Raw genomic sequence first — 123,875 nt, 5'->3', positions numbered from 1 at the left:
TACTAATATCATTTCTCCCCAAAGAGATCATGTTCTAAACACTCGCCCCAACCCCACCCCTCTGGGTCCCCTCAGACTCAAACCTTCTTTCTCTGAGTGAGATTGGATTTGGGCTCGCCCTTGTCAGAGGCCTGGCGACTTCTGGACTGCAAAATTACCAAAGCGCTGCTAATTGTCGCCGCCGGATGGGTTTTGGGGGTACTCTCTGCACACGGCTTTCCTTTCCAAGCGATCGTACAAAAGGAAAGTTTGATTTTGTTCTCAGCAAGGGGTCCCTGAATTTATGTTCGCTTCTCCCTGCAAATGATATGCAGTGGGACCCTTCGCAATTACTTTTAAAATGCATCCGAGGCAGACACTCAGCGGAGAGAGACCGCCCTTCTCTCTGCCTGGGTGAAAATTAAACTCTAAAGTACCGGGTTGAAATTTTCAAGTCAGGGGCGCGGGATTGGATCAAATCACATAAACTGCAAAAAAAGCAAGTCTAATGGCGCATAATTGGTTCTGTAATAGCATTACACCAGGATAATAGCCCGTTACGGCCCCCTGCACTATTAAGTGCTTCCCTGGCGGAAAGCCTTTATGATATTAAAGGGGGAATATAATGATATTTTGGTTATTAAATGCGTGTAATTAATTTATGCACCACTGAAAATAAAGTTGGTATTATGACCCACTCAAGATGCATCAGAAAATACGAGTCAGACAACTGTTGATAAGTTCTGGTGTCTGTGTTCCGTCTAGACTGCCGATTTTATTTTGGGACGATGGCTTCTTGGACAGACTGCATAAATTGAATATTTTATAAACATTCTAATGCTGCGTTTGAGAGGCTTGGCGAAGCGGTGGGTCGGGTCCCTGCCCGGCCTGGGATTCAGCCTTGATCTTAAAGACACAGAGCTTTGGAAACAAAAGACCTGGCGGGCCCACTCGTGGACAAGCGCCCGGGGCGAGTAGCGCGGAGCTGGAGAACTGAGTGTTGAGGCCCTGGCCGGGCGATGGACACCTCAGGGAAAACAGCCAGGAAGAAACGCTGTACCGCTCAAGCCGACGCAAGTCGAACCTCTTTCACTGAAGCGGCCCTTTCTCGGCTCGGTCGCCTCTGGCCAGAATCAGCCCTGCTGGGAGCAAGGAAAGGCTGGAAATCCCTTCTCGGCTTGAAGCGGACAGACCCCGCCGCACCACCACTCCTCCAGGGCCACACACTCCGAGAGTCGTGGCGGCGGGCCCGGGTGGAAAGTGCGGGCGAGCCGGGTGGGCCCTCGCGGTGGATGGCGCGGCCAGCAGGGCAACGCACAGCTTCGAGGCCGAGAACAGACCCTTTCTCCGTCCCACGCCACTGCTGGCTCGCGGGCTCCGGCTTCCCTCCAGGTCCGGCTCAGAGAGCACCTCTGATCTCTGCAACCAGTTCCAGGAGCCGAAGGCCCCCCGAGTTCCGGACTCTGCCGAGAACCTTCTCGGACGCCCTCCTTCCTAGGGTTGCAGCTTCCGGCGGGCGCCCGGTGCGCTCCGGGAGTCCAGAGCCCGGGAAGAGAGGTGAGTCAGGGTTCCCGGCCAGCTCGGCTCAGCGCGCACTTGCGTTTCCCGCGGCCCCAGTAACCTAGAGCCGATTGCCACGTTGGCCCCAGAAAACAGTGACTTCCAAGCTTCGAATCAGCTCCCTGTCGCGAACAAGTAGCCGCGGAGGTTCCTATGAAACCCTGACCTGTCCCTGGTCTGAACAGTCTTGCCCCGGGTGTCTGAGCCTCTCTCCGAATCAGCCGACTGATCAGAACTTTGGACAGCGGCAAGCGTCGTAGCCCTGCCCAGCGTTTGCTGGCCAAAGAAGTCACCAGTCCCCAGGGCCCCTGTGGAGTCCTGCACTGCGCCGCGTCAAGGCCCGCGCAACCGATTCCAGACGATCCTAATCCTCTCCCAGTCTAAACCTTCGAAAGTTATTTGGGATGCGCGCTTAGTGCTGGGAGCAGGAAGAGAACTCCCGACTCTAAAGTCTCAAATGCACAGTGTCCTACCCGGTGGCTACAGCTGAGAAATACTCCATGACCCCCTTTCCTCCCGGTCCGGCCCTCTCAGCCCCCTTTCACGCGAGGCTGGCCACGTCCTTGGCTGGACAACCAACCCAGCTCCAGGAAAACACCCACCTTCCAAGGGGCTCCAAGTCAGCTCAGGACCCTCAGTCTCAATTCGCCTGATGTCCCTTTTCCGGAGCTATTGGGCTGGGCGCGTTCCTATGGCAAAACAGAGAATAAACAGCTAATCAAACAACTGCAGAAACGGAAAAGCTACAGTAAACTCTGATGACGTGAACCCCTTTCCCCCCCAATTGCCTCTGATACTCGGGGCCCTGGAGAAGGTGACAGATTTCGTTATGGTCTCCCCTCACTAAAAAAGAGGTGGTGGGGGTGTGAGCTAGGAAACTCTTATTTTTCCTTAATTCTTGTGCGTTAAAATGTATTTCCCAATTAACTAAATTTGCCGATCTGTCCCGCTTGGACACTCTGATAATTTACAACCTAAAAGTGTACTTTCTTTATCTAAAGACCAAGGTGACTGCTTTTAATTTTCTCTAACCTCTTTACACTTGATGTTCACCAGACTCATAATGTTAATTGGCTTCATATACGGATCATCAGTTTAATGAAGAAATAAATCCTGTGTTGCTTTATGTTTTAACAGTGATTGCTTTAATGAGGAATGTGACGTGTTCCAAAATCAAAGCTGCAGGAGACATTAGATGGGACTTCTATTAGGGCAGAAATGCTTATTTAAACTTGAAACACGGGGTCATATTTCAACTCTTTTCTATTGCCCCCCCCCCAGCTACCTGGGTTGCTTCCGGCCTCTACAAGGAGATGCTACTGTGGTTCTGAAGGTTTATTCTTGTAATATTTAACTTCATCAGCTTCAAGCTGCATTCTCTACAAGGATCATATTCTGGTTTTGTATGGGGCATGCTAGCTTACCTCTTGTCCAGCAGGGCATAGAGAAGCCAGAATAGAGTGGGGAGATCAACTTTCAAGGTTGTTCATGTTTTTTAAATAAAGGAGGAACACACACACACACACACACACACGATTTGCATCCAGATGCAATCTGAATCACAAGATGTGATTCAGAGAAAGCTTCCCCAGTGCTAACATATTCATAGCACTGGAAATCCAAGGCTGAGTTCTAAAAGGCAGACAGCTCCCAGATTAGAGGAATGGGCCACTGATGACCAGGGCTCTGCAGGGGAAGTGCTGGCCTCCCAGATGGTAGGAGCTTTACATCCCCTATCAATTAATAGAAGAGTAAATCTGCTTCCTCTAATGTGTGTTTGATTTTTCTAATTTTAAATTGGTTCTATTGAAGGGAAAGCTGTCATTGCAAAAACACTGAGAGCAGCAATAACATTCTGGAAATGGGAACGTCCTACATGCAAGACCTCGATTGTTTGCAGTTATGTTGTGAGTCATTTTAAATTGATTCCTGGAAAGAATCCTATATCCCTAGAAAATGGAGAAGTTTGGGATGCTGGTTTGAGATCGGAAGCACTTCTGTGCACATCCTGTGGTCCCTAACCCGTGAGTATATTCTGGACCTGAGAGCTCACCTGTGCTCAGAAGAGATATTGTTAGCTTCTTTTTTAAACGTTATCCTTAGAAAAACCAATTCCAGTAAACACCACTTAAATCCATAACAATAGGGGCAAATAAAATACTTCAATTAACCAGGAAAAAAAGAAAAAGTACGTTGAACTCCTAACTACTTACTTTTGGAGAGTCTAAGATACTTGCACTGTTAATTGGATGATAATCTTAGAGACCTTGTTTCCGTGTTATCCTGGGTGAGCACGCAGTGCTCCGGAAAGGGAAGGAAAGGTCAGTGTGTGTTCTGTTGTGTGTTTAGAGGGAATGAGCATCCTTTCTACTTACAGGCAAAGGTGGGGTTATTTTGTAGTTTTGAAAATGACCAATAAAGCTTGGGTCAGCTATACATGGTAGAATATGCTTTTTTTAAAAAAAAAAATAGTGGCTAATTGACATTCTGAATGAACAGTTAACTTATAAACAGGGTGTGTGTATAAAGGATTAGTTATGTTTTTTATTAGAAATTCTCTGTAACTCACAAGTTTATCTGTCATGTGAAAGCGGTAAAAGCTGTTGACAGGCAAACCAAGTTCTAATAATCTCCCTTGCCTCAGCTGGAGCTCCTGGCCTTGGCCTTGCTGCTGAGCTCAGAGGGTGGACCAAGGCCTCCAGTCCTCAACTAGAGGAAAGCAGGTACACCGCTAGTTCCATTTGCTCTGGTCTTTAGAAGCAAGGGGAACTCATTTCCTGACCCTCGTGGCACAGTCTGTGAGTGGGACGGCAGTGCCTACCTCAAGTGCTGATGAGAAGACCACACTGGGACATTCTCAGAACCTTCAAACTATTGTCTATAATTCTGTAGGGTGGAAATATGTCATTTGACATTTCTATAAACCGCACAGAATGTCTAGCATGGAAATATGTCATTTGACATTTATATGAACCCAGAGGAAGTCCATCACAGAGGTTGAGCTGTGTTGTAAATCCTGTATCTGGATGATAAAGATGTGCCACCATAGGGACCAATGGACCCTTCTAGGGCTGAGTATCAATTATAGAAGAAGATATGTATCTGTCAGGGCATGGGAGGCATAAGGGAACGTTTCTTAGTTTCTGTTTAATTTTGCCATTTGTGGAAAATAGCTCTAAAAAAATAAAGACTTTTTTTAAAGTTTTGAAAATACAAATTGTATGTAATGCCCAGCACTGAGCGATCACTCAGTGAACTACATCATCATCATCATCATCATCATCATCATCATCATTGCTGTTTGTCGTTGTCATTGTCCTGCTACAATGATGATGTCTAACTTTCTAGGCTACTCGCGGCTACAGTTCTAGAAAGAGCAACTTGGCTTTGGGTGGCCAAGATGATGCCCGAGTCTTCTGTGATCTCCACGATGAGCTTCCCGTGAACCGAGGCAGCAGTCTCCTGGGGGGAGCACTACTGTGGCTTCTCCAGCCTGCTCCCTGGCTTGTCTGTCCTGCTGGTTCCCTGTATTTCCTGCTTTTCGCATTTAATTACATTTGTTCCATTTTACTTGGCTTATTTAATTGGCTAGAAAATCCAAACATGGGCCTTTGTGTTAGGTTAAAGGTATTCTATTTGGCAGTAAAATACTTTAGAAGTGTTTTAGAAGTGTGGATCGATGCCGTTGACCTAAGCCTCACACCTCTGCTTGGATGCAGACTTCACTATTTTGTGTGTCTTTCCTCCAGTGTATGACCTCCTTACAAACTACGGGACTCTCATGATTCCCTCACTGGTAGTGACCTCTCGTCAAGTGTTAGGATAGGGAACCTCCTGCTGCTCTGAGTGGAGACGATCGCCCAGTCTTTCTGGAAGGTCAAGAGAGCTTGGCAGAGCATCTGTGGGTCTCCTGCCTCCTAGCCACAGTGAAGTTTCTGAAGTTGGGCCTGCATCCTTCTGAGGTGTGCTGTCCTAGGGCTTCACCTGCAGTCAAAAGGCCAGTGCCCACATCCAAACATTTAGGGCTTCCATTGTCGAATCACTGACTAGAACAATATCATTCCAAAAGCATTTAGCTGACCGGTCTCAACTGTTATTAAAACATAGTCAGAAACACTAGTAAGTAATAAAATCAATCCAGGGAAATCTCAAATCCAATCCAGTCAAGCATAGGAAACAGCTTACCTTCAGAAACCAGGAACTTAGAGGCCGCTCCTGGAAACAGCAGGAACAGCCTGTGAATGTGGAACTGGCATGGCTTTCAGAGTCAGTGAGAGACAGAGACAGGCTGGAGCTGGGTTTCCCAAGCCAAGGCCCACCCGCCCCACCACACCTCTTAAATAAGACGTGTTTCTCCTAGAACATAAGCGCAGTCAATTGCCCATGCTAAGTGCTCAATAAACACGCAGCGTTTAATTGAAAAGACTATTGAACAAATGAAGTAAGTTTACTACATGAATGATTAGTAAACACAATGAAGCTTTCCCATTTCTAGGAGATTTAAATTATGTAAACTGTGGGGGAGGCAGAATTTCAATCAGGCAGACTTGGGGGTCAGATCTGGCTTCTTAAACCTCCTTTATTGGAAATGCTTGCTGTTTAGTGTCTGACTCAGCATTTCCCTCACCATCCTGCTCATGTGTCTCTCTCTCCGACACCCAGATCTCTCTCTCTCTCTCTCTCTCTCTCTCTCTCTCTCCTCTTCCTTTCTCTCTCTCTCAAGTGCACACAAACCCCTATCTCTCTAACACATACCTTTTGTTAAACTCTATTCTCCCTGACCCCAAACAAACCTCTTTCCCTCTCCTCCTCCTTCCCTCCCCTTCTCTCGACACATACACTACACACACTCTTTTCTCACTCATGTTTTTCTTGTTTATCCCTCCTCACATACACATACCTCATCCTTCTGCCACAGACAGACAGACAGACAGACAGACACACACACACACACACACACACACACACACACACACACGCAGGGGGGGTCTCCACAGTTCTGACTTTTCTGTGGTACTCATGGAAACCTAGACTTGATGACCCTCCTCCGTACCCCACAACCAGCTCACTGCACTGCTCCCATCTGACTCCAGGCAAGCCATGAGGATATAGTCTACCACCCATGCTCCACCATTCTCTTCCTGCTGAGGGTCTTGACATGGTGGTACACAGGCTCTTGCCTACCATAGCCATACCATGGCAGGACCTCTCAGTGCACTCCAAAGGGGGTTACTACCTCCCTCCCAACCCTGTGGCCTCATGTGACCTCTGTGAAACACATGTGGATCCCAGTAAAAATGCTAAGTGAGACTGGCTAGTATCTGGGCCCGGCTGGGTTAGTCATTTGTCCCTCTCAGTCCTTCAGCAGTTAGCTCACAGCCCCAACTGACCAGGAGGAAGAGAAATTAGGCTCAACATCACCATGACCTATGGGGAGCATTCCTTTATACTCATCTTGTTGATTTCAAAAGTTTGGACTGAGGAGCTGCATAGCATCTCAGAGATACCCTGGTGGACTCTCAAGATCCATGGAGGCTAGGCTGCCAGAACACTTTATGATCAAACCCAGATCTCAAGTTGTAGCTGTGGGCTCTGGCATATGTGTCTGGAGACTGCAGCCTCAGAACCCGCATTCCCCAGCTAACCTAAAGGGGGAAGATGAGGTTCATCGTAGGACCCACACATTCGTCCTCTGCGTCACCTTTTCTTTCATTCATTCCGCAGATGCATGCCAACAGCGTTCATGCCAGCTGTGCTGGTTTGCATGCGAGCAGCCCCCTTCAGCTCTTTTATTTGCCTACTTGGTCCCCAGGTGGAACTGTTTAGGAAGGAACAGGAGGTGTGGCCTTGTTAGAAAATGTATGTCCCTGGGGGTGGCCTTGGAGGTTTCAAAAGACCATTTCCAGTGTGTTTTCTCTGCTTCCTGCTTGTGGTTCAAGGTGTGAGCTCTCAGTCGTTGCTCCAGCCCCAGTCACCACGCCTTTACCCTGTCATCATAGCCGCAAACTCTCTGGAACCGTAATCCCACCTAAACTTCTTCTTTTATGAGTTGCATTGGCCAAGCCGTCTTATCACAGATCAGATTGCGTTGGAGCTGCATGAAATGTTAGAGGTCACAGAGCCATGGGATATCTGCCAAGAAGGGCTGCACACAGGGGATGGAATAAACCCAAGACAGAGTTTGTTGCCATCCACAAAGCTGGAGGGGAAGAGCCATCAACCCTCTGACATTGGACATGGAGTTACAAGATTTGGCATTTGCCCTCGTGGATTTTGGTCTTGCTCTTGGTCCAGTATTCCCTTACTGTGCCCCAATTCCTTTTGGAATAGTGATGTACAGTCTGTGCCAATTTTTGTTGGAAGGATGTAATTTCCTTCTTTTTATTTTACAGGGGTTACAATTAAGAGCTTGCCTTGAGTCCCCAAAAAGACTTCGGATTTTCAACTTTTAAACAGTGCTGAGACTGAAAACCTCTGGGTGATTTTGAATCTGAACTAAATGCATTTTACACGACGATATGACCACCAGCCTGTGGGTACCAGAAAGTGCAATGCGGCTGCCTGAGTAAGAACAGACAGCCTCCAGTGGCCCATGTGTTTACGCACTCGGTCCTGATTGGCAGTACTGTTCAGGAATGATTAGAAGGTGTGGGCCTTGTCAGAGGAGGTGTATCCCTGGCTCTGAGTTTCCAAAAGTCTTACATCATTCCCAGTGTACTCTCTGCCTCCTGCATGTGGCTCAAGATGCGACCTTTCAGTGGCTGCTCCAGCCACCTGCTGCCGTGTCTTCCACCATCACAGACTCCAGCCTTATGGACTCGTAAGCCAAATAACCTCTTCCCTTTTTAAGTTTCCTTGGTTACGATGTCTTGTCACAGCTATGGAAAAGAAACTAATACACCAGGTGTACTGTGCCAGGTGCAACAGAAAGATCCATCTTTTTTCCCCCACAGTACTTTTCTACAACACGGAGTGTGCATGCACGTAGTATGCACATGTTCACATGTGTGTGCAATCGTGTATGCAAGTGCACTCATCCACTGTCATGTCAATGCATGATGGCCAGAGGTCAATGTCAGGTGTCTACCACTCTCTATAGCACACATTCTAATTGGTCTTAATAAGAAAAACCCAGAGTCAGATACAGTGGCTGATGCTAAAGATCAGAGAAGCCCAGCAGCCAGCCATTAGTTTTCATCTCTGCTGAATCCTCAGACCAAAGTAGGCAAAATCCTATCTCCACAAATCCTCAGACTGACTACACTGAGCTCCTGTTTCCTCCCACCTTATATTCCTCTCTCTGCCCAGCCATAGCCTTTCTTGTCCTCACCTTCCTAGTGCTGGGATTAAAGGTGTGTGACTCCCAAGTACGAGGATTAAAGGTGTGAGCCACCACCACCACCTCCAGCTCTGTTTCTCTTTTAGACTGGATCAATCTCCTGTAGCCCAGGGTAGCCTTGAACTCACAGAGATCCGTCTGCCCCCCCCACAACCCCAGTGCTAGGATTAAAGGTGTGTACCACCACTGCCTGGCTTCTATGGCTAACTAATGGCATAGTTCTGCACTCTCATCTTCAGACAAGCCTTATTTGTTAAATCACAAACAAAATGCCACCACAACTCTCCACCTAATTTTTTGAAGCAGAGTTTCCCGCTGTACCTGGAGTTCATCAATTTGACTAGACTGGCTGGCCAATGAACTCCAGCAATCTGCCTGTCTCTGTGCTCCCTAGTCCTTGGGTGAAGCCCATCCACACAAGTCTGGGTCTGGCTTTTTGTGAGGGAGCTTAGGTTCTCAAGCTTGTGAGGCAGGCACCTCACTAACCGAGCCAATTCCCTAGCCTCCTTAAACCGATTTCGTATGGTTTTTCCTTAACATTAGAATTTTAAAGGCAGTAGGGCAGCCTGTGTTCATCAGTGCCTGCACCTAGTATATACACAGTAAAGATACACAGATTAATCAGAAAGCATGACTTGATTCTATGGCCTCAAGTCACTGAGAATGGGGACGTGAACAAATCATGCTTCCTAGCTTATCAGGGCTTTACTATGCTTATGTAATAAAGAGAGGCCTTCAGTCAATTGTCTCTTTCCTGCTGCTAAGTGCTGCTGAAGGTTTTGAATAGGAACAAGATGTTGTCTCAAGGTGGCCTAAAGGACACTGAGTCCTCAAACAAAGAGACCGCCCTGTCTGGTCCCACAGGAATGGCAGGGAATATGCCCCTCCTCCCATTTACCCAACTTTCTCACAAGCCACCCCGGTGCTCCTTCTCCACCCCCTAGCCTTCAGTGAGAAGATGGATCCGGTACCTCAGGCTCAATGTCTCTGTGGCTGTTTTCCAACTTCAGACTCATCTTACCTTCCTGAGAAACACTCTTCTCACCTGAAAATGAGAACTGATTCCCCTCCAGGAAGGCGTTCTTTATGAAGTGGGAAGTGACCACCCACAATAGTGGTGGTTAGCTAGTGTCATCGCCGGGGTCTGAAAGCCAAAGAGGGTGAAGGGACCAGACTCTGACAGCCCTCCACCTCCATAACCCCTGCTGGTACACCTGAAGTAAGAGACTGCCTCGCCCCACTTTTCCTGGCGTTCTCTCCTTCTCCTCTCCGCTTTCTTTTACACTCTTGCCTAGCATTTCTTACCTGCCCCACCACCTCAACACGACACAGCTTCCACCGGCAACACCCGAGCTCAGCCTAGCTGTCCTAGTGACCCATGTCCTCCTCTCTCTGCTGTCGCTGGAGCTCCTGCCTGCCCCACCTGCCTGGCCCGCCCGCCTTCATTCTTTCAGTCAGGAAATTGCTGAGAGGGGAGAAGGAACAATGGAGGCTACCCCCTCTCCTGTGTAGCAGAGAAGATGGCCCTCTTGTTTGGCTGGATCCAGGATTGGCTTTGTCCTAAACCTGTGTTAGCTTTGTGTCTACAATATAAAACATTGCACGTTGAAAAACAGGCCAGTCTCATCACATGCTGCCCCTGTGCAGCGTTTCGCCACTCCGATAACACTGATTGCTCTCTGATGTCTGAAAACATCTGAACCTACAGTCCTTGAATAGATTTTAAGGGCTAGGCTCATGGCCTTTCATTGTGCTCTTTTGGAAAGGGTTTCGAAAGCAAAATGAATCAGTCAATGAATTAACTCATTCACACTTTCCTACCCAAAGATAAACATCACTAACATGTTATCAGGTAACTTGCCAATATTTTATCACATGTATCATTTTAAAAAGAAAAATGATGTGAGTTCGAGGCCAGCCTGGTCTACAAGAGCGAGTTCTGGGACAGGCTCCAAAACAATAGAGAAAGCCTGTCTCAAAAAACCAAACAAAGAAAAATGAGAAGGCAGCACCAGCTGTTCCCATCGGACTCTTTTCCATTTAAGGCCATATTGTAAATATCTTTCCGTATTATTAACCGTTCCTGAGTGCTTCTATGAGTAGGTAGGACATACATCCAATTGCTGTAACAGAGGCCACAACAATGGCTTAAACGCAGCCGTTTATGACCCTGTAAAGTGGATGCCAAGGGCACCATAGCTCTGCTCTGCCCTGAGAGCATGCCAACTTGCTTATAACCTTTCCTCTACCATGCCTAAGACAGAGCCGCTATCCATGTCTTCTAGGAGTTTACCTCTAGTTTGCATCGCAACCCCCGGAGAGATGGGAAAAGGGCCCCGAAGGACATAGCCATCCTTAAAGAACACACTCTTTCTAAACTCTGAAGCTGTTCTCTTTTTTCATCCCATTAGTCACTTCGATAACCACACCCCAGTGGTAGGGAAGCTTAGCAACCATGTCTCGCATGCACACGCCCTGACACAGATAGGCAGACAGACCAATCAGCAGAGACCAGCAGTCTGGATGGAAACCACTGAGCCCCCAGTGTAACACAATTAATAAGAACCCAGAGACAGAAAGTGGGGTTCAACCTGAAGGTCAGAAAAGCAAAACAGCCAACCACTAACTCTTACCTCTACCTCAGTCGAAAATGATGATCCTGCCTCCAGGAATCTCAGAATGAGATGTGTGTGAGAGCTGACTCCTCCCACCTTATATTCCTCTCTAGTGCTGGGATCAAAGGTGTGTACCACTACCGCCTGGTTTCTATGGCTAGTGTGGTACTGGGATTAAAGGTGTGTGCCACCACTGCTTGGTCTGTAAGGCTGATCAGTGCAGCTGGTTTACTCTGTAAACTTCAGGCAAGTTTTATTTATTAAAATACAAATGAAATATCACTACACCCCAGATATCCAGAAACTGACTAGGGGCGGCCAGGCGTCGGCAGTCAGCAGTTCAAGGCTAAAGGACCCCTAGTAGGAGGTTAGAAGGCTGTGGCCATAAGCAAGGTCAAAGGCTACAGGAGTACAGCTACTTCTCCTTCAGGCAGAGTCAAACAGCAAAGTTCAACAAACCAGTTCACCATGGGCCTCTGAGCCCATCAGTGCCATTCCTAGGTCCAAGGGGCTGTTTTCCAGCCTACAGTCCTGAAGAAAGATCCCCCAGCAGCCAGAGTTCTTGAGTAACAAGGCAATAATGTAAACCCTACAACACGTTAATTTAGAATAGCAGCCAGTGGCAAAGCGGGGTAGGGGCAGTCACCTAGCTCCCCTGTGTTGGGGAGCACAGGAGAGGAGACAAGCAGGGATTTCTACATCCCTGGCTTTTTTCACCGCTCCATCTCCCCAGGTGGAACCGGAACAAAAGCACCAATCAACTGTGCAAAATTCTGCTGCCCCGAAGTCAAGGAGTCTCCCAGCTCAGAATCACGCTCATGTTTCACGCATAACCACAAACTGCCACTAGATGGCACCAAACTGCAGAAGGGAGTAGTTTCTTTTCTTTCTTTTTTCTTTTTTCTTTTTACTTTTTCTTAGCGGCAGCAACCTCAGGATAAAGCAGAAGTTCCTTTACTCAGGTGTTCCTGGCTCCTGTTTTGACCCTGGTACAGAGTGGAGCTCAGACAATACACAAATGTCTGTTGATTGGAGAGAGAGTAGATGGGTGGATGGGGGGGGGCGGATGGATGGGGGGTGGATGGATGGATGGATGGATGGATGGATGGATAGATGGATGGGCAGATGAACAGAGTTGATTTTTCTCCCTGGACACCTACTTCTCCTTTAAAGCAGACACTATAATGAAGTTCTATATGTGCCCAGACCTTTCTAGATGTCTTACTCCTCACTTCACAATGGTGCCCAGATCTGGAAGAGGGTCGTGGTTGCACAAACAGATGGGGACCAGGTCTACCCTTTGTGCCAGAGGATAAAGAGCAAGAGAGCACAGGGATATCCTCACAGTGCATCTATGGCTCCTGGGGCAACCAGAGTAAAAGGCTCCCCTGCATCCACCCAGCTGGATAGCCCTGCTGACCATCCCTCCCTTCCCACCCCGCCATTACTCTATTGGAAGATCACCTGTGACCAATCTTCCAGGCTCCGGCTGTTGGCCCTCACTTTATCTTGTCTCAACTCCAAATCATCTCCTTAAGATTTCCTGGATGCTTCCTTGCCTTCCTCCCCTCTGTGGCCTTTTTCTGTTTTGAGTTTCTTCATGAGAATTCTTCTGAATGTTTTCTGGGTCCATACTATGAGAGTCCTTCTGAGTGGTGTACCCTGACATCTACAAAAGAACCCTGCACACTAAAATTTGTAATCTAAATAACCCCCCAACCCTTTCTGACAGGGCCAGCATGAGGAAGCCCCTGATCCCCTCAACCATCCTTAACCAAAACTCCCCACCACCAGGTGAACATTTTGCTTATTTGCTTTGAAGAAATAATTTCTAATTTTATTGGTCTGATCAAAAAATAAAAAAATGGCTTATATTGAAGGTGTATGGTGTGTTGCATACAAATACATTGTGACTTGGTATCTAGCTAACATAACCGTCGTTTTACAAGTTTCTTAGGTTTTTTTTTGTTTTTTGTTTTGTTTTGTTTTGAGACAGAGTTTCTCTGTGTTGCTTTGGAGCCAGTCCTGGAAATAGCTCTTGTAGACCAGGTTAGCCTCGAACTCCCAGAGATCCGCCTGCCTCTGCCTCCTGAGTGCTGGGATTAAAGGCATGCACCACCACCGCCCAGCTACAGGTTCCTTGTTTTATGAAAAGGGTTGCAGACTTATGATACCCTCGCTCCTCAAAAGTCAAACATCTGAGATAATGTTTTGACCTATGGTCTCCATGCTGTGTTGCAGCTCTGGAACTTGGTGGTTCTGCATACAGAAATGCGCCCCTGGACAGACAAGCCCCATTTCTCCCAAACTGCAGATGCTGCCAAACTTACAGTTCCATCTGTAATTGAGTGTGGCTTTCTGACTAACAGAAGAAGCCTTCACAGTACACAGACGCGGTCCTGGGGACCCTACCAACCTTGAGTCCTGTGGTCTTCAGTCTCGTCTCCTAAGGCAGCTAGAATAAACAACCCAAACACAGCTGTAGTTTCATTTTCTCTACTCAATGAGCCATTATGAAAGTGGACAAAAAGATGCCCTTCAGCGACACCTCCAGGGCCAAGGCCAATGGGGAGGGACCAGGCAGGGTCACTGGTGCTAGGAACCTCAAGATTCAGGTTTCATCAACTGCTATTCTGGCTGGCTCTGCCCAGAAGTCCCATCATTTATTCATTCCTTCGCCTTTGGCTCTAAGCCTGCCATCCTGGCCGAATGGCTGCTCTTCTGGAGAGCCACCAGGAGCCCAGGGACAGGGAAAATGGAAATTCCCCAAGGGCCAGGTGCCTGGAGCTGTTGACCATATTCACAGTCTATAGACAACTTGAACAGTAAACTCAGAACACCAAAAAAACACGTAAAAAGGCACCTTCCTTTCCTCATTTTTACGGGTTTATTATCTTTATTGTTTCTGTAGTCTAATATATTTCTCTCTTTTGCTTCTTTTGCAGAATAGGGAGTCTTTTCACCCCATTTTCTGTTGAAGTTTTCACAGTGTGCTGGAGCTCCTCATGCTAGCACTACACCACTGTATTAAGGGACTTGAACATCCATGGATTTTTGGCACACGTGGACCTCTGGAAACCCAATGGATCCTGAAGGGTAAACACATGCAAATAAAACACACAGACTGCCCTGCAATCACCCAGCGTGATGACTTGCCTTCACTTGTAGCCTTTAAAAAACAAAAACAAAAACAAACAAAAAAAACACACTTGTAGCACACTGTGGTGCCTGTTGTTTAATGAGGGGAGGGTTGGAGGTGGCCGCTCCTTTGGGCATCTGCCATTCAGTAGGATTTGTGGAGGCTGTACCAGCTGCAGAACAGGTGGGCAGACCCTGGAAAAGTGTCCACAGGTAACCCTGGGCTCTGAAATGTCACTCACAGCTAATCCTAAAAAGCCCAAGCCCAGAAGAAAAGCCAACCTCTCTGAATGGATTTTCTGGCTCGGTCAAGAGCTAGTCTTAGGCTCGTGAAAACTTGGAGGAGGCTGTGGCAAGCAGGGTCTTAACCGGCTCCTAGTAACAGTCAAGGGGCTACTGCACATGCTTCTAGCTGTTGAATCAGCACGTTGTAGTCACATCCAAGGAGTGAAGAGATGCCAAGGCATCTGATGTGGGATGCCTTCTGTATGTGTGTTGCTTTTATTGGTCCGTGAATAAAGCTGTTTCAGCCAATGGCTTAGCAGAGTAAAGTCAGGTGGGAAATCCGAACAGAGAGATAGAGAGAGTAGGCGGAGTCAGAGAGACACCATGTAGCTGCCAAAGGAGAACGACAAGCCAGAACCTTACTTGTGGGCCACAGCCTTGTTGGTGATACACAGATTGATTTTAAAAAATGTAAGAGTTAGAAAATGAAAAGCCTGAGATAATAGGCCAAACAGTGCTGTAATTAAAAGAGTTTCTGGGTGATTATTCGGGTCTAGGAGGTCGGGAAATGAAAGCGCAGTCTCCATTTACAGGTATCTCCCAGGGCACTTCTGCAGTGGGTAATAGGGGCCTATGTAAGCCTGCTAAAGAAAAGAAGCTGTCTCCTTACTCTATCCTGTGACTGAAGAAGAAGAGGCAGAGATCCACAGATAAGCACTGTGCTGAGTTCTGAGAGTCTTAAGGAAGAAACGAAGGAGGGATTGTATGAACGGGGTTGGGGTGTGGGGGTGGGGGGATCATGATAGGGGAACACAGAGACAGCAGACCTGAGCTCACAGGAGCTCATGGATGTTGGTCCAACAGTCAGGGAGCTTGAATGGGACCGAGCTAGGCCCTCTGCATGTGCGTGACAATCGTGTAGCTTGGTTTCTTAATAAGGCTTCTAACAGTGAAAGCAGGACCTCTCCTTGGCATTTAGTTGGGTTTTGGTAATCTGGCCCCACCTGGATGTAAGGAGAGGAGCTTGGTCCTGCCTCAACTTGATGTGCCATGCTTTGTGCAAGCCCATGGGAGGCCTGTCCCTTTCTGAATGGAGATGGAGGAGGAGTGGATGGGGAGGGAGTAGATGGAAAAGTGGAGGGGAAGGAAGGAGAGGAGGGAAGAGAAACTGGTTGGTATGTAAAATAAAAGAAAAAAGTCATTTAAATAAAAAAAGAAGCTGTGCCCTTTGTCTGGTTGGACATTTGGTGTGGAATAGAGGAGTTTCTTTCTTGGTACATTGGTGGCTGGGAGCCTAGAAACCTGTAGACCAAAGCCACTGACTGTCACTAAGGTCCACAGACCTCCAGGCCTCACAGAAGGTAGGCGAGGCAGGTAAACTAGAGAGCAACGGAGGGAGGGACAGCGCTGGGGCAGGGACCAGACAAGCCACCCATCCCCAGCGCCACCACTGCCAGTTCCCGGGTACATAAATAGGATGCTGAGCTGGGATGGCACCCTGCAGAACACCGCCGGGGAACTGTGACTGAGAGAGATAGGGGAGCCTGGGAAGAAGTGGGAAGGGTGTGAGCCAAGTTCCTTCTCTGTCAGGGTTAATGGCCAGCACTGCTAGACTTCAGTCTTCCTATCCATGAGACCTGCACCACCCACCCTCATCCCGCCTGGAAGAATTCTACTCTTCCTAAATCAGCAACTCTCAATTGTGGTTTAATTTGGATGGCAGTGGACTTTAGCAGTTTTAGAAGATTTTGTGCCACATGTAGGGTAGGGAGGCAGAGACTGGTACTGGCGCTGTTGAGCAATGCAGTGAGCCCCCTCTAGCTCCAGGGCCAGCATGTCCACCTGGTGCGGGAGAATTGTCTGTATTCTGTCAATCATGTTTTAAATAAACGCTGATTGGCCAGGCAGGAGGTGTAGGTGGGGAAACCAGACAGGAAGTGGAAATGATGCAAGGAGTGAAGGAGAATTCTGGGGAGGAGGAAGTTGATTCTTCCCATTCCTGCCCGAGATCACTGAAGCAGCAGGATGTGATCTGCCCCACTGAAAGAGGTACTTAGCCACATGGCTAACATAGATCAAAAAAATGGGTTAATCAAGATATAAGAGTTAGCTAGTAAGTAGCCTGACTTAATGGGCTATTAACTTATATAGTTATAACTTATAGAGTTATAACTTATAGAGTTATAACTTATAGAGTTATAACTTATAGAGTTATAACTTATAGAGTTATAACTTATAGAGTTATAACTTATATAGTTATAACTTATAGAGATCTCTTGTGTGATTTTTCTCTGGGACTAAAAAGCTGGGGGACAGGGCGGGAAAGAAGCCCCAACAAGCAGGCCCCCTCATGTTACATCCACTCTCTCATTCATTCACACACACTGCCTGGGCACCAGGTCTCAGGTCCCCTCTGCTACCTGTTTTGTCTGCCCCAGGTACCTCCTCTCCCTTCTGACAGCCCCATTGTCCTCCCTCAACTTCACTAAGTAGAAACTGTATCCTAAATGCCGACTCTCAGCCTATCTGCAGATCTTCTGCCCCAGCCCATGGCATCTTCCTTACCACCCCTCCTGTGAGCTGCTGACTCCTTCGTTGGAGTTGAGGGTCAGTTTCCCTTCTGTTCACTCAATAGCACCTTGCTCCTCTGGAACCATGGAGAGATGCAGTATTCCACGCTCTACACAGACAACGTGTTTGCCACTCAGAGGCAAAGGAAATTCCCTAAGACCACACAACTGGTCCAAAGGGGGTATGGTGAGGCTCAAACACAAGACTTTCACCTTGTCCTGAAAGATCCCCTGAGCGGGGAGATTCTCACTCAAGTCTTGGGATAACACGACCCCCCAGGAACTCACGAGAGACCGTCCTTGCCGTAATCACACGAGGTTTATTGACAAGAACCGGTGCATTGGGGCCGAAACTCATTTCCCACACAGGGGTAGAGAGTTCGACCCTGAGTAGCTAGGAGAAGGTATATTTAAGGGAAGAAGCCATAACCCAATAACCCAAAGGGGGTGGGGGGCATCACTGGAAAATTCTGGAAATACCAGTGATAACCACAAGGGGATAACTCCTTGTTTCTCAAGATTATAATCTAACTTTATGATCAGCTAGTTCCTGGAACAGAGTCACTGAACCAGCTAACCTAGATTTTTGGTTCTTCTCTCCCTGCTAGATTTTTTTGGCTCTACTCTTTCTGCTAGAGAAGTGTGAATTTATCCAGGTCTTTCAGTCCTCATTGTCAGAGGTCAGAGACATCACTGCCTTCACTTATGGGTTGAGAGGACCTGGGATACAGACTTCAAATAGCATCTTAGGTTGATTTGAGAACCAGAAAATCGAGTGGCCTTACATGAAAAGTGCCCCGGAGAAACTGGTAGGCCCTCCGTTGCTTTTTTGCTTTGTAGTTGTTTGTTTGTTTTGAATTTTCTCTGTAAACCAGGCTGGCTTTGAACTCAGCTCTACCTCCTGAGTGCTGGGATTAAAGATATGTGCCAACAGTCACCACCATCCAGCTTCTCTTTCTTTTAAAATTGTGTGCGGTAAAGAGTATTAGACAGAACAAGATCCCATCATTGGTGGCTGCATGGTCAGAACTGGAGCATTTTGTTTAGTGACATAAGCCAAGCACAGAAAAACAACTATTGTGTGTGCTCATTCATCTGTGAACACAGAAGTGAGGCCGGAAAAGAGATGGGGTGAGCAGGACAGACGAAGGCTGAGCAGCGGGCACCAGACTACAGCTCCTTAGGGGGAATACGGTCCAGCGGATGGCAGGCAACACTGTGATGTGACCTCAGCTCACAACTCATGAGTAAGCTTATAAAATATGTGGAAAGGAAGAGCTCGCAGCTTCCTAATACCTGATTTGATCTGTACATAGTATGTACCAAATACCCACAACTATTATAGTGATCATGTGATAATTAAATACGTAAAATGGAAAGAGACAAGTGAAGGCTTCAATGGCAACCAGTTCTTCCTAAGGCGAACTGAAGGGCGAGTCCTGGCTTCCTGCCTCAGCAGCCTCAAGCCCACACACATCTGTGCCGGAGACACAACCCCAATGTGCACTTCATCTCTAGTGTCCGCGGTGCAGAAGACCATCCGTTTGTGCTGCCCAGCGTGCCACTCTCCAAAACAGAGCCGGGGTCAGCGCTCCAGGACACCATGACTGGTAAGTCCCTGTAGCATCAAGCAGCCCTGTCTCACTGCATGGCCTGTGCCTCAGTTTCTCCATCTGTAAAACAACAATTGTGCTGGGTAATTTTTGTCAACTCGATACAACCTAGAGGCACCTGGGAAAACGAGCTCGAATGAGGAATTGCCTTCAGATTGGCTGGGACTGTGTCTGTGGGGTATTTTCCTGAGTGAGTGCTGATGTAGGAGGGCCCAACCCAGTCCAGACGATGACATTCCTGGGCAGGAAGGGCTGGACTGTAGAAGAGCAGACCAGCAGAAGCAGCCATGGGGAACAAGCCACTAAGCAGTGTTCCCCCGTGGTATCTGCTTCAGTTCCTGCCTTGAGTTCTTGCCCTGGCTTCCACAGATGATGAACGGTCACCTGTGAACCAAAGAAACTGAAGCTTCTCTTAGAGTGTTTTATCGGAGCAACAGACTGCCAGCTAGTGCGGTGCTGATGTGGACACCCCATCGGCCTGTGCAGAGTCCTAGACTCACGTGCATGGACAGAAAAGCGCTACATCTCTCGGCCCACGTCAGCTTTCCCAACAGCTGGATGCATGCTATGGGAAGACACTGAAGTGCCTCTCTGTATTAAAAAATGAGTTCACAGCATAGGGCCCTGGGTTTATTCCTAGATGTCAACCCCCCTGTTCTACCCTGGCAGTGTTGATCACATCTAAGATCTATTACTGATGACATGTTTTTCTTCCAGTTCTTTCCACTAGTCATCAAACATTTATTTTAAATGACAGATGCTTTATAACAAGATCATAAAACTCAGTATCCATCAGTTCATGAGGACAGATACAAAATAAACACCGAGGTGATGTTCCAATGGCAGGGAGCACACAGGGCAGAGTTTCTGAACACCATTCTCCACTGAACCAGGAGTCAGTCTTGCACAGGCTGTACGAATTCGAAGTTATTCCAGAATAAACAGTGTGAAATAAGGAGCGGGAAGGTAAAGGGAAGAGGAGGAGACACAGCTCCTCAGAGATGACTGATGCTGAAGGTGGGTACGGACAGAGCCAGGATGGAAGGAGGCAGCCCCAGCCTGCAAAAGCCAGCCCAGAGCAGCCATCGCCATAGCTGGGTCTATCTGAACCTCAAAATAAAAGGCAACACCAATGGATTATAATCTACCAGATAACATAGGATGCTAAGCATCCATTCTGATGTAAGTACATAAATAACACAGCCAGCTCCTCTTTCCAGTAAATGCCAATAAATGTGAATGACAGAGTCAGAGGATGCTTTGGCAAGCGCCATGGTCATAATGGATTTAGGAAAAAGCATCAAGAAGGTTAAAACAGTGGGTAAAAGTCCAATGAGGAACAAAATATTCATTTAAAAAATTTTCCCCCACATGTCACCTACTAAGCTCAGAGGGGACAGGAACTGCTTGATGGTGAAGGAGTTCTGGGCAGCCCACCACACACAGGGCCCAACAGGGGCATCAGCAGTCCAGGACAGATGGCCACTGCACTGAAGGCACCATGCCAGGTCAGTGTGCCCGACGACAAGGATGCACGGTACATCCATATCCTACGATGGGAACACGGGATGAGGACAGTGGATGCTGTCTTCGCCACAGGTAGCTGCAGACGGGTTTTGTGACTCTGGGCAGACGGCAGAGCAGCTGCAGAGGGTGGAGTCTAGATGGCCAGGGAAAGCCGGCTGTGGTCCACATCTCAGAGGTTAGGATGGCCCCAGTGTTCTCTGCGTTTGTCTGCCAACCACTGTGGTTACTTAAGACATTGAAGAAAACAGCCCTGAAACATCAAGGGGCAAGGAAAGCAGTCTGAATTGGAGCCTGTAGTGTATCTCCAAGACTCAGGGGAGTGGGCTGCAGAGGGAGGACCGAAGAAAATGAGAAGAGGGAGAGCAGCAAGAAGGGAAGGGAGAGGAGAGAAACTGAAACATCAGGCTCTCTAAAAGTAAAGATTTGGGGGCATATGTTTTGTTATTCTTTGACAATTCCATCCATGTATTCAATGTATCTTGACTATCTGTACCTCCATTTTTGCTTTCCCACTCCCCCCACACCCACAAACAGGTCCCCTACCTTCACATCCTTTCCATTCCCCCACACTCACAAACAGGTCCCCTACCTTTACATCCTTTTTCTCTCTTTGTTCCTCTTAGCCTCTTTTACAGGAGTTTTTGTTTTGTTTTGTATTGAGTAATATCTGCTAATATGACATTTTAAGTTCATTAATGACCTTTCCCCTGAATCTCTGTCGTTATTTTCTGTGTGGTTGTTTCAGGGCTTAGGAAACACATCCTAACACCAGAGCCTACTGCAAACTGACACCATTTTCACAGCAAAAATGTACAAAATTTCATAAAGATTTCTCTTCTCCCACTTTATATAATATTATGTTAAAACAATACATTTTGATAATTATTACTTCATCAAGCATCATTTAATCAAGCAATTTCATCATTTTTGCCCCACCCACCTCCTTTGTAATGCTTTAGCAAGTGTATTAAGGAGGTGGATGGGGCAAAAATGATGAAATTGTTTGATAGAGGTTTGGTTATATTGTCCAAATAGACTTATAAAGTCCTTTCTTCTGCTCAAACATGAAACAAAAATTATCTTTAACTGACTTGTGTATACTGCATATTCCATACTTGTGTTACTGCAGATATGTATGTTACCTTTTAAAATGTGCATGTTTTCAGAAAAAGGATCAACCACCAATGAAGACAAGTATCCCAGTTGATCCAGCCTCTCAGAATGCCTCTGTTGCAGTTTTCTCAAAATCCTGCACCCAGAACAACTTCAAAGCTGCTAGATGAGATGGTCCAGCCTCACAGACTACTCTAGTCAGGACTTCAGATAAGCCTTGTACTTTCCCATTACACCAAGACTGGACAATAGCTAACTCTCCCAGGACTTGACCGTTATCCCAATTTTCTCAGGGTCCCCAAAGGATGTCATCACCCCCAGACAACAGGAAGCAGTCTAGAGAACATGACACTCACATTTCCAAAAGGTAGGGTGGATAGTTTTTGGTTGTTCCATGGATTACAGATGTCTATCATTGCTTAGGAGGTTTGGTTGCAAGTTGTTGTTGGTTATGGTTAGGGAGAAAGCTGAGCTAAGAAGATTAGATTCATAGATCTTTTTCTGAAGAGAAAAAGGTGGAATATACCACAGAAGTGACAGGGGAAAGCATAGATTATTGAATCTACTTTTAAACTAAAAAGCAGTTATTAGTCCTAGATACTTTTCACTGGTATGAATTTTTGTCTATTGATACAAATTTAAGGTTATTTTTGCTATATTGTATATATGTTTCTACTCCTGTTTAAGGTATTGTACTTTGCAGCTCATTTAAAAATGTAATGCATAATTAAGAAATACAAGTTGGTAGTTAGGCATCTATAATAATAACTTGTAGACATGTTAGGTATATTTTCAAGGTAAAGCAAAGATATATTTTAAATAGATGGTTGGTCTTCAAACACTTGAGATCTACAAAATATAGCATTCAAAATGTTTTTAATAACAAAGCTTTTCATTACAGTGAGGCATGTCTACTCCTGTCAGTACCAATTTACTTCAAAAGAGGATGATGGACATTGAAAACCATTAATTTGTGGCAGTTAGCCACTGGGCAAAGAAACTGCCCTTGTCTTGACTGTGGACAGTGTTATCCAAACTGGACAAGCGGGACACAAAAGAATGGAACTCCCTAACTATGTCAAGACAAGGTAGGACAGTTCTTCAAAATTCTGGTTTCACAGAAAAGTCTGTCAGATATTCTAGATATGTAGGCCAAAGATGGATTCCCCAATGTTGCACAGGAATATTGGGTGACTGTCCATGAAGTCAGATCTCTTTGTCATAACTTTGTTTTAGAAGTTGCTTGCTCTGCACTTCCTGTTTAAGCAGGTAATATATCCTTCTCGGGTCTCTGATGGGGTTAAATACTGGGTAATTACTTCAGTTTTTGTAGAAATTAAATCAGGTATAAAACTTTGAACTCAACATGATAGGCTAGGTAATAGGGTATTTTCCTGGAATTTGTCAAATATCAGTGGACTGGACATTGTGAATGTATTTCTTACTTGATAACTGTCCTTAGTGACTACAGTCATCACACTGAGGGGCTGTGGTTCACATCAGACTCACTGCTCTCACCAAGACTTCTTGGTTTGCTCGCATTATACTCATTTTCTATATGCTCTACGAACAATTTCCAAAGATGTCCCATGATTTTGTTTGGGAGGGAGTTAGTCTTCCAGTTTCCCCAGTAGTGGTTGATTTTTGGCTTGTGTATCTGTACATCACCCCCCACTCCACTTCCAAACTGGTAGAAATTTAAGAGCAGTTTTGATATTGGAAGATTTGACAGTGTATTTCACTAACTAGGAGAGGGTGTTAAAGAACACCCTCTTCTATTTCCATACAAACAGAAGAAATATTTAATGAAATCCAGCACGGGATTCAAAACTAGGAAGCGTAGGTGGAAGTTTCTATCCTACTACCTTCTCCCAAATAAGCAACACAGAGGGATAGAGGTTTAATATTAATTACAAATGCTCAGTCAATAGCTCAAGTTTATTACTAACTAGCTCTCATATTTTAAGTTAACCCATACTCCTTATTTATGCTCTGCCATGGCAGTAGCTTTATTAGCATGGAACATTCATCTCCTGCTCCCTCTACAACTGGCTGGTGAGTCCTCACTCCACCCTTCTCCTTCCCATCATCCTGAGTTTGGTCACCCCACTTAGACTTCCTGCCTGGCTACTGGTCAATCAGCATTTTGTTATACCAATTCAAGTAATAAACCTTTATAGTGTGCAAAAGGATTCTTCCACAGCAGGGAAGAATATTCATTTAACCCCATTTAACCATGTATTAGAAAACAGCAGCAACTGTGGGTTTTAAAGCTTCTCTTCAATGGCAGGAAAAAGAGATGGCCAACCAGGATGTCAGCTGTGAGTACTGGTACTCCTTAATCATAGAGTATATGGATTGGAATAGCTGAAACACAACCATCAATATTGTAGCTGATTCAAGAATAACTTACAGATCATCAGAGAGCAAGTTCAGCAAAGTTTCTAGATACACATAGCATCAGTTAGCAAAGCCAACTTACAGAGAACCAGGAGACAGGCCTTTGTAAATGAGAACATGTGGGGTTTCAGGTGTCCTTAACTACGGGGGAAAAAAATCAGGGTTAGGACTAAGTCTAAGTTGTACATGACTCTATGGCAAAATGTGAAATGTAATGCAATTACTTCTTTATAAACAGGTAGTTAAAAATAAGCAGCTGTGACTTAGTCAAAGATGCATATAACTCAGCATCATAAATAATCCTCAACCAGTCTGCACATCCATTATAATCTCAAAACACAAATGTGACAAGATGATCCATACATACAGAACAAAGATCTAAGAGTTGTTCTACAACTTCTGACAACCACTTAGACACCCACATGATTAGAAATGGCTTATTGGTAAAGATGAATGGACAAAGCTATCAAAATATAGAACCCTGAAACATTCCCATAATTATATTAACATGGGACATGATGACAATGGTGACTTTATAGATGTGTAAATCAGGAGGGAAGGGTTGACCTGCTTTTCAAATGTTGGGAAAATAACTATTTATATAATTATATTTAATCATTTTCCTCATTGCTGACAAAATACCCAGGCAGAAGAACCTATGGAAAGAAGGGTTCATTTTGGCTCACACTTGCAGACAATACAGTCCCTCAGGGCAGCCTTCCAGAGGCTCACTGATGCACTGCATCCATCAGCAGTCAGAAGAGAGGAGAGGGAATAGAAAGTGGGGCTGGACTATGAACGTCAAGGCCCATACCCAGGGATCCACTTCCTTCAGCAAGACTTTACCTCCAGTTTTCACACAACCTCCCAAAGAGTGTCACCAGCTGGGGACCAGTTGTTCAAACACGAGACTATGATGGGGTACTTCCCATTCAAACCACACAGGCAACTAACAAGGGCATTTAGAAGATTGTATTTTATGACCTTGTTTTCTGAGATGGGTTTCTGTGTGCAGCCCTGGCTGTCCTGGAACTCACTCTGTAGACCAAGCTGGCCTCAAACTCAGAGACACACACACCTGCCTCTGGCTCCTGAGTGCCGCAATTAAAGATATGTGCCATCAGTGCACAGCTAAGTAGCAGCTTCTTAAAAAGAAAACAAAACTGAAAAAACTAAATGTAGACACTTTCAGGTGATAAGCAACACAAAGTTGATACAGGAATGTTCCAATTATCCAGATTTTTATGTTAAAGTAAATGATCCTTAACCTAAACTGAAATTCTGTAAAACATCCAGAAAAAAGCTAAAGTAAAATGTGCAAGACCCTTATGAGAAATGTTACCCAAGTATATAAATGACTTAAATAAAATGAGGCCTATCATAATACTAATGGACAAACTAAAGCAATCCTGGTCAAAAGAGCAACACAACTTTAGTGGAACTTAATAACGTAATTCTATCATTTGCTTGAAACAGAAAATGCACAAAAAAAAAAAAGAACCAGAAGAAGAGATAGAAAGACAGATTTTCCCACTGGTGGCAAAACCAAACAGCAGTGTGTAGTGTGTGAAGAAAAAACAGACATCACTACAACTCTCCATCTACTTTGGATGCAGCACAGTGTGATGAATCAAAAGTTGGTGTCTCAAATCGGGAGGGGGTGGTATGGGACAATGGTCTGTATTTTGTCAATTATATTTTAAATAAATGCTGATTGGCCAGCGGGACAACCAGGCAGGAAGTAGAGGCAGGGTGATAAGAGCAGAATTCTGGGAAGAAGGAAGTCCTAGTCTGCAGTCCTGACCCACACACAGAAGCAAGATGTGACTGCCTCGCTGAATAAGGTACTGAGCCACGTGGCTAACATGAACAAGAATAATGGGATAATATAAGCTGTAAGAGTTAAGAAGTCTGAGCTACTAGGCCAATCAGTTTATAGCTAATGTAGACCTCTGTGTGATTTCTTTGGGACTTAACAACTGCGGGAACCTGGCAGGACAGAAACCTCTGACAACAAGGTGGGCGGGGGGGAACAGCTATTCCATAATGACTTTTCATTTTTGCCTATTTCATAATTGCCCTTCATTTCTATTTAGAGAACTAGGTGAATATGGTATGGACAAGCAAGATACAGCAAAGATCTGCACATAACCGAGAAACATGGGGTTGTCTGACATTAAAGAAGTCAGGGAAATTCATGATGCACGATTAATGAAAACCCAGAGTCAGAAATTGGGGTCAGAAAAGCAAAGCAGCCAGTCACTGACTCTTACCATGATCTCAGTCCAAAAATGGTGATCTTGCCTCCAGCAATCTCAGAATGAGACTGAGCCTCAGAGCTGTCTCCTCCTGTTTTATAATCCTCCCTAGTTCTGGGATTAAGGGCGTGTACCACTACTGTTTGGTTTCCATGGCAAACTAGTGTGGCTACTGGGATTAAAGGTGTGTATCATTGCTGCCTGGTTTGTAAGGCTGGCCAGTGTGGTTCTTTTACTTTTCTGATCCTCAGGCAAGTTTTATTCATTAAAATAGAGTGAAACACTACTACAAATTCACGTTAAAATAAGGCCATTTCAATCACAAGACTGACTTTGAAACAATCTACCAAAACGGACACTACCTGCTGTGGGCAAGTGTGGGGAAACTGAGTCTGTAATGGGTTTAGAGTTGAGTGGTTCAGTGAAAGCCATTGTATCATAACAGTGAAAAGGCCTATGTAATGTGAGAGTTAGCTATAACAGGAACATCTTAATCCATTAACACGTGACATACATTAAACAGACGAGGTGTTAAAACCACTTCTAAAACAGTTAAACAAGTTCATTTATTTCACTCTTAAGTATAAGGTCAGAGACAGGCATCCCTGACTGGTAAACCAACTACTAAAACCTCAACACACACCCTCTCTTGGAACATAGGAATCCTCTGAGGCTCTCAAACATCCAGGCCACAAAACGGGGAGATTTCGGGGGCATGCACACCATGACTCTAAGTTAAACTGAAGTTTTCCATCTCACTGTCTACAACTGTCACATGGTCACAGTTACCTGCCATGGAGGCTGAGAAGCAGTTATTAGCTGGGCAGTCATGTGTCCAGGTAAAACTCAGAGATGACACTGGAAGGAGCAGCCCACACCAGCAGTCACGGAAAAGCCCAGGCAACTGCACAGACTCTGGAGCAGCAGCAAGACTAGTGTGGGGTGGGAAGGCCGAGATTGCTTAAAGACATTACAGCACCAATACAATAACAAGTTGTTATCTTTAAAAATCCTTTATTTGTAATTATATAACATGTTTAATACATTTAATCTATTTACACTGCACAAAATATTTAACGATTAAAAATTCAGACTGTAGCTCAATGTATAAAGGTGCTGTATATTATTTAAAAAAACTATTCTAACTCAGAGCTGGTCTCTTAAGTTTCTCCTGGGTTGGCTGGATGGCCATGTTTACAGAGCACGGCCCTGGGACTCAACCTACCTAGGTTGGGCAGGGCAGTGGCAGAGCTGGAACATGGCCTCCTTGCCTTACTGCACAGTAAGAAACTTTCACCGGCTATTCTTAATTAAAGGGATGTCTATACCTTCCCTAGCTTGCTATAACTTAGATTTCAGACATTACAGGCATAATGCACTAATGCTTCCCACTGATGAATCAGGTCAGTACTTCGGCCCAAGGACAAGGGCATCACCATTTCCCTGCAGGCTAATGACCAGAAGAAAAAATAAACAAAGAGCCCTCCAGAAACAAACAGGCCTACAAACGTTTAGAACTTATTGACCTAGTTAAATAAACCCCTTCTATGATTTTTAGATAATAAAATAGAATAGACACTAATAGACTCTTCCTTCTTTGACATATTTATGCGTGCATGTGTGTGTGTGTGTGTGTGTGTGTATAACTGGGTGGAACCTGGCCATAAAGCACAGACTTAGCATGCACAAGGCAGCAGAGTTTGTCTCTAGCACCATTTAAAACAAACAACAAGAACTGAACTGCTAAGTTAACAGTGCTGTAGAGAATTATTTATAGGTAGTTAATGATTTGACAGATAACAAACATCTTTTTGTATGTGGCCAGTGGTACAGAAACATTTACAGTTCTCTATCAAGGTACTGAGGTGACCAGATACTGACAAAGTGACGTATGGGTGGGATAAACAGAAGACATGTTCCCAGCACCAGTAAGAACTGAGGCTTCTATCCTCAAGTAGAGTGTGCTCCCTGACAGCATCTTTTGGATTAAGAAACACATTTGCTCCAATAAGCAACTGTTAGGTCCCCGGTTTTATAACATAATTCATTGTGCCACCAAAATAAAACAAAACAAAAAGCGCTCCAAGTAGTTTCTTCTTCAAGTTTTAGTCTTGAGGTAGATGACATAGTAAACACTTTCTGCAGCCATGCCCTTACACTTACACACACACACACACACACACACACACACACACACACACACCATCACTAATCACAGGACTGGTGAGCAGAGATTTCCATTTAAAAAGGTCTAGGAAGCATTGCTGTTCAGCAATATTCTGGCTTCAGTTTCCAAATCCCTTCACCACCAGGAGTTCTGTGGAAATTGCACAGATTTCTCAGTAGTTCTCGGAAGACACAGGACTGTGCCGCAGACAGCTTGGATTCGAACTCCTGTAAGATCTCCTGAGTGCTGGCCTGGCCATCCACCTGGGCCTGGAAAGCAATGAAGTTCCTCATCTCCACCAGAAGGTCATCATGTTCCGTGCTGGAGGGAGGCAAGGCAGCAGCCTCGGTGAGGTGCCCGCTGTCACTCTCCAAGCGCTCTGGCAGAATAAGGTGGTTTCTTGCTCGCATTCTGGCCAGGAGTGAGGAGGAACTGGGGGCTCCAGACAAAGAAGTTTCATTTTCTCTGCCACTGAAGTGCTCAGGGGCAGAAGCTTTCCCCTCCTTTTTCACATTGTTCTAGAGAAAGAAGACTACACGTTAATAAACTGAACTTCCAGCATATTCCCCAACCTATGCCCCCAAAGGCTATGAGAACCCACAGTATAACCCAAACGCCATGTGGTGAGAGGTGGGAGAAAGGCTGGATGTGCACACGAATCTTCCCATTTGTAAAAGGCATTTCCTACAGACATGAGCAGGAAGGAAGAGGAATGAAGTCATGTCCTGGGCAGCAGAGCATGGGGGCTGAGGAGCTGAGGGAGACCCTGCCTTGCAGGCCCAGTGCCATGGCAGGTCTTCTAGAGGCCCAGGACAGCTTCTTTCTCCCACATACACCCAACCCCCACACACAGGGGGCAGCTGTCACTCTCTCCATTTTTCAGCCTTCTTCCTCTCTCCCGCCCTCATGTTTCCTTAAAACACCACAGATTTAACCCGGAAAGTGCCTCAAGCTCCTGCTGCTGAAAGCACGGACCACGGGAGACTGGAAAGGGCCTCTGTTCCTGAAGGAGTTCACATGGGTCTAAAAATAGTCTTAGCCTGGGAGTTTTCACAGCCTTCATCAGAAGGACTGGTGTTCGCTCAGTTCTGCCATCCCTGCAGTGTGGTGAAGGGCAGGTGCTCTGCCCAACATTCAAGAAGGATCTCTGGCCACTGGTTTAGACATGGATCCTCGAGGGCTGACACGTCCCCTCCAGACAGGTGCATATTAACTCTAAGCACTGAGCAGAGGGTCTGCGAAATTTTGTGTTGTAGGACGTTAGCTGGTCCTTCTATTCCAATGTGAGTGCATTACAACCCAGAGCCTACAGTATCAGCTGTTACTACGGTAGTTACAACCATTTTCTTCAACATCTAAACGACACTCTCCCGACCATCCAAGCAAATCTCAAACAGGCAGCTAGGCTACCCTGTTACCTGACACTTTTCTGTTTGTGATGAAGGACGCTGCACAGGGAGGTTGGAGTTCCTCTTTTTACCGAACCTGCTCCTAAACAAGAGAGTCAAGCAGACAGAAGGTGAGGTGCTGCAAGAGAGAAGGCTGAGGACTTTCCACAACTAAACATTTCCCGGGAAAGCTGCTGCCTTCCGATCCCTACACCCCTGCTCGACCCGCTTGACTTCTACAACTCAACTCTTGAGGGCATGAGCACTTCCTCTCGGAGTGAGATCCACTCAGCATCCTCACTCAACACTGGACATGAGAAAGCATCCTGGCTAATAACTACATAATAATATGCTAATACTATAACCAGCATAATAATCACTGATGGCTATAAACTGGCTAATTATCTTACTAACAGTTATTATTTATATTTTTCACTAATGTAAACATCATCTCTCAAGCAAGACTGATCGCTTCTTCCCCTGAAAATTTCTCAAGAAAGCAGGAAATGGAAGGAAAGAAAGAGAACAGCACCTTCCCACGTCACTCAAGTCTGACCCAGACGATCCTCCTCAAGAGAACTTCTTGTCCCACAGAGACAAGCCTGTCTGCCTTGACTGTGCGGCTGTCACAACTGTGCAGCCTCAACCACTGCTCCTCGCGAGCGTGGCGGGGTGGTCTCTTACTTCATTCCTGCTGGTGCACCAGAAACACCCCTCTGGCCAGTCCAGGTGGGAACACCAGATGTTGCGCCCAGGCATCGCTGCCGAGAAATCTTCAGAGCTTTCAAGGCGTCCTGAGCCACTCGGTTGGCTTCGGCCTCCACCAGCACATAATCTGGGTTGGCCCCATCCATGATGGCATCATGCTTCACAACGCTGTGCACTCCCACTAGCCAGAGTCAGGAGAGAACGACAGTGAGGACTCAGCCTACACACTGCAGTACTAGTGTCACCAGAGAGAAAACATCACAACACTTTTAGCTGTGACTTTCTGGGCAGCAATTATGACTTGGGAGCTTCGCAAATGCTTTCTGTCCACGCTCATCACTAGCCTACAAGGGACAGTTATGAATTATCCTTGTTTTAAAATATCTGACGAAAATGCTTTTAATCATAATTTTAACATTTAATCTCTTCTGTCCTATACTGTAAGAAAATTAAAATATTAATAAACTCTTGAGTGGAGAAAAATACAGATTTAAAAAATTAATATTCAGTGAGAATGCTACATATCAGAATTATCAAAATACACTTAATAATCAGTGGAAAGTTCATTGTCCTGAGTGTTTGCATCAGTGAAGATGAAACAGCAATGCAAGGTGATGCCGACCTACAATCCCAGCCCCTGAGGCTACAGTAGAAGAATCAGAAACCCAAGGCCGGCATGGGCTACACAGTGATACTCTCTCAAAAATAAATAAATAATCAATAATAAAATTAAGTTAAAATTAAGTGAGGATAAAAATGAAATAAATTTCTAACTAGACATAAATACAAGAAAATAATTAAGCCCAAACCTCTCACCAAAATATAATAAAAACAAAAACACTAGAAGAAAATCATAAAATAATGAAGTGGAGAATAGGCCAACTATGGATCTATTTATCTGTTAATAAACAATAATCCTGGATTACGAGAAAAAAAGCAGCAAAATGGACAACACACTTAAGGTTAAGAGAAAGAGAAATATATGGAATAAAGTCAAAAGAGAAGCTATCTTTGTAAAAAGGCAAATCTTAAGATTCATTATAGGCACATTATGTATACTGTGAATTTGAAAACCACACAAAATAAGTAATTTTCCAGGAAAACAGATAAGAACTGTATATAGGAAAAAACAAAGTTACTGACAATAAAGCTATATACCAAAATTATTATGAACATCAGTGAGAAAATACTAAGTATAACATGAAAACACAAGAACTAATAGCAAAAATAAAATAAAGTAAAATTACAGCTCTCAGGTAAGAGTCATGGGAATTCACAACTAGTTAATGTTAGGAGCTCCACTATCTAGCAAGCTTTACAATGTTCTTTTCAGTGCCATCCACAGATGTTTCTACAGTGAAAATGTCTTTGACAAACTTCATGACCCATGCCTGTAAAGCCATTCCCCAAATCGGGAGCTTCCTTAATAAAACACGAGCCTTCCCCTAACTCCAGAATCTTACTTAATGAGCAGACACTATGGTTATTTCTACAGCAGTGATGGCGTCTAGTACCTCTGACACACAAGGAACATTCTGCTAGTCTTGTTGGCCAGTAAACTAATAGTAACACAAAATCAAAGATGTGACAGAAAGTGAAAAAAAGTACAATTTTCCTTTTTAAGTTTTTTCCCCACCCTACCCCTCCCCTTCATTTTCTTTCTTTCCCCCTCCCTCACTCCCTTTTCTTTCTTTGTAGACTAGAAATGGGACCCAAGACTTCATGCATGTTAGCCAAGTGTTCTGTCACTGATCAATACACAACCGCAGTCCCTCTCTTTTTTGAAGTTTTTAGTGGATACAAACCTAGAGGACTTTAGATAATCAATGAGAAAATCAAAACAGTACAACCAACAAGGAAGGAATGAGATATAAAATAAACCTGTAATCTTCCAATTAAAAAGTAGCTAAAGAAGATAATGGTGGGGGAAACTCCATATACAATAAACAATGAACATAAAACAATACATAAGAACTTTTATCCAATTTCACTAATAAATAAAAACTAAAGTAAAATGAGATGTTACAGTCAGGACAGAAGGAAAGAAAACTTATGGGAACAGAGAAGAGTCTGCCCACTCTGATTGGACTGTGGCCTGGCCTCTCTCCTGCTGAGAGGGAAGAGGCCCAGACAACTCACATGCCTTAAAGGTTGTTGACATAATGAATGTTCCTTTGAGACAAACAACAGGGACCTGGTTCCAGGCCTGATGTGGAAGACCTCTTAGCTGGGGCCTCATCTCAAACAAAATCATTGCCTTTGTTTATAGGAAGATATCCTAACCTTCCTAGTCAGCAACTGTAATCTAACAGCTGCCCTCAGCAACTACCTGGTCTCACTGGGTGTCTTAACCCTGTGGAGATGTGAACTCAAGCCCTATCTGAATCCTACACATCACTATCCTTTCAGAGGAGACAGATGGCTGTGACCAAAGTCCGCATTCCTGCTCTCCAGTACCTTGCTTTGAGCAACTCCCTTCCTCATAATCTTCCTGCTTAAACCTAGATTAAAATAGCTTTCTCAAGCCCCAACTCTCCTTTATACTGGCTAGAACTCCAACTCTTCTGCATATTGAAGCCACCAATCTTAGCTCAATCTGTGTCAAGGTCCCTAAAAGTTTAAAGAAAGTACTCAGGCTGCTGTGGCTGCCACATAGAAACTGTACTTCTGGCCTCTGCCCTTCAGACATGGACTTCTGTTTGTCTATCTGACCCTCAGACATGGAAAAACTTCTATCTTTGTATCTATGTATTTATATGTATCTGTGTGTGTGTGTATGTATGTATGTATGTATGTATGTATGTATGTATCTATCTATCTATCTATCTATCTACCTACCTACCTACCTAATCTATTTATCATCTACCTACTACCAAACAACCTGAGACGGAGTCTCTCTGCAGCTCTATCTGGCCTGGAACTCAAGAGTCTGCTAGTCTCTCAAGTGCTGGGATTAAAAGCATGTGCCACAGCTCCTGCCTTCACATAGTTATACTGGCAAAAAAATAAAGATGTAACACAGTCCTGACATGGCTATGGAGACAGACTGCTGAGAACAGATGATAATATAAATCCCCTTTCTGCAGGGAGGGGGCAGCTTATCTTCTGATGTAGCAACCTCACTTCTAGGAATTTTCAAGAAGCTGTGTGTCTACCAGCAGAACAGCACATGGACACAAGGTTGTTCACCGCAGCCCTATGACTGACAAAAGCTTAGCTGGCAGTCTGTGCTCAATGTGAGGAAATTATGGTATGTCCATGGACTAGCCACAGAAAGGGAGAGGGTCTCTATGAACTAACAGGAAGGAACTAGCAGGAGAACACACAGTCAGCCTTTTGTGTCAGAGCAAGAAAAACACTGACAAAGAGAAACAAGAAGGAAATGCCATGAGTTCATGGGATAAACGAGGGAGGGAGTAGCTGGTAGGTCTCGACTTTTGTAAACATGCAGTGTTACAGACTCAACAAGTAAAGTGTGAAAACGTAGGAAGCTAAGGGAAACAGTGAAGCAGAAACAAGTAAACCAATCTAGCTGTGCTGTGAAAGGGAGGAAAACAAATGTTTGAGTAGTGTTTGACTAAAAACTTTAGAGATAAAAAGGTATATGGTTTTTTGCTAGCATTTTTTTTTTGTGATGGTGGTGGTGGTATGGGCTATATATTCTAATTTTGTGCATGGTATGATTGTACAAATATGTCATCATGGTGACAGTGAGGGCCAAGAATTCTCTCACTCTGGAAGAAGGGAGTCTAGCACATGGGAAGGCTCTACAATGTTGATGAAAACAAGACAGAGCAGAGTCAGCTCCTCGTTTGCTTCATGGATTTACTGAATTATATAATGTTCTGACATGGATTCAGCATGGAGCTACTACTGGTCACGGCAATGACATCACGACCTGCAAAGTCCTCCACATGGCCCATGGGCACACAGGACCCAACACTCCTACCCCACTGCAAAGATCATGTGGACTCTGTCCTTCATCCTCTGAGGTGACTCACTCATCACTGCTTCAAGGTCCACAGCTTTGCTTCTTCTAAACCCCTCCCTGCTTATGGCATTTCACCCTCACCATTTCTCCTTGCCGTCTGCTCCGGCTGCTTTATTATTATGCTTTGGTATGTTTTTCTTCCATTTCCAGGCTTGGGTTTTATTAAGTTTCTTCAATGTGTGGATTTATAGCTTTCATCTAATTGGGATTATTCTTTTCCAGTATTTCTTCAGATTGATACATTCTCCTCCTCTCTCTTCTTGGTCAGAACCTCAATTACCATTATAATAGGCTGTTGACATCTCACAGACTTTCTGCTTCTGGAATTTACTGTGTTCCTTTCTGCATAGCTTCTGCTCACTCATCAAGCACACTACTCTTCTTCCATGCCTAATATGCCTTCTTCTCCTACCAGGTATTCTTCACATCAGACACTGCATTTTCATATAACTTCATTTTCAATACATGTGTGCATCTTTCATGTCTCTTTTTGAATATATGGAAGTTATAATTATTTAACGTCTGGGCAAATTTCACCACCAGTGTGTCAGTTCCAATTCACTTCCTCATTGTGAATCACATTTTGTTGCTCATTTCTGTGCCCAATAACTTCTGTATTTGATGCAAAACATCACACAGTTTATCTTGTCCAGTATTTATTATCTATACAGTCCTGTAAGAATTCAGGTGAGGCTGAAACAGTGCTAACTACAAGACAATACTATACTTTCTTCTGTAATATAATAGGCTAGCTGGTAAGCACAGGCAGTGTCCCCCGCTCTGGGTGTGCACAGAAACGCTTCCTCTCCTCTAACCCTTTGAGTGGTGCTTTCTGCAGTCTCAAACAAGAGCTTCCTTGCAGACGGTGTTGCTCTCACTCACCACCCTCTTTTGCATGAACTCCAGTACCTGGGTCTCCCTGGATGCTCAGTCTGCCCAGGACCCCATCTCCTCTCATGTCTCTCAAGGCAACAAGTGCAAGTTCAGTTCGCTTGTGTCCCATTTCTGAGAGATCACCACCCTTCGGTGCCCTCTTGGTACCACAGCTTCACATACGGCGTCAATAACTTAACTGTGGTACCATGGGAGATAAACATCACGCCATCCTTACTGGATCTAAGTCCACGGCTCTTATCCACAAATATATGCATGTATGTTTACAGGCATGTTTACCTATGCATGTGAATGTTAGAGCAAATGTTGGAAATGTTAACAGTGGTAACGGCTACAGAAGAGTCTGTGTGCTTTTCATGGAATTTGACAGGCTTTCTGCAGCATACAGAAACCTGCCTTCTCAAACAGAGCGTCTTGACTCAGTCTTTGGTGACTATGACCATCACTCTGAACATAATGTGCAAAGAACAAAGACCATGACACCTGGGAGACACCAAAGTTGAGCAGGGCATGCCGATTCCCACTGTCTTCTAAATCACTGTCAGTTGATTTCTCTACTGCTTTCTCTCTTTAATCGTGGCCATCAGCTTCCCTTTCTGCCTGTCCCCAGTCATAGCCCCTGCCTCTCTCCCATGGTCTGTACTTGGAAAAGCAAAGAAATATACCATGTAAGGAAAATGCCTATTAACATTCAGGTAGCGCATGTCTATTTGTGGTATCTGACCTGCATAAGTGGTCATATGCTAAGTAGTATTGTTTCCTAAAGTTCTGAATTCTTTCAGGTCTTCAGAAGGAAAGATAAATGCAAGTCAGTACCATTAGTAAAGACTGCAGTGCTAGGAATGACTCCCACATTCGCTGCTCCTAGCACCCAGGTGAGAGATTCATCAAAACCATTACCTGATTTTTTGAAAAGCTTTTCCAAAACATAGTCATCACTACTTCGTTCCTCGGCCTCGCTCGCCTGCTCAGAGTTTTGCTGGCGGTATCGTCTTTTCTTCACTAGGTGTGGGACCCGAGTTCCCTCAAACTTGGCATCTCTACAATGCTTGGCATGCTTGCTTTTTTGCTTGGACTGCAGACATTTCTCTGGGGTCTCTTCTTTTGCTACATCATGTTTCCTTTTTGATTTGTGCTTTAAAAAATGCCCTTCCATTCGTTCATTCCTGCAAACAGGTTCTGGCTGAACCTGGCAGCATTCCCCTTTGTAGGAAGGTCCCTGCTTCTCATTGGTGCTCGCCTCACCGGATGGCCCGGATGTTTGGTCCACGGTTGGAAAATCTGAACACTTTCCATCTCCACTCATCACGGAAAGCTGTTCCAGCGCAGACCCTGCACCTGTCTTTTCTCCAACTGCAACAACACTGCTAGTTCTGCTCACACTCGGGTGACAGTCGCTCTTCAAAGGGCCACTTTCTCTGCAAGTTGCATTTTCTGCTGCCCCCATTGCCTTAGATTGTTCTTGAGTCAGGATTGCACCGTTTGCAGATGTGTCAGTAACGGAGACCTTCTTGCATTTGGGACCTGTTTCTGGGGCTGGTGGAGTCTTTTTTTTTAAATGGCATTTGGGTGTCTGAACATCGGAGCCAGTTCCTGAAACAGGGAAAACACAGCTAATGTTGCACTACAGAATTCTTATGCAATTGGTTAAATTAAATGACTTAATGTGTTACCCGCAAAAATAGCACTCGTTTCAGTGCTCTGGGATGCATCAGGACTACTCAGAGTAAACAGTTCATAAAGATCATTGGATTTGAAGAAGCGCCTTTGTTTTGGGTCTTTTAGCACTCTGTTTGTCAAAAATTGCTTGAAGATTTGTCTAAAAAGATAAAATAACACTGGTATGAAACAATATTTAGTTGTAATTCAAAATTCTAGTTTTAAAATAAAAGAGATGGGGCTAGAGAAATGGCTCAGTAGTTAAGAGCACTGGCTACTCTTTCAGAGGATCTGAGTTCAATTTCTAGCACCCACTGGGCAGTTCACAGCTACCCATAAAAAACCCTCCAGTCTTAGTCTCCAGTCTTCTGGCCTCTGTAGGCACTACATGAACATGGTGCACGGGCATACATGCATGTAGAACACCTATACATAAAAATAAAGGTTAACTTTTTTAATGTGAGAAAGATGCTTAATAGCAGATCTACGAATAATTAAAAAGCCAACAAACTTTCAGCCACGGAATTAGAACTCGACATATATAATACATCAGGTGATCTCATAAGTTTTATAAATTTTAAGTGAGAAATGATACCTTATTATTTATGCCAATGAGATTTTTTTTAACCTCCAAAGACCTATTACACTTCAAACCCATCGTTCACGTTTATGTGCCCAACCTCTACTAGCTGTGAGGAGCCAGTCAATCTCCCTGATTAATGGGCCAAGGCCTGTCTGGCCCGACCTGGCACCCTCTTGTGATGGGTTCAGGGCATTGTATAGCCCTCACCTCCCTGCTCCCTAGCCCCACCTGCTGGTCCATGCAACGTGCTTCAGGTCATACACTGTTGTCCTACACAGGAATCACCTCAAAGCAACACCACCCCTCCTGCCCACTGGTGTTTCAGTTAAAGCTTCTTTCCACGAGACCACAGCATCTTCAGGCCCTACAATAAGCCCTTAAAGACACACAATGCTTCTAAAACAGTCCAGTGTTGGTGCAGGTGTTGAGGTGTTGGTACAGGACAAGAATGAAGTCTGAGGGGCACAGGGGAAGTGGACAATGTTACCACTGCCTCAAGCTGCCTAGTTACAAGAGGAAAATCAGAGGGAGGGACATGCTGCCAGCCTCTCCAAAGGTCACCTGACTGTACTGGCTTCACTTCTGGCACTTCACAGTTTTGCTAAAAGCAGCTGGCACACTACAGTAAGTTGGAATGTTCCCCTCAGAAAACAGTAACAAATTTACATATAAGGAGTCCCTGATTTAGATTAAGGTACAATAATTACAAGGTTCAAATTTTAAAAAAGAGTAAGGTTGGCTGGCTGTGGTGGCCCATGTCTTTAATCCTATCACTCAGGAAGCAGAGGCAAGTGGATCTGAGTTGAGACCAGCTTGGTCTACATAGTGAGGTGCAAACAAGCCAAGAATACATTGTGATATTCTTTCTCAAAAACAAAACAAAACAAAAAAGAATAATGAAGCAAAATATATTTTATAGCAAAGAAAAAATAACAGAAAATAGTCAGTGATACCCCTTAAGTTATAGTAATTATTCTTCTAAAATGAAAAAATATTTTAAACCAACACTTGAAATAACAGCAGCCCGTCTTGGTGAGAGCTCCGCAGCTATCTGCACTGACCGGTGGTAGATCTTTTCCTCAATGGTGCCGGCTGTCAGGAGCCTGTAGACAGTCACCTGTTTCTTCTGACCTATCCTCCATGCTCGCTCCCGGGCCTGTGGCAGAGAGAGGTCCATTAACAAGGGCCCTTCCAGAGCAAGGACCACTAAGAGACAAAGCAACTGATCACTGCCTTCTAGCCCCTAGTCACTGCTGTGGGAGTTCCTTCAGCTCCTTCAGCCAATCGCCGCTGAGTTACCAGCCCATTGGGGCGTGGTCTCTCCCTTTAAAAAAAAGCAGCGGCTGTCCTCCACTCTCTCTTTGTCTTCCGGCTCCGTTTCCGGCCCCTGGACTCCTTTCCTGTTCGCGCGGAGGGGCTGTTGTCTGGGACGGTAATCTGTAAGTTTTTTCCCCTTTGAATAAATAACCATTCTATTAATCATAATTCCAAACTGGTGTGGGATTGTCTGTGACTTACGCCTTCATCTGGCGCCCCACGTTTGGTTGTAGAACCCCCCCTTCCCCCCCACTCAACTGCTTGCTACCAGATCGGCTAGTCACGAGACCTCCCTCAGCTGCGGCCTGTGCCCTGTGTGTGGAGCCAGCAGTTCAGTTAAACCCCACGCCTCCCAAGCTCCACAGGCTCGGGACAGTCTCTGCCTGCCTGGTTTGCTCTTTTCTGAGTTGTTTTTAAATTTCCCTTGTAAGTGCGGTGCTTTAGTGGCGTGAATCAGAACGACTCGGTCACGTGGAGGCATACGCGGCTTCCGGGTTGCTCTTTTCTACCCCTGGATTCTGGGTTTCTGGTTCCGTGTATGGAATTGATTTAATTAAACTTTCTTTCTTGAGCAACTTATATTTCCTAGTTTTTAACAAATACTAAGGCAGACACTGAAACAGGACCTGTTTAAGTCACCTTTGCAGTGGTTCTAGTCGCAACTTGGCAACAGTGCTGCCAACTAGACAAGAGGTAATATGGCAGTTTTTGTTTCCAACGCCAATTTTACTGTTTTCTTTATTAATACAATGGATTATGTCATGCAAGGTTTATATGACTATGGGAATATATTAATTTACTTGTTGCTAGGTTTCAGTTTTCTTTTCAATATTTTATCATTAAGAAAGATACGATTTTTACGGACTAATATTGAACAACTAGTTGAAAGGATTAAAATTATTGAAAATCAGGGGTTATCTGAACAAGTGGATACTATGATAGACAAAATTGACTCCATGTCCAAGGGTACTAGGAAGTTACCTGAAAGGGTACAGGCTGTTGAATTTGACGTTCAGATGTTACCACAAAGTTTTGATAAGGTAACAGATAGAATGAACCTCCAGAATGGGAACCAAAAAACTGATACCTTAGTGAAATTACTAGAAACACGGGTAGGTCAGGAGATTCAGGATTTAAGGGATACAATGATAAAAAGATTAGAAATGATTGAAGAAACTATTGGAGCTGGTGAACAGAGTAAGAAGGCACAAGGACAGGATACAATGCCACCACCAGCTGTTAGAACTGGCTTACCCAGGGTCCTAACAACATACCCTGTAATTTATTCTGACAAAGGGTTAACTTCCAAAGGCTCAAAGGGAGTTAAAGAAGCTAGATGGACACCAATAGCAATGAATGATTTAAAAGAAATTAAGCAAGCTGTCGTTAACTTTGGCTTGCACTCTGCATTTGTTAAGGAAATGATAAGGACTTGGGCTTCTAATGTCAGAGCTACCCCCCATGATTTCTCTCAGCTAGTGTCTGCAGTTTTAGATGATGGGCCTTCCTTGATGTTTGGAATTTATTTCAGAGAAGAATCCAAACATATGGAACAGCAAGGAAGAGCAAAAGGTGTGGAGGTTTCCCAAGATCAAATTCTTGGTGTAGGAGCATATGCTGATCCACAGGTCCAAGCTCTTTATGATGAAGAAGTGCTGTCCTTATGTCACAAAGCAGCCTTGAATGCTTTGAATAGAATACAAGATCCAGCAAAAAGGGTCGAATCATATACCAGGGTTAGGCAGGGACAGAGAGAACCCTTTACTGACTTTGTGCAAAGATTAATTAAGGCTCTGGACATAGGGGTAACAGACCCAGAAGCTAGACGAATACTTCTTGAATCTCTAGCTTTTGAAAATGCAAATACTGAATGTAAAAAGATAATTGGGCCTTTAAGATCTAGATCAGCACCAATGGAAGAATGGATACAGCATACAATGAATGTTGAGATGTTTAGCTATAACGATGAATCCTGGGTAGGAGAAGCGATTTCCAAAGCTATGAGGAGACATCAAACTACCAGGTGTTTTAATTGTGGTAAATTAGGACATCTGAAAAGGGATTGCAGGCAAAGAAATCCTAGGAATAATATCTCCTCTGGGAATGACAAAAGTAGGAGATCTCAGCCTTCAGGTATATGCAGAAGATGCGGTAAAGGCCGACATTGGTCCAACGAATGCAGGTCAACAACAGACAGACAAGGCAACCCGATACCATCGGGAAACTCCTTGAGGGGCCTCTCGCAGGCCCCCAAGCCAAAAGTGGCCCAGTCATTCCCAGTTACAGTCGAAAATGTGTCTCACCAAGAAAATTAAAAACTCCAATGTCTGCCGTAAAAAGTAATACTGGTCTAAATGATGAATTACATGTGGAGAATGAGTCAAAAAATTCAGGAGGACAGAGTAAACGTATATTTTGGCAAACGTATATTAACGATCAAAGACCAAAGCTAAGAGTCTGTATAAATGGCATTTTTATTGAAGGCTTATTAGACACAGGTGCGGATGTAAGTATAATTACTCCAGAATCCTGGCATCCGAATTGGCCTCTTCATGAGGTAGATGTTCAGTTCCTGGGAATTGGAACCCTATCTCGTGTAAAACAAAGCACAAGATGGGTGGAATGCATAGGGCCTGAAGGGCAAATAGGAAGATTAAGGCCATATATAGCAAATATTGCAATAAATTTATGGGGCCGTGACCTGCTACAGCAATGGAATACCCAGATTAACATTCCTGTAGTTCCAGGAACTCACAATTCTGGGAAGGATATAATGAGGTATTATGGAAAAAGGTCACCAGCCATTCAGGCTGTACAAGAACACACAGCCAATAGCAAACCTTTAGAGGTACCAACAGCCCTACCTTTAAAATGGCTAACTGAGAAGCCAATATGGATCAAGCAGTGGCCTCTAGCTGAAGATAAGTTACAGGCTTTGGAACAGCTGGTACAAGAGCAACTAGATGCTAACCATATTGAAGAATCAACCAGCCCTTGGAATTCTCCTGTGTTTGTTGTAAAAAAGAAATCTGGTAAATGGAGAATGGTGACAGATCTAAGAGCTGTCAACAAGGTAATTCAGCCTATGGGTCCGCTACAATCTGGAATTCCTTTGCCTTCTCTATTACCAAGAGGATGGCCTCTTATAGTTATTGATTTGAAAGATTGTTTTTTCACTATACCTTTGCAAAAAAAGGATAGAGAAAAATTTGCCTTCACAGTGCCTACTTATAATAATTCTCAGCCTACTAGGAGATATCAATGGACTGTCCTCCCACAGGGGATGCTCAATAGTCCCACATTGTGTCAATATTTTGTTAATAAGCCACTGGAAATAATTCGTAAGCAATTTCCCAAGTCCATAATTTATCATTACATGGATGACATTTTATTATCTGATTCAAATAAAGATATTTTGGAAAGTATGTTTGAAGAAGTAAAGAAAGTTTTGCCTAGGTGGGGATTACAAATTGCCCCTGAAAAGATTCAAAGAGGAGATTCTATTAATTACCTAGGCTACAGAATAGGGTTAGAGAAAATTCGAACACAAAAGGCACAAATTAGGAGAGACCGGTTACGGACTCTTAATGACTTCCAAAGATTGTTAGGAGATATTTCCAGTCTACGACCAGCTGTTGGGATAACACCTGATCTAATAGTTCATTTAAACAAAACCTTAGATGGTGATAAGGATTTGAATAGTCCCAGAAAATTGACAGTTGAAGCAGAAAAGGAACTGACAATGATTGAGGAAAAATTACAGGAGGCACATGTGGATAGGGTCAACCCGAATCTTAGTTCCATCCTAGTCATACTGCCTTCCAGAATTTCTCCTACAGGGATTTTAATGCAGAGGGAAGATATTATTTTAGAGTGGATATTTATACCTCATAAACCAAGTAAAAAATTAAAAACTTATGTAGAAAAGGTTTCAGAATTAATTATAAAAGGTAAACTGAGACTTCGTCAACTAGCAGGTATAGACCCAGCAGAAATTATAGTGCCTTTTACTACTGAGGAAATAAGAAAGTTATGGGAAGATAATGAACCATGGCAAAGAGCTTGTGCTAATTTTTTGGGAGAAATTAGCAGCAACTATCCCAAAAGTGATAGACTTAACCTCATAAAGAGAACTTCTTGGATTCTTCCTAGAATTGTACGTGATGCTCCAATAACTGGAGCTCGGACATTTTATACCGATGCAAATAAATCAGGGAAAGCAGGTTATAAATCAGAAGAATTGAGTAAGGTGGAACAAAGCCCTTATAATTCTGTCCAGAAGGCAGAATTATATGCCATTCTTATGGTGCTAAGGGATTTTAAAGAACCTCTTAATATAGTTACAGATTCACAATATGCAGAAAGAGTTATCTTGCATATTGAAACCGCTGAATTCATACCAGATGACACAGAGTTGACTTCATTGTTTATCGAGGTACAGGACATAATTAGGAATAGGCTTTGTCCAATGTACATAACACACATCCGGTCCCATACCGGTCTGCCTGGGCCTCTAGCACAAGGTAACGCTGAAATTGACCAATTATTGATTGGAAGCGTTCTGCAGGCCTCAGAATTTCATAAAAAACATCATGTCAATAGTAAAGGCTTAAAGAAAGAGTTTTCCATTACATGGCAACAAGCTAAGGACATTATAAAGAGATGTCCTACTTGTTCTTTCTATAATCAAACACCATTGCCTGCAGGGAGTAACCCAAAGGGTACTCAAAGGAATGAAATCTGGCAGATGGATGTGTTCCACTTTATGGAATTTGGTAAATTAAAATATGTACACCACACCATAGACACGTATTCAGGTTTTCAATGGGCAACTGCCCTGAGCTCAGAAAAGGCTGATTCGGTAATCACACATTTATTGGAAGTTATGGCCATCATGGGTATACCTGCACAAATAAAGACAGACAATGGTCCAGCATATGTATCTAAGAAAATGAAACGCTTCTTTGCTTATTATAATATAAAACACGTTACAGGTATACCAAATAATCCTACAGGTCAGGCAGTTATAGAAAGATCAAATCGTACTATAAAGGATATGCTAAACAAACAGAAAGGGATGAAAGATACCCCCAGAAATAGATTGCATAATGCTTTATTAACCTTGAATTTTCTTAATGCTAATGAGAAAGGAACAACAGCAGCAGAGAGGCATTGGATAATGGAAAAAACTTCTGAACTAAACCAACCTGTTTATTTCAAAGACGTGCTGACCTCTCAATGGAAGCCAGGAGATGTGCTACGTTGGGGAAGGGGTTTTGCTCTTGTTTCCACAGGAGAAGAAAAATTGTGGATACCATCAAAATTAATAAAGGTTCGATTTGAAGAGGAGAAACCTCTTGGAAAGGAGAAATGACAGCATCTACAATGATGATAACCATACAGGTGGTAAGAAAAGCATATAGAATGGGGGCAGGGTTCTGTTCTTATCTCCACAGGAAAACACTGATCTTTGAAAAGTTCAAGGGACCCTGGATATTTGAATACTGACAGATGGAAAATAACGGCCCAATAGGGACTATCAAGAAAACTGAATAGGTTCTGTAAGTACCATATACTAAATCATATTTCTAAATTTATAGAGCTGGTTTTAGAGTTGAACTCTGGCTCAGTCCCTCTCTAATTCCAAGCCTGTTGTTTAAAGAAAAACCCAGAGTTTCTGGAGTTTCTGTCTCATGTCAAGAGCCATGATATGGGACAGAAAGAAATATGAGTTTAGAAAACATCTTTACTTTTCTTCATATCTATCATACCTTCATTAAATATATCTATCATGTCTCTCATTGAATATAGGTATTCATGTATATGTCTATATAATTAATGTTTAAGTTTTCCACAATGAACAATGAGTTTTTCCTACAGTGACATTTGAAGTTTCCAGGAAGAAGATGGGGCCCCATAACAACAACTCCACCTGGAGCCTTTCTTCTTGGCAGAACTGGCCTTTGGGTAAAAAAATGCTCATACCTCAACTACTGACAGAGTTACAGAATATCCGTAAATGGATAAAACAAGACTGTCATATCCTGCCAAGACAGGGTAAGATAGTTTTGAAGTTTCTTGCCTTTGAAAATGGTATGTCAGTTACATCAGGCCTTAGCCAAAGTTGGTTGCTTCAACGCTGCAAATGTGACTTTGGGTGTTTGTCCAGGTAGCCAGTTGTCTCTGCGATTTGGTACATGTTCTGGAAGTTGTTTGATTGCACTTCCTAATTACTCAGATAACATTATTTCCCTTCTCAGATCTTCGATGGGATTGAAGATTATATAAATGTAGTTACTTTCCTTTCATGACTTGGCCAAGTTATTTGTTATACAAGACTTAAGCTAGTTAGAATAGGATATTTGTATTTATTGTATATAATTTCGTAGGTTTGTACTTATTGTATATAATTGCGTAGTAGGCTTAGAACTCTCTTACTTAAACAAAAGGGGGAGATGCTGTGGGAGTTCCTTCAGCTCCTTCAGCCAATCGCCGCTGAGTTACCAGCCCATTGGGGCGTGGTCTCTCCCTTTAAAAAAAAGCAGCGGCTGTCCTCCACTCTCTCTTTGTCTTCCGGCTCCGTTTCCGGCCCCTGGACTCCTTTCCTGTTCGCGCGGAGGGGCTGTTGTCTGGGACGGTAATCTGTAAGTTTTTTCCCCTTTGAATAAATAACCATTCTATTAATCATAATTCCAAACTGGTGTGGGATTGTCTGTGACTTACGCCTTCAAGTCACAACTCTGTGTGAGAAGAAACATGCGGTTGAGCCTATGCACATGGATGAACAGCCAGGTGATAAGGAGAACCGAGACAGCCTGACTGAAGAAGCGATCCGCTTCCATGAGCACTTTCCATACCATGGCTTGCAATGGATGAACAGCAGAGGACTCTCCCAGTCTGTACAACTGACTACGTGTCCTTCATGTGAGAGAACAAGATGTGACCAGAAGCAAGACTGTACTTGCGGCCAGGTAAACACTAGAACTACTGAAGAAAAGCGCTAAAATAACAAGCTGTCTTTCTGCAGGGCTTTTCTCTTCACGGAAGACAGACCTGTGTGTCGGTGCTGGGGTTCCAGTCAGGGTCGTAGATGATGACTCTGTTGGCCCCGGTCAAGTTCACTCCTATGCCACCCACCCGTGTGGTCAGAAGAAAGACAAAGATGGACGTGTCCTGCAGGAAAGATCCAGAACAGAGTGGGCACAGCTGAGAGCTGCTGCAGCTTGGCACTTCCCCCATACCACCAGCTCTGCTGCTTTCCAACACACTCAAACCTCACATGGCAGAATCTGTGACTCAACCTTACCCTCAGAGTTCCTGCTTGTCAGTTTATAACTGTATCAAGTGCAGCTCATGCAGACGACACTCTCACTGGCCATGCCGCACTGGGTCTCAGATCTTGGCATTTCATTTCTAATTTCATATGCCCAATTCTCAAATCCTACATGCACAGTCAAAGGCAAAATGTCGCCAGGCATGGTGGTGCACATCTTTAAACTCAACACTTGGAAGGCAGAGACAGGTGCATCTCTGTGAGTTTAAGGACTGTCTGGTCTGCACAGTAAGTTCCAGAACAGCCAGGACTACAAAGTGAGACCCTGTGTCAAAGAAAACTAACAAACAAAACAAAATATCCAAAAGGATAATGTCCCCCTTCACGTGCTAGCCAGACACAAAGACCTTTCAGAGGCTGTGAGAGCAGACACGCACACTTTCCTCCACACACTGCTGCCCCTTCTGCCTCCTCTGTCACATTCCTTGTTACCTCATTGTATTTTGTAATCAATGGCTGTCTTGATGCTATGGTAGTGGTCCCATCCATTTTGAGATAGGAATACTTGTGGGCTCTCAGGAACACTTCCAGTATGTGTAGCATCTGTTGGGGGGTGAGGTAAACAGTCTGCAAATCAAATATGCTCCAAGCAAGTGATTCTCCTTTGTAAGCAGTGTGCCTTCCCCAGTTGACCCATAATGAAAGGGTTTCTTGCTTTCAGGGAATTAATACTGTTACAAAATAATATTTGCTAATTCCTTATGATGTAAACATTCTACCCTTACTAGGATGCCAGAATCCACTATGAAGCTTGTTTAAAAAAAAAGAAAAAGAAAAAAAAAGCCAATTCCTATGGCCAACCTCCCACACAGTTCTAGAAGTAACTCATGGGCTGCCACCTCAGCAGAGTGGCAGATCTCTCCTCAGGTAACTTCCTATTTTTTTCACTTGCGGTCACAAGTCCTAAGAACCGAACTGTTTGCTGGATGCAGCTTGAACTCACCTGCCTTGACTGGGAAAACAGCAGCACTCGCTGACCCTGCTTATGCCATATTTTCAGCAAAGACTCAACAACGATCATTTTCCCAGAACGTTTCCAGTAACCAAACTGCTCTTCTTCTAGTTCATTTTCTGGAAGACCACTGAGATTCTTGGGACCACCCGAAAAGAGATCAGGGTGGTTGCAGATCTTCCTCAGAGCTACAAGTCCAGAGAAAATCTGTGATTTAAACAGCAACAACACACATGAGTTCAGATGACCCTGTGTCCACAACAGGAAAGGAGGGAGGGAGACAGGCTACATGGATTACAAGTCATTTTGACCAGCCTGTCGATTTCTTCTCCAATGTCAGCATTATGAGAAACAGTCTGGATCTTGAATGTCCTGTATTGAAGGCTTGGTCCCCAGTGTGGCAGTGTCTAGATATGGAGCTTTTCGGAAATGAAGGCTCTGACCTCATCACCAGACTGACCCACTGATGGGTTCATAATCTGATGGACTATTGAGCGGAGGGAACTAGCTGAAGGGAGTATGCCTGTGGAGGTGTGCCTGATCCCCAGCTCCCTTTCTCAGACCCCTACCTCACAGCTACCATGAGGTAATCAGTTTGACTTTTATGTGTGCTTCTTGAAATAATGTTCAGCTCCACCGAGGGCCAGAAACAACAACAAAGTGACCATAGGCTAAAACCCTGAATCCATGAGCCCTCAAACCTTCCTTCCCTTCAGTCGATTTTCTCAGCATGTGTCCTAGTGATAGAAAGCTGACTACCACAAGCTGGAAGAAATTAACTTTCAGCCTTGTTCTTACCCTGACTGGACAACTTCTCTAGAAGAAAACAATTTCAGTGGACTGAACATGTCCACAGAGGTCAGAGTCAATGCTGATAATTCAATTTCCCTCACTAGAAAAAAAGGGTATTTAGTTCACAGCACTGTACAGCTGATAAAAACAACAACAACAACAAAAAAAAAACAAACCAACAAACCCAACTTAAGAACACTGGCCAGAAACATCATGCCATCCGTGACTTACCAAATGTCTCCCAATCTTACATACCTAAGTACCTTTTTAAAGCCCTGTGGTTCAGTGTGTGAGCCAGAGGCTGACGTTCCCTTTACCGGCACGACATCAGAAAGGAGGTATGCACGGCAAATACAGGGCTGGTCCAGAGGCTGGGGATTGCTCACCCAGCTCCCAGGCCACACCCCTACCATGTAAGAATGATTCAGGCAGCCAGGGCTACACACAGCAACCCTGTCTTGGGGAAGGGGGTTCAGTTTCTCTAATGCATTCAGGCTATGACTGGTTTGAAAGTTTAAGTAAAAAGGTAGAATCATAAGTTAAGCTAATTTTTCGGAGTATAGTAGGTTCAACTAAACAACAGTTATACTAACAATTGGAGATCTTGTCAAATCTTGTCAAAACTCTTCTAAAGAGTCATCTTTAAATCCCTGTCCTTCCTCTTGTCTTGTGCTATGCAATAGAGCATCCACTAACCACCAGACACATCCAGCTACTGAGCACAAGCGTGGGCAGTCTAACTTGGGATGCACTGCACAAGTAAAATAGGCTCCCAGCTGCCTGGACCTCGCTAGGTAGGTGAGGATGGCCTCAAACCCACAGAGATATACCTACCTCTCTGCCGCTCACAATCATTTTCAATTTTCATTACATATTAAAATATATTGAGGGCCAGGTGGTGGTGGCACACGCCTTTAATCCTAACATTTGGGAGGCAGAGGCAGGCGGATCTCTGTGAGTTCAAGGCCAGTCTGGTCCACAAGAGTTAGTTCCAGGATAGCTAGAGCTGTTACACAGAGAAATCCTGTCTTGAAAAACCAAAACAAACAAACAAACAAACAGGTAAAAATGAAACAAAATGAGCCTGCAAATGAAACAAAATACATGATCTCCATTTTACTTGTTTTTCTTTTAAACATGAGTCTAGAGAATTTAAGCCTTGCCTTGTCTATCCATGGGACAGAGCAGTCTGACCACCCAAACTAGAGGCATGTGAGGGAGAGCTGACAGTTGAGGAAATGTGAGTGGTTGGAGCATCCATCTGGAAGAATAAGAAAGGGCTTGGACTGGAGAGAAGCTCGGCAGTTAAGAGCTCTTGCTGCTCTCACGGAGGACTCAGATTCAGTTTCCAGACTAAATGGTCGTTCATATCCATCTGCAACTCCAGTTCCAAAAGATCTGATGCCCTCTTGTGATCTCCATGGGTACTAGGCATACATGTGGTATGTGGTGGACAAACATACATGTAGGCAAAACCTTCATACACATAATAAATATAAAAAAGTGGAGCTGAGAGCTGACTTGGAACTTAAGAGCACTAGTTGCTTTCCCAGAATACACAGGTTCAATTCCCAGCACCCACAGGGCAAGCTACCAACCAACTCCAGTTCCAGGTGATTGGGCACCCTCCTCCAGCCTCCAGAGGCACCAAGCACAAACGAGTGCAGAGATACACATTCAGACAAAATATCCACACATATAAGATTGAAAAACAAAGAAAGAAACTGCTGAGAAGTGACAAACAGGACAAACTGACTGAATCTGAAAGTATAGGCACCAGGGCATAAGGATAACAGGAGGCCACTGCAAAGCCTGCGAGCAGGACAGAGTGGACTTAGGAACACACTCAGGTGTTCCACAATGGGGCAGAGTGAGGACCATCGTTGCAAGGCTCAGCATGCATTTAATGGCATGTAAGCATGTACCTGCTGGGGAAAGGCACAATACCCAAATGCACTGAACTGCTAAGACTTGTTTTGAAAGCACTCACAGAAACAGCTCTGCCTGGATAAACAGCAAGAAGAACTTGTCTACTTGGCCCTAGGAAAGCTACATGTCAAGTCAGCAACACTATGTAAGGGTGTAAGTGTATTCGCGGCTGTAATCTATTATAAACCTACCATATACACTCACTGAACGAATGCACACTTGTATTGAATGTTGACAGTGCCCCTACAGAAATTTGTGCAAATATCCTCTTCAGTATCTCCCATATCCCAGTGGCCTGGGTTTCCCCTATACTCCACATGGAGTCCTAGTCCTGCAGGGCCCACTCCCAGCGATCCCACTGGACCACAGTGCTGGATTCAGGTGCAGGACTCATGGTCACATCCCCACCTTGGGCTCCACCCTCATACCAGTGACCTCGTTCCTCACACCACAACTGTCTCCAGCGGTGGCTGAATTCACAGTTCCCCATCCAACCCCCACCCCCAGATGGCAGGCGAGAGAACGAAAGTACATGAAGCCCAGCACATCTTAAACACCAGCCTCCTCTCCTGCCCCACCCTCCTTGGTAACAACTTATTTCTCCAGGGTCTGCTCTTTGGCTGACCTGATTCTCTCCATTGAGAATCCTGTAAACTTCTTTGGAATCAATGAAATTCTGGTAGACTGTATGCTGCTCATCGGTTAGACGGCAAAATAAGACCTGCCAGAGAAGAGGAAAGAAACAATAGTTTTAAAAATACATTAAATTATCACTAAGATTCCCTAAAACACAGTACAATGTACACAATTTTAACTACAATGATACATCTCTCAGTTAAAGAGACTTCTCCCTTTTCCATATCCATCCATCTCCTAGTTCCAATCCATCACCCAGCAGTCCCTCCAGTCTGGCTTCCTCCTCACAGGCAGCCTCAGGACCCAGGTGTACAGCCATGCTTCGTTTCAGCTCACTGTGAGGAGACGCTCTCCCCCAGGCCTCTCACCTACACTCTGCTTGGCAGACTTTGTGGGAATCGTTACCTCACCTGGAACCAAGTTTATCAGGCCCTGCCTCAGCCCCTACTCTCCCAGCCCACTGGGTTTAATTATTCCATGCCATCACATTGCCCATTTCCTGCCTTCCAGTCCTTTCTCTCGAGTCTATCCATCTCAAGGCTTGACTGTCTTCATAGCCCATCATGTTCCCGTGGGATGGTTTTAACTACCCTTGTGCTACCCACACGCACCATCATCCCCACCTGCCCTGCAAGATTCCAGAGCCAATCAAGTCATCCACCCACCTGATTGCTTTATAGTCAGTGCCAGCAGTGCCAATCCCATGGCAGCTGCCACTGTCTGCCCCAAGAGGTACCTCCCCTGTCCAGCACCATCTAAAAGCCCAAATGGCTGTGCTAATGCCCTGGGGCTTCCTAAACCATTCGCCTACTAGCAATCTTTGTCTGCACACAAACAATCAGACAAGTAAAAAACAACAAAACCAAACTCGAAGTGATCCATACCCGTAGGGGTTTGGATCCCATCCCTAAAATGGCTCCACTTTTATATCTACCTCACCTCATCTAAGTGAACAAGACAGTTCAGTGCAGGACCAATCCTTCAACTTCGGCACTGGATCTCAACACCTACCTGTCTTCCTCAGGACAGTCCCCTACCCACTAGGTTCTCTACAGGAAAGGGGAGAACATCCCGAGAAAACATGAGACAGCCTCCCCTGCCAGGTGCCGCCCATACCTGCACCCAGTGTAAGTCACCAATGCCACTGAAAATGCCCCCAAAGCATCAGAATTGACTTCAGAGCTGCCCAGTGCATCAGGCTCTTACCAGGTCAGCTTCTTGCCCTCCACTCTGCCAGCTCCAGCCCTGCCTCCTCCTAGCTCCTTCAGCCTGTCTGCCTGACTTCTCCAGTCTTCCCAGCTAGTTCCTCTTCTTCTGCCCTCTCCTCTGATGCTGCTAAGGAGAATAGCTGCTTCTCCTTTTGGTCTCCATGTGTTCTTTCAGCAAAACCAATCTCTGCTCAGAACTGCAACACTTTACCAGTTTGCTGTTAGCTATGTGCAACCTAGAACCTTCTCCCATCTCTCAACTGCTTACATAAGTGGATGCTGTCTAAGTACTTCAGCATATCCTAAGTTTAACTGGTCATCAACTGCTTGTCCTCTGGAAGCTTCTACCACAGTGGACCCATCCCACTGTCTAAGGGCTTTGGGAGAACATGAAGATAAAATAAGATATGGGGGAAGGAAAGAAAAAGGGGTGAAGGTGGCTTTGGTGATAGATGCCTGAGATCCTTCAATATAAAAACCTACAATGTGTTTAACTTGAAGGCCCTGGGCAGAAGGTGCAATCATCTATTAAGATTCCTATCGGAGGCCTTGAGTACCAGCCTCAGTACCCTCTCAGGGCTCAGAACTGGATGTCTATGGCAGGCGAGGATCTGAGGGTAAATAATTAACTCAAGTACATTATCTCTGCATCTTCTTTATTTTTCATGCAAAGGGAAAAAATGAAATGAAAAGGGCGTGGAGGAGAGGAGGAATAAGAAGAGGAAGAGGAAGAATAAGGAAAAGAAAGAAGGAGAGCAAGGGGAAGAAGTAGAAGTAGCAAGAAGAAGAAGAGTAAGATGGTATCTATGAAGTTTCTAATTTTTACAGAGTTGGAAAATTCCATAAGTAAGGACAATAATAATGTGTGTATCAGAATCACACACACACAAAAGGCAGGTAAAACCTGACAAAGCAGTACTCTGGAACAGGTGACCCAACTTAGGAAAGAGCCAGCATTCAAGGGGAAGTATCTGACATTCCAAACCATTAGATAAAGTTACTAAACATCCCCGAATCCTGGTTTCACCCATTCTCCTCACCCAATCTCTTTGGGGATGCCCAGATTTGTTCGTTAGCAAAGATGGGGCATGTTGCCTTCCTGCTCAGTGCCTGTCTTCTATAGAAATTTCTATGTGGTCTGTTAGCAGGTAATTTTGTGGGACTGACTCTATGTAAATTTGACTGTTAGAACAAAGAATGAATGTTATCATTCTAAGGCCTTCTGGAGTGGGGAAATGGAGAAAGGTCACTCCATTGCCCCTGCAGGGGTTACACTGCTGAGGTGTTCTGGGAATGAATCTCATTTCAAAGGGAAGAATCATGGCTTCACAAGGTTTCCACAGATATGACAGTGACTTTTCCAAAAGGCAAGTGTTCCCGCAGCTCTGCAAAACGGGTTGTTCCATGTGGACGTAGATGTATACACTTCCCGTGGATCTGCTGATTGGTCAGTCAGCTGTGCATTTACTACATAGTCTTGTGGGTTCCAACAGATTACAGAACACCATGATGCCATCCTCTTAGCACCAACTCAGATGCCATCAGCCCCTTCCATAGTATGTTCTCAAGAATATATTCACAAAGAGTAAAACCGGTCCTTCTTATGACCAGCAGAACCCAAAATCTGACCTCTAGGTGGCCATATGATTACCTCCTTAACTATGCTCTTTCTTGATTCCAGTTACAGCCACCCTATCACCGTGCTGGCCATGAGCACCAACATACAGCCCCACCCATCACCTGCAACACTCTTCCTCTCATTCTTTGACCAGCCTTAGGTCCCAGAGCGATGAGCGGATCAAAGGTCTCCTCTGACCATTATTAGAAAAGGCCCACTTCTTCAACATGTCTTATCCCCAACTTAGTGAAAACACCCACATGACCCCGAACACCTTACTTATTTGTGACCCGACCAGACTTGCGCTAACAAGACCGCCCTGTTCACTACTGTGCCCCAGAGCTTACAGTATAATGTGTGGTGGAAATGCAGCAGGGGCTTAGAAGACATGGAGATGTTTCAGTAGTTGAGGGTTAGGCCCGTGTGTTAACAGAGGAAACCAAAGCCTATGGACTAGAGGAAAATACAGCAGGATAGCACAGATGGATATAGTCACTGGCAGAGCAGCCTGTCACAGCCCAGGACAAGAGCTGTAGACCTGGTCAGTTACACAGACACACTCATACTTGAGGAATGCTTGGTCACCTCCCAGACTTGCAGACCTGTTCATTTTTATCCGGCAAAGAAAGGCTCATCTTGACATCTGATTTCATTCTCCGCAGTAAGTATGGGTTAATGGTGTCTCTTAAGACACATGCACACTTATAAGCAGTTTTAACCTTTAACAAAAGAAAGAAAAAGATATTAGCTTAAGGAATACATTTTAATTTCTTAAAATTAAAGAATGATCAACAGGTATATAAGTTCATCTTAGGAAAGCCAAGTGAGTGCTACACGCTCTGGAGGTAACATCTCTCAAAATAATTCCAGAAAAAAAAATTACCTCATTAACTAAAATGACACATGAAAAAACTTATTCAGCCATACTTTATCTCCTCCGCTATACTTGTTTCAATTACTTACTACCATACTATTTAGTTAGGCCTGAAAGTAGAGATTTATTTGGTTACTGACGATCCTCTAGGGGAAAAACTAGTTTCGAACAAATCCCTATTTATAATCTTGTATTCTCCAAAAGCTACAAAGGAACTGGCTTTGCAAGGGCAGAGATCAAAAGCCAAGTGTGGGGGGAGTCGGAGCAGTGGGAGCCACCAGTAATAAGGGGAGATTAGGCTTCAGGGAATAAGTTCAAGAGGAGCCTTACGATCCCAGAAATGGAAGGTCACTCTGGCCTAGAATGGAGCATATGGCTCCATAATGGACAAGGCCACATGAGAGGGCATTAACTGTACACAGAAAAACAAAGACCCACAGCCCAGGAAGCCACGCCCTCTGCAATTCACTTACAGACAAGCAAAGGCTTCAATTAATTATTGATACTTTAAAAAGTTCCAAGTACGTTTAACTATTTAGCAAATTATCATTTCATAGACCAAGAAAAATCTAAAATTTAAAGGTAAAGAATTTAGTTTTATGAGACATTTGAGCACAATAAACACAGACAAGTTCAAGTCAAACAAATTAACATGTTAAAAACAATGTTTGGAAAGACCTAAGCCCTCTTCACTCACGTCTGCATCATGTGTGCAGACCTGTCTTCATGCAGGTGCTGTAATTATAAAACACAGGCAGTACCTAGAATACCAACAGTCTCAAGGTTGCATGTAATATCTCCTGTAGTTACAGTCCTCACTGGTTTATTCTAGATGTCCCTTACCATACTCCCCTTGCTGTATGACACTGGATTTCTAGGGAGGCTTCTAGTCCCCAGCCACTGCCCATCATATTAGCCCCAGCCTGACATATAATTACCTGTGGGCAGACTATCTTCACAGGATGCAACAGCATATGAAAAACATGGCCTTCAGCAAAAAGAACAAATAAAAACAAAGCTCCTTTCACAAGACCTTGCCACCCAGAACTAAGAACGATGTGCTCAGCAATTTTCTCTTACCTAGTTTTGCTTTCTGTGAAGTCAACTGCTACCCAAAAATATTACATGGAAAATTACAGAAGAAAACAGTTCACTACTTTAAATTGTGTGTTGTTGATGCAGTTTAGTAACATCTTGTATAGTTCTGCTCTGTTCAAGACACAAATCACTCCTCTGCCCAGCATCTCTCACTGTATATGAATGCACCCCTCAGCCATCAGCAGTGAGTTCAGTTTTCAGACTGCCTGTCCTGTACCATGGAGCTTGCAGAGAGGACTGGTAGTCTCCTCAATTCCCGGCATCCACCTGATGTCACAGACATATCTCCAGCACACAAGGAGGTAGTAGTGCACACAAACTCCTGAGACAAGGATTTCAAGAAATACCATATGCCCTTGTTCTCAGGCTATCTTTCCACAAATTACTTACTAATTCTCAAGCAGAAATATTAAATCCAGAGTTCAGAAATCTGGATCAAATAACTTTACCAAGCAGTCCTCAGTAACAGGACAAAGCAATGGACTTTACATACTGAGAAAATGATGCTCCTGCCTACCATAAATGTGTAGCTTGAACACAATGTGGAAGCCACGTGAGACAAACCCAAGAGAAGGATATCATTTAAAAGTAACAGGCCTAGAGCCTTCAAAACTATCAAGGTCACAACAGGCAAAGATGCTTAGAACTGTTCCTCACTAAGAGCAAACGAAGAGGAAGAGATACTGGACACCACTGGCAGAATATGAAGAAAACAGGCTAGAAACAGAACACTGACCTGCCTCCTGATGGATGTTGTCACTGTGAGCATGTAAATGGCCTATTTCCCCAGATCAGGCTAAAGGAGCAGCCCACCCCTTCTCACGGTGAAGGCACGCTACCCTGGCTGGCACCACAGTGTACACTGACCAGACCTGCTCAGTCCTTTTCATGATTTCTCACTCCTCTCAGGGTCACTTCCAAAGCTACTTTTAAAGTTCTCATCTGAGAGACACTTCCCAGGAAAAGTCAGCAGGGAAAACATTTCATTCCTATTGTGAAAAGAGAAATTTTAGTCTAGTGCTTCCCTTAAGTAAACGATGTTCTTGATTGTTTTAAAAACCTTATCTGCGAAAATACAACCTACTGAGTAAAGACAATTTCTGATTTTTTATGAGACACCAAGTTATAAGCCTGGCCATTTCCCTAGCGTCAATGACTTGGCTATAAAGACTAAAGTTTGGGGACATGCCAAAGGTTACCTGTACTGGGGAAGCATTGGAATACCCCCCCATAGTGATGGGGACAGAGAACTGCTCCATAAACACAGGCAGTGTGCCTAGCTTTCCTGGGAAGATGAAGTCGAAGAGCGACCACAGCTCTCGGAGATTATTCTGCATGGGTGAGCCAGACAAGATGATCCGATGAGGCGTGCGGAACTAGTTGGGGAAATGAGACATCCTTTTATGGAATTGACTTGGTAACAGATAAACGACATCCAAGCCCAGAACACTCCCAGGTAATAGTTACTCTGCGCATTTGGTCACCGCTTGTTTGATCATTGTTTTGGTCTTTTCAAATTGTGGCATTTTGACCAATTTTCTAACTGCATATGGATGAAAATACTGGAAGAATTCTGTTTTATTGCTCAAGATGAACACCACCAACTAGAGTTGAGTGTGGCTATATTCTAACAGTTGGGCCCTGAACAATGAAAATCACAAAGGACAGGCATCAAGAACTTTCTACATTAAGACAGAATTCAATAACTGTGTTCATAAAGCAAATACTCTATTCTAAAATTAAATACCACTGCCCATGCAAATCTCCCGCACTGTAAACAGCCATACCTGTTTGCAAGCAAGGGTGACTGCAGCATTTGGATTTCGAATTTTGTGTCCTTCATCTAGGATCACATAGTGCCAGTCGTGTCTGCTAATGTCATCTTGCATCAGTCGGATGTAGGAATAAGAGGTGATCAAAACTCCATGACAACGAACAATATCTCGGATCAACCTCTCCTATAATGACAACATCAGAAGGGCAGATTTAAGTAAGAAGGCAAAAAAAAAAAAAATCTAAAAAAACAAACAAACAAAAAAAACTAAGCATGACCTACAATGACAATCTAAAGGTTAGATCTGGATTATCGTGAGACCACCTAAAACATACTTACAAATACACATACAAGCTAATAATACACATCAGTGCTTTGCATTTTAATCTGCAAAATAGTAAACATGTTGAAGTACAGTCCTCAAAGAAAGTAGTTTATAATAATGCAATCATTTACTAAATTGCTACTTTTCTAAATCATCCCTTGTGTTTGTCCCTGTTACATTTCAAAAACAAAGCTCTTGAAAAATGATTACAAGAAAAGCAAGAAAATGTCAAAGATATAAGATACACTGAATGGTATGAGGTGAGGGGGGAAAATGTAAAGGCAGTGACTTAAAGAATAATAGAAAAAATCCAAGACGGGCTCCAAAAGCTATGGAGAAACCCTGCCTTGAGCCCCCATCCCAGAAAGAATAATAGAAAAAAAAATCCCACCCAAGTAGGAGACCTGTATCTGTGGGGAAAAACACTTCCAACCGCCAAGCAAAAACACGAAAAGGCCTTATTCCAGACATATCTGCCGGGATGACTGAATCCTAGAACTACAGAACAATAGAGAGAAAATGTCTAGGCATGAGAACACAAAGGGAAGGTTTCCTTCTGAGGAAATGATCCACATCAAGCATCTTTTCTGAGACTACAAAGGTCAGAAAGTGAAGAGAAATACAGATTCCTAGCAGAGAAAGGTCGAAGCCTGGAAGCCTGCCTGATCCAGGTTTCGGTCAGGCAAGGGTTGGGTAGTATCACAGAAAGCTATGGGCCAGAGGGGCCACACCAACTCCTGGAGCAACAGCAGAGTGACCGCCACCAACTCCCCTTCTACAAATGGAAACTGGGAGGACGGCCCACTGCACAGCTACAGCCACCCAGTGTCAGGCTGCACTGCTGCTCAACAGCTCACAAAAGAAAGCGTAAGCGTGAAAATTATGTACTATGTATTTGCCACTTTAAAAAAAAATACATGGCTTATGTTATGGAATGCTTTTAAATAATGAAAAGGGATAGATTTCGAGCATTACTGTAATTTCTGTTTAAAAAAACAAAACCTGGAGGGAAATCAGGGGAATGAATATAAAAGTGGACCTGAACCTCCACCCTCTCCAGACACTGTCTCATTTGTGTATGTGTGTGCACGTGTGCATGTGCATTCACACGTGTTCACACGCATGTAGAGGCCAGAAGAAAACTTCCAGCGGTATTCTTCAGGTGCTGGCCACCTTTTCTTTAAAGACAAGGTCTGGGCTGAAAGGCGACTCAGTGAGAAAAGGCTCTTGCCAACAAGCCTGGTGACTTCAGTGTGACTCGTACCCACTGCGTGATTGAAGGAAAGTCACCTCTGACAAGCTGTTCTCTGGCCTCCATGTATGAACACATATGAGGAAGGAAGACAAAAACACAAGCTTAAGTTTAAAGGACACATAAAACAGATGACATGAGAAACTGACCTGGGAATTAGTGAAGATATATCAAGGAAATGCAAGAAGAGAAAGAAAGAGGGAGCAAAGGAGGGAGGGAGTGAGGGAGGAAGAAAGGAAGGAAGGAAGGAGGACAGAATTTGCAATTAAATAATTGATATCAGTCAGGTGGTAGTGGTGTACACCTTTAATCCCAGCACTCAGGAGGCACAGGAGGTGGATTTCTGTGAGTCAAGACCAGTCTGGTCTACAGGACAGACTACAAAACTATAGAGAAACTCTGTCTCAAAAATAAATAAATAAATAAATAAATAAATAAATAAATAAATAAATAAATAAATAAATGAAAGGAAAAGAAAAGAGATATCATATTTATTTTATCTCTTAAAAGGGAATGACATATTAAAAAAGAAGGCCACAAACCTTTATCTACACAAAACACTGTAACAAACATGGACAAAGCCCCCCCAAACCAGGACAGCTCCTGGCATACCAGGTCCAGGTCCTTCTTACAGACAAGAAGTGAGCCAAGCAAACAGAAGTTTCAAACTGAGGACACAAGACCCGAGCATGTCGTCAGGCTCCGTCTCACGACGAGCGCTATGGCTCAGACACACAGAGTACAGTCCTTAGCATGAACACTCTCAGAAAGCACAAACTCAAGATGCTCAGGCAGTTCAAAGGGCAAGGGCGGGAAAATGACAGAACAGGAGACAAGCCAGTGACTCTTAGAGAAAATGCTGCTGGGACAGAGCAAAGCTGTATGGGATGACATATACCTACATCCCAACACTCAGAAAGCAAAGGGTTTACATAGGAAGTCCCAGGCCAGCCAGGGTTATAAAACCAGATCCTGTCCTAAAGAAAGCCAAAATAACAGTGGACAGAACAAACAAATAATTAACTGTTTGAAACGGCAAACCAAAGAACAAACTCAGTGTGTAGCTTAAAAAGTGTCACTTGTAGAGAGAATGCGACACCACTAACAGCATTCCAGAAAACCTCAAAGCGAGTATGAAAATAAACTATTCAAAAGACAATGGGCACAAGAAAAATTAGACTAACTGAGGGAGCAGAAGGACTAGAAAGGGGGTCAAGTTCTCACCAGGACAAGTTACCTCACACAGCTGTCCTTCAAACTGGTCCAACTGGTGCTGCAAGGCTAACACAACCCAGCTCTCTGAACTGACAGGACCACCCCCCCCCCCAAAGCGACAGCTACTACTTTAGAGACAAAATATAAGTCCAGCAACTGCAGCTCCACAGGATTTCTCACAGGAATACAAAGACAGCTAAATATGAGGAAGTCTAATAACATTCACACCTTGTTCATAATTCAAAAATCTTCTAAAAGAGGTAATTTTATTAATGTCATCTTAAGGAACTGGGAGTTTAAAATTCCTTAGTCCAGGCATGGTGGTACATGATACACATCTGGAATCTTAACTCTTAGGAGACTGAGACAGGAGGCTTACAAGCTCAATTTCAGCCTTCACTGTATAGCAAAACCCTGGCTCAAAGAAAGGGAGGAAGATGGTTCAAAGGTGTTTGCTACTAAGACTGACAACCTGAGTTCAATTCCCCAAATCCACAAGGTAGAAAGAGAGTTGTTCTCTGTAAGCAGAGACTGCTCGTTCATTTCCCAGCTGCCCAAACTCCAATAATAACACAGAAACTATATTAATTACAACACTGTTTGGCCAATATCTTAGGCATATTTCTAGCTAACTCTTACATCTTAAATTAACCCATTTCTATTAATCTGTGAATCACCAGGAGGCCATGGCCTACCGGTAAGGTTCTGGCTGGCGGCTGGCATCTTTCTCCTTCGGCAGCTACATGGCATCTCCCTGACTCTGCCTATATTTCTCTCTATATCTCTGTTCAGATTTCCTGCCTGGCTAAATTCTACTAAACCACTGGCCAAAACAGCTTCTTTAATAACCAACGGTAATAAAACATAGTCAGAGCATACAGAGGGGAGTCCCACATCAGTCCTCACCTCCACACACAGTACCATGGCACATGTACATGCTCACTCTCTCACAAATATACATATACAAACAAGTAAAAAACATTACATGGCGTGTAACTAAGCTGGTGGAAGCTTGCCTAACATACATAACAAAGTCCAGGGCTCAATCCCCAGAACTGAATAAACTGGGCTTCACTGGTGCATACCAGTAATCTCAGCGTTGGGGAGGGAGGCTGGAGAATCAGAATTTCAAGACCACCCTCAGCTAACAGTGAGACCCAGTCTCAAACAAGTTGTGCAGACAATACATGTGTATACATCTGTGTGTGTTTTGTAAAGTGTAAAAGAATACAGAGAGACTGAAGAGAAACTGGAGTGGGATTATCTGCGCATGTGCATTCACACAGGCATTCAAGCTAAGAAAATTGCCTTTTAGACTATAAACCACAAGCACAGTACAGGCTCGAGTGTGACCTGCATGTTACCGTGACTACTCCTTTGACACAGTGAAAAGTTCAGTATCTAATGCATAATACCACACCAAAGGCTTCATCTACTTTATTTAACCAGCTCCTACTTTGATATTCTGATGTCTTAAGTTAATTTTTGTGGTAGACAGTAGTCAGCCTTGCAAACATGGGCAGAGAACTGGCTAAGACTCACCCAACCCCTCCTCTTGGACAAGAGTGCCACTCCTTCAACTGCTGGTACTCGGTGCAGAAAAGAACCAGGGAAGGAGCAGACGCCACTTCCCAGCCTAACCTTGAACCCCCTAACTCTGAGATATTAGAGCTAATTCCTTCAGTCCCTCCACATCCACATTTCCGACCAAGACTCTAGGCAGGCAGCACCCAAGAACTGTCCCTGCTTCCCTTTAGGAGAGCAAGAAAACCCCAAAGCCATGAGAGTAGGAAGAATATGGAGTAACAGCAATGGAATACTCCATGACTGATTCCTGTCCAGGGGAACGAAAATAATTACAGTTGCCTGGGGCTTGAAGTAAGAGCAGAAGTTAAATCACCACTTACTTTTATGAAACATTCATTGACTGTGTTTGACTAAACCCTGCAATTGCGGGTTCACGTGCTCATGGACCCTGGAACTTCCAACTGTTGCACAAGCTCACTATACTCACCCCAATCACCCCTAAAGTACCCAATCACAAAATGAATCCTTGGAATCACTTGATATAGCTAGAAGCTTTATCATTGTTAAACTAACGAGACATTGAGCCAGGTAAATGTATGCCACTAGAGCAATGTGCAGCTTCTCGTGATTGCTTAAGAACTTATGTGGGGCACTCTCCATGTTAGTTAAAGAACCGCAGAATTCCTATTCCTACTGTGTTGACAAAGATGGGCAATGATTATAAAGAATTAAGAAGATGCTTCACAGAACAAGAAGCTGTACAAAATGTTCACAATGAAAACATGATCTCTACTGGGTAATAATCCATTTATGACTATTGATGTTCACCTGATTCAATCTCGGAATTCTGTAACTGCCTGGACCGGAGTTTCAATAACGGTGAATTGTTGAATATTATGGATGTCTCAATCCAAACACTTAAGACAAATCATCTCGGGCGGTTTCAAATTAAAAGCTTGTAAAATATGTAACCTCTCCTAGTTTTTGCAATTAATAGGGTACATCTGCAATTAGCCTGACTGACTCAATGTAGTGCTGTTGTCATTAAAGATGTCTGCGGAAGTGCTGCCGTTATTATGGAGGCTCAGGAGACCAATCCCTCCTAGAGGGCAAACAGTGGACTGGTAGAAAACAACAGCCATAAATCACACTGTCAGGCAGCGGGGAGAACAGAGAAGCACAGGCACATGAAGGCCATTCACAGTAAACACGGCGGGCAGCTTCCCAGGCAGGATTTACTACACCTGTAATTAATTAAAATTTCCTTCAAGCTAAATCTTTAATAAACAAGGATTTGTGCTGACAATGAAGAAAAAAGGGCTCCAGCAACATAATTTTACAGTATACCTCACAGAACAAACCGAGCGTCTATGGCTTCTTGTATCAGGTGCATACATCAATTCCAAAGTCAACAGGAAACACCAGGTTCAGAGAAGTCAAGCACACCACCAATTTCAAATTTCCATGATGCTGGGCATGCAGTTCAAACCCTGCTGTGCTACACAGACCTAGTCCTCCCGGAACTTTAGGAGATGGGTGTTTGCTTTTGTTTTTTCCATTTCTAGGACTCCAGTGGCATGGGTTGATCAAAAGGAGACAAAACTCTGGCTTATCAAAAATGTCCACAAAATCACTAGACCCTACTGTTAGGAAAAGGTGGGAGACAGAGACAGTTATTTCGGAATACAAGCAATCTCTCATTACAGTCTTCCAGCAAACTGCAAAGAAGCTCCTTAATCGTTAACTAAGCTTTTCAGCACGATGCTAACGGCACCACCACCCACTGTGCGTTGTGGGATAAGTACACAAACTGCCTCCTTTCATTAGCTTTCATGGATGTTCTTTCCCCAAGAAAAGAGTTGGCTTTTCAAGGTTAATTAAAAACATCATACCCTCTTTTTCCTGAGACCTAACAATACGAAACACCTGGAATGCAGCATTTATAGTTGTTCCACAAATATTTACTAACACATATACAATTTTTTTTTCTTCTAGAAGACAAGAGAACCATAAACTGTAATGAAAAGCAATGAAAAAAAAAAAGTAACAGCCACGTGCATGCCTGAGAGTGTGGATAAAACTCTCTTTGCAGGAAAACTTCAGCTTGGGGAGGGAAGGCAAGAATGTCACAAGTTCAAAGCCAGTCAAGGCTACAAAACAAGACATTATCTCAAAAAACACACACCACCATAAGTGAAAACAGTGACGACGCCGCAACTATGGCAAGCCAGGGCCAGCATTATCCATTCTCAGGCTCTGCTAGGGGCCCCAAGTTTTTCCAGCAGGCTCACTATCCCTTATGTTTCCACTAGGTGGTCAGTACATGTGGTACACAAGAAGACTACTCCTTATACAAGTTTGCAAAAACAACATCGAGAGATGTCAAGAAAGAGTAAAATGAAAACAGAATGAGAAAATTTTCACATGAAGCCCAGGCAGTTGGCAGCTCAGAGTCTGACGAGAAGAACAACTTCAACGGTTTCTATTCCATCCTGCTAAGGTCACCTTCTTTCTCAGCACAGCACTTGCTCTGTTCTCCTAATTCTCTCAACTCAATCTGCTTTCTGCTTAGCTTTAGGAACCCCGGGCAAAGATAGGTGGCTGTAGTAAGTGACACTCCAACTCACCTTACCTTAGAGACTACATCATAGGTATTTCTGAGCTACTTCTATCGGAAATTCTGTTTAACCACAATCATGAGTGCACCCGAATTTGCAGGAAAAAGAAGAACGAAGAGTAAAATTACAGAGGCCCAGTAGTTTTGTGGTTGCAGAGTGCCTGTCGGTGAGGAGAAACCTCCGGGGCCCTCATGGCAGACACTGCAAGGCTGTGGGGCAGAGGAGCTCGCTCAGGAGCTGAGCCCAGAGAATAGTGGGGCAAGAAGGCGGCTGCTTTTGGAGCCGGGAAGCAGGAAGTGAGTGGCGGCAGGTATTTTCCCAATTGCTTGTGATTTGCCTCAGGTTTTTATCTTTGATATTTGTCCATTTGTCCATAAGTTTTGTTTCTTAATAAACAGTAAAAGAAATCCCTTCAATGTCCGGTACGTTGCGATGTAGGAGGACAAAGCAAGAAGACTAAAGTATCTATACCTAAGAAAGTCTCAAAATAGCATGCTGTCTCTCCTGCATCAGAAACATTTAAAAAGCATAATTACAGGTGCATTTATCAATCAAGGTTAAATATTTATTATTCAGGATACATTGAGATCAGGGGGTATGTCAGATTTTGGGGTATCTGCATATATGTATTAAGGTACCTTGGAAACAGAACCCAGTCTAAACACAAAATTCATAAAAACTCATACAGATCTTCTCCAGGTCGCCTGCTGGCAGATTTAATGCAATAATTTTGGTGTACCTGTATTTTCAGGTGACCCGTCACATGCATCAGGTATGGGCTCTTCCAGCTATAGAAGCAGGGCTCCGAGTTTCAGATCCTGGAGCATTTCGGGTTTCCGATTAGGGATGCTCAATCTGTATGTTACTTTTCAAACCCACTTTTCTCAAAGCTTAAAGAGGCTATGACAAAAGTCCCTCCAGTCAACTGCCATGCAGAGCACCTGATCTGTGATCCTAAGCACATGATCACCCTTGTGGTCCCTGTCTGGGCCCAAGCATCACACCACTACTTAGACTATTAGAATAAGAAAGCCTTTGTTCAGATCTGTTTGATGGCATGGAGCTTCAAGTCAACAATTAAATAAATTAAGATAAAAGAAGCATATGTAGACACATTTGGGAAATGCATAGCTCAAAAATAAAAGAGAAAAAAATGAAAAAAAAAAGCCAAACCGTCAAGCACTGTACTGTTACCTTTTTGTGAGCATAGGTGCCCGTTTCATGCAGAACTGCCACTCTGAATGGAGGCCACCATGTGTGGAATTCTTTCACCCACTGGTGCATCACTGTCGTTGGGCAGACAATCATAGTGGGGCCCAGTCCCTCGAACCTGCATCCAGAAGTCCAAGAGAACACAACCGTGAAAGACAGTGGAGAAAGTGACCAATAGACAAAACCAAACACTGTGAGTGGTTCATATAAGACAATAACCTGTAAAAATCTACTGATACTTTCTTTAAGGAGAAAAGCTAACAATGTTAGGGTAACTCGAGTCTGCAGGAATCCATTCATCCCTTAGTGGATGCAGGAATTAACACTGTGGAAGTCAATGTCTATAGTAAAGGACACACAGAAAACATCTCTTGCTAAAACAGCTAACGACTGTGGAATGCTTACAACAGTGTCAATTAGTGCATACTCAAAGGGCTTACTGAATAAGACAGAATATCAGATAATGAATAAAATTAAAATCATTAAAATTTTCAGTTTTTGAAAATTATTTAATAGCCTGGGAAAATGCTTATAATAAACTAAAAAAAAAAAACTTACAGATCACTGCAATCTCCTAATACCTGGGCAGTGGGAAGCAGGAGACATTGTTCAACATGGTCTTCCTCTCTCCTGCCCTGCTTCCCTTAGCCTCACCAGGAGGAGCATAACTCTGGCTCCCAGAGATTTATTTGATGGGGTCCTGAGCACCTAACGGATATGCCATGAAGTGGGAATCCCATTCATACACAGCATGCCCTGAAACTCCCACAGGAGAGCTGTCTGTCTTAGGAAGGAAAAATGTACACTCCAGTTAGGGAGCCATTTTTCTCACTCCATCCTGTGTGTCTGTTTTGATGCTACTTGATGCTGAAGATGAAGCACAAGTCAAAAATCAACAGTGACATCTCCACAAGCTACAACCCCCCCCCCCATGGCTTTCCAATGCAAAGAACAGAACTGTCACCCATTCTTCAGGACACCAAACCAGAGTCTGTTTTGTTCCTTGATCAATCTTCTTGCTTCCCACCAGAGGAGACTACAAATTCACACCCACTTTACCTCCTAAGTCCCTCCAGTCACCACCTCCCCCCTGCAGGGTCACCATTCATTTCGGTTGCAGCGACTGTCACCTCACCTATAATCTGAGAGTAAAATCTGGATGTCCCGGGCCCTCCCCTCAAGGCCTCCAATGGCTGCACACTGCTCTTGAATAGTATCTACACCTTGGCCTGGTCATGAGGCCATGCAGATCCGGCTTCTGCCTCACCTGTCTTTCTACCAACACTGTTAGCATCTGATCCTGAACTCTGCCACCTGCACTGTCCTCAGGCCCTGGGGAGCACACACTCTTCTAGACCTTGCCTCTTCTCCCTTCCCCCACCACCTTATACTTGCAGATAGGTCAATGAGCCTCCCTTGCCACACTCACGCTGACCCTGCTGTGCTACACAAAGCTCCTCCTCAGCTCTTCACAAGTCTGGACAATCTCTTCATGGTGTGACCTCAGGGCCTAGCCCACAGCACGGAAAGGATGAACACGACAACATATGAATTTAGAGACCGGAAGGAAGTGTAAAAGTGTGAAAGGCATTTAAGTTGGGAAGACACACATAATTTTCATTCTCTTGTTACAGCTGAGGACATGATTCCTAAACTTAAAATGTTGAAAGTTTCAATGTGAGCCACACAGAACTTGAAATTTTAAAAAATCATCTATGTAACTGAAAGAAAATGGGTCTAGTGGAAAAGTAAGATACTGGCCAACTCTGAGTACAAGCTTTACCCCTGTACTCCAACATGACAGATACTTCTCTCCACTGATGAGTCCTTCACCGCCTGCTGTATGTGGTCACTGTCCCCTGGCCCTCAGGGTTGGAACAGAGAATCAGAAGTCATAACAAACTCAGCCCTTCCCACCAAGCCATACTGTCACAAGGCAGGACCCAGACAGTTGTCTCTCACGCTCCCTGGGGAGGGCAGGACTCTGCCCTGGCCCCTGCCCCCTTCCATGACAGTATTCCTTCTTAAAAGGATTAAATGTGCTGACCTTTTCACATCCTCCAGTGAGAACAAAAAGCTGCTGCCACAGAGACACACTTGGCAGGGATTAGGAAACAGCCAATCAACAGCTATCTAAAGTAGCCTAAGAGAAGCTCACCTTCAAATAAGTGTGTGTGTGTGTGTGTGTGTGTGTGTGTGTGTGTGTGTGTGCATGCACCTTTTCAGGCTGTATGCATTTTTCTCTCCTTTATAATATACCTTCTATGAACTGCTATGTCAATGAAATACACACTCACTAAGACTACTATTTAATCCCAGCTGATATACTACCTGGCATTACAGTGTCCTTTAATTTCCATCATTCCCCCGTTAGAATAACAGAAGGTTCTCATGCAGAGTTGAAATCCCACAGCTGAGGCAGGCTATTCCTGAACCACAAACCCATTTGGCAATCAAACCCATTAATAGGTGAATGAACCACTTTCCCATCCTCAATACCAGCAAGATGACGCAAATTGGCTAAATGTACTAGAGTGATTAGCATCAATTACCAAACATACTATAGCTCCTTTCATCTTTGATCACCATTGATTACTTACTGAATTTAGGACAAGTCAATACCTCCATGGTCAAATACTTCAACTTAAGAGTGGGAAGCCTACTGGTTATGGCATAGAACTTACTGGGAATTACAAATTGTAATGTTTAGCTTCCAGAGTTCGTTAGCCCTTTTTGGACATTAACTCTTCATCAGAAATTAATTAAACGACAACCAAGTCAAGTATTAACTGAAATGTGAGAGGCAAATCATTTACATTTTTCCATTATAAAATTCAGAGGACCTATCCCTATAATAATGGTCAAGTAAAAAGTCAGTGTATCCACTGGGATCTGGAAACATAGCTGCCAGTATTCACTTATTCATTCATGTAATATTCTTCTTCCTCTTCTAAAAGCAGCTATTCGACCTCTATCAAAACATAAATTAACACAACAAACTGCATTTACTATAAGTTTCTTGATATCACAGAGACTTGCAGTTTCACAATGTTCACAGACCTTAAAATTAGGTCACTACTTCCAATGAGGACTCCAACATCTCTAGCTTGCAAGAATTATTTTATTTATTTATTTATTTATTTTTAAAAAAGGGTACAGTCAACAACAAGGCAGTATCAGATTACAAAGCGACGTCCCTGTCGCTTTAAGGGCTATTTTTCTTTAAGACTTAAGTTCACCTAGTATAGAGACACTTTACACCATGACTCCTCATGGAGCTCCTCAGCGCACCCCTCCTCAGTCGGCCCTGTAGTCTGGGTGATGTGGTGCCACATTCTCAGAAGCCAGTTTCACCAATACTATTTTAATAAAGACAATCTGGGCGCTGGTCCAATATGCCACACTATTTCATTATGGAAAGAGAATATGAGCATTGATAGTTAATTGATTGCAGCTGATGCTCATTCACTCCTCGTAGGACTGCCACCACTCAAGAGAACATGTTTTAATTTTTAGATCAAAACTACACTGCAGGGATAAGTTGAGGGTTCCTACGCCCGGGACGCTAAGACTCCACACAATAGAGCAGGAGGAGAAGAAAGCAATGGGGACAAGAGAAAACTGCAGAAGTCATATAAGGAGAGAAAGTCCTAGGAACACCTGGGACATCAGGACATTGGAACTACCAGAAACCTCAGGGCTGGAGAACAAGCCTGACTGGAACTGAGGAATGACAGTCACAGATAGGAAAAGCTTAGATACATTTCCAGCTGACTTTGGGGCTGGAATGTTTTCATATTTCCAGGCAAATCTATCCTACATCTAAAGAAGTGTTCTGATAGCTACAGAAATTTTTCTGCTTCAATACAACTTCCCTATAACAACAACATGATGTTTGGTTTTTTAAAATTCTTTTCAACACATTTCCTCCTTCTACAGGGGGGTTTTCAAAAGTATCTAGGGGATGAGATGGCTCAGTGTTTAAAAGCACACACTGCTTTTACAGAGGACCTAAGTTCAGCTTCCAGCACCCACTGGCATGACTCACAATCTCCTATGGCTCCAGTTCCAGCAGACGCAACACCCTCTTCTGGACTTCGCAGGCACCTGCAGTCACACGCACACACTCCAACACAGACACACAGGCACCTGCAGCCATACACACACACCCCAACACAGACACACAGGCACCTGCAGTCATACGCACACACCCCAACACAGACACACAGGCACCTGCAGCCATACGCACACACCCCAACACAGACACACAGGCACCTGCAGCCATACACACACACCCCAACACAGACACACAGGCACCTGCAGCCATACGTACATACCCCAACACAGACACACAGGCACCTACAGTCATACGTACATACCCCAACACAGACACACAGGCACCTACAGTCATACGCACACACCCCAACACAGACACACAGGCACCTGCACACACTAGCACACTAAAAATATTTTTTTAAAAAAATCTGAAAACTTGAAACAACACTCCTCACAAGAAGTGTTGCCCTGCTAACTGAGCAAAAGAGTAAAACATTTTTAAAAAGAGTAACAAATAAAAGCAAATCAGGATGCTTGGGAGACTCAATAATAGCCTTTAGTCAGGAGCTTACGGTCCACATATACTCTCTGCTGCACATTTTTGTGACAGTGCCTTAGAATGCAGACAAACGTTCTGCAGTTGTGGGCTTTGAACACATCAACGCTGTTTCAAAGACATAATGACTGCCTCAAATCATAGGACACACACCCATCATTGCTACTCATTAGAAAGAAAGATAGGGCTCTTAGTTTATCTGTATCCAAGATGAAACATCCTACGTAATTTATCTAGCAACATTTTCAACAATATAGGTTTCTACGAAGGTAATTTACAACTTACACAAGGCTATCCTCATAGCTCTTTATTGCAAGTACAAACATTCAGCGCCACCTCCAAACAGATTAAACAGCAATTTTCTCACAATTCTAGTGCTTTAACAGTGTATTAGAAAATAAGCAGACAAAAACTGAAATTACTCCCTACACTTCATGGAAGTCACGGAGGTGCTGACCTTGCGGGCGGAGTCTAAACCATAAGGGGAGGATGAGAAACTTCACTCCAGAAGCGTGAGCATGCTCTAAATGCTATCACACACAGGCTCTGAAGGAAACCACAGAGAACGGCTTCTTCTGAGCTCCAACTCTGCCCAGGAGCAGACTCGTACTTACTGTAATGCTCACCTGGTCTTCTGCCAGAACAAATATTTTAATGTAAAATTTAATAAATGGGACTAAAGGTATTATGTCTAATTTAAAATTCCATATTGTGTAAACTATTGATATTAACATAATTGAGTTTGTAAACAATCCATTTGCAAGAGCTAACCTTAGACATCGTATTGACCCAAAATATCTAGTGGGGCCCATCTGCAAAATGAAGCATCAACGCCTGGAATTCATTACAAGTGTTACATGTTTAATTTCTCCTGCCCTACAGCTCCATTGTCTCGTAAAATTTTTCCTTTGATGTCCCCCACTAAAAGAATTAAAGGAATATTGTAATTGAAATGTCATCAATAATTCACAAGCCCCTCCTCCACAGCAATACATCTGATGAAATATTAATTGAGCTCCACAGACTGACAGTCTGCAGAGGAGCACTTGCCTGTAATTTGAACCGCGAGTCCTGATCTTGCTGTAGCTCAGACCTGCCAAGAAGGCAATTATCTGGATGGTCTTGCCCAATCCCATTTCGTCTCCCAGAATTCCTCCTGCCTGCTGGCAGTGCAATTCCCACAGCCACCTAACACCTGTCTGCTGATACCTACAACAACAAACACCAACAAGAAAAGAGAAAATGGCAAATGGTGGGTGATACAGATTGTAACAGAAAGTACTCATGAATTAATCATTTGGTTAGGTTCTAGTACCAGTCAGAGAAACATACCGGATGCGTGTTTTATATGATTATTATATTTATAAGGTCATACATTTTTGATCACTTAGGCATAAAAAAATCGTAATTTTTTGTTATAGAATGTTAACACATTTCTAATTAAACTGGTAGATGGGGTAATTAAGGACTATTTTATGTCTTTTACAACATTAAATATTGCTAGATAAACAAGCATAAACTTTCTAGGTTTAATTCACTTTCTGAAAAATAAGAATATCAAATATTTTAAGTACATAAAGTTCCATAAGTTTTTCTACAAAAAGAAGTGATACTTTAATCTAAATAGCAACAAAAAAGCAGGGCAGAGAACACCACAGTTTACAGCTAACACAGCTGCAAAGTCACTTTGTAGACATATTATCCTTTTATAGGGAAAATTAAGTGAAATGTTAAGGTCATAAACAAGTATGAGTAATAGGGTTGTTCTTAAAATTAGCATCTAATAGATGCCTCTGCTGCACGGTTGACAGCTGTGAAGAAGAACTCTTTACAAGGCCTGCAGTGTAGGAGGTCGCCAGTACTTTAAGCACAACTGATTCGAGGAATTTATCAAAGATACAGATTGGGGCTATTAAATTTTTAAATAAGGAATGCAAAATATAAAGAAACAGTATCTCCCTCACTTCTCCCTCTCAAAATAAAAAAGAAAAATATGTAGCTGGTATCTTCCTTTCTTTATCAATCAAACATTCAACTCTATCAACTCTAAGGTTTTCTGTTTGTTTGTTAATGACCTGATATCAAGGGATGGAATGGAAACTATATGCCAGAGTAAATGACTTAAAGCAAAACCCACTTATGATAAAGTCAAAGTACAACCCCACCCAAAGAAAACCGCAAAGCCACAGCGCTACCCCTAAAAGACAGGAGGCTAATTTACTGCCCCACAATTCACTGCTTGTATCTGCTCCGCCTCCTAAAATCCTCTGAGCCAGGTGTGGTAGCATGTATCTATAACCTCGGCACGTGGGAGGCTAAGGAGAAGTCCAAGAGTTCCCCCAGGTCTGTCTTGAAAGAAGGAAAGGAAGAAGAAATGGTGTGAAGATTGTTGACAGACACGCAGACAGACAAGTAAGTCATCTCGCTGTGAGCTGCCACTCCTTTCAGTAGCTATGCCCTCAGTAACTGACGCTCAGTATTGTGTAAGGCAGGACTCTACGTGGTAATGCCACTACACACAGCATAAGGAAAACTTTGGGATGTTGCCTGCTTATTAGTTTGGCCGATCATAATAATTACATTGCATATGCACTTTGGAGAAAAGGATTCAAAACCAAAACCCAATGCAGCATGAAAATAAGACTGATTAAATTGAGGAGAAAGACAAGCTCCATAAATGCACGGCAAGCCTAGAGAACAATGGCTCCAACTCAAGAAACCCATCTGCAGGGAGGCTCTGGACCAGGTGATCTGGACAGACACAGGGGTCAGTGGCATAATTTACAGGCAGGAAGCAAAGGCTCAGGAAAGGAGGGGCTAAGAGAGGAGAAAAGGAGAGAGGAGGAGAAGGACAGGAGAGGGGACAGGAGAGGGGAGAAGAGGGTATGACACACAAACAAGCGAAACTGAAATCCAGAACTGTATGACTCCAAAGTGATCCCACTTCGGAAATAATCCAGCATAGTAGCCCTGATTTGCTCCCTGGGGGCATTTGGCAATGTCTACAGCCATTTATTTTTCAAGTAGAAAAGAACAATTAGGACTTAATGGCCAAGAGTCGGAGATGGTATTCATTCTCTAATGCTATGGTCAGTCCCTATGGAAAATTATTTGGCCCAAAATGTCAAGTGTGTCAAGGCTAGCCCCGACTTGGAAGAAAACCTGGTGCCTGAACTAGCTCTACACACCTATAATCCCAACACAAGGGAGGCTAAGGAAGGAGGTTTCCAAGTTTGAGGCCACCCTGAGCTACATGATGATATTCTGTCTCAAAAGAATAAAAATTAAAAATAACAAAAACAAAACAAAAAAGACTGAGGTTTTGCATTCAAGCTCCAGAATGGCTGGATTCTAGCCACTAGCCTTCTCCTACCAAAGCAGAGAAACCACAGGAGTAGCTCCAAGCAAGCCCTGGACCTCCTTGTGACCGCCTGAAATCAATCCACCCAACGCAGAGCCAGCCAACACTCTTCTTCCCTAGGGCCCAAATTTAATTAAAGTGGGAAGAACTGGAAATCAGCAACTGGGGAATTATGAAAGGACTATTTATTAGTTTGGTGTCTCTCAGCAAGAATCCGGACGTGAACTGGACACTGGATTCCATATGACCCGTAGAGAATCAGCAACAGTGGGCTAGGTATTTTGATATCTACTACCCTAAAACTCCAAGGGTTTTCACAGGGTACAAATACGGGTGAAGTCCTACAGAAGTAACGCAAGAAATACTCATAAGACACCCCAGGGCTGCATCTCAACAGCAAGGATTGTGCGGCCTGGGTAAGGTACCACACCATAAACAGGTCCTCAGATTTCAGTTGGAAAATATTCATTAATAACAGAGAAGCATCCACCATTCTAGTCAGCAGGGCTGTGTGATGAGTGAGGAATAAAAGGCCTGGGCTCTGGCTCCACCAGAAGGAGTAAACACCCTTAGTTTCATGGCTTTACATTCTGAACAGTAAATACTATAAAACAACCACACCATTAAAATGCCAACAGGGCTTGGAATCTAGTTTCCAAAATCTTTGAGAAGCATATAAAATTTACTCCTTAGAAAGTTAAACTGTCTTTTAAATTACTATACAACAGTAAGGAAATTACTGAACTCTGGTCCCCCACCACAGATAATTGTTGGATCTTGGCATCGTCATACTAACCCAAGATTGCAGTTACTAGTTTGGTAGAAGGTAAGGTCAAAACAAATTGAAGTTTGTCGTAAGGCTGTTAAATTATACAGATGAATACATTTGCTGGGCAAACTTTCAAAAATGAAATTTAGAAGTTAAACATTATCTTGCAAAAAATAGCACTTAAATGGAAAACTGTGCTTCCTGACTCCCTGGGGTGTAACTATACCCCACTGACTCAGTTCCACTGAGTGTAGTAAATAGAATAAAAATATATCCACAACTTTAAAAGTAAACTGGCTTGGCTAAAACTTAATCATAAAAAAATGGTGGCAATTGGGCTGGAGAGCTGGCTCAGCAGTTAGGAGCACTTACTGCTCGGTATGACTTCCAGCACCTACACTGCAGCTCACAGCTGGCTGTAATTCCCGTTCCAAGATAGCTGGCGCCCTCCTCTGGCCTCTGTGGGCACTACATGCACAAGATACACATATATACAAAGTAGGCAAAATACTCATTCACATAAAATAAACTTTTTAAAAACAAGGATTGTCTTCGCCCTCCTTTTTCTTACAATAGAAGATATAAAATCTAATAACATTTATAAAGTATTTTAAATTACTCTTATAAATATAAAACAGAATACCTTCCAGGAATATGTAATTAAGACAAATTTAAAACAGTAACAAGCACATATTTATATTAACTATGATAAAGTTAATAGCCAATACAATGACTCTTACAGCAACTCAGTAAAGTGAAGTTTGGTTCTTTCACCTGTGAAACTGCTTTGCTAGAAAATCTGACACTTCTACAACATTGTACATCCAACCTGACTCCTGAGGACAGTTACGAATGAGATCATTCACTAAACATGCAAAAGAGGCCTGTTCTTGTTAAATCAGCTTAACCTATAATTTAGGTATTTCTTTTTGCTAGTACAATATGGACACTATTTTACTTGTTTCTAAATAAACAATTACTTCAGAGAAAAATGTAGTCTTATCTTTCTACAGTTAATTTTCATTGGGGAGTAGCAATACACAGACAATTTGCCTTTCTGGGCTGTGAACTGATTTCCTGGCAGAAATGACCAGAGATGTAGAATTGACCTTCTATGTGGTCCATCCTCCTGAGCAAGTCAGGCCGTCCAGCCGTGTAAGCTCAGCGAGGACCTGGCTTTACTCTGTGTTTAATGGGATAAAATAGCTACTCCTTACTCCTCCACCCCTAATGCAAAGAGAAATTAAATTTATAACATAAAACTATAACATGGGGGGCTGGGTAAGTGGCAGAGCACTTACTTACCCACCACAAGCAAAACCCTGGATTCCATCTCCCTGGCACGATAACTAAATAAATAAGTATGATTTGTAGGTCTTGATCTTGCCTAGTGATGTTGCTCAGTACAGTGCTTGTCATGAACACACACACCCCACGCATACAAAAGCTCTGAGAGGAAACAGGAAGAGCATGCTCTTTCTAAGTACATATCTTACTAAGTGAAGGGCATGGCTGACAGTGACTCTATAAACAACACTGAACTTCCCCATCTCCCAGAAGTTTCCATCCTGCTCTATCAACAACTACTGGTGCAGAAAGGAAAGAAGCTACCCGGTGCGTGACTTCCTCTGCACCTCTAAGAAGCCTTTCTAAAGCATCCATTACTAAATCCACCAATGAGGAGATGGAAGACGTCCCTCGACGTTCACCCACTATGAGAGTTCTGCCCTGCCATACGGACCACACAAGCACGCACGCATCTGCCATGCAGATCTTGGAAGGTTGGCATGGCACTTGGACATTTACACACAGAACTTAAGTCAGCTTCCAGCAGCAATTTAAAACTCGAGGTGTTGTCTATGTCTTATTTTTTGACATTATGCAGAAAGACATCCACATAAAATATTTAGATGTACATTTGGTCAGTTCAAAAATATTATACCCGTAGGTATGATACAAGATCCTCAGAAAACAATCAACAATTTTTATTTCCACAAAGAAGTGAAAAACCAAAAGCAAAATCGTCCCCAAGGTTTGATTATAATATATATAAAACTCCTCTTAGAAATTTTAATAAACAAATATTTTTAAAGAAATTATTCTAATATTCACAATGAGAGGTTTGGCACCTTAAAGTTACTACAAACAAAAGCATAATTTACGGAGAGGCTTTTAAATGTGCTGCTTTGAGTCTGCTGAGACAAGTCCACACAGACGCATCCGTTTACAAACACCCCATGCGCAACTTCGCCAATTTATTATCATCTAATTTTAATGAACAGCATGTGGCTAAAATTTCATTTGACAGTGTCTGGATTTGCAATAAATTGCTGCAAGTACCTTACGGGCCCACAGGTAACAACTGCGTAATTTCTAAGTGTTAATGTGCACAATGGCTCGATGACAAACGAAGGACAGAACAAACGGCACGTACTTAAAGAGCTTTTTGAAGAGGAAGCCTGGCACTCTGAAGCCTTCATCGAATTCGGTGTCACTTTCCTCAGAGTCATCGTCCAGCTTCGGGCGCTGCTCTTTCTCCTGCAGCCTCAGCTGATTCCACCTCCTACGGTGAACAAGAAATCACAGAGATGAAGATAGACTTCGCACCGGGAAGACACGGGAAAATCAGAACGGCCTCTCAGGCCTCTGCCACCATCACTACTCGACAGCACTAATAGTCTAGGAAAACCAACTCTCTCCTGCCGCTCAAGTCAATTCGTACTTGAATTATTACAGCTCCTCTAGAAAGATTCCCGCACTTCTCGTTTCATTATCACAACCACTTACTCCTCTTCAGCATGCCCTAAGGGAAGACTTCTCTACTAGCTCCTAAGACACATGACCCGCCCTACAACAGACTCAGGAAGTCGCAATATAACTGAGCATTTCCAATGGTAATACAGTTTAATAAAAGCATATTTTATTTAGAACTAGTATTTCTCTGCTAAAAAGTATAGTCACGGGACAAAAGCACACTATTTTGAAAACAAATTTTTGTTCAAAATTGCTGCATCCAGTATTTTTTCTAATTACTCAACTGAACAGGATCAAAGGTACCATTATACTGACAATCATACCACTCAGAATGTATTAATCAAATAAAGTCAAATTTTGAAAAAGATGAACATTTGTATTTTGGAAGCATGAAACCATGTTTGTGCAACAGCCAGTGATAGCTATGCCAGCTATGACGGACAGAGAACAGCACAGCTGGACAGAAGGTGCAGCTACTTAACCAGGCTAATTCTATATTCCCACAGCTAAAATGAACTGATATTGTGAGCAAAAAGAAAAACAATCACCAAAGTAAATAGCTTGGACTCCATTATTTTCATAAAAAGTCAGCTAACATCCTAAAGGTTACAAAGGGGCAGAAATGGACTACAGCACGGACTGACAGATGCCTGGGACCACAACTCACAGGAAGATAACAGCAGCACACACTGCCACTGACTAGCAGAGACTAAGGAAGTGCAACACGAGAGGCTAAGATGCACACGGTGTTGGCTGGAGAACCAATCACAAAAGCTGCAGAGGCCAGGCCGGAGTGAAGGGCAACCCGCCCAGGAAGCTACTAGCAGAAGGTAAAGCACATCCTTCAAAAATTCAGCTCTTCAAAGTAACTGACACTTGGGCTCAGCAAGAAAGCACTAGATGGTGATGCAGAACTGTTCTCTGTGGAGAGAACTTAGCAAAACGAGCAACAAAATTCTGGCAGCAGTTTCTAGAGAAGGGCGGCAAACATAAGAGGTAGTATCCAGCCAAGTCTAGAGGAACAGGGGTCACACCTATGTATGACTATAGTATTCCTTCACATAAAAACGCTTCCAAAGACCACCCCCTCCCCCCTGGATTAGTTTTCTTCCTTAAGAATCACCTCCATGCAGCTGACCAAGTGCATTTTCTGGGTGGCCACAGTCTGCTGTTCTTCCAATTTCTGTGACATTTACGATTTTAGCTTAGTGCAATGATGCCCTGTAGTGGCTCTCAACAGGGACAATGCACCCTCCCATTCCCACCCAGGGAATAACAATGCCTAGAGACACATCTGGTCATTATAGAGGTCTTCCACAGGGGGACAGGGCAAAGCTGCAGGAGTACAGTAATATTCTTGCCTATCATGAAGGCAACTGGAGTCCAAGTCTCAGATGATGAGACTACCGATAAGTTAAGCCAGGATGGCCGACTTAGGCCAAAATAATCTTCCAGTAAAAATGTTACCTATCTTACACAGCAATAACATCAAGAAAGCCTCGTGAGCAGGAATGTCCAGAGAACATACTGGAAAGGTGTAGTCATTCTCCCGATGCACATCCACTGTTTCAGGTAATGAGATGATCTTTGGTACTCAAACCCCAAGCATCAGATATCATAAAGATGCCTCTGCTCTACTCAGCAAACTCTGTGGGTAAGACGATACTCCAGGAATCACAAAAGTTATCACCGGCACTAAAAGAGACTTCATCAGGCATTTTTCTTCAATAATATGGCAAGGAGGGAACTAGAAATCCCAGAAGGTACTGGCTTCAGTAGTTTGGCACAAGCCGAACAACGGCTTTGCCATATTACACGGTACATTTCACTCACAGATGACGCTGTTTCCTTAGACGTCATCACTCAGAGTTTGTGGTGTTAAATTTCCCACCACATCATCCCGCACTGACAAGATTGCATCTTCTCTTGCCTTCCTCTCTGTCCTAAAATACACAGACATCACGTTGCCACAGAACTCGGCACCTAGGAAACCACACAAGCCACTACAGAAGCGATTGCATCCGAGAGCTTTCCACTTCATAAAGAAAGATGAAAGCCTGTAACACTCACTCAGTTTGGTCAAAGAACGAGTAAAGGTGGTGGGGATAAATCATTATGGTCAACAAGCACCTGAACCACTATGAAGACAAATAGCCTGAGAAGAATTGAAAAGACAGAAAATGCAACCTCGTGCATGTGTGGCTTGGGCTATAGATGGCAATACTACCTTGTGTGGCTTGGGGATCACCATCTAAGAAGTGCCCACAAGAAAAGGGCACACCCAGGAAAGGTAGGAGAGCTGAAGCCACCTAGATACAGAAAGAAAGATGTCGTGTCATGATAGGGTGCTTGTCTGACATGGAGTGGGAGTCTCAGTTCTACACCTGTTCTTCAGAAAACGAGAAAGCGGTAGAGCAGAGCAGTGGCTTCTCCATCTGAGGCATGGCCAAGAGTCCTTCTGTTGTTGTTGTTGTTGCCATGTATTCTGCGTGTATAAGTGTAAGTGTAGATGCACATGCACTGTGGTGTGCAAGTGGAGGTCACACAACAACTTTCAATAGTGGGCTCTCTCCTTCCACTTTTGTGTAGGATCAAACACAGATGGTCAGGCTGCCGCAAGCATTTTTACCTCCTACTCCATGCCACCAGCCCAAGAATCATCCAAAGATGCTCTAGATGTGACCTCTAGAATCCAGCTTGTCCTGCAGCCTGTAACAGGCTGGCAATCTGTCTGGCCAGCAGATGTGAAGGGGCTAGACACCTACCATGTAGAAGATACCTGCTAGATACCTACTGTGCAGAAGACACCTGCTGGACACCTACCGTGCAGAAGACACCTGCTGGACACCTACCGTGCAGAAGACACCTGCTGGACACCTACCGTGCAGAAGACACCTGCTGGACACCTACCGTGCAGAAGACACCTGCTGGACACCTACCGTGCAGAAGACACCTGCTGGACACCTACCGTGCAGAAGACACCTGCTAGACACCTGCCATGCAGAAGACACCTGCTAGACACCTGCCATGCAGAAGACACCTGCTGGACACCTACCATGCAGAAGACACCTGCTAGACACCTGCCATGCAGAAGACACCTGCTAGACACCTGCCATGCAGAAGACACCTGCTGGACACCTACCGTGCAGAAGACACCTGCTGGACACCTACCATGCAGAAGACACCTGCTGGACACCTACCATGCAGAAGACACCTGCTAGACACCTGCCGTGCAGAAGACACCTGCTGGACACCTAACTTACTTTTTTTTTTCTTTGCCATGGACTGGGGATATAGCTCAGCAGCACAGCATATTCTTAGAACACACAAGACTCTGGACTCAATCTCCAGCACCAAAAGCAGAAATCAAGATTTGACCATACATTTGTAGACTGTCTGACTCACACCTGACTTTTATACATGGCTGCCTTTTTAACAAGGCACAAGCAAAATTACTAAAAATTGTCTGATGGCAACAAATGGTCCAACATCTACATTTTTCAGAAGAGAATTAACTTTTTCATGTTCTCAATCCTCTCATTTAAAAAAATCCACACATGTAATAGTCACAGCTGCAGCCACATAAAGCGAAAGTGCCTGGTGTTCCCTGGCAGAGCTTCTAACTCCTCATACAACTGCCATGTTCAGCCCACTGCCGACTCCACTGGCAGCCACTTAGAGGGGAAGCCTGTGAGAAACATAAACTTAATTCTCATCAGATGCAGGCACAGAAAACATTCTTTGGCTTCCCTACATGCCTGAAGGAATGAGACCTGGCCCAGGCTCTGGGGCCTGGGGCTGATACTGCAATAATGTCTGTCAGAAGCAACCCAGACCCAGAATAACTGGCTGAACTACAGCAAGGCTCACATTAGCTACTGGGGTGCTTTGTCAATGGAACCCTAGGAATATACCTGCAAGCTAAGTGCCACCACTTACTGTTAGTTTGTTTTAGAATTTCTAGCATTCCCAAGACAATCAATTTATGTAAGTAGAAAAACACAGTTGGCTGCATTCTGCCATGGCTTTTATGTGGCCCCGCTTCTCTTCAGCTGCATACTCAGTGCCCAGCCCTTGTCCTCCTGCACACACATTTTCACCCTTGGCAGACCCTCAGATGCCATGCTCCCTTCCCTTAGAGGAAGCTTTTCTCGATCAAGTAGTTAAGTATTCTGTGTACCAAACGCCACCCTAATCCTACAATATCCTAGGCTCACCAGGAGTCTCATCACAGTGCCCACAGAGTGCCAGCACATAGTGAAGTCCTTATCTATCTCCCAAGTCGAGTGGGAGCCATCAGAGGGCAGGGATTGGAATGAAGCTCTGGAGTTCACAGCAGACAACGAATGCTGAGCAACAAACAAGGTTCAGAACTGGACTCAGGTTAAGGAAGACAGACACAGGGAAGACTTGACAATTATCTAAGTGGGTCATCCAGAAGTATTTCTAGAACCTTCCTGTCCTACCTCATACTAGCTCTTGCTTGCTCTCTTGATCCCACGCATACTACTCTAACGCCCATAGCATACTCTGACTACAGTCCGGGACAAAGACTGACCCATGGAGGAGGGCAGCTACTTACAATGTCAGAGACATTCTTAATTTAGAATCTTAAAATAATAACAATAACTTAAAAAGAGGTAAAGGGAAGCTCATTATTTTCAACAATTAAAACAAAATACATAAAACAAAATTTCTTATTTTCAAAACCGAGCTGCATTTTCAGAATTCTCCACTTGGTAACAAAACTGGTTTCTGTACCCCAGCCAGTAGAAAGAATCAGGGGCCCCAGTTTTGATTCCAAGTTTGTCCAGGATCAATTGAAAAGGATAAATAAAATATTCCTCTACTTCAAAAAAGAATTCTTGGGACAGGAGCTGCCAGCTCTAACCTCTATTTCTATGAGTAGGAAGGGAACGATGTTTTCGTGAACTCATTCTCTTGTCTTCTTTTATGTGGTTCTTGTAGCACTTGCTGCTGCAAGCAAACCGGACAACATGGTACTGTATCCTCTTAGGGTGGCCTTACTTCCTGTCATCTGTCGGACCCCAGCAGCGGCCACTAGAGTAGAGCCCACTGATGTGAGCCATGGAAGCCAGAAGGAGACAGCAAGCTGTGTCTGAGACCTTTAACTGGTAGAGGAGGCCTGCTCCCCAAAATGTGTCATTCCCCTGCTGCACTTACATCCTTGACCAATGAGCCGAAAAGGAGTCTATGACAAAGACTAAATGAGACAGGATATGCACAAAAGATCAAACAGACCACATACATAGTAGGTGACATCTGGCAATTCTGCTAGGTAGCCTTTACAAAAGATGTAAAGCCAAGGGCTAGAGAGATGTCTCAGCAGTTACGAGCACTTCTTACTCTTAAAGGAGATCTGGGTGGAGTTCTCAGTGCCCACATGGTGGATCACAACCATCTATAACTCCAGCTGCAGGGGACAGCGCCCTCTTCTGAGTTCCATGGGCACCAGGTACATATATGGTACACATACCGTTATTCAGCCAAATGAAACAAACCTTTTTTAAGCTTTTAGTTTAATTTTTTAAATCCTTATTTATTCACCTTTAGTTTATTTTACTATTTTACATGTATGGGTGTTTTGCCTACATTACCAGCCTGTGCATGACTCATGCCCACAGAGGTACAAAAGGTTATTCTTTCTGCGGGAAACTGAATCCAGGTCCTCTGGAGGATTAGCTCGCTCTTCTACTAAGCCATCTCTCCAGCACATTTTCAATTAAAAAAATAAGAAGAAAAAAAACTAAAATCAAGAAAGATCAGTTAACTGTAATTTAAGCATAAACAATAAATAAATATCAAAACATCTATTGCATCTGGGATCACAGTACAGGTCCCTAGGCTCAGCACTCAGAGTTCAAGGTAGCCTCAAATACATTGTTTGAGGTCAGTTTGGTCTATCCGAGCCTGTCTCAAAAAAAGAAAAGACAATAAACAAACAAAACAATGAAAAATAAGTAAACAACAAAAACTATGCAATGTAATTCTGGGTCAGTGGGGTTTAAACAGCACCCCCAAGAATGGAAGACTGCTTGCTTATTCCACCTCAGCTCAGCCTGTCAAATGGACAGGGCACTGTAGGCATGCCATCCTACATTAAAGGTAGCAAAGGGTCTGGAAACTGAGCCACAGAAGACCACAGAAGAGCCTCAAGAGAGTGTCCCTTAGAACAGAGCTGTAGGGACTCACAGTTCAACCTTGACCTACCTGGGCAGTGGTCTGGTGCCCCCTAATGTATGCAAAAAAGAAACAACTACTGGTGACTGTGCTCATGTTCATAATCATATACACAAAAAGTATGGAAGACGCAGAAAGCAGAACAGCAATGAACTAAGTTTGTAACAGCTAATATTTATCCATACATACGTGAAAATGGTCACCTCAGCGCACAGCGTCTGAGAACGGTCACCTCAGTGCACAGCATCTGAGAACGGTCACCTCAGTGCAGTGTCTGAGAACAGTCACCTCAGTGCACAGCGTCTGAGAACACCACTCCAATGCGGTGCCTATAACATCTTCACAGTTCTTCTAGAACCTCTTTTCAAGGTTCCTCCTCGTTTGACAGAATCTTTGCCCACAGTTTTGGCTTGTGGCATGGGAACTCAACAAGAGCCAACAGTTACAAGCTCCTACGTGTAGTCTTGTCTGCTGTAGTCTTGTTATGTGGGCGGGGCACTACTTGGATCCCTGCTTTACAGATGAAAACCAATCCCACCGCTACCAGTTGCAAGTCTGACACCCTGACTTCATGGCCTACGACTTCCAGCTCAGATGAGGCACTGACTAGCCTTGGACAAGTTTTCTGTTGGTAATGGTAGAGTTGGCTTGTTTTTGATTTTTTTCTCTTGGGGGGGTACAAATAACTTTCAGAAGTTGGATTCTCCATCCGCCTTGTTGAGGACTTGCTTGTGGTTTCTGCCACTGTCTAGGCAGCATCATACCCCAGGCTATCCACACTGTGAGCTCCAGCAGATTCTGTCTCTACCTCCCTGTCACTGCAGAAGCGCTAGACCCCGGATGTGCAGCATCCCATTCGACTTTTACTTTGGGGAACTAAACTCAGGTCGTGAGGTTTGTATGCCAAGAGCTTTTACCCAGTGAGCCATCTCCTCAGCCCCTTGGACAAACTCTGAGATCACACATACATTTTATATAAAGATTTACATACTTTAAAAGTATTTCTATATTTCAAAATTTAGAGTCAGATGACAAGGAGTAATGACTGAGATTACTGATATCCACTGTATTTCAGGCACTCACCTAAAGAATTCACTTTTATTAAGTCATTTAATCCAACAGGATAGATATTTTTCTTTTTCCCCAGAGAGAGACAGGCTGAGGGAAATGAAGGTGTACACTGGAGATGGGAGAACACCAGCCCAGTCACACGGGCCCTCTGTCCACTCCTTGGTTACAACCCTCTAAATAGGTGTTTTCCTGCTCAATCTCTTTTACAAGATTTTATAAAAAATCAACAATACAACACATTGCTTCTGTGCAGGAGCGTGACTCCGCCCTCACTCACCAGTGCACAGGGCAAGTCACAACACACTGTCACCTGACACCCACAGACGCTTCAAAGTAACAAAGAAGCTGCCTGGCAGTTCTGACTACAGCTGAGCTGAGCTGAGCCATCCCACGAGACACACTTAACACCAGACAAATCGATGGACACAACCACCCACACCAACCCTCTAGCAGGACAAAGTACCCCTATTAATGGGAACCAGCAAACATGAGGAGTCTCGGGTTCTACAGTCAAAACATGAGCATGCCCTCCCCAACTCCACGGTCCTCGGTCCTCATTCCGGTCTCTACGCTCTTTTCACATTATAAGGATCACTGGGCCTAGCACAATTAAAGACCGGAGGGGGGGGGGGGACGACAAAGACACATACCATACAGTCAAATCATGTTAGTTCTATGAAATTTCAAACTCAAGATCATTCTCCACTCACTGCAATTTCCATGAAGGAAATTCTACAACAGTAGCACACAGAATACAATCTGATTTTGAAGGTACATCCAGACACCAAGCTGGGTATTTAATACAGCTTGCATTTGTGTACTGCGATGGGTTCTCTGTTTCAAACAGCTAAGACTCCCTAGCAGATTAGCCTCATTTGTGAAATCGAGGGACTCGGTGCTTTACTTTTCTTAAATCCCTTTTTATGGTCTATCTGGGTGAACTTAATTGGTCTATCTGAGCAAACGAAAGGCCCTCAGTTAGGAGCCCAGACCTCATGGGGTAAATTAAGACTGATGCGAACAATTATGCCCCAGCCGAGAATGAAAGGTGTGCACAGAGCAGAGAGCGGAATTAGTCTTAATTTGTGTCTCGGTTTTGTCATCTCAAAGCCAGCATGCTCTCTAAGAAAGCATGATTGGGGGCTGGGAGTCTTTCTTCTCTCTTTAAAATCTAGATTACTAAGAAGAAAAATATGGGCTCATTTCCTTGACAACAAATGGAGCTCCCGGAAACGCGTAAAGAACAATCTGAAGATATTTAGGTTTCTAGACCAAATCTTGATTAAACTTTAATCTTAGTTTTTCTGAAATCAAATTTACTGGCAGCTTTTTGCAAGGAAAACAATGTGGCTTTTGCTTAAGTCTGCACAGTCTAGAACTGCTGAATGTCCATCTCCAAGCAAGGATCCAACTGAGGAACAGAGACAATCCAATGCAAACTGGATGCTGGCAAAATGGGAAGAGGCTCCATAGTACCAAGGACGGGACAGCAGGCCTCTGAGAACACAGTCTTCATCAGGAACTGGACCCCACACTTCTCCTCCCCGCTCTCCCCCAATAAGGAGAAAATCCATCTTAGAGACAGTGTTGCCAATCCTCTGCAGAAGACCCAGAAGCTGCTGGAATCTCACCCCCTTCTCCTTCCCTGAGTTCTTCCTGTCAGAACTCAGTCAAATGAGCTTTCATCTCCCAGAGCTGTGCCCGTGAGGCAGAGTGCAGCTACTCAGACTGTTCCTATCCCACCGGCTGCCACCCGGTCACAAACCAGAGGACGCTGACCTTCCACACGAGGCTCCTCAAAGTTCATCCGAGCTTGCTTGAACCCTTTCAGGATCTGACCCTTGGCAGCATAAGGAATGACCTGTTGCCCCTCAGAGATGTCCACGTGCACTGTCAAATCTCCACACTAGGATCCAACTCAGCAGCCCACAGCAGCTCAGTCAGTGCTCGGTGAGGACAGCAGAGAACATGAGCTTCCCAGAGGACTAAGATGGAGACAACTAGGAGACATCTGGTAACACTTGCACAATTAATGCAGCCTTCATCGGCAATCTCAACTCTAGTTTATTCACATAAAATAAAGTAAAAACTAGGACATACGAAGATAAAAGTTTCAAATGAAAAGAATGCACTAAAGTGAGTTAACTCTGTTTCTGAGTCCCCGTCTCTCACATGTGGCTCTGAAATAAACCACCTCTGCTGTTCTTCCCAGGTGAGAGCTATTCCTATCGGTGACAGCGAGCAAAGTTTAAGAAGCCATCTCCCTAACCATCTCCAACTCCCAGATGCCAGGTTTATGGTCTGCTTTCTTGGCCATGAAAGAGAAAGCTATGAGCTGCTTCTGGGCACCACCTTGTGGTCACATGTGGACACTGCACTTTCCATCAACCCCACAAAGAAATAAAACATTTCCAACATTTCCCAGCTTCCAGCCTCTGCTTAGTAGTAAGACCAGAGGCAAGTAGATTATAGCATATTTGTGAGGGCCACTATAACCGTAACAAGGCAAAACAGGTATGTACAAGCTCAAAGTCTGGCATAATGAAGAAAAATATGTAAGGATTTATCCTATCTTAATATTGCTATATACTTACAAAACAAGTGGAAGAAGACGGAAAGTCTAAGTCCAGTAGGAGGATCAACTGGAACCGACTTCAGGCGGCAGCCCTAGCATTCCCCAGTGTGCCTCATGGCCTGAGGAGACCATCACTTGAGACAGTACGTTTCTGGCCGCCTCTCCTTGTTTAACTACCTGAAAGTGAGGGCTGGAGGAGGACTATCTCAAAAGCAATGCCATATGGCTTTGGTTGAACAGAGAAAGCACTGCACCTCAGACCCCAATGTCCTTACCAATTTTTTCCCAGTGGCCTCAGAGGTGGTGACTCTTCTCTGCCCCAGGTCCTCTCTTACATAAGCACAATTATCAAGGCACACAGGAAGGAGTTCAGGAAAATCAAATCAGCCAAAAGCTGCGGTCTCAGAAGGCAAACAGCAGCCAACATATACCGCTCAGCAGTCTCCAGCCCAGACAGAGTCACGGCATACCTGGGCAAGCTTCTGGGTGGGATTCCCATGCCAGACCTGCACAGTCACCTCCAGGGGTTCTGCAGCCCCGTCTGTGTGCTACTGAGCTGCTCCAGGGCCTGCCCCTTACTAAGGACATACAGGCATCCACTTAGCAACTTGAACCACAGCTGGCCAGAGCCAGAAGGAAGAGGAGCTGGATATGAATGAAAGCTAAGTGATGAATGCTCACCCTACCCACTGACAGGAACCAAGAACAAAAGCTCGTTGGAAACCCATGCATCTCGGCCCTATCTGGGCAGTGCTGACCGCGCCTGGGGAAGAAGGCCAAAGCCAGGAGCACTTCTGTTTTACCAACTCACGGCTAAAGAGCTAATAGGAACGCTGCTGATGTCCCCTCCTCACCCCGTGGAGCCAGGGTGGACATCGCTGAGGGACTCTGATAATCTTCCCCAGCCGCCAAGGCCTGGACCTCCGGGAAAACAGACAACCACTCCCAGAAGCTGGAGCTGGCAGGTCCAGGTGATGCTGAGTTTCTATCCTGACAGGGAGAGCTCGGATGCCAGGCCTCTCCACAGATCACCAGCATCACCCACATCTCTAAGGCAACACAAATCAGATCGACCCTAAGGATCTGTTAGCCTCCAAAGCACACAGTGAGACAGAATAGAAAGAAAACAAACCACAAGGAATGGGAAGAGAAAGAAGGCCCTCAGGCTGGGATCTCAGTCGTCCTGCCTGCCGGCTGACAGTCAAGAATGTCAACACTGGCAGAACCAAGAGTACTACAGAGGAAATTCTCCATTTCCTAAAGATGCTAACCAGACATTAAAACAACAAATAAGATGAGCTTCCTCAAGGTCAGGATGACGGCAGCATTAACTCCTTTCTCATCCTTAAACACAAAACCTCAAACTACAGTACGACTTCATTTACAAACAGAAATTCTTTATGATAAATAAGTAAACCAATTCATATCTCTTTACTTATTTTTTAAACTATTTAAACCTTAATTATATCCTTTGAACAATGTAATTTAGAAAGCCAGACAATCACATACATAAAAACTACAAAGACACCTAAGTGCTCCCCTCTACTGAGAGCCCAAATCCATGTCTCAGGGTACATATGCTCTTGCTAACCATCTGTCTGGTATGCCGGAATGTGAAGTGTGCACTACCCCTTGCCTTCGCTCTAAACATGCTAACTTTGACTTGTCCTCAAATGTTTTTCTGTGGCGTAATCAAGGGTCTGATTTAACTGAGTAAGGTCCCTGAGGGATAAGAAGGTTGGGCTGAATTTCCTATTGTCACTGTCACGAACTGTTTCCTTTCCAGTGACACATCCGAGATTCAGAGGCAAATTTAACACAGACCACAAGGACCATGCCAGCGTGTGTGGGCTAGAGAACAGACAAGGCCCTGTGCTGCAATGCCCCTCCTCCAGAAAGACCCTCCATTCTGATCAGAGTGCACTGCTCCCCACATAGTTAGGACACACATCGGCCCATGGCCACTAACACGCACACAGCCTGCGTCCTCAAAGCCAGTCCCAGGATGCAGACACACATTAGCATGTGAGAGCAAAGACCAAGCAATGGGGCTGACCTCACAACACAAAAGGGAAACAAGCACACAATACCCAGGTAGCCAAGTGCCAGGCACAGACACAGCTAGCCTGGCTACCGTGCTGGGAAAGGTTACTTATTCGGTCCTAGCTTCCAGCCTTGACTAGACAAGCAGATCTGTGTGTCTTGCCAGGGCAGAGATAATTAAAGAATGGACTGTGTATTAGCTCCAGGAAGTCTAGTTAGCTTGGAGATTGCTGAAGCACCAGCATCATGCTAAGAAAAGCAATGCTAATGGATATGTGCACACATCCAGCAGTAGTAAGAGCCCACGCACATCAACTCTGAAGCATCTGCTTAGGAAATTGAGAGATATGATCTACAATAGCTCCTGGGTCCCACTGGAGGATCTCAGTGCATGAAGGAATAAGAAACACACAGAAGGGACAACAGAGACACAGTTTACAAACGGTTAGAACATCTAAGGCTGAGCTGAGGGCTTAGGGCTAGCCAGAGAAAGGAGGACTATGACTGCTGCTGCCTGGGAGATCAGCTGCAAAAATGGCACACTGGACTCCTCCAGAGCATCAGACTAAACCAGTGGCTCTCAACCTGTGGGTCACCACCCTTTGGGGGTCCAACAACCCTCTCATGGGGGGAGCACACATTCTGCATATCAGGTATTTTCATTATGATTCATAACAGTAGCAAATCAGTTATGAAGTAGCAACAAAATAATTTTATAGGTGGGGTCACAACATGAGGACTGTATTAAAGGGTCGCAGCATTGGGAAGGCTAAAAACCACTGTATTAAAAGGTCGCAGCGTTAGGAAGGTTGGGAACCACTGCATTAAAGGGTCGCAGCATTAGGAAAGCTGAGAACCACTGTATTAAAGGGTTGCAGCATTAGGAAGGCTGAGAAACACTGTATTAAAGAGTCGCAGCATTAGGAAGGCTGAGAACCACTGTATTAAAGGGTCACAACATTGGGAAGGTTGAGAACCACTGTATTAAAGGATCGCAGCATTGGGAAGGTTGAGAACCATTGTATTAAAGGGTCGCAGCATTAGGAACCCTGCACTAAACACAAACGCCTTGTAAAGACAAGCCCAGAGCTAACGAGCCTGGAGCTAGTGAAAAGCCTGTGCCTCTCAAGCTGAGAGCCTCCAGCCTGAGATGTTCATTCTAGCAGCTTCCCACCCTCACATCCAACAGTAAAAGAGCATTGTAATCAGCAGGCTATAACCAGCATGTACTTGTTAAGTTCTGTATAAAGTTCTTAGCCTGGTTACATATGCTTAAACTTTAACCACTTTTAAAAAAAAAAGTTTTCTATACTGGAAACTATGGATTTATTCTGATCATTCTAGTCACTCTATGATTAGCAACCCTGAAGTTCTTTTTCAATCCAAGGACTACTACTGCAATCCAATCTGTCTAAAAAGATCAGTAACACATAACAGAATTCGGTGACTGGCAAATTTCAAACATTAATATGCTTCTCAATACTTAGCATTTTATTTTCTTTTAACATCCCCCAATCAAAAGAGCACCGAAGGAGATGTAATATAAACATTTCAATGTGTATATCTGCAGCTTAACAGCCTTAATGACTAGCTATAAAATTTTAAGAGCTATCGTATTTTGGTGGCAATTAAGAGTTATTGATATTTCTAAAATTCATCTGAGATTATACTGTAAGTTTAGCAAAAAATGGATTATGATATGGTTTTGGAAATAATAAATTGTTTTACAATCTTAACATTATTAAGAAAAACTTATTGCCATGAAATTAAACTATATCCATATTTAAAATTCAATCAAAATAAATTGCTATGTTTAAAATACATTTAATATTGACCCAGTTTAATGAGAAGACTATATATTGCTCCACTTATAATCAATATGTTATGATTAACACTTTTATTAATTTTCTACAGTAAAGACTGACACTTCACTCTTTAAAAGTATCGAGCAGTATCCCTAAACACTGCAGCTATTAGGTGTGCACACTAACTAAAGTCACAGTGGAAAATGAAAACACAGGCCCTCCCCATCAATGCACTACCGCACAACAAGCTACTAGAATGGTGTGTCACTGGGCCAGTGATTTCCAAGAAACTGGGCATGGCAGCATACACCTTTAATGCCAGCACTTGGGGGCAGAGGCAGAGAAACCCGTCTTAAAGAAACAGGAATTCTGAAAAGGTTATACAGTGTATGTGGATCTTGAACTAGAGTTAATGAGGTTCTGATCTAAAGAAAATCAGCAGGTCAGCATCCCCCGGGACGGCCAATGTAAATCTACTGGAAATACCATCAATTAGGTCTCCTCTCTTATTTTTATTGAAAATAAAAGCACTGTTGACTTGCCAAAGCCATCCCGATAGTAAGTATTTTCAGAGTACTGTGGTTCCTTCTCTCCTCTAACCTCTGCAGACTTCCTACAGAGCTCACAGGGAAACCTTGTGCCTGTGGTGTGTGGAGAGCTTTTCCTGATTCATAGAAACTGCCAGATATGGTGACTGTAACTCCATGCAGGCTCTCACCTGACTCTTCTCTCACACCAGCTGCTGACAAAATTGTGAAGGTAAAAGCCAACTCAGCCTCAGCAACACCAAACAGCAGCTGGCGACTGTGTGCTGTGCTCACAGCGTGTCTTCAGCACTACCGAGTCTATACTATGACTCTCAGACAACTATCTTCTCAACATCAAGAAAGAGGGGATGAAGGGAGAGCATGTTCACTCACACGTCACAGCACTAGCTTCAGCTTTTTCTGAAGGGAATTTCTCTAAAATGAATATCCTACCTCATAAAGAAAAAAAAACCAAAGGCATCACACCACCTTTTCTTATCCTGACGCTTCCTGCAGGGTGACTACATAAAGACCACGTAGCTCATGTCAGTCCCCTCGGTTCCTCAGCCCAGATTTGCCTCTGAATTAGAATAAAGACTCTGACGTCTTTGGGGCCAGCTCCGCTAAGGAGTCCATGTCGAGCTAATGCTGCCAAGTCCAGCTTCTGAACATGTGGGTGTCTAGTGCAATATGGATCTAGAATGCTAAGGTCTTCCAAAGACCCGTAAGTGGCTCAAGCCCCGGCACACTAACCTTAACCGCTGCTTATAGCAATCTTCATCACCATCGTCTGGGCACCTCGCTACCTTGCGACCGCCTCCTTTTGCTTCCAGAGCTTCATCTTCTTCCCCAGAACTTGGGACAAAGTCATCATCAACCTCCTGCACTGGGGATTTCTTCCGGCGTTTCTGGCCCTTCCGCAGAGGCTTCAGTTCATAGCTGATGTCATCGGAAGACAGACTGGCCACCTCTTCCTCCTCCTCTTGCTCTTCCTCCTCCCCATCAGAGGGAAAGGACCCAGACTGCTCCCCCTCAGTGTCTCCCTCTGCCTCCAGCCTCACCGCAGGCTCCAGAGGTTTCTTGCCCCGGGGCAACCCCACTTTCCCCTGGAACTGCAGCGCCCTCTTCTGGAGCTTCCGGATATGCTTCTTCAAGCGCTTATCTGCTTGGCAGAGGCCTTGGTTTCTCTGGTCTGGTTTGGTCTCATTTGGTCCTGCACTTGACTCAGATACGACCATGTTTTTTCTAGCTACTCTTCTGTTAGCTCCTCGTTTCTTCCTTTCAAAAGACAGTTGTGCTTGGTCTGCCAAATATTTTTCAAAGCCTGATACTTCATTGAGCATTATTTTTCTAGGCTTTTTCTCTTGTTTCTGAGGGGCTGGGGTACCAAACGGTGTCATCTGGCCAGTGCGAATAAGCTCTTCCCAGGCGGCCTCCTGGGCAGGCATGAGCATACTGCCAAGACATGACGGCCCTGGCTCTGAAAGGTAAACAACAAGGAAGATTCGAGTAAAACTCATTCACAGACAGTAAGAACTTCCAAAAACTCACAATATAAATCAGTGGAATGAAGCACAGAGTAAAGACTACTATGGCATTTACAGCCCACATAGAATACATTCCTGTTTAAAAAGGTAATTTTCCAGGAACGTGTCCCAAAGTGTGGCACGAGTAACTGTGAACCGCGTACACCACGGAACATTCTGCAGCCGTTTACTAAATGAAGAAATCTTTACACCTGGGACAACATAGAACTGGAGACGCAAAATGAAATGGGCCAGGCCTAGAAAGAGGCACAGAATGCTCTCCCTCACATGTGGAATGCAGCAGAGCAGATCTCACAGATGTGAGAGCAGGGTGGTGGCTATCGGGGCTGACCGCGGTACTAAATCCCAGTTAAAAAGACGCAGAAGTCTGTGGTGCCGTTCCACAGCTAGGAGTGCAGAGACAATAACTACTCTGTGTTTCCATGGCTGGAATAAGGGTTCTAGAGGCTTTCACCATAGAAAAAAATGATAAATGTTGAGAAGACAGCTATGTTTAACCTAATTTACAGACTATACAATATATATCATTGAAATATCACACCTCATAAGTACATTAAATGTTTACCTCACTATACACTAGTTCTTTTGTCTAACTTTGAATCTGAATAAGAATGTATCAGTTATAGTCACATTCTCTGTACAAAGGCAGGCTTATCTCCACATTGTTGGTTATAAATAAACAATCCTAGCTGTGTTTCCTTACCAGTTAAGAAGTAGTCCATGAGAAATGATCCCCATGTTTCCATATCAGTGCTCTGGCCAACACTCAGATGAACGTCAGTTCAGGAATCAGCACGCCTAGCACAGACATGAAGTGCTAACTCTGTGCTGCCTGCGCATCACCACCAGCCACCTGACTCAAACTGTCTACCCTCTGACACTGCCACAGGGCACTGCCAGCTACAAAAGTGCTGGGCTGCATTCATAGCCATCCTCAGACACATGTGGTCCATAGGACACAGGTGGCACACGCCTGGATCACTTCAGATATGGGAACAATGCATTCCACAGTTGCAATATGAGCAATCAATAGCTAGATGTGACCAATGGCCAGCACACTGACCAAAAGAAGATTCCCTCACTGCAGAAAGGTCCATCAGAGAGCTGGGAAGACAGCTTGCTGTGAAAACATGAGGACGTAAGTTTAGCTGCTCAGTACCCATGCAAAGCCAGGCACGGTCGGAAAGTGCTGTGACTCCAGCATCGGGGTGGAGGCAAGAGGATCTTGCAGGCTCAGTACCTAGCCAGCCTAGCTGGACCAGCAAGCTCCGGCCGGGTTCAATGAGAAACCCTGTCTCAAGAAATAAGGTAGAGAATGACAGTGGGAAGTCCTGATAGCCTCTCTGGTCTCCACATGCACTCATGTGTGCGCGTACACACACCCGCACACACAGAAAGCTACTGGATGAACATGTGAAGATGAACTAAACATGAAGATATGCCAAGTACAGTCACCCAGAAACAGTCCTCTAACTGAAGCTGATCTCCAGCAAAATACTTATCATGTAATTGAAAAATAAAAGACCTACTGGGCCACTGTCGCCACAGTCAGTTTCTACTAACCTTGCACTGAAATAAAATATACATCAGAGTACACAAATCATAAGTTTCACAAGATCTACAGTCGTATATCAGCATCTAGATCAAGTAACAGAAATCGCTTGTATTCCTGGAGCACCCTCCCCACCACCTGCTCAGTCTCCTGAGATACTGAGAGGCCTGACTTGAAGGATGACTCATGCATGTCTGCATCCATGTCTGCCTCTATGCCTGGCATTCTGCATGTGAGACCCACAGTGATTTGCTAAGTAGAGATGAGCTTTACTAACATACCGTCACTACTAGTCTATGACTGTTCTACAACTGTCTCTTCCTACTACTGATGTAGTTTGGGTGGTCTCCGGGCTGGGGAGCTAGACCTCAGAACAAGGCTGCCGTGGATACCCTGGTGTCCACCCTGTGGCAGCAGCGTGCATCTGCTGCTTCAGCTTGCTAAGCTTTAGCAGACACTGATGAAGAGATTGCAGTGGCACCAGCTTACGTTTCAAAGTGTTCAGGAGTTCCAACTGGTCCACATTCTTGCCATTCCATCATGTCCCTGATTCCCACTGAAAACAGAAGGCCTTGCAGATTCACTGACCTCATGGACAATTGATTCTGTGCAAAAATCTTGAACCCACTGTTCTTAAGTCTCTGTCTTTAACCTTTTCTCTATTATTTTAAAATGCATTATAAATTCAAGCCCTTTGCATGTTCTACAAACATCTTCCCCGTCTCCCAGTCTAAACACTATCTCGACAAGCAGAAGCTCTTGACTGTTATTCGAGTCCATTTCAAACCACCTTCTGCCATGTGCACATTCCTGGTCTTGTTTCAGTCTTTCCCTCCCCTACACACAGGAACATGATGCTTGCCCTGTGTTACATTCTCAAAGGTTTCTATCATTACATTTAGATCTATGATATTCTTGAGATATATTTATACATCACGTAATGGATCAAGATCCATTTTCATTTTCATGTATATTAGTATTATTGATCAAAAAACTGTTCAGCATAGCACTGCTCACCATCTTTGTCAGAATCAAGTGATTATACGTAGGTGGCCCTCTTTCCTGAGTCTCCTATTCCATTTGTTGGCCTGTCTCAGTATCCTTGGGCCAATACCACACTGTCACAATCACTACAATTTTATAATTGAGCTTGGCATTATATTCTTTTTCTTTGAGGGGGTAAGGAGAAGTGAGACAAGGTCTTGCTCTATATAGGCTAGGGTGGTCTCAAATTCACAGTGATCTTCCTGATTCAGCCTCCCAAGAGCTGGGACTGCAGATTTTAGCATCACCTTGTCAATGACCTCTACGTTCAGCCCACATGTCTTACACATGCCATTTGCCATTTTTTTTAAAGGCTCAAATTTGCATTGGGGTAGCAATGAAACGACAACTGGCTAGAAACATCTTTATAATACTGTATCGACCATAGCATATCTTCCCATTTACTTATGCTTTTCTTTGTCAATAACATTCTGCAGGTTTTGGCTGTATAAGACATTGCAGAACTACCTTTTTTCTAAGATTTATTTCTAGACATTTGGATTACAACTGGCACCTTTACTAAGTTTTATCTGGCATACAAAAATAACTAATTTTTATGTACTATGTATTCAATTACTAAAAGCATGGGGTGATTCCACATCAATTCTTTTGAACTCTCTATATAAACCATCATATGGGTATGAATAACGATGGACTCTTTCTTCCCCACCTTTACTCCTCAAGCTTCCTTTCTTCTATCCCTACAGTACCCAGTAGGCTGCTGAACAAGAGAAGGTGAGCAAGCATGCCTGGTATCTCCAGACCACACTGGCAAAGCCAGGTCTCACTGTGTGTAGTCTGTTCTCATCGCCCTGCATCCAGGGAAGGACTGCTTCTTAACCCTTGGAGTCACTATGTGGAAAGTCTCGGGGAAGCATGTGGGCAGCACACTTCCTGACCCATGATGGGCTGAGAGGTCCACACCCATCAATACAGAGCTGGGTCCCCAAAGTCTGGACACTCAGACAGGGCAAAGGACAAAGAGAGGAACTAGTCTGCAGGAATGGCCACTGGTCAGGTGGAAAAGTATCCAGGGAACCAGAGGTCAGAAAAAAGGGGGCTACAGATTCGTAACACATCAGATCCTAGGTGGCTGCAAAACCCATGGGAAACGAGTAAGATACCCAGGGGGAGGAAACAGAAAAGGAGCACCAAACAAGTTCCAGCAATCTCAGCACTTAAGATGCTGTTGGATAAGCTAACCAAAATCACTAACAAGAACTAACCAGAGGGCAGAGAAGAAGCCAGGATACAGGCAGCACCAGTTGCTGTCAATAGGCTAAGCTCGGCGGAGGTGAAGAGGCTTCAGGATTTGGGGGTATCTAAGAACTCTGCACAAGCTTTACTGAAGCATCAACAGAACTAAAGAACAACCGGCATTAGACAAAGGGACAGGAGCAGAGTTCCTTTACTAGTGGGAAAGCCAGTGCCCAAGTGGCAGAAAGCACCAAAGCAAGACTGAGGGATCATACGAGACTGAACTTCAAAAGCAATCTAAAGCCATGTGTCAAAATTTTGAGCTAGTCTGGGCTACACAGTGAGATCTTGTCTTAAGAGAGATGGGGGAGGAAAGCACATTTATTTTTTCTGTTGTCCATTGTTACAGTCTTCATACCAATCTACATGAAGAAAATGTTTTAGAGAATAGAAATGTTTGCTTCACCAGCTAAAGTCTTCAGTCTTTACATTTCAAGCAGACATGTCCCTAGCAACAGCCAACAGTGCGTAAATACAGATACAAAGAAAAAACATTTAGTTCCAGAGTTTATATATTTCCCAAGAGATTTTCCAAAACACAACCATCCTGAAGAGTACTTTAAAGGAATCCTGGCCATGGTCTGATGATGCTGACAGTGGCAGCATCCAGAGAGGCCGACTGTGACGCTGACAGTGATAGCACCCACAGAGGTTGACTGTGATAGCACCCACAGAGGCTGACTGTGATAGCACCCACAGAGGCTGACTGTGATAGCACCCACAGAGGCTGACTGTGATAGCACCCACAGAGGCTGACTGTGATAGCATCCACAGAGGCTGACTGACGATGCTGGGGCTACAAAATGAACTCAATCACAATGCTAGCTCTCTTTATCAAGTTTCATGTAACAAGAATGTTTAAATTTCCAGTGTTAAGCCAACACTAAGTGTGTGTCAGGAACTGCCAGAGTTAACATTTTAACTGCCAGAGTTAACATTTTATTTCAGTTTCTAAAATGCTTGTGTCACTTAAGAGCTCTGGTTCTACAAAAGGACAAGATTTCCCCAGTCCCATCCAACACTAAGGAAGCAATGTGTTATTCTCAAACCCCAGAAAAAGACTCCCAATGAATACAGGCACCAAGCATCATTCAAGAGCACGGCAAGCTGTCCCCAGCATCCTCACCTGCATCTTCCTCCTCCAGGCTGGCAGGATCCAGTTCCACTTGGGCCCCGGCCCCTCCAAGGATGGCCTGAAGACGTTTCTGTTTTGCAGTTATCTTCTTTAGTTGTTGTTCCTTGAATGGTAAATCCCAAACGCAAGACACAAAATACAGTGATTTATCGTTAAATACAAAAGATTGCACCACAAAGTGTCAAAACTTTAATCAAGAGTAAAATAAACATGAAACAGAAACCACACATGGTGACAATCACTAGAGAGCTGTATCCGAGCAATTTCCAGTGTACTGCATGCAGCACAAGGGCCTTGAGCGGTCTTGGGCAGTCAGACATGCCCACAGGCCGCCCTTACCCTTGGGCCTGAGCACTGAGATCATGTGCACTAAACTGGGAGGTGCAAATATTCTCTGGGTGCCCTCTTCACATAATTAGGCCATACCATGATCCAGTCACCTAAAGTTTGGTTCTCTCTATCCCTAAAATCTCAACCCACAGGAAGCCAAATGTCCCCTTTCTGATTTATGAAGACTCTCTGCACTGAACAGTTACCGTTGGCTCTGACACGTGGATGAAATAATGAACTAGTACATGGAAAATAAAAGGAAGGCCATACAAACTGAGTCTACTGACAGCCTTCACAAGGAATTAAAAGCACAAGTATTTCACATGCTGCAGTGAATCGCCTGCAAGACAAGAACGGACACCACCAGTGCCAGCCATTCCTAGTTACTGTTGTGCATTTTCACAAGGTGGTAAACAAACCCCAGAAAATTCCAACCTTCACAAGGTCGTAATAAATCCTGCTCATCAAAGTTTCAAGCCTCAGAAAAGCAGGATCGTAGGTAACATATCCTTCCTACTCTTGAGTTCTCTGCCTCGAAAGGCAGCCCTGATGTGGCTGTGCTGACTAAACCCAAAGTAAAAATGGAGCCTGTGAGGGGTGATGGCTGCACCCACAGCAAACAAAGCGAAGACTCTCAGGTAGGCAAGACAGCAAAGCCCAGACAAAATGAAGGGACTGAGCAAGAAGCCAGATCCCAGTCAGAGTCTGGAATGGTGACAGGGAGACCACAAAAGAGCACAGAAGAGAGGAAGTATGTAGAACCACGAGAGAACTGCCCACAAACACATATGGGTGGGGATGGATACATGCATGTACATACAAGGATATATGTCTGTATATATGGGTTAATAAAATACTAGATAGCAGAGCTGATGGATTGCATGTATAAAAGACACCCCAGATGTGGGGCTAGAGAGGTGGCTCAGAGATTAAGAGCCATTACTACTGTTACAGATGACCTGGGTTCAGACCCCAGCACCCATATGGTGGCTCACAACTATCTATAACTAAAGTTACAAGGGATCCAATGCCCTTTTCTGGCGTCTTCAGGCACTAGGAACACACATGCTACACATACATAAATGCAAGCAAAACACTCATACACTTAAAAATAAATCTTTTTTAAAATTTCTTTTCTAATATTGTTTCACATAACACATACTCTCCAGAATACTTCCTAAACTGTTAAATGATCTTGAATTGTAACTTTTTAAAAATATAGTACTTAGTATATCATTTAGCATCACCTTGTTATACTTCTGCCGTTTTACAGAATCTAGTTTCCTGTTGACATCTCTGTTGGTGGCAGCTTGAGGGCTAAGTTGCTCTATAATTTTATTGATTTGCCTCAGGGATGTTGTACATGACCTGAAAAAATAAAAATTGCCTGTTTTTCTCCATGGTAACATTTTTATAGCATAAAGTAGAGAAAATGGAAAAAAATGTATCTATTTTACTTCTTATGATCTGAAACATAAACAAAACTAAAGCAGAATGCACTCTTAACAGCCACAGACGGACTGGAAGCGTAGGGGACGCACGAGCGCTGCTCTTGGGTGCTGGACATCAGCTCGTGCCTGTTTGCAGACTCACTCATTCTTCTAAAAGCGTATTTTCAGCGTCTGCTTTATTCACGACAGCGGGGTAAGGACAGAACACAGTCTAAGTTTTCTTTTATATATGAAGAAATTCATAAAGAAGAGATTCCTCCCAAAGTCTAACAAACCCTAAAATTCCTTAACCATTTTCCTGAAGTGAGTCATTATCTGTGAAAATGAAATTTCTCTGCTGTAACAGGAAGCTTCATGGTTGAAGAGGAAAGAACAACTGAAAATTTGTTGCTTCTAAAATGCTACAAAACTGCTGCTTCTAATTTTTAAAAGAGAAAACCAATCTCATAATTTGTTGTCTGTGTTCTTTGCAGATTTCAGGGTAACAATACAAGTTACTAGCCATCTAGGGCAGTAACTCCCCAGCATTCTCTGACACCTTTATAGAATGGACACAGTTCCAAGATGGTCACTGCATTGAACACTAAAGGTTTCAAAACACAAAGCAAGAAGACACGCCACTCAAGGAGCCAAAATTAAATAACAATAATAATGATTTTAACTAAAACACATCAAACAATTAGAGACAAAAGAACCTATTAAGGAGCTGTCAACAGAAAGCGCGTCCTTTAAGCATCTACAGAAGTCTATCACAGCCTTCCCAGCTGGGTAACACCACCATCACACTCACCTGCCTGCCTCCTTCCCCAGCCATGCACTGGGGTTGTCCTGTCCTTCGCCCAGGCCAGTCCTTAGCTGCTCCTGCTTCTATGTCTGACCCTACCTAGACATCACCCAGGAGGATAAGTGAGCGCCACACTCCACCACCTCCCAGCTGATGTGGGAGTCCCCTCTGTGTGCTGTGATTACCATTAATGAATAAAGAAACTGCCTTGGCCTGATGATAGGAGACAGAATTTAGGTAGGCGGAGAAAACTAAATGGCAGGCTGGGAGAAAGAAGGTGGAGAGGGGACGCCATAGATCCACCGCCAGAGATAGATTTGCTGAAACTTTGCTTGTAGGCCATGACCTCGTGGTGATGCACAGGTTATTAAAAATGGGTTAAATTAAGATGTAAGAGTTAGCCAACAAGCAGCTAGAGCTAATAGGCCAAGCAGTGATTTAATTAATACAGTTTCTGTGTGGTTATTTCAGGGCTAAGCTAGTCGGGCGGCCGGGACAAACAAGCAACCTCCTCCTACACCCAGTCCTTGGCCTCTCCCCAGGCTGGCCTACCACCTTTTCCCACCAGAGTACTTCACTCAGCAGAACCCATGTCTTTCTCCTCTACAACACAAACGACGTCTCCACAGGACTGAATTTTTCCTTAGAGCCAATAGGACAAAGGAAATAAAGGGCAGGGAATTTATTCTCAGTATTTTTATAAATGAAAATATGAAAAATTGTCAAAAGAAAAACATCAAGTTTGGGAACAGCAAACTACAAACTCTATATAGGAACAAGAGAAAGGCAATGTTGGGTCACAGGATTCCAGGGATCTCAAGTGTGAAACTCCCATGTGTGTCTCCTGAGAGCACTCTGCAAAGGATTTCAGGACAGCCTTCCTCTTCAGGACCCTAGGTAAGAACAGGACTTGGCGTGATCTGAGCACCTACCTATAAGCAATGTTGTTCCTGAAGAGAGGGGCAGGAGGAGCTCAAAAGACAAATCAAGGGCTGTTCTAACCAACTGTTTCCCAAACAAGAGGTTCTACAAATCTCAGCTTTCTATTACTTGAATCTTCCTGTCATATTTCAACGCAAACTTCGAAAAAAGAAGGCCCACACTCACACGAGGTCATCCAGGACTGACTGGTACTCCTTCTCCGCATCGGCAACCTGGGCCACACGGCTGGCCTCGTGCATCGCACTGTCCACCTGCTGAAGCACGCCCTGCTCCAGGACCGCCTGGTCATACACATCCACACCCAGGCCCTGCAGCTCCAGGGCCTGAGCACTGGGCTCCACCGCGGGGATCTGGTGCCGGTCAATGTGTAGCAGGGGTGCCCCTCGCCTTGTGGCTGCCAACACACAAGCTTCAGCAGATGTGGAAGGCCCAGATTCACAGGACGTAGAGAGGCACTCCCCAGCCTCTGCGTCCCCACCACTCTCCTGTCCACCTGGCATGTCTTCGTTAGCGCTGACATGCTGACTTGGGGAACAGTCTTGCTCCTTAGGTTGAGGTGAGTCTGGGATTTCCTCATGGGGCATCCTCTACAAACTACCTAAAAGGAAAAGGAAAACACTGATAAGCTGATAAGCCTTTTGGTTATGTAGAATTGATCAGTATACAATTTAAGTATGTTAAATGCACAATTTCTCTTAATACCCTTTCAATTAAATAAATTCACGTTTCTAAGTATTAATTTCTTTAAAGAGTACAAATGATGGTAAACAAGAAAAGCTAACCAAAACAAACATAGTACCAGCAGCAGGAGACACAGGGGCAGCAACTGAGGTCAGCAGACCAATTCTGAGTCAACCACAGGGTGGGTTTTTTTGTTTTGTTTTTGGTGGTTTTTTTTTAGTTTTTCAAGACAAGGTTTCTCTGTGCAACAGCCCTAGTTGTCCTAGAACTAGCTCTTGTGGTCCACGCTGGCCTCACTCAAACTCAGAGATCCGTCTGCCTCAGCCTCCCAAGTGCTGGGATTAAAGGTGTATGCCACCACCACCCGGCTCACAGGATGTTCTAAGACGGGTGAAATGACCCAGTTAGCACTTTTGCTGGGCGGTGGTGTGGATGCTGCTGCAAAGCATCAGTAAGTGAGAACTTCTGGGGAATGACAAGAGAAACTTCTCACCAGCCATCCAGTAAAGGGACATAGCAGAATCTCAAAGGCTAAGCAAAACATCCTCAAAAGAGAACTCCATTTCAGAGTCTATCAAATCTCTGCCCTCAAGGCTCAGAGATCTATGTGGAAGAAGAGGACAGACTGTACGGGTCAGAGGTGGTAACGACTCAGGGAAACACTGTCTTCTGAACACAAGAGATGAACTTGGAAACTGACAGCACAAGACTCACACAGGTCAAAGCCAGACAAAATCGCAGCTCTAAGAAGCGGAAGTAGGCAGAAGTGCCGCCCCTAACGAAGAGGCTCCTAGCAACAATACCTGCTAGGACAGGGAAACTCAGCTTTCTGCAATGCAGTGCACTGGTACATCAGCCACACTGCAGGCCAGACCCTATGTCCAAGGGTCGCTAGTGAACACAAGCGAACTCCATGGTTTTTGTGCACTTTTGTTTTGTCCTGTTATTGTTTGCCTTTCTGATTTTTTGTTACTTTGTCTATTTTGACTTTTGCTGGTTTTCCTGGCTTTACTCTTTTAAAGAGAGAAAAACAATATGAGGTTGGGAGAGTAAAGAGGTAGGGATGATCTGGAAGCGCTAAAAGAGGGAAAAATAGTATCAAAGTATACAGTATTTCAAAAAAATTTAATACAGATTTAAAAAATAACTCCATTTCAATGCACAACCTCACCTATCAGGTGGGCTGGCACAACAGACACTAATATAAGCAAGTTAATGCACTTGGCATGCTGTTAGTGGGTTACAGTCAAGGCCATCTCAAAGACAATTTAGAAATATCAGTCAAAAGTTCAGATGTACCTAACTTTTGCCCAGCAAGTCCAGTTCTAGACATTTATCCCAGATAAATACAAAACACTATTTTCAATTTATTTCAACTGGTTTCAGTTGCTCACCCCATCATAATGCAACTGGCTAGGAAATGCAGCTTGCTGCCACTGGCCAGCATGATTAAGAGAGGACTAGACACATACTGCTAGTTTGACAAGAATCAAATTCAAAATCCAAGGTGCATTTTCATCAAAACATGCTCTGCTTTATCCCATCGTCACATCAAGAAGGTGTGAGTTACGGACAGAGACTATCTCTGCTCATACACAGGTCCAAGAACGCCCAGGGTGACATGAAGGTACCAATTAGTTCCTACAGTGTAGATATAACTGTGAAAAACGACAAAGCATGGATGTAGCAGGACTGCATCTATGTTGAAAGAAACGTGTCTGTGAATCTGTTGCTTCAGAGGGGAAGGGGAAAATGATCTCTCACATCTTATCACAGACTCAGGAACCGCACACAAGAGAACACAGTCACTGTATTACTGGTATAACACCAAATAAATACATTAAAAAAAACAACCAAGGGGGCTGAAGAGAGGGCTCAGTGGTTAAGAGCACTAACTGCTCTTCCAGAGGACCCAGCTCAAGTTCCAGCATCCACATGGCAGCTCAGAACTGTCTGTAACTCCAAGATCTAATAATTGAAAGGAAAAAAAAAAAAAACAAGCAAACAATCAAGGGGCAGCCATGTTTTCTACTTAGCTGTAGAAAGACTAACAAACTTTCTTTAGGCACTGAAACTCTACTTCTAAGACATGATCATAAATTCTGCTCCCACAAGTACAACCCACTCATTCTTCATGGAAAAAAATACCCCAGAGACCAAACACTAGCATTATAATAATGCCGACAACTGAGTAGCCTCTGCCTTTGGTGGCTCACACTCTACTGGAGCAGTCAATGAGTACAAGTCAGTTGGTGGGAGAATGGAGTGGACACCACATGAGCTCAGAAAGGGACCCATACACTTTCTCTAGGATCCAAGAATACCAGAGATGAGTTCATCTCTAGTATTGAATCCCTGGCCATAAATTAATATGAGGGACACTCAATATCTGAAAGGAAGACAAATTTAAAGAGGGGTCCAAAATAAAAGTGTGACCTGGGCAACTCATACACACACATATATACACACACACACACACACACACACACACACACACGCTCTCTCTCTCTCTCTCTATATATATATATATATATATACACACACACATGCATGTGTGTGTGTGTGTGTGTGTATGTATGGGTATATATAAATCATGGCTTTCAAATTGTATATATACTCAAATTATACATATATAATATATAAAACCATGACTTTCCAATGGGAATGTATATAATATTCCCATTAGCAAGATATTATATATATTATACATAATATATATTGCCATATACATACACACACACACACACACCCATATACATATTTCAGGCTGACCCTGAACTCACTGTCCTCCTACTTCAACCTCTTAATTGCTGAGATTACAGTGTGTGCCACCATGCCCAACCAGAAACTTCTTTTACTAGAATCTCCAATGAGCTGCCAGTGTCCTAATCTACTGAATTCTCTTTCTTTATGCAATCTATTCAATTCACTTCTCTTAATCATTACTTTATTCTGTTTAAAAATCATCAGTTTCCTCAAAATTTTATTAACTTATCTTTGACTATAATAACACTATTGATAATTTTGGTTTAACTGACATATTTTAACTTAAAAATAAATTCCTTTATACACAGAAGATGAAAAAAGCTTCTTTAAGCTCTGAGTATGTTTATCTTGAATTCCAGCTCTTACAAGGCTCTGAATCAGAATGTCACCCCTCTCTTGGAGGGCGACCTTCCCTCTGAACACAATCACAAAGTCTCCATTTGATGTTAACTTCTACTATTCAGTCTCCAGTGCTAGTTTCTTCTTACCGTCCTCAGCAATGATCTCTGGCACCTGTCAGAGCTTTGAGACTTCTGGGGCTGCTTGTTCTTAGAACTGTGCCCACATCTGCCCAGTCCTTCATCCGTGAACTCAGATTTGCATTCAGACCACAAGGTGTGCCACTGTTGTGACTTGCAACAGACTCCGCTTCCAGCTTCCTGTCTGCTTCTTTTCAAGGTGTTCTTGTGATTTCAATATATACATATATATGTGTATGTATTTCGAATTGCATGTATATATACACATATTTTTAAAATTATGTATGTGTCTATCTATGTATATATATATACACAATTTAAAAAACAAGCAACAAAAATGAAGAAATCAGTGAAAAGCAACAGACACAAAAACCAAAACTCAGATTGTCTGAGGTTGCAGCAGGCAACAAGGCAAAGGCCACAGGGAGGCAACCCACCCTTTAAAGGCCTTGGCTACAGAAAGGAGAGAGAGTGATAAAATGACAAACGCAATGGTGTGCTGGAAAGTGAAGAGAAAAAGTTATGGGACGAAGACAACATAGCGTGATGGGTGGAGAGAACACAAGCAGATGACTTGAACAGAAACCCAAGGAGAAGCGGCCAGTAGGCACAGCGCATGTTTACCTGCCTCGGGCTGGAGAGTGATCCTTGATGTAACTAAGTACAGATGTGAAGGTGAGTTGAGGTGGACTACCAAGAGAAGAACTCCATCAGGAAGAAGACTAGATGTTTCCTCAGTCAGTCACGCTGGGGTGGGGATGAAGGAAGAATGAGTCCAGAACAAAAGCCTGTAAGGACAGCTGGTGATGAGAAATAAATACTGCTGGTATGTGCTTTCCAAAATTATGGACGGCAAACACTTCCAGCACTGTACAGTTCCCTCCTCCTCTACAAGCAGGCCTTGGGGAAATGTCAATTCTTGGGATGCTCAGAGTAGGAGCAGTAGAACAAAGGAATGAAAAAATGAAGATGCCAAGAAGAGGAATTGAAGTAACAGCTTGGCGTCCATGGTGGGGTGGAATTTTTAATTTTCTTTTATTTTTAGTCGGAAAGGGATAAAACAGGGCAAAAGGCCATTTAGCTTTCTAGCTATAGCCAGAAGAGCAAGTGGAGAGGGGTGTAACTTGAAGGCTTTGACCCAAGTGTTAAAAGTTTCAGAGGTGAGATAAATCATCCACTAACAAACTGCTATTGACTCAATCACATCAGGCATTCAGCACACCAGTTCCTCAGTGCAGAGCTTAGTCTCTTGGGAGGTCAGGCTTTTTTTAAAAACTGGCATTGGTATAGATAGATACAGGTGCAAGTATGGCGATACTAGAAAAACAAAGTAAAAGAGACCAAGTGAAACTGTGAAGGTGGGTGTGAGGTGGAGTGGCCTTTGACAACGCAACGTCCTAGAGAATGAATAGGATTTATTCCAGGTCAAAAGCAGAGTATCTTGCAATGAGATCATTGGAAAGAGGCTGGAACACCGTGAGAATTTATTTGTAACCAAGTTAGATAGCTGATTATAGTCTCCTTTGCTCTGTAAATCTTAAAGAATCGCTTCAGATATATCCAAAGCATTGAAGGCTGGGAAAATAGAGTTGTGTCTTGGAGTTTCTGTCGCCACGATTGAGCTGGATTAAGATCTGGAGAGCTACTAGTAAGCAAGGTTTTGAGAATGGGCAAGCAAAAAGCGCCAAGTCACAAAGGTCTGGGGGGAAAAAATTTAAAAAAATGCTTGAAAAAAGGTTTTATTTCAAGTGTGCACTGAAATGGTTCTCAAAGAGTTTTAAGATGGGTGACAAAGGCGGGACCCAATTAATACTCGTAAAAGACGAGTTAGACCACGGTATGGATAATGGAAAAAGAGCAACGTGGAGTTAATTCTAAGGCAATGGTCTAGCAAAAACAGGTTATACGACCTGGTCAGGAGAAAAACGACGAGCACTTTTAAGAGGGCGACAGCAGGGAAGATGAAACGCGAGGGAATCTAGGTCACGGCATTCACATCTCAATCCCTCCCACTCAACTTTACATCAGTGCCGAAGGCGCCAGGCAAGTACCGGGCATGCACCACCCCGACTCTCAAAAGACGGCTTCAACGTAATCCAGACCCGTCAGTGCTTAACCCGACAGTGCCCTGCTGACCTTGCACGCAGGTGCCCATTCACACACCCAGGGGCATCACTGGCTCCGCCACAGCCCCCTGCCAGCCCCCTGCCAGCCCCCTGCCCGCCCGCCGCCGCGCAGGTGGGAGCGTGCGCACGCGTCACTTCCGGCTGCGGGGATCCCGCCGGAAGACAACCGGCCCGAGGGCTGGAGAAACCACCGCTGGCTCGGTTAGGCTCAGCGGCAGAAGGATAGAAGGCCACGGCCGCATGGGGGGCCCGAGGCGCAGGCACCCCCACCTGACCTTCAGTCCGGCTGCCGAACACTCACCCAGGACCACGCGGCTGCCCAGACAAAAGCTTAATCGCCACAGCCGCTGTGGAGCGTTAGTAGAGACTTCAGCGCACGCGCCCTGGGTCTGTGAGAGGCTCCGCCCCTGAAGCCGGCAAGGCCAATGGCGCATGCGTTTTGGCGTGCCGTTTGTTTGTAAGCAAGGGCGTGCCACGTGCATTGATTGACCAAAGGGACCAGCACTTTGTCCCCGGGCTAAGTTGGATTGTGTGGTCGGCCTGTAGTCATTTGGGCGACTTGAATCATTCTCGGTAAACATCACCTCGTTAATTAAAAGATATTTTTAAAGAGAAAGGGGCATGCCAATGAATGACTAGCTACAGATGCGTGAATCGTTTGCTTTGATGTCCTCACCGCTTTAGTCATCTGACACGTCTTTAACGGGACGAGTATAAAGAACCCTTAAAACTTCTCACCACCACCACCCCAGTGCGTATGCACACACGCACACCTGTGCAGAGCTTCTGAATGCATGCATTTCGGGCACAGTGAATCCACATGAATAACTTGATTGCATTTAGTCGTTCACTATTTGTCCCAAAACTCCGTAGTCAAGAGAATTCTTACCCCAACCAAGAAGTCTAGCTTGGAGAGTTTACAAAGGAGAAGTTGGAATTGTTGGGGTCCGTGAAACAAAATCCTGTGTGAACGGATATGATTGGAGGGAGGGGTGTTTGGGACTGGGTTATGTAGGCAGTGGGAGGCTCCATACTGCCACCCTCAGCCCAATGCTCCTAAACCAGGATTCTTGCCTTCAACGCTGAAAAGAATTCCAAAACTACCCAGTTTATGAAGCAGAGTTGAAAGACTTTATTAAAGATGTTTTTAAATTTATTTTTACTTTTACGTGCCCTGGTGTTTTGCCTGCATGCATGTCTGTGTGAGGGTGTCAGGTCTTGGAGTTACAAAAGGTTGTGAGCTGCCATATGGGTGCTGGGAATCGAACTCTGGTCTGCAGCCCTAATTAAAGATATTTTAATAAGGGCTTAGGTTCAAAACTTAAGAAAAGGAGAGACTCTCAGACACACATGAGGGCATGAATGGGCTTCTCAAATCCGTGACTGTTTTAGATTTAGCCTTATAAATACTACATCTCAAAAGATTGCTATGAGTTCTCTCCCTTCCCCCTTTCCTCTTTCTCTTAGTAAACAAGATTATAGGGTAACTCTGGAGAGACCTTGGATAGAATCTTAAAATAAAAACAGGCTGAGCTGACCAGGAGTCCAAAGAGGTAGAGTCTTGCCTTAGGACCTGATTTCTGTTTCCAAGACCCACATGGTAGGAGAGAACCAACCCCCACAACTTGTCCTCTGGCCTCCAGGCGTTAGAATGATCTTTGTCCTCCTCCTGGTCTCTGCCTAGGGCTTATGATGTTAAGCTATACAAACTCCGGCCTGCTCCTAAAGGGTTGGAATCATGCCCCTTGTTCAACTTGCTCCAATTCTGCTTCTCCCTCCCTTTTCTCTCGCTGGTACTTGTGCCTTTATCCAGGTGCCAGCCAGGGACTTTCTTTCCTACCTGCACCAGGATATTAGCACAGATGGGACCACTGATGCACTTAGGAGCTTCCTTAGATAGGTCTGATGGAGGAGTCTAATTGTATCACCTGATAACCCTACCCAACATTAAAAAGAGGTGGTGGTGGCACACACCCTTAATCCCAGCACTTGGAAGGCAGAGGCAGGTAGATCTCTGTGAGTTCAAGGCCATCTTGGTCTACAAAATGAGTTCCAGAACAGCCAGAACTACACATATAGAAACATGTCACAAAAAGCCAAAAGAATGTCTGTGTGGATATCTGTGAACTGTGTTACCTGAAGAGGCTTTAAGAACCATGCAAGGTGAAATGAGAAGGCCATGCTGAGTCAGCCACACCCTTGACTGGTCCTGGGAAAACTGACCTTGCCTCTTGCTGGACTCTACAGCAAGAGAGCTGGCCCCTGCACTTTGGAGGGATGGCCTCCACCCCTTACCATAGGCCAGAGTGAACCAACCCTGAGGGTATACTTGTAGGGGAACTACCCTGAGAGCATGCATGTAAGGGAGCTGAGCCCCTTGCCCGAGGCCTGTGGTCCCAGGGGCCCAGACTGACCAGCTTTGCTCCCATCCAAGCCCACAGCCGGGCCTTAGATTGACTCTTTCTAGCATCTACCCCATCTAGGACCTGCTGAAGCTGGTAAAAGAACTGGTCCGGTGGAACAATACCACCGGCAAGATTCCCAAGACTCCCAGAGGAGTTCCGGTGAGGATCCAGTGACGGTGGTGGACCAGAAACCAGGAGCCTTGAACCAATCCCGTGCCTCATTACGATAAACATCTGTCAGTAAAACTGATGGGGCAAAGAGGTATACTATATGGCACTCGGAAGCATCCATTGCCACCAAGATGAATGAAGAGGTGTTGGAGAGGCAGGAAAGGAGAAGCAAAGAGATTTTCTGTTGTGGTGGTTTTTGTTCTGTTTTGTTTGGGTGGTTTGTTTGTTTGTTTTTGCTTTTGCTTTTGTTGGCTAGCTTCCTTGTCTACTTACTTTCATTTGTCTTCTTATGTTCTTATGTGGGGTGTGTGGCAGAGATGAGGGGAGAATATGGAGGGACTGGGAGGTGAACAGAATTGGGGCACATGATGTGAAACCTCCAAAGAGTCAATATAGAAGTCATTTTTAAAAAACAAAGTAAAAAGAAGAGGAGGCAGAGGGTGGCTTGGGTAAGAGGATGACTCCTGTGTCCACATGAGTACTACAGACATCTGTCTCGTGCCACCTGTCACTTCCAAAAGCCAATGTGCAGAGAGAGGGTTTAATCTTGAAGCTGTGCTTTATTCAGAGAGCCTTGGCTAAAAGCCAGAACTATCCTTGGTCCTGTCAATAGCTTCATCCTTGTCAGTGGCCAAAGAGGCCACGACCGTTTAAGTCAAAATATCTCTGCCCTTCCTTGCCAGAACTCGAGGATGTAAGAAGGGAGGCCTTCTGTTTTTCCCTACTTCTCTCCTAAGCCAGCATCCTGGAGGCTCTATCCAAGGATGTGATTGAGACTGTAGGCCAGCGCCTTCCCTTAGGTAAACAACTTTGGAACTGGCTGTCTGGATTTTCATGTTGAAAATGGGTTAGATCCTGATCTGCTCCAAAAACTAGAACATTGCATACATTGTCTCCCAGCTTAAAATTAATCCAGCTGGGCCTGTCAGTCACCCGTCAGGAAGGCTGAGTCACCACCTAAGGAGATGGGTTGAGTCACTATCCCCTTGATGATATACGCTTAGACTTGGAGGAAACCCTCCTCCCTTCAGTCACTTGCCGAGCTTCCATTATGTGGCCTGCACGCTCTTTTGAGTAAGTGTAACTTTTCATTTTTTCTTCTATCTGTTTCGTTTGGATACTGGTCAAAGCGTCAACTTTTGCTGACACTTTGGGCTTTGTCGTTCCCCTCTAAAACTTGACTGACCTAAGCCATGTGGTAAATTGTGGACTTTCCTTGCAAGCAGTAAGTCTCTCTCTCTCTCTCTCTCTCTCTCTCTCTCTCTCTCTCTCTCTCTCTCTCTTTCTCTCTCCATCTTCTCTATCTCCCTTATCACAGCAGTGACTGAGGTGACCAACTCTCCTGCCCTGTTGTCTTTCTCTTAAATTGTCCTCAAGTTTCCTTTGGAGTCTGCTTCAAAATTCTTTTATTAACATGACTAAGAACCCTAAAAACAGAACCCCAAATTCCCTAGGAAGGTATCTTGGTTCAGGTGGTGATGTGCACCTTCCTCACCTCAAACCCCACATGAGGACAAAGAGTTGGGAAGGATGTTTAATCATTCAGTAACACAGCCCCAGGGATCTTGGTCTAAAGTCCCCCTAACTTTCCAGTCCTTCGAGTGTACGCCAGAATAATTTAGAGTTCACACAGAACATAGTTATCTGCAGCGTAGAGCAGAGAAGACCGTCAAAGAATGAGTGGACAATGACCGAAGGAACCGCTGTACCAGACTGCATTTCAGACAGGCTTCATACTAAGTCTCAAGTCTCTAGAACACACTTTCCTGAGGGACTTTGTCCTGTCCAGGTAACCGGCTGACAACCCTTTTTGGTTTAACTCTTTCAGGAAAGACCTTCTGAAAACAAGTTTAGATATGTTTATACTAGACCCTACAGGCAGTTCAGAATGCCGTCTTCTCCCAGAGTCAGAGGTGGCTTAGGTCCTATTCTTCTTATCCATCATTAGAGTCCCCAGGTTCCAGTCCTTGTTTTTACAGCTGATGATGATGGGGTAAGGCCTCTGAAGGGTTAATGACCTAAAAGGCTAAGGCTGAGAAACTCCGGACTGTAAGTTGACAGGCTAATAACATCTACAGCAATAGGAAGCTAGGATCTGGGAAGCTGCCAGCTAGGTCAGTTTATCTTATCAGGAAAACAGATCTACAGATGGAACTTTCTACCTCAAAAGTTGCCTTTTTTGACCTATAAAGCCCTCAAGCCCCTGCACAAGGGTGCATGGTCTCCACTTCAGAGAAGACTGCTGCCCTCCATTGTTCTAATAAAAGGACAGCATGCTTCTGTTGAGGTGACTCTCCTCAAGTCTTGCTTTTAAATCCACATTGCCTAGAGCAGTGGTTCTCAACCTTCCTATTGCTGTGACTCTTTAATACAGCTCCCCATGTGGTAGTGACCCCCAACCATAGAGCCCACTTATGAGCCTGTGGCTTATCAAAGGGGTAGTGACCCAGAGGTTGAGACCTGCTAGCCTAGCTCAGTCCTGATCCAGCAGAGTCCAGCTCCAGTGTCCTCCAAGCTAATATCTATCCAGCTGCCCAACAATACCATATTATTACTGTTTTTCGCTACCATACATCTGTGTGGATCATCCCACACGAAAATGTAATGTGTTTTTAAAAGGAAGTAAGAATTCTAATCTCTTCAACAAAACGAGAGCGGGTGCTGATTGATGAACAAAGTGCTACTTTAAATTCCAGTCTCTGCTTCTGGGCTTTCATAAGTGACATGAAGCACAAGCCAAGTTCTGGTTACAAACTCTGTAGTGCTTGGGTGGGCGCAGGAGTCATCCGGTCTAACTTCGCGTTGCTATGGGCCCTCCCTGTTACTAAGGCTAGACAGGGCAGCAGAAACAGGCTTAGAGTAAGCATACATATTTTTTTTTACTGAATGTAAATTCATTTTGAAAGCTTTACTGAATAAATAGTGACTCTGCTATTCTGAAAGGACAATACATTTGTGTGGGGAAGCCCGGGGACAGAGCGAAGATGACTGTCCACAAGCCATGGCGAGAGACTCTGGAGAAAGTAACTCTGCCAGCAACCTAAACTCAAGACTTCCCATCTAAACAGGAGACACTTCAGCAGTGTGAGTGACAGCAGTTCCTGAAGACAGCTGTCAGAGGGTTGCATGGGAAAGGATTCTCAACAGGAAACATCAATGCAAAGTTAGGCAAGTACAGGCACAAGTTGGCATGTTTTCAGACTAGACACTGGGCCGCTGACTGAAACTAGGATTGGGAAAGACCAGCATCTAAAACTATCAGCTGGACATGAAATTAGGATTTATTTTATTTGTTAAGTAAAGAAGAGATGTGGTTGTATTTACATTTAGAAAAGAGTATTCTGATATAAGCATTGTCATATAGATCAATAAAATAGAACTCATACATCCATTTTCAACTGGATTTCAGTGAAGGTACCAAATCCATTCATTCAATGTGGAAACAATTGTCTCTTCAGCAATGGAGCTGAGATGGTGGATGTTGATCTGCAAAAGAATTGAAAATGGAAGAGTGGATAATGGGGAGTGAAACGAACTTAAAAGAGAATGAATGTGGGACGCTATTTCATGCTACAAATGAATGTGGAACCCTATCTCACGCTACAAATGAATGTGAGACCCTCTCTCACACTACAAAGATTAACCCAAGAGGATCAAAGAGTGAAATATAAGTACTAACACCACAAGACCTTTAAAGAAAACTCAGGAGTTAGCAATTGCGACCGTGGGCTTGACAATGGATCCTTAGATCTGACGCAAAGCACGCACAGGAAAAGAAAACCAAGTCTCTTGTACTTTATAAGCACTGTCAGGTTGTTCTCATGGAATGGTCTCTGTGTGAATGAGCCAAGCCACCTCTATCTCCCAAGTGGGTACCACATCAACTCAGGAGGTGTACATAACTGCATTTGCATATGGCTGGATTAAAACTTCCCTATTCAGACGGTTTCACTACCTCGCTCATTTTTCTTTCCCTAATGTCTGGAGCTAGCACTGTGCCTGTACCTCAGACAGTGAAGAGATAAAGGTTTGAGTCTTTGCTCACTTTCTTCCAGGCAAGTTGTCAGGCTAGGCTGCTCCGTGAGTCCTCCTCATGGCTCGCTTCCTCAGCTCCTCGTGGCTCACTGTTTGGAAGCTTTCCAGCAGCTTCAGGCTGTCTGAATCAGTCTTCCTGGTTTTCTGTCCAGAGCTGCACTGTAGCGCTTCACCGTGCTGTCGAGGAGACCCTCCATGGCCCCCCTCATCCCTGTAAGGTCTGTGGTTAGAGACCCACAGATTCCTCAAGGTCCTTTTTAAGGCTTCCTGCTCTGTACTGGCAAATTGTTAATCAGTTTGTGGCAGCATAAATAAAATTAGAGGCTTTAATTAAAACTAATGAACGAGTGAGCGGAGACCAACCTGGCTGCTCTGCTCTCTGAGCCTCAGAGCAGTAAATAATGAAAGTGTCACACATCAAATGATGGGTTGTAGCAAAGTGTAAGGGCAGCAGAAAGGAGGCCACAGAGCACTCCTCCTCCTGGGTGTAATTTGCAAGCTAGTGAAATCCCCATTTTGATGTTTCTTAGTAACCAATTCTGCAGGAACCTTTCCAGTTTGCTGGCTGGCCTTTGTTTTGTGCTCCTATAACAGAGCGCCACACATGGGGTAATTTATAACAAGCAGACATCTGTTTTCCTACAGCTCTCGAGGCTGGGACATCCAGTCCAAAATCAGGGCCTGGCAAAGGCAATGACTTTCTGTTGCCATACTCACTGTTATAATAAACCTACTTTGGCCATAACCAACCTATTCCTCCAACCATAGCTTCAGTCCCTGTGAAGAGAGCTCCTATGACCCAATCAGCTGCTTCAAGGGTCCTCCTCTCCACAACACTGCACTGGTGACTAACTTTGTAATATATAGCCTGGCCCTCCTCTCTCCAAAAGGAGGTCACTTACAAGATGCCATTCTCCATCCTCATGAAGGAGCAGCTTACACAATGATAGATCCACATCATAGATTCTTAGCGGTCAGGAATCAGGGAGTCTAATTTTTTCTCATTGTACGGGATGCCAAAAGAATTACCTTGCATCCTGCTTGATGTTCAAGTATATTCCTAGACATTCCTGCAGGTGGGAAACATGTTTATAATTATCTAAGCATAGCCTTGAAGTCCTTGCAAGCATGAAGTCCCTTCTGCACAGCTTTAGTGTGGAATGAATTTTCTAGAAATGCAACTACTCCATGAATGCAGGTGATCTGGAAGTCAGGAAGAATGTTTTGGTATTTGGTTTTTGATGCAGTGTCTTAAAAAGCCCAGGCTACCTGAAATTTGAAATTTTCAACCCTCCTGCTTCAGCCTCTGATGGTTAGGGTTACAAGCATGCGCTACCACTGGCATCATTCTAAAACCACATCTATAGTGAGAGCATCCCTACCTGTGTCTACAGCTCCTCACTTCTGTCGGTCTGCACTGGGGCTGTCACTATGTGTGTCATTATGACCCTACACACAAACTCATGTGACTGGTTACTCATTTTGTCTTTGAATGTCTTTGCAAGCATTTATGTGTTGAGATTAATATTCTTTATTATAAGTTACTTCCCTCTTATTTTCTTCAGTCAAGTCATCATGCCGATTTTGCTCTCTCTCTTTTCTGTGTGTGTGTGTGCATGTGTGTGTATAAAAAGAAACATTTGTTCTATCAATAGGTATATTAGACAGACGTTGCCATCATGATTATACACATAAACTCACTACATTGTTCAGGCTGGCTTCACAGTCATAGAGAGCCATGTGCTTCTGACTGCAGGCATGTGTGTGTGTGTCTGTGTGTGTCTGTGTGTGTGTGTGTGGTGTGTGTAGATACATAGGTGATAGATAGATAGATAGATAGATAGATAGATAGATAGATAGATAGATAGGACATTTAAAGAACTGCTGGCTCTTTATCTTCAAATCTAGTTAGCATATTTTTGTCAATGAGGCAGAAAAGCAGAATTGACCCAATTTTGAGAGGAGAGTATGAGTATGTATGTCATTGGCCCCGGCAGCTCATATCTAACCATTTCTGTTGATTCCTATAAGTAGATACATTTGTAAGTTTCACATTACTGCAGTGCAGTACCTGTGCCAACTAAGAAAACAGTCTTGGAGACTAAAGGACCCTCCATCTGGCACTTCCTACGAGGACTTCATGGCAGTGGAAGGAGCACGTGTCAGGACAATCAGTTCCACCTTCAACAGGAGTGCAGAGAAAGGCAGCTGGGGTCCCACGGTGCCTTTAAGACGATGCCTCTGTGACTAGGAACCTCCTGAGGGCCTCCAAGCCTCCCAGTAGCAGCACTCTGGGAAACAAACTTCCACAAGGACATTTTTAGGACAATCTCACTGTAGGCAAAGCATAGCAACAGATATGGGGTCAAAGGTACTAGTTAGTTTGCCAGCTCTAGAACAACCAAATGCTGTTATTGTCTAGTAGAGCCTTATATCTGGGAAACGGCAGTGATCTATCTAGAATTTACTACAATCCACCATAGTCTCATCTATTCTCCAGTTCCTTTCATTTTTTTTTACTTCAGATGGTGCCTTTCTATGCCCATGCCATTCTGAAGCTCACAATTACCCTGCCTCAGCTTCTACAATGCTGAGATTGGGGACATGAGCCACCACACCCAGCTGGCTCCTTTGGACTTTTTTCTAGGTCAGACTGTTGAGCTCCATGGGAATGCAGAGCCATCATTACTCCTGTTCCTCTTCAATATTATATAATGCCATCAATCTCTAAAGTTCTCCCAAGAATGTATGTATGCATCTTTAATATTATATATATATTATATATATTATTGCTTCAGCTTATTATCTTTTTCCTATATATAACATTCCGTATTCAGAAGAAACATTCCTTTTAATTTTTATTTAGCACACCGTGGAACAGATTTCCTTGTGGCATTCTCGTACATGTTTCTGGTTGATCCTCTCCACCCCTCAGCTCCTCTCCACTACCTCCCTGTCCCCTACGCTCCCCACTGACATTCTCCCTTCTACTTTCTTGTCACATATGCTCTATTGCTCTCCTTACCCCTTCCTCACATCTCGAGGGTCCTTTCCAGTTCCATAGCCTCTATCAACACTTATTCCCTCCTAAACATACAAACGGTGATTGGAAAGATCCACATATGAGAGAGAGCAAGTGGTATTTGCTTTTCTGAGTCTATATTACCTCGCTTAATATAATATTTATCATTTTCCATAAGTTCCACCTTTCTTTATAACTGTAAATTTCCTGTGTGTGTGCACCACATTTTCATTATCCATCTGCCGACAGACTGATGCCATTGCCTTGCTATTGTGATAAGAGGAGCAATAAAGATAAATGTGCAAGTGTCTCTGTGGGAGGAAATAGTCCTCCGAGTGTGTGGTAGACCCGCTTACACCAGCTTACACCGGTTGTGAAGAGACTGGCCAAAAATTCCTGTCACAGTGATCTTCATCTCATGAGCTCGGTGGAAATTTTCACCTTCTGCATATATGTTGCAATTATCCATACAAGAGATGGGAAATGATGGAGTAGGTGTCTGCGGATTCACCAGGTTCACTGTGAGTTAGACTTGGGCTCAGGTTCCATCTCCCAATTACCATTAACACTCACTGTGACTGGTGGGTCACTTGGTATCTTGGGTCCCCAATAATTAGAGTCAACTCGGTTCATGTCTAGTAAGCTTAGAAACGCCTAGAAATGTCCTCTTTTCAACGGCCACCGCTCTAATAAATAGAATCTTTTGGAGATGGCCTGGAATAAGATTTACTCTTAGATACTGGACTTAGAATATTTTATAGCAGTTGGCTGATAGTGGTTCATGCCTTTAATCCCAGCACTCGGGAGGCAGAGGCAGGTGGACCTCTGTGAGTTCAAAACCAGCCTGGTCTACAGAGCTAGTTCCAGGAGGCTGTTACACAGAGAAACCCTGTGTCCAAAAAAAAAAAAAAGAATATTGTATATCATTAAATAATACTACTATAGTGGCATGTCTGCCTATTTAATTTCTAGGACTATCATGAAGAATTGGCTACTGCTGCGGATCTCTTTGGAGCAGGGAATTCTGACTCCGTGTGTCTTTCTGCTGCCTCTTACAGTAAAGGTCTCTTGGCTGCCACTGTTATGGGCTCTCATTTCAGATGAAAATAGAGAACTCATTGTAGTGTTTAAATCCCCTATTGATATAGCTGACCCACAAAGAGAATGGGCACACAGCTGCTCTGGAGGGCAGGTGTCATGTTCACTAATGCATTTATCAATGCCCTGGTGGAGGACTTGTCTTCTGGGGCCTTCACTGGGCGCATCAGTCGGGGCAGATGTTACAGTTTGCTCGTGATAAACCTTATCTCCCTGGCTTTTGCATTCCCGTCTTTATATCATGCTAAGGAAGCTGTAGGATTCCATCTTCTTTAAATGTAAGGTAGTGGTGTGTCCACAAGTCAATCAACCAAGGAGAAAAAACTGTGAGAAAGACTCTCTGGTAAGGACCATTCCCATTGATAAGCACCTGTATCCACGGATTACATGTCCCCCCTCTTTGGTCTAATATCCTTAGGCTCCACTCACACCTTTTCCAGGCCTCTGATGTATCCACTACCAATATCTTGGAATTCTTTTGGTGTGTAAGCTATTTGGGGGTGAGAGTGGGTCATTGTTTGAATGTGAAATGCTCCCCACAGATTCACATATTGAAACATTTGGTTCTCAGATGGTGGCACTGTTTTGGAGGTTATGGCACATTTGGGTAGAGAAAGGTTGCTAGAGTCAGGCTCTTGAGGATAAAAGCCTGACCCTACTGCCAGTGCTGTTTCTGTTTCCTGGCATGGCAGTATATGGGGGACGGCCACATCTTCTTCGCAAGCTTTTTTGATTTGGCTTTCCTGCCATGGTGGACTTCCTTTCCAGAAACCAGGAGACAAAATAAATCCTTCCCTACCTCAGTTTCTTCCACCAGAGTTGTTGTTAACAATGGTGTGAAAAGCAGCTCCCAAAAGTGTACGTAGTGGGACCTTACTGAGACTTGAAACCAGCTCTGGGCTCAGTGGCAACAGCTGCTTTGGTTTTGAGAAGGGTGGGGACCGCCCTTTTAGGCATCTCCCTCAAGTAAGGCTAGCCCAGGAGTTTCAGGCAAAAGATAGGCTGGTGTTTTCAGGTAACAGAATCATTTGTAGGTTCGAACTTGACATTGGCTTGTAGGTCTAACCAAATGTTTCCTTTCTAGTTTCCAGAATCACATCCTTTCGCAGAATTCAAATTTTAAGCGCAATTCAGCGAAATTGATTAATTAATTGTGTATTTGATTCTCATTGTTTTGGTCCTCATACAAAAAAAAATGGGGGGGGTTCTCTGGTTTCCAGGTAAAGCAAAACTATACTTCCTATTTTCTCTTGGTAAAGGCTCAAGAATGGTTAAAAATGAACGCAATCTCACATTCGTCAACCAAAGAATGGATAAGGAAGAGATGGAGAGATGGCGCAACAGTTAAGAGCCCTAGCTGTATAGCTCGGATTCTAATGGTATCAATAATAAAAACCTGGAGTCAGTTATAGAGGTTACTGCTGGAAGACCAGAGAAACAGAGCGGCCAGCCACTAGAGAGTTCTTTTACCTCTACCAACGCTCAGACCAAAGCGGCAATCCTACCCTCAGAGTGTCTCCTCAGACTGCTGCCTCAGACTGCACTGAGCTCCTATCTCCTCCCACCTTATACTCCTCTCTCCGCCCAGCCATATCACTCCTGTCTCCACCTCCCTAGTGCTGCGATTAAAGATGTGGGATTCCAAGTGCTGGGACCTTTGTGTGAGCTCTGTTTCTCTTTTAGACTGGTTCAATTTTGTATAGCTCAGGTTGGCCTTAAACTGACAGAGATCCATCTGCTTCTGTTTCTCCAGTGCCACCACTGCCTGACCTCCAGTGGCTTAGCTCTGCACTCTGATCTTCAGGCAAGCTTTGTTAGAACACAAACAAAATGTCACTGCAGGCTGCTCTTCCAAAGGGCCAAAGTTCAATTCCCAGCCCTCACGGGGCAGCTCACAACCATCTGTAACTGTATTTCCAGGGGATCTAATGTTCTGACTAGGCACTCATGTGGTGCACAGACATGCATGCAGATAAAGCACATACACAAAAAACAATAAAACGTTTCAAAAGAATTGATCAAAAAGACATAGTTTCATTTCCTTTGGGGGACCTACCTGTGGTCTACTGTTGAAGGAGGGAGGGCCTGCTTTTGGTCCCAGTCGCCCAGCTAGCATACACCCGAAATAACCACACAGAAATTGTATTAATTAAATTACTACTTGGTCCATTATCTCTAGCCTCTTTTTTTAATATTTATTTATTTATTATGTATACAATATTCTGTCTGTGTGTATGTCTGCAGGCCAGAAGAGGGCACCAGACCCCATTACAGATGGTTGTGAGCCACCATGTGGTTGCTGGGAATTGAACTCAGGACCTTTGGAAGAGCAGGCAATGCTCTTAACCTCTGAGCCATCTCTCCAGCCCCTATCTCTAGCCTCTTATTGGCTAACTCTCACATCTTGATTAACCCATATCTATTAATCTGTATCATCATGTGGCAGTGGCCTACTGGGAAAGAGTTCACACGTCTGTCTCTGGCAGCTCCATGGTGTCTCTCCGACTCTGCTTTCTTTCTCCCAAAATTCAGTTCTGTCTTCTCCGCCTACCTAAGTTCTGCCCTACCAGGCCAAGCAGTTTCTTTATTGATTAACCAATGAAAGTAACACATAAACAGAAGGACCTCCTACACCAGTCTACATGGAAGCAAAGACTCTTGGAAATTCAATACCCAGAAAACCTGTTTTATCTGTCAGTACAAGAAAAATTAAGCACACTACAGCTGATTGACACCACTTACTCCTGAAAAGGGAACGCCTCAGTGATTCCCATTTTCTCCCCATGAGCCACACCGCCAACCTGAAAGCCAGCTTGTTGAATAAAGACAAGGTTGAATTAGAGAGCAGAAACTCGGCTTCCAACTGAGAAGAAGCATCCAGAACACAATAAGGAACTTGAAGCAGCACTGTGTGAGGAATTACAGGCCTTCTTGGATGGTTGACCAAAATGAAAATGGAAGAAGCATTTTCAACCAAGGGAGCTTGTGAACTAGAGCTTTAGCGTCACTGGGAAGGGCAGCAGCTCCTGTGTCACATGTATGTGGTCTCTCGCCGGCTAGGCACACACTGCACTGTATCCCAGGCACCAGGCACCTTGTTTACGACCCCAGTCTCCGGTGCTCCAGGCCCTCCAGGTCACTGGCTAGACAGTCACCTGAGTCAGGCCTGTTGTGCCCTCGGAGTCAGGCCCTTTTAGGGTCCTGGAATCACCACCCCAGTCCCTGCAGCCTCTCCAGGTAGTGCTGTAGCTACCCGCCCCACCAACCTGCCTTGCCCCTCCCGCAGAGAAGTTGCCGCGCATGAGCACTACAGAATGAAATAAATGAGGCCGGGGAAGGATAGCTGAGAGTCTCATTTTGTAAACCACGAGTTCTTTGCAGCACTTTATGGCCATGCTGGCAAGCCCAAGTTTCTCATTTTTACTTTGAACCTGATGACTTGCTTTCTTTTGTTTGTTTGTTTGTTTTTTGTGGTGCTGGGAACCAAACCCAGGCTTCCACACAAGCTAAGTACTCACCCACTCACTGGGCCACATCTCCAGCCCTGTGATTAAAATCTGCAGTAAGTATATTAGCTCTGCAATTATAAGTAAAATCCTACAAAATTTAGAAACTTACAATTTTGTCAAGTAGGAGTGAGAGAGACAGCTTAGCAATAGCGTGCGCACACACACATACGCACACATCTGCACGTACACACATACATGCACACACACGCAAATGATAAATTATTTAAAAATTATTTTGAAAGAAAAGAAAAGATGCATTGTATACACAGTGTAATTCTTTTTTAGTCATGAAGGGTATGCTGTTTGAATGAAAATGGATTCAACTGGGGATAATAATTTTAAATTAATTAAGTCAGTTACAGAAAAAGAAAGGCAAATATATTTTTCTTATTTGCAAATTATATATAGGCCATCATGTATGTATATCTGACACCAAAGTGGAAGAAAAACTACCTTGGGGGGACAAAAGGGACTAACGGTGGGGAGCAGGCAGAGGGGGAGGAATACTCAAAGTACATTCTATATTAGCATAAAATGTCCTTCTGAAACCCAGCACCATCACAATGAACATCTGCTAATCAAAAATATTTTTAAAATAAACGTTCAGAAAAAGACACTAAACAGGATGACCAAAAATTTATGTCTTAATCAATTTTAGAGAATTTTTAAAAAGAAAAGAAATGACAGAACAAGACTTGGCCACTGGGGTTGCCATTCTATAAATCCCTTCTGGGATTTGCTGTGACCATTCGCACATGAGAGACATCTTTGGATCCTGACATAACGCAGCCTCCGTAACCCTGTTCCAGTATCTCTAAATTCACTTGAGTGCAGAATGGTTTTTACAGCTAGCATCTATTATTTTTTTAGGGATGTGTCTATCAGATTATGCATAATTTGAAAGATGTGCTTTAGAATAAAGAATTTGGAAATATAAGCACTTTAGTGTCACACTTAGAATGTAGGATTACAAATTTCCCAATAGACGGGCATTTCATCAGGAAAGCGGACACTTGTGCTCCCAAAAGCTGACTTCCAAACACACATCCCTGTTTAACCATAGGCCACCAGCCTGCCACAAGGCCTGACTCCTGATGGGGCTGCATCACCAATAGAAGACATCACCAGCTGGAAGTACTTGGTACAGCTAATATACTGAACGGACATCCTAGCTTCACCCGTAATGTGCTGTATGGTATCAGTGGTTTGCTCCCTCAATGATGTGGTCAATTGGCAACCCTATCTCCAAGAGAGAGAGAGAGAGAAAAAAAGCAGTGCCATGCATTATTAGCCCCAGAAAAGATCAACATTTAGAATCTGAAGTATAAATTATTGCTTGCACTAGTGCAAACTTGAAAAATCGTTAAGTCAGGGACCACCTCCTTATGAATTCTTAGGACGATGGCTGGTGCAAAGCCATCATAAAACATCAGGCATTATTATTGCTACTGTTAAATGCACATTCCCAGGCCCCCGCAGGCCACTAGAAACAGGATCCCCAGGGTTGGCAAGATGAAGGCCCTGCTCTCCAGTTCTCTGGAGAGATGGTGCACTGAGAGGTGGCTCCCAGAATCCAGCCCAGGTGGCATGGTGCCTGTCCTCTAGTGTCTCTTCCTTGCTCGTCCACACCGTGGCTTCCCTGGTTTGTCCAATGTTTCCCTACATTCTCTGTACTTCCTGACTCTTTTCTACTACTTTCTTGGCCTCTCTTACTCTTCAGAATAGTTATTGTTCAGACATGGTAGTTTTTCCTCAGAAGTCACCCTTTGACATTTCTCGCTGGAGAAATATAACATTTATATTAGTATCTAGCTGTTATAGCCCATGAGTCAACATGGCAGTGAATGGGTCAGAAGCAGAAGTCAGAGTGTTGAAATCAGCAAATATCCTAGGGAAAGTCCTGACTCCACCAACAGTATTGGAGGAAAAGACACAAAGCACTCTCAAGCACCAGGGACCACAGCTTTAACTAAACTATTTAAGCAGTGGTTCTCATCCTGTGGGTTATGACCCCTTTGGGGTCGCCTATCAGATATCTTGCATATCCTATATTTACATTATGGTTCATAACAGCAGCAAAATTACAGTTGTAAAGTAGCAATGAAATAATTTTATGGCTAGGGGTCACTACAGTTTGAGGAACTGTATTAAAGGGCCATGGCATTAGGAAGGTTGAGAACCACGGATTTAAGTCTTATAGGGCAGTGAGACTTGGGAATCACAGCCTGTGTGGTGTGTGTCGTTTTCTGACTGATAAAGGAATTGGAGCTTTTGGTCTAGCAGAGAAAATGCCGGCCTCAGCAAGATTTTAGAGTGGGAGCAGTTTGGAAGTGATTTGGAGGAGTCCAATTCCCTGCCCAAAAGGTCTAAACGAACCGAAACTCGAGCTTTTTATACAAATGATCAGAAATGAAAG

General features: G+C 44.0%; 1 protein-coding gene across 6 annotated transcripts; it reads right to left on the bottom strand.

Moving 5' to 3' along the window:
* Nucleotides 1–27,331: 27,331 nt before the first annotated feature.
* Ercc6 (ERCC excision repair 6, chromatin remodeling factor) lies at nucleotides 27,332–107,632 on the bottom strand. Of its 6 annotated transcripts, none has more exons than XM_087906235.1 (22): nucleotides 107,521–107,632; nucleotides 105,718–105,881; nucleotides 101,333–101,765; nucleotides 99,238–99,358; nucleotides 97,652–97,763; nucleotides 91,879–92,605; nucleotides 76,584–76,712; nucleotides 71,070–71,228; nucleotides 65,390–65,525; nucleotides 57,272–57,442; nucleotides 56,684–56,860; nucleotides 54,115–54,231; nucleotides 50,676–50,771; nucleotides 47,321–47,536; nucleotides 46,810–46,920; nucleotides 46,098–46,217; nucleotides 38,789–38,883; nucleotides 37,159–37,304; nucleotides 36,386–37,078; nucleotides 30,577–30,781; nucleotides 29,923–29,995; nucleotides 27,332–29,022 (listed from the first exon to the last, which is right to left on the bottom strand). In XM_087906235.1, exons 3-22 carry the CDS (start codon nucleotides 101,749–101,751, stop codon nucleotides 28,606–28,608), a joined length of 4,440 nt encoding a protein of 1,479 aa, XP_087762361.1. In that variant the 5' UTR covers nucleotides 101,752–101,765; nucleotides 105,718–105,881; nucleotides 107,521–107,632; the 3' UTR covers nucleotides 27,332–28,605. The 6 variants fall into 6 exon arrangements, with proteins under 6 accessions (XP_087762361.1, XP_087762364.1, XP_087762363.1 ...); XM_087906238.1 differs by having other exon boundaries at nucleotides 101,333–101,761; XM_087906237.1 differs by having other exon boundaries at nucleotides 105,718–105,893; nucleotides 107,521–107,617.
* Between the last annotated feature and the right edge of the window lie 16,243 nt (nucleotides 107,633–123,875).

This window comes from Myodes glareolus, chromosome 5 (assembly GCF_982192425.1).
Source record: "Myodes glareolus chromosome 5, mMyoGla1.1, whole genome shotgun sequence".
Taxonomy (NCBI): domain Eukaryota; kingdom Metazoa; phylum Chordata; class Mammalia; order Rodentia; family Cricetidae; genus Myodes; species Myodes glareolus.
This window is presented reverse-complemented; position numbering and strand designations above follow the sequence as displayed.

Coding starts and splice junctions, on each gene's coding strand:
- Ercc6 (XM_087906235.1), bottom strand. CDS start 101,751: ATGCCCCATGAGGAAATCCCAGACTCACCTCAACCTAAGGAGCAAGAC. Junction 56,861..57,271: donor TCACCCTTGCTTGCAAACAG/GTATGGCTGTTT, acceptor TTCCCCAACTAG/TTCCGCACGCCTCATCGGAT. Junction 46,218..46,809: donor TGATTACAAAATACAATGAG/GTAACAAGGAAT, acceptor TCTTTCCTGCAG/GACACGTCCATCTTTGTCTT.